Source organism: Apteryx mantelli, chromosome 14, assembly GCF_036417845.1.
Source record: "Apteryx mantelli isolate bAptMan1 chromosome 14, bAptMan1.hap1, whole genome shotgun sequence".
NCBI classification, from domain to species: Eukaryota; Metazoa; Chordata; class Aves; order Apterygiformes; family Apterygidae; genus Apteryx; species Apteryx mantelli.
Genome location: NC_089991.1, coordinates 11,982,345 through 12,124,696, shown reverse-complemented (window position 1 = coordinate 12,124,696; position 142,352 = coordinate 11,982,345). Strand labels below are relative to the sequence as shown.

At 46.9% G+C, this 142,352-nt stretch overlaps 1 protein-coding gene across 2 annotated transcripts; it reads left to right on the top strand.

Moving 5' to 3' along the window:
* The first annotated feature begins 42,388 nt into the window (after positions 1–42,388).
* Positions 42,389–142,076, top strand: GALNT10 (polypeptide N-acetylgalactosaminyltransferase 10). Of its 2 annotated transcripts, none has more exons than XM_067304672.1 (12): positions 42,389–42,574; positions 91,920–92,019; positions 92,810–92,948; positions 97,435–97,601; positions 115,701–115,886; positions 117,789–117,972; positions 118,866–118,983; positions 129,218–129,325; positions 131,352–131,573; positions 132,340–132,456; positions 134,647–134,796; positions 135,563–142,076. In XM_067304672.1, the coding sequence occupies exons 1-12, from the start codon at positions 42,389–42,391 to the stop codon at positions 135,728–135,730; spliced, it is 1,845 nt and encodes a 614-aa protein (XP_067160773.1). In that variant the 3' UTR covers positions 135,731–142,076. The 2 variants fall into 2 exon arrangements, with proteins under 2 accessions (XP_067160773.1, XP_067160772.1); XM_067304671.1 differs by having other exon boundaries at positions 135,533–142,076.
* The last annotated feature ends 276 nt before the right edge of the window (positions 142,077–142,352 follow it).

The following is a 142,352-nucleotide window of genomic DNA, read 5'->3' as shown; positions in this document are numbered from 1 at the left end:
TTTGGAGCAACAGCTCCGCATTTCTACATTACTTGGTAATTTCAGATCACAGATGGAAATTTCTAAGAGAAGCTTCTCATAAATAACCTGTTCTGTGGGTTTTCTCTTTTTCCCTGACGCGTTACAATGGAAAATTGCAGCCTGTGCTTCCAAAAGCCAAACAAAACACCAGGAAGGCCCTGGCAAGCTGACGTCCAGCTGAAGCAAACTCCACTCCAGCTTGCTGCTCAGCTTTGAAAAGATCATTGAACCCAACAGCTGCATTTTGCTGAGTGTAATTTGTACCTTTTCCCCCGGCTATCTTGGTTGCACATCGCCTTTTGCATCCTGATTCACCATTGTTCCCATTCCAGCTTTACACCAATTTAACCCATTTGAAATCAGTGGATTTCAACTGCTAGAAAACACAGGAGAATCGGTAGTGAGAGAAATGCAAAGGCCTTTTTGATATAATCCTCTAATAGAAATGAGAAAAGAAGGGGACATTTTTTGCCCTTTGCGTGTTATTTCCCTTCACTGTTAGACCCAGAAAATCTTCTCTGAAAGCTCCCTCCCTTCTGCAGGCCCAGGAAAAACACATCGAATGCTATAGGAAAGACACTTGGTAGCACTTTGTGCAGCAGGTCTGTATCCAAAACCACGTTCTCCATCTGTGCTCAGCCCCAGTAAAGCCGGAATCAAGTGTCACGGTCACGTCCCCGCTCCCGACCCGCCTGTGCACCGGTGCCTGCGCTGCAGCAGCCCTGGGGCGGCTCCGGCTTACCCGAGCGCTGGGGAAGAGCCGTGCCACCTCGTCTCCCGGCCCTGCCCACCCAGGTGTCCCCGCTGCCTCCTCCCGCTCCTCTCCCCCGGGCTGTGCTGTTGGATGGGGCAGTGGCAGCTTCGTACCGGCAGCCCGGGACGCGCCGGGGTCCGGGATCCGGCCCATGGCTTCCTCTGGGGGTACGTGCTCATCAGTTCCCCTTTTAATTACACGGAAGTCGAAATCTGCTGCAGCGTCTGGGTAATTCTGCACAGCGCAAAGGAAGTCGTGTTCATTACTGTGCAGCATGGCAGCATTTATCTTTTTGCATAATAAAGGTAAAGTGACACTAGGGACATGTGTCTTTTACGGCCAGACGTCAGCTGCCTGCAGGTCCAGAGAAGTGCGCGCGGGAGGGAGGACGAGCGAGGCAAGGCAGCAAAATAAACAGATAAATCCCTGGAACATATGACTCGTGCTCTGTATCTTTACGCATGAGGCACCCCACTTAATAAAAGTTTAGGATGGAAAAGCCAAATAAAATTGATAATCTGCCCAGGGAGGGTGATTCAGACAAAGTAAGCACATTACAAGGAGGTGATTGATTTACAGTTTTCTTCTATTTGCAGTTTTATGACTATTACAGTTATTCTTGTGAATATAATTCATTACCGTGCTGTTATTCCCAGAAGTGAAAAATCAAAGGTTTATCAGCCGACACCAGCAAGCATGAAACACTGCCCCAACACGCGGCTCGGTGCCGGAATAGAGCCCCGACGCCGCGGGGGTCTAGCACTGGGCTGTCCCTGTCGCCAGCGGCGGAGCGGCCAGCGGCCGGTCGCCAGCCCTGTGTCACGTCCAGCCGGGAGGATTAAAGCAAAGTGACCAAAGAGGGGTAAGTCACCCTGCGTTTACCGTGGGGACGCAGCGTGCTCACGGGTGGCCTGTGGTGGGGTGGGCAGAGAGGGAGAGGCATCATGAGTGGGTTAAATTCGCACCTGACGTCCGGCCGCGCAGAAAGGTACCGGTGGGGCAGGGTAGCAGGCTGGGAAGCAAGAGAGTGGGAGCTGGAGCGGGAGAGGATGGATTCAGGGGAGGGCGTTATTTTGCCTAACAGCCATAGCTGGAAGAAGTGGACTAGAGTAGGCTTTCATCCAGCCTGAAAAGCCGGCAACAGAGGAATGAAATGTGGTTTAGGTTGTTACTCCTTGGACATCTGAGGGTATAGGCTGTGTTTAATACAAGCGTCGCCATTAATGCGGCGAGGTTTTTCCGACTGCCGCTGAAGGCCAGCCCCAGCGAGCATCTGGCATCCGACCCGGCAACGTGACGGCACATCCCTCCTCCCTCCTCATCCCAAGCGGTTTCAGGCCTTCGCACTCCCACGGGCCGGTCTCAGCTGCGGAAAACAAGACAAATCTCTTGCAGCCTCCCTTGCTCCCTCTTTCAAGAAGTTTTTTCTGAAGTGACACATTTTGCCTTCCCCGGTCCAGCGCCATGATGGATCCTCATCCCGAAGACTTCTCTTCCAGCGTGATTCCAGCTCCTCAGGAAGCCTGGAAACAGCTCTTCTGGGTCCGACCAAGGCCCTTCAGCCCAGTCCCAGGCTCCGATTCAGTCCAAGAGCAGGAGTCACGGAGAGAGCAGAATGGACAGGGCAAACCTGTAGGGATGCTTCCCCAGAAAACTCTCCTGGCTTCCTCCCATCTCCAGTGCTGGGGTTGTCTTTGCACTTAATAGCTCTTGAGGAATTTTTTTTTCTTCCTGTCATTGTCTAATCGTTTTCTGAATCCTCGTAAAGTTTTGGCATTCGCAGCACCTTCTAGCAAGAAGCATCCAGTCGGACTGCACGCCGCAGGAGGAAGTTTCTCCTCTGGCTTGTTTGCTGTTAACATTTTAATCCATGACTCTGTTATCTAACCACATATCAAGATGGGAAATATGAACATAAAGGAAAAGCGTTTACTCCTAATCACTACAAAGTGCAACACTGGGAGCAGAGAGCCTGAAGTCTGAATTGCTTAGAGGGAAATAAAGCTCTGTCCTCAGCTGCGTTGTCGGAGTCCATCCTCGGCCCCCCGCTCCCTCGGGGGCCCTGGAAATGACACATCCCACAACAGCTGGCAGCAAGCAGCCAGGATGAGCAGCAGTCGCTGTTTAACAGCTTCAGTTCACAGGAAAACCACGCTCAAACTACCGTGTCCACTGCATCGGAGCGAGCTGAAGCGCTGCCCGTGTTCAAAGCTGAGCACGCGTCAAGTGCTCGCTGTCAGCGGCAGTTTGGTGAAGCCAAGAGCTGAGACAGAGAGATGTGCCCCAACTCACGAAGGCTCTGCCTAATTGCGGCACCTCCTGCCACCCCCGGGACGGCAGTGACCAGCGCCGGCCGTGCAGCCGCCCGCCACCGCCGGCCAGGGCCGTGTGCCGCGCTGGGGCTCCCGCCCGCCGCTCCGGCGCTCCCGGCACGGGCAGACTTCAGCTTCGTGCGTTAAGAAGCGCCAACCGGACATGCGCAAAGCAAATCCTATTAGCTGCAGCGGCGTGAAGGGAAGGTGTATCAGCTGCAGCAATAACCCTGCGTTTTCCCTGCCAGAGCCTAGGGACAGGGTGTATCAGGGCCTTGAAAGTGCCCAGCGAGGATGCAGCCCCTGATTCAGCAGCTGGAACGTGTGCAGCCGAGAGACTTCAGCATCGCGGTTAATTGTGATGAGCAATAAAACTCCAGCTGGGGATGAAGGTCCCAGCGCCTGCCAATTAGTCCTGGCATCCTGAAGACTGGCAGTAAAGGGAGTATTGAGCCAGTGCTATGAGGCACGAGCGGCATCCGGGGAACCTCGCCACTGGGCTGCTGCCGCCGAGCTGATCAGAGCGATGTGCACAACCATCACACGCTGGGGAAACCCGTGGAGGGGAGCAGGGCTGGGGCCCGAGGTGCCCACTGGCCTTTCCCACAAAAAATAAACACCTTCTCTTGTGCCCTGGGTAAAGCATTCATCATGCCAGAGGTGTTGCTGAAACAACCCTTTCAGTCTGCACGCAAGCGATAAAGCCAGGCAGAAAAAGTGACCGGGATTTTGCTGTTTAAAAGAAAAATGAAACCATTTACTCCCTTAAAAGGAAAAAAGCCAAAGAAGCCTGCATCAGCCTCCAGCTGGGAATATTTAAGAGGAAGCGCTGCTGCAAGAAGCTGTTTGCTTGGCCATCTTGCTGCAACGGCAGGTGCTTGCGGCTCGGAGCTCTGCTCTGCAGCCCTGCCCAGACGGCACGTTCACAGCACCCTGCGCGGGCAGGGACGACCGGCTCAGCCCGTCCGAGGAGCCTGGTTCCTCTCCGTCTCACCGCTGACGTTCGCAGCCAGCTGTTCACTGCAGCGGGCAACGCAGGGGTGCTCCTGCGGAAAAAGGGGGCTCCTCGTCGCAGCAGCCGCTGACCCCCCCGACCCTCCTCCGTCTCCGCTCGCGGGAAACGTTGACGGAGGAATTGCTGTTCGATCTCACTTTTACACAGCCGCAGGCAGGAGCCCTCGATGCAGCCCTGGGGCTGAACGGTGAAAACGTGGCATCGTTGGGAACTCTGGACTTAGCCCGAGGGATAAGTAATACCGCGGTGAGAGAGATCATCTCCTGCTTTTGGGTTTTGGACACTTCTCCTCTCCCTCGGCCACCAGGACCTGGCCTACACCGGGGCTCAGGCCCCCCCTGCCTCCCCGTGGAAGGAGCCCAGAAGCCTTTTGCAGGGTGCTCCAGCCCCTCCACTCGCCCCAGCTCCGGCACCAGTGTGCCGGCTGCCCCCAGCGCTGCTCCTCCAGGACGCGCTCCCGCCCGGTGCGCCGGAGCCCCGGGCAAGCCTGGGAAGCCGCCGGCCTGGGACGGAGCCTCGCAGCCGTGACGGGTTTGCAGGCTGATTAGAAAATTGAATCAGAGGCCATTTATTAGGCAATAAAGGGGCAGCCTAAGCGGAAAACGACTGAGGTGGGAGAGGATGGGTTCTGGGCTGCGTCTGCACGAGGCATTAACAGGGCATGGTTTATGGGGATGAAAAGCCATTTGATCATTAGGGCAACGTTTAGTGCCTGTGGCTGCAGGAGAGGAAATGCTGCTGCTTTATTCCTGGTTCAGCAGAGCGCAGAGCTGGGACTCGACCAGCATGTGCCAGAGCATGAGCACGGGAGCAGTCACCGCGCCGATGGTCTGGAGCGGCTGCTCCCAGCCGTGGCGTTGGAGAGCTGCTGGGGAAGGTGGGGGAGCTGGGGGGAGGCAGGGGCGCTCCCGGCGGGAGCCGTGCCGTGCCCGAGGCTGTGCCCGAGGCTGCGCTCTGCCTGCAGAGCCGAGGCCGGGCGATGCTCCGCGGAGCAGCTCAGCAAACGTCCTGCTGCCGGAGCAAGGCTTCTCTGTCCCACACTGGGCTGCGGCCATTCATTCCTAAAAAAGCTTAAAGAGGGCCCAAATTTTACCCCCGTTCCATCCAGAGCTTTGCGTTAATGGTAGCTGTTGCTTTTCTTTTCACTACTGGGGGCAGTGGGGATTCATTTCACCTTTAGCACCTCCTGGCAGATCCTGGCAGATCCCGGGAAGCTCTGACACAGCAGGCTCAGGGCTGACAAGCCGTTTCACCTTTAGCCGGCTCAGACGAGATGAACCGCACATCTCGGCCCAGGAAGACCCCAGCGACACGTGGGAGCCGCCGGCAGCCGGAGCTGCCCCGCTCTCCCCGCGAGGCCGAGCAACGCCGGCGGCCTGCAACCAAACTCAGCAGAGACTCTGCGCGCATCGTTTCCGCTGCATTAATTTCTGCTCGTTATTGATCGCCTTGTAACAAGCTAGGGCTGTGCTGTGCTCCGCCAGTCGTGAGTTAAGAGACCGTCAATATTTGGCCGAGGTAGATGATGTGCCCTTAGGAGCCAGCTTTCCCTCGCCGCACAGGGGGAGAGCGCTCCCGGCACGCTCCCGCTCGGCAGCCCGGGGCAGCGGCAGCGCTTCCCAATGTGGCCGCTGAAAGCACGTACCCGCTCCCGAAGGAGCGTGATGCGCTAATAACAGAGCAGATGGGCTCCGCTATAGGCAAGTCACAGCTCCTCCACTTGTGAGCTGGTGGGTATTCGGGGGCTAGAGGAGAAGGGAAAGCTAGGGGATAGCATCCAATTGTATTTTTAAAGACTTTAGATCACGTTTTTTACTTTGAAAAAACTCAGTGATTATGATGTGAGAGATGAAGTGTTGTTCTGCAGTAAAAACTAAGCCATGAAATGAGGGCACAGGAGCTGGGGACGTAGCCAGAGTTTTGTCCCGAGTGACACAAGAGCACCAGCACGCTGCATCCAGGTTGCCCAGAGCTGATTTTAAGCGGCGTGACGCAGAAGCGTGTGCCGGAGCTGCTTCTCAGCACGCGCATTTGTGTCCCGGCACCTCCTCGCACGCCAGCGTCACCCCGGCCGTGAGCGCCCGCCGGGAGGTGCCGAGCCCGAGCTGGGAGAGGACTGAAAAGAACATGGAAACCGCGGGAGCCGCTTTTGCAGATTGGTGCTGTGACCTCATCCTGAGGACTCATTTGAGTTATTTCATCTGAAAATTGTCTTGAAGTCTCTAAGGCAGGAGGAGGCCTCAGCCGAGCGCAAAGCAGAGCCCTGCAGCGCAGCGGGGAGGGAAGCCTCCGGAGCAGCGCGGGGACGGCCGGCCCTGCCGAGAGACGTGCCCTGCCGAGCCCCAACCCTCTGCCCAACGAGCGCGAATAAAACAGACCGGTCATTTGTCGCGTGAGGATGGAAAGGGGGAAGCGGGGGCTCGCGCAGCCTGTGTCCAGCCCCCACGACCCCCACCCGCTCCGGGAGGCGGATGCAGAAACACGTCCCTTCAGCACAGCGCAGCTACGTCCCACCCTGGTCATTCAGATCCAGGGCTCTGTGGGGTCTTCCGGGTATTTTCCGGTCTTTGTATCCACTTCCTAATGCCTGATGCACATCCTGGCAGAGGAGATGTCACCTGCTGTGGCAAAGCCCGTGTCACCGCCTGGGCGGGAGGTGGAGCCCCTTGGCTCTGGGTGTCCAAGTTAAACCGCAAATAACGCAGAAGGTCGCCCGGCGTTAAGGACTGGCGTCGCTCTGCCTCGCCTCCCCAGCGCCTCGCTCTGCTCTCGCCGAGGAGCTTCCCTGGCTGGCGGCAGGACGCGCCGCTCGGACGCTGTGGGGTTGGTCTCGGAGGCCGGGATGCAGCAGGAGCTCACGCTCACGGACCGTGCATGCTGATGGCATGGCCACACGCCGCAGCTTGCTCTAGGCTGTATTCTTAATTTCTGTCATAGGTCGTTTGTGAGCTGGAAATGTGGAAATGCTGGTTTCTCACCTTTTTCAAAAAATGGAGCAGCCCGGTATCTGCATTAAAACCCAGCACACACTATTTCTCTCAAACCACCTGAACTTCTTGTTCCAGTGTGCTGCCCGTCAGCACGCGTCCCGGGAGGCCTTGCATGGCACTGCCGGAGCGGAGTGCCAGTCCGACAGAGCCGCAGCGTTTGAGATCCTATTTCCTCAATAAGACATAAGCTGTTGGAAAAAAAGAGCAAACACACAGAAAAAATCACAGGGAGCCTGTGAGCACATATGGAGGAAAGGAAAAGCAAGTTTGGGGTTTCCTATCTATGTTCTCTTGAGTGTCCTATTAAATTTGCAAACCGACTGGAGGCAGAAAGATTCAGAGCCCGGCCGCTCCGCAGCCCCGCCGCGGGGACCACTCTGGCCCTACGGTGAAGTTTGTCGGGTGACTTTTTCATCTTTGGAGAGTCTTAATTATCCTCTGCTTCCTTCTCCCAGCCCTGTTTGCACCCTGCACGCCGGGTCGGGCTGAGCCGGGGAGCAGGATCCCGGGCTCCCAGGCAGAGCCACCTCTATTCCCACAGGGACGGGAAGCCCCGGGGCTGCACGGGCCCTGGCAGCGCAGCCCAGCCGGGGAGGGCAGCACGAGGCTGCGTCGCTCCCCGCAGCGGCGCGGGGATGGTACGCGGCGCGCAGGGAGAGCAGCCAGGCGGCGGCGCTCCCTTTATTGGTTTATTTATAGAGGATGAGATATTAATACGAGACCTGCTGTCTGAACTGCTTTTCTCTCCCCGTGCAGAGGGAGCAGTGCTGCTGCGCCCCGGCGTGCACGTGTGCGGACGCGCGCGTGCGCAGCGTGCCGATCCCTGCCCAGGTCCCCCCTCGCTCCATCTGCTTCTCCTAATGATTCACTCTGACTTTCTATTCCCTCTCCCCAGCCTGAGCGGGGAGCGGCTGGCAATTAAAATATTAGCGGGGGGGAAGCGTTTCATAATGCACGTGATCATCCCCTAGTCCAAGGAATTTTAATTAGCTAAAAACACAGAAGAACAAGTTTGGCAGGTCAGATCCTGCAGCCTCGCAGGAGGAACCTCGCTGGCTGCCTTCTCCCACCCCTAGTGTGACTGCGATGGTCTGTTATTACTTGGTCAGAGCCGGCACCTTTGGATTTTCCTGCAGCTTTATTATTAATTTGCATCCTGAGTTTTATAATAAACAGCTTTCACAGCAGGCTATTTTTTGTGATGATTTTTATCTTCTTGTGGTTTTTGCTCAGTGGCTTAACGAGACAGTGGGATTTACGGGCAGCTCCAGGTTTTCCATTGCAGCTTTTCTGAGCGCGATCATCACGTTCGTCCCTACCTTTGCTGGCTCTTGGTGGTCCCCCAGGGGCGCAGCACACGTTAATCTCCAGCTGCTGTTAGAGCAACCCGGGCAGGGATCAGATAGGAGCTGGTTTAGCTAAATGAAAATTTCGAGAACAGCAGGGTTTAAGAAGTCTTCTGAGGGATTTCTTTCTGCCGTCACCCATTAAAACGGGCTTGGGCAAAGCCCTGCTTTTGGGGGCAAGCAGCAGTTCCTCACTGGAGGGGTAAGGACCAGGCTGGTGGACGTTAACGCTGGATGGGGACTGAAAGCACAGCAAAAAAAACGGCCCCAAAAAAGCCAGGAGCTATAACCTGGCAAAGGGATACAAATATTTCCTAATGGTGCCAAACCCGGGACCCCAAAGGGGGAAGGTAGGAGCCAACCTCCCCCCCAGCTCATGCCCGGAGCTGCACGTGGGCAGGAGCTGCCTGGGGGGGCCGCGAGTTTGGGGTTGGGACCCTGCCTGGGGGGGCTGTGAGTTTGGGGCTGGGACCCTGCCTGGGGGGGCCGCGAGTTTGGGGCTGGGACCCTGCCTGGGGGGACCGCGAGTTTGGGGCTGGGACCCTGCCTGGGGGGGCTGCGAGTTTGGGGTTGGGACCCTGCCCGGGGGGGCAGCGGCCTTGCAGCGCTTTGCGCCCTCCGCTAGCTCGCAGAGCTTGAATTCGCGGCGTTAGTGCTCGAGTCCTGCGATTTCCCTGCGCCCGAGCCCCACGGTGGGGCACTGACGAGCAGAGGGGGCCCGGTACCTCCAGACTTGCTCCTACAACAGCTCTCGGGGAAGGACGAGGCTGACAGCTCCCTTTTCAAACCCTCGGCTGCGACAACTTGCAGAGACAAGCACGTTTTAATGCTTTTGCATACGTTTTGCAAATATTGCCCTGCAAGTTTGGCCAAACGTTGGATTTTTCTCTGCAAGAGAAACAATCCAGTTGGAATGGGGTCCACGATGGTGCTAAAGCAGGCCAAAACACTGGAGGTATCCCTTAGAAAGGTGTATTTCCCAGAGCTGTACTCGCGCTTCCCTCGCGGCACTGGAGCATCACCAAACCGCCGTCCCAGGCGTCGCTGCAGGGCCCCGGCGCGGCTCCGGCGCGGCCGTCCGGCACCTGGCAGCAGGCAGCGCCGCGAGGGACGGGGCGGCGGGTGACACTTGCACCGGGGTCACGCTGGCCCGGGCTCCTGCAGGGCCGCCGGGGGGACGTGACGCCAAATCCTGACCCCGAGATGGAAGCCAGCATGTCCCGAGCCTCGTTTCCCACCGGCGCCCCACCGGCCCGGCCCGGGCGCAGCCCCCGCTCTCCCCACCGCTGGGTGAAACCCCCTGAGAGGCGGCACTGCAGCAAGGTTTGGGAAGCCCCTGGAAGGAGCAGTGGCGGGGGGTGAGCAAGCCGGGAGCTCTCCGGCAGGCAGCGCACAGGCAGAGCCCGTCCTGCCTCCGAGCGGGAGCTCCGCTGGGCTGCTGCTCTCCGGCTCCAGCTCTGGCCCGCTTTGCTCGCCACTCCGAATAAGACCAAAAAGAGAGGAATTTCTAGCGGATCAAACGGCTTTGGTGTGGAAAGCCTTTCCCATGGCAGGAGCCCTCCTGCTGCCTCCCTCCCGCAGCCGGGAAGCGGCAGAGCCGAATCATTAAGTCCTGCCCTCGGGCGAACGAGGAGCTGCTCGCTGGCGTCTAAGTGCCCTGTCCTCTCCCACTGCCTTGCCGCTAATCCCAGGGATTCCTGTGCACACGCCAAGAGGAGCCCCCAGCCCTGAAGCGAACGCCACCAAATTGTCCCCAGGCTTCAACACAGAAATCAAAAGCTCAGCTCGTTCGTGCTCTGCGCGCTCCTACGCGCTGCGAACCGCTCGGCGCCGCGCGAGGCGGAGGGGATCCCCCGTGGCTGCGGAGGGTCGCTGCGGACGAGCCCTCCCCTCGTGCTGCGGCGGCACTTCTCCCGGGGGAAGCTTTCCCGGAGCGGGGAGCGGAGGATGGGGGCAGCTCACGGCACGCTGCCCTCCAGGGCCTCCCGGGGCGAAGGGCTGCTAGAAACCACTCCAGGGCCACAAGTGGCCTCAGTGGGCTGGAGAACTTTCCCCGAGGAACCGGGCACTGCTGGGGCCTTGGTGTCCTGGCGCTGTGCCGGGCACATGGCCAGCTCGGAGAGAGTCGTTTCCATGCTTTTCTTTACTTTTGGCTTCTTTCTTTTGGGAGAAACCCACAAAACCTATGTAAAATAAGAACAGTGATGCTGACTTCCTTTCAAAGTGCTTTGAGATTCCCTGGTGAGACGTAGCTTATATCAACAAGGCGTTATTCCCGCGTGAGCAAAGCCCCCCTCCCCAAAATTGCAAGCAGCCAGGCCAGTGTGCGAGCACCCTGTTATCTTTGGATATGAGATGAGAAATCTTGGGGTGCTTTCCTGCAGGCCAATAGGTCTGATTTCTTTCTTGCTTCGGAGGAGCCACGGCAGACGTCAGGGAGCGCGAGACGAGGGGCTGGGATTTCACTAGCGCCGGGCGCAGCAGCGCTGCGGCGAGGATTGCTGGGAAAGGCAGCCGAGGCCGTTCCCGCACCGAGCCGTGTGCCAGCTCATCTGCTGCCGGAGCCGAGCCAGGACGAGCCAGGCAGCGCAACCAAAACCCAAGCTGTTAAGCGGGGAGAAATGATATTAGCAAAATGGCATTTCAAGCTTTGGAAGAGCTAATTTACTCGACAGGAGGAGCTAACGGAGAGAAGGGGCAGAGGATCTTCCTGCTCGGACTGGGGTTTGCAATCAGCAGTCGAGCAAATCTGGGGCAAGGACGTGGGATACCAGCAGAGCTGCAGATGCTGGTGAAAGATATCTTTGGTGGAGGCACAGCTTTGTGTTTGGAGCTCGTCTTTCCCAAACTTCTGCTGGACTCGGGCTGTCCCAGGCGTCTGTGGCTCTCATGCAGGAGGCTGAGAGCAGCAGCAGCAGCACTGCCCGGTGCCTACGCAGGACCGACGCTTGCCCTCCTGAGCCCATGGTCAAAATAACAAAAGGTGCCAGAAAGGAATCGAAGCCCAGGATAATGCAGTGAATTTAAAGCCAAGTGGGAATTTCCTATGAGAACAATTTGCAGACTGAAAATGCCATGCTCCTAAAAATTAAAAATTTTCCTTTGGGGCAATTCCAAGTTTGATGAAAAATTACAAGTTTCCTCAGGGAGAAGTGACAGGAGAACCAGAGACACTTGTCTAGTCCAATCTCTGCCTACAGAGACAAAGCAATATTAATGGGCGCTGCTTGAGCAATCACGCGTCAAGCTGAGAAACTCCATCGTGCTTCTTCTAAAGCTGTTTTTTTCCTCCTCTCTGAAAATCCCTTCCCGTGAAAAATGTCTCATTCTGATGGGTTTCAATGCATCAACTCAGGTCGAAAAATGCTTCAAAACCACAAACTTGAGCATGGGATGGGATTTCAGTTTCCAGCTGACAGCAGCCAATTTGCATCAGCAAGACGCATGCTCTCTCCCACCATCCCCTGCCCAGCCTAGCCCCAGCGTTACCAGTTTAATTAGCTGTCGTCCTGGATGGATGTGGCCCCACTCCATGAAAATAAACCATCAGCGCCTTCTTCCCAAGCAGGGACGTGGTGGGGGTGAAACCCGCGGCCGCTCCCAGCTCCCCGGGGCCGTGGACCCGCTGCGTGCTGGTGGCTGGACCGCTGTTCCCTGCCTCACATTTCCTCTCCTTTTCCCCCTGAACCTGGGAATTAGGTGGATTTTTTTTTCTCAAGGTTTCATGCCCAGTGGAAATTAAAACTCTGAAGAGGGCCCCAGGTGGATTCGCGCCTGCCTCGGCCACTCGATCTTGTGTTTTAGCTAAGGGAGGAAAATAGGAAAAAAGGAGCCCGGAGGGAAATGCGTCCGCTGCTGAGCCTCGAAGCGCGGCGTCGCGGGCTGCGCTGGGGCCCCGCGGCAGCAGCTCCCCAGGAGCACGATGAGCAGCCGCCGCGGGCGCGCCGGGTGGCGAGGGGCGTCCTCACCCACCGCGGGAGACTCGCGTTTCGCTGACGAGGCTGCGGTGGGGGCAGAAGAAAACTCCTGCCAGGAAAACCACCCGCAGCTCTTCTCTTCTGGGCTCGCGAGCTAATTTTTCTTGCTTAGGGGGAGACCTCAGGGAGACTCCATCAGCGCTGCGGCGGCGCTGGAGCAGCACCTGCATTTCTTCTCTGAACTCGCTGAAGAAGGATAAACACTGATGGGTGACGCTAAGGAGCCCAAAGTGTTTGATGTGCTTTGTGGGGGGCTTTTTTTGCTTCAGACTTCATGAAAAAGGTCAGGTTAGGCTGACAGCTAACACGGTTGACAGCAGCGGTGGGGTAAGGATGCTGTGCAACTCAGGGAAAACCCTCTTTGCAAGGAGCAGCAGCAGCGAGACACTTCGGATGAGCCGCTGCAAAGAGGGGAAGCGTCTGTCCTTCATCCTCTGCTGCTTAGGACAAGGCAGGATGGACTGAAATTGCAGCAAGTATTTGGGGTTGGACCTCAGGAAAACTCTCCAGGGATAACAACGCAGATGGGGCAGGCTGGTCAGGGAGGAGAAGAAGCTCTGGCACCCTGAAGAGCAGGCCAGACGCGCGCCTGTCTGGGAAGACACAGGCAGCGCTGGCCCTGCCTGCTGCAGGACTCCGCGTTAGATGAATTCCTGAGGTTTCCGTCAGCTCCCTTGTCCTGTGGGCCAAATCAGGGTCTCCCCTCATGCCCGAATCCTCTGGCGGTATCAATTTACAGCCTGCTTTTTTTCAATTTATCATTCGTTTTCCCAAATGAGCTCAGCACCCAGTGCTGGCTTGGCCACCCAGGTGCGATCCCGTTACAGGAATTCGCTTTCCTCGGCCGCAGCGCAGAGCTGCGCAAGGTCCCCGTGGGAGCAGAACAGGCTGGGAACCGCGCTCGGGCACGGAAACCTCAGAATAAATCTTCCTTGATTAAGGGCATCTCTAAAAAATGGTAAAAGGCGGCCTGTGTGATTTTTCCCCAAAAGAGGAGCAGCACCCCCGGGCAGGACTGTGCGCACTGTGCTGACCTCTTTAAAAGTGCTGCCTGGTTTCCCTCCGCGGTTCCCCCTCCTTCCGCCCCTGCCCAGCCAAGCCCGCCCTCCTCCACGCCAAAAACACCCGCCCCGGCATCGATCGGGTGTGCATCCAGGGCTCGGTTTTATCTTGCGCTCGGGCTAAAGGAGGGGAGCCGGCAGGAGGCACCGGAGGGGGTAGCGCTGCCGCAGTGGAGTTTACCATCCTTTTATGTCGCCTGATTTTTGTCATCTGCAAAGCTATCAGCTGAAAATGTCAAATTAGTGCTGTTAGTCCACTGTGCGGCTCTTATCTGCGTCTCTCAGGATGGAAGACACTTCAAGATGATTATTGTTCCCCACTGCTCCTGAAATGAAATCGGCCCTCCCGGAGCGCTAAAAGGGAACCGAGAAATTGTTTGCCTGAATTTGCATGAAAAGCCTTGGAGACGTAATGAAAGGGGGCGACAGGCTCAGTGTCACCTTCTGCCAGTTAAGCGAGGGAAGGAAATTTTTTCCCTTTGCAGTTTTGGTTCATTTTAGGACCTCGTTTCCCTCCCCTGCCGCTTTCCCCCTCTGCTCCCTGCCCAGCTCCTGGGCCCTGTGCCTCCGTTCTCCTGGCAGCTGCCTCAGGAGGCGCCTGGCTTTGAGCCGGGACAGGGCTTTGCAGCGGAGGAAAGCTGGTCTCCGACGCCGCTGGCGTGTTCCCGTGCCTCTGCTTGCCCTCCGCTCCTTTTTTTCCCTCGTCCCCAGGTCCCTGCTCCTCTCCCTTCGGCAAGCCTGGCCACTGCTCCCTGCTCACTCTCACGCCTCCAAGGGATTTGGGAAGTCCTGGAGCCTGGAGGGGCCCCGCGATGTGAACGCAAGTACCAGCCACTCCATCACTGCAGCCTGGCGTGGCTGCGAGCAATCAGTGCTAATCCAGTCTCCTGGGACAGACGGACGGCTGCACGCTGAGAGGGCTCCCGAAAACGCTCCCGACTGCCGTGTGATCGGCACGGCCTCGTCAGCCAAAATCTGCCAGGGGAGCCGTGCCCCGAACGGGGCGGGAGCGCAGCGATGGGGCTTTGGGGCTAGCTGCCCACCGCGTCGGGGGCAGCGAAAAGAGCTACAGGACGGAGGAGGCGGTTTGGTTTTGCAAAGTTTTGGCAGCCGGCTCCCGCGATCCCCAAGCGGGTTTCAAAGCCCGAGTCCTGCTTTACCTGCGTCTGCACGTTGACGTGTGCATCTGGGGAAACCACCGCCTCTCACCGGCCCCGTGACGTTGCTGTGCTTCTCAAGGCCCGGTCGCAGCAGGCTGCCGCCTTCGTTTGGCCGGAGAGCGCCTTCCCGGGTCTCGCGCCCACGGAGGAGGCCTTGACAGCACAGCTCAAACGAGCCCGAAAGCTCAGGGACCAGACAGCAAGCGCTGAGATCACAGACTGTGCAATTAAAAAACAGAAACCCGTGCTCTATCTGGCTTGCGTAGTCCGAGACAGGAGACCAGCCGCTCTGCCTAGCTTCCCGGGGCAGGACGAGGCTGCTTCCCGCTGGGGCCGTGGGTGCTGGCTCGGACACCCCCGTCGCTCACCTACGGGCAGCGGCGAAACGAGGAGGCGCGCGGCCAGAGCTGCCTTCGCGGCTCTGAGGCCAGGGCTTCCCGGCGGCTTGTCCCGGCCAGCGGAGCTGCTGGCTCCGCGTGGCCGGACAGGATGCAACACGGACCCCGCGCGCTCCTGAGCACCTCTTTCCTCTCTTTCTGCTGCGCAGGTGATTGCCGGGGGGACCTGGGTGCTGCAGCACTTCGCAGCGCTTGCGGCAGGAGCAGGGAGCCTGGAGGACGCTCCGGGCTCCGGCTCCTGGTGCCCAGGGGCTGGCGCAGAGCTCCAGCCGGCCCCGGCTCCGCCGCTCCCGCGAGCTCCGTCCCGCAGCGCCTTGCCGCTCCCGCCCGCACGCAGGCAGCCTGCGCCCTGCCGCGGGCACCCTGCTCGGGTGCAGCCGTCGGGTCCGCCCGGCCGGCGGCCCCAGGCCCGCGCAGCCCCCGCAGCCCCCGCCGGGGCACAGCGGTTTGCGCCACGCGCCCGCCTCTGCGCGGGGGCAGCGGCGCGCGGAGGCTGCCGACGCAGGGCCACGGGCTGCGTTTAGGGCGTTTAATACGGCACCTCGCTGCCCGGGGCTCTGGGAGGGAGGCAGCCCAGGCTGCCAGTCTCCGTGTCCTGGCGGAGAATGGGATGCGCGCACGGCCCCGGAGGGTCCCGCTGGGCTGGCAAAACAGCGTGCGGGAAGGCAAGGGGGACCCCGAGGGAGGCAGGGCCAGCGAGGCCACCCCGGGGCAGCCGCGGCCGTCGCGCGCGGCGCCCGGCTCCCGCTGCCGGGACGGGAGCGGCAACCAGGCTGCTGAAGGCGCACCGGGTGGAAACGAATTTCTGCCCGGGGCAAGGCGCAGGGCGCCAGGAGAAACGGCAGCATGGGAAGCCCCGCTGCTCTCCGAGGGCGATGGACGTGTGCAGCTGCGGCGGGGTTTCGGCCTCCGTCCTCCTGCCGCCCCAGCGGACCCAGAGCCCCGGACCGGCTCGCCGCTCCTCTGTCGCTGAAGCAGTCACTTAGAGGTGAAGGCTGTGCAGTGACCAAAGCACGGCCAGTTGGCCTGGACCCGGGGAAGGACCTGGCACCAACCGCCTCCTGCTTGGTCCGAGGCTGCATCTGATCCCGCTCTGGCCGGGCCGCCCTACGGAGCACTCATGGACACGCACAGCCTTTCCCAGGGGAGGAGCGGGCCGGAGGCCGGCGGTACATGGACCTCCTGCGCTTTCTTAACCGGGTTTAGCACGTTTTTGCAGGGCCTGCGACCTGCCGTGCGCCACGGAGGAAGGAGAGGTGGGGCCGCGGCCAGAGAGGGGCCGCGGGCTCTCTGCTCCGCCACCGCCTGCCCGCGTGGCCCTGGGCACCTCTCTTAACCCGGCCCTCATCCGGGCAGCGCAGCGCTGCCGTCCAGCCAGAGCCGACGTGGCCGCGGGGCTTGCGAGGGGCCCTCGCAGCAAGGGGACCCTCCCGGGGGCAAAGACGCCGCCCAAAGCCTCCGCCGGCGGTGTGGAGCTCCTGCTGCGACGGGCGCTGCGGCGGAGGGCGTCTCACGGGGGGGTTCCTCGCTCCCCGCCTGCTTTTGGCTGGCGGCTGCACTTTCCGCCCCCTCCAGCGGGAGCGGGCATGGGGCAGCCCTGGCTCGGCTGCACCGGCACGGCTGCAGACGCGGGTCGGTGGGCAGGCTGCAGCGCCTGCGCTCACGGGAAACATGACAGCAGTCAGCCGGGGGTCTTAATGCCGCTTTTAGGAGAAACCATACCGGCACGTGCTTCCTCTTGCCTTTTTTTATTACGCCTGTCAGTGCAATGGGAGTTTTCTCGTGCTTCGCATCCCACAGCCCAGCAGAGGTGGAGCACGATATAAAGCGCATCCTCAGGGAAGGGAAACTGAGGCACGGCCACAGCAGGGAAGCCGGCAGGATTCACCCTGCTCCTGGCCCAGAAACGCCCCCCGTACCGGGTAAGCGGGGGCTGCCCTCCGCCACGGCCGCGCTTGCCACGGCAGGGAGTAAAGCTGCCCGGGCTGCCGGGGAAGAGGCTGTACCAAGAGCCAGCGTTTCCATGAGCGGTGTACAGGAGGCCGCCTGCGAGGGGAAAAATCAGGCAGAAAGCTACACGGCGGGGAGATAGGAGCGAGCTTTCAGAGTCTAATGGAGGGGGCCAAAAGCCGAGCTACGGTCGAAAAAAAGGAACGATTAAAATCCTTGTGGTTTGGTGCTGACATGAAGGCAGCAAATACAATGGGAAAAATGTACGTATAGCAAAGGAGGACTAGATAGCGATGGTTACTGTATAGAAGACGTGAAATGTTAAGAATGCATGAAGCGTGAGAAAAATGCCAGGGAAATTCCATGACTGGGAGGGCTGAGAGCAATAAGAAAGGATTTTTTTTAATCGCATTCGTATTATTATAGACAAATGCTTGATGGGGATGGCAAATTGTTAATGATGATACATAACAGGCAGGCGCAGGCAGCAAATATTTCTGTTTGGTATTTGGGAACGAGCAGGCAGCTGTATTTGTCTCACGGCGGGCTGCTGAAGGGCGTTCTAGTTCATTAACGATGCGGCTGTATTAAACATCATCTGCCAGGACTAAACATTTTAGAAACGGTAGGACAGGGCGCCTGGCGCTCAGGAGCCCCGGCAGAGGGGCCGGAGGGGTCGCCAGGCTCGGACACGAGCGCTGAGCAAAGCCGGACGCTGCCCAGTGCGGAGAGGGTGCTAAAGATGGGCCTGCTCCCCAAAAGGGTGCCGGCGATGACCCTGATAAATACCAGCTGCTCAGCCTGACATTAATCCTAGACAAAATAAAGGAAAAGCTGATGTGAAATTTAATTAATAAAGAATTAAAGGATAGAAATCTAATTAATGCCGGTCCGCATGGTTTTATGGAAAATGTGCCCGGTCAAACAAACCCAGCTGCGTGCTTTGATGAGCTTGTAAGTTTGGTGAACAGGGGCAATCGCGTGGGGGGAGAAGCACCCACCCTGCAGGGCCCTGGCTCAGGCTGCTCCGAAACCCGAGCAAGGTGCCAGGCTGGCGGGGGCACGCGAGCCTCCCCGAGCCCGGCCTTCCCGCGCCGCTGCGCACCTCGGGGCCCGCACGGCCGCGGCGCGCAGCTGCTTGGTCTTCCCGGTCTTTACCCGCTCTGAGAGCCTTTCCCCGCCCCGTTACCAGGATAAACCAGCTTGCCAGCTCCAATGAGGCTGGTGGTGGCCGGGGTCGCCCCAGCGCAGCGCCGTCTCCGTGCGGTTTCTCAGGGCAGCTCTGCGGGGCACCCGCCAGTCTAATCCGCTCTGGCGGTCCTTAAATAAATCTCTCGCTCAACGGCTGCGTTTCCCCCGTGTTAATTACGGCAGAGGAGAATCCCCTTGGCTTTCTTGCCTGGGTGCCGCACTGCTGACAGCGGCGGAGCGGCGAAGCAGCCTCCTCTGCCAGGCCTAGCAGGAGTTATGTTTGCTGTCACTCTTGATTACGCGTGATCCTAAATTATCTCCACTCGGCTCCTGCTCTTTGCGCAGTCAAACTGCTAGCTCTTTTCCCCATTTCTCTTTTTTTTTAACGGTCCCCTTCTTACTCTCACCCTGATTTTTCTTCCCCTCTAGTTTCATCAGTAGATCCTCGGGGCTGTTTTTTGGAGGTGGCTTTCGGGCTGGTGGAGACCGCTGCCTGCCTGGGTGTCTGGGAGCGCTGAGCCACGCGGGAGCAGCCGGAGCGCCGCAGGGCGCCGGAGGCACAGACCCGGCGTGCGTTGAGCCGGGGACGATGCCGGGCGGGCGTCGCGCGCTCCGCTCCTCCGCGGGAGGAGGTGCCGGGAAGAGCAGGGGCTTCTTGGAGACGCGTCTTCAGCGCTTCCTTTAACTCAGCCCCAGGCCTCCTGAGCGCGGATGCTATTTCTGGCACATTGTGCATCGTTTTCGCTCCTGAGGCTGAATTATCTTTACAAGAAAAGAGAGAGACACGGTGCGCCCCGGGCCCGGCGCAGCTGGCGCGTCGCCCCGCGGGGACGCAGCGCCGGAGGAGCACCGCTGGAGACGCCTGTGGGCTCGCTCAGGCTGCAGAAGGTCACCATCCCGGCGGGAGAGCGGCTGGAAGGGAAAGCAGGGAGTGACATCTGCTAAGCAAGCGCGCGCAAGCGTGCCGCCGAGGAAGACGGCGCCCTTCAGCCTCGGCAGAGGTCCGGTGGCCCCCACGCCGTCAGGAGGCTCTGGGGCCACCAGCGCCCCGCGAGCCCGGCTGGGGCTGCTGCCACCACCGTGAGGGCCGGACCCGTGCGGCCGTCCCCTCCTCTCGGGCCGCGGCTCACGGCTCCGAGCACGAAGGCAGGGCCGCGGCAGGTCCGCGCTCCGAGGATCAGCCCCACTCGGCTTCATTGAAATTCCTCGTCCTCGTGGTGTCTCCTGACACCGTATCATTTACAGTGCCCACGAGGCAAATACAATGACTCATTATTATTAGTTAATGAAGCATCCAAGCACTAAACCCACAGTCTGCCGGGTGGATAAAGAGCTCAGACTGAATCCGATTTAGCGAGCATCTCTCTGGCTCCCGCTCCCGGCGGCAGCCTCCCCAGCGCCGTCCGCCGACGGAGCGGAGCAGCACCCGGCCCCGGCAGGGCCCCGGCCGCTCTCGGCCCGCGGGAGACGGCTGGCACGGCGCCGCTCTCGCCTGCCCCGGCAGTGCCACACGCTCGCGGGAGGCAAAGCTGGGTGCTGGGGGCGAGGGGCCGGGGCAAATCCCCCAGGATTTTCTGCCCCCCACCCTGGCCCGGCCTGCGCAGGGCTGGTCCGTCCAGTCGCGATGTGCTCGGCGTTTTGAGCCGCCTGGATAGAGGCAGGGGGAGGCGCAAAGGACACGAAATGTCCTTGCTCTGCGGCACTAAGAACGTGGGATCTGTCCGGCTCTATCTCCCTTCCCAGATGGATAAATATTTGATAACAAATTACTTTGAAGATAATCCACTTAATCCCTTGCCATCTCTCTGGGTTTCACTGTAATTAAAGTGTGATTAATTTTCTAAAGAAAAGCTCAAATCCCACGCCGCTGCCCACCCCACGCACCCCCCGCATCCGCGGGGCCGGCGGAGCCCGGTGACAAGGGACCGGGACCCATCGAGACAACCGAGAGCGGCTGGACAGAGACGAGAGCGGTCGCTGCTCCCGTCCGCACGCAGCTCAAACCCTCGCGCCTGGAGCCCGGATGCGGACACGGGAGCCAGGTGCGGCTCCCCACTTCCCGCTGGCCTCCGCCAGCCCCTCGCCCACGTTGTCCCCTTGTCCCCTGCCCGCAGCCGGGCCGGTCCCTCTCCCGGCTTCAGGGCCGGGGTCTGCAGGGCTGGGAGGTGCCGACCCCCGGCGCTCTTCTGCCCCTGCCCCGTGGCAGTGCGCGGACCCCCTTGGCGGCGTCCAGCCCTCTGACCCCCACCCTTCTGCTGGCCGTACGTACACCGTTACCTAGCGGTTCGGGGCAGTTGCCGGTGGTGGGGAGCAGCCGGTGGCGGGCACGTGGGGCTGCGAGCGCCGACCTCGCCGCTGCCTTCCCACCCCTGCTCGCTCCCACCGCCTCGCCGCTCTCCGAGCACCACATCCAGGGTTTGACTCAGTTTATCAAAAATAGAGAGTGAGGGGAGGTGTGAAAGCTAGTTAAGAAAAAAAAAAGAAAAGAAAGAAAAAAAGAAAAGAAAACCCAACCAACCTGACTAATGCAATCTGCATCCTCCTCCGCCTCCCCCGGAGATGCCGGAGCCGGGGAGAGGAGGAACCTGGCTGGGGTCGGGGAGGTGCTTCAGAGCCGCGCGGTCCCTAAGGGCAGCGGGGCTGGCGCGGGAGCTCCGGGCCGCGGCGGCTGGCGGCAGCTCCGGTGGCTGGCGGCAGCTCCGGCCGCGTGTCCCCAGCGCGGCCGCGTGTCCCCGGCACAGCCGCGGGGCGGTTACCCGAGAGCCTCGCCGGAAGGGGGGGTGTTTTTGCCAGCTCCCCGGGTGTGCGGGGTGACGCGGTGTCAGCCTGACCCAGATAACGCCGGCGGCTGCAGCTGACGGAGCGCTGGTGCTTCTCGCCGCCTGGCCCTGCCGGAGCCGCCGACCCCCTCGGCACGGGGCTCCGACGGGAGCGGGTGCCAGCGGCTCCGGGCGGCGGGTGACCCCCTCTGCAAGGAGAGCAGGAGCGAGGGAAAGGCGGGGGAAGAAGGGAATGAACAAGCGAGCAGAAGAGTGAGGAGGAGAAGGAGAGGACGGGAACCGCCAAGCAGGGGAGCAAGAGGGAGCGGAACCTGGCATGCCGGTGTGCCGCAGATTCCCCACGAGACCCGCTGGGGAAAAGGGGCGGCACGGGGAGCCGGGAGGAGGAGAAGAAATCTCAGACAGGAGCCCTGTCTTTTGGCCGTGCCAAACATTTCAGCGTGGCCTTCTCCTACATGGCTGCAGTCCCAGTTCTCCGAGGAGCTCCTGAGTGTCCAGTAGGAACATACATGAATGCCTGAACACACCAAAACATGTGGCCCGTGTCATGCACACGCACTCGCACGGGCACTATCCTCATCCACTGCCGCCGTGGAGGAGGAGCAGAGCAGAGGCAGAGGCAGCCCTGGCTGCTGGCGCCTGAACATTACATGTCCCTCGCGGCAGAGCAGCCTTCCTGGCTGATGCTCTCCTGAGCCCTCAAGGCTGAGAGCACAGACCTTGCCGCTATGCTCGGGCGCAGGCGACTTTGCAGTGGTTTGCAAGCAACTGGGGGTGCGAAATCATTCATTTCCTTAAGCAGATGTTTCAGCAGTTTTCCCCAGGAAGAAGAGGCCTGGACTGTCTTCCTGGGCCCCTTGGAGAGCACCCATCCCGTTACACCCTCTGGGCATCTATGATGTTCCCGGGCAGCCAGCCGCCTGGACCAGCCCGTGGCGGTGCCACGCAGCGGGAACGCACATCCAGCGCGCCCCAGAGCCCAGCCCCAGTCCCATCGCCACCGGGGGATTGCTAGCGCCGCGCTCCACGGTGCAACTTCACTTCCCTCTTCCCCGGGGCAGAGGGATCAGCCCGGCTTCCACAAGGCTGTGATCCTTCAAAGCCTCCAACATTTCAGGCTGGGAATTTGTTCAGCTGCTTTGGCCTGGTTGGGACTGTCCACACCACGATTCTTGCTCCCTTCCACCTCGCTTTGGCTGTTAGGATTTCCTCTGGCCTGGCATCACCGCCTAACTGTCCTCAGGGAACTTCCCAGGACTGCAGCCAATTCCTTTAGCCTGGGGTTGGCAACTTGCAGGATGCCCTGAAGAGTTCCCAACTCCAGCACGTGCAGAAAGGAGAAAGCCGAGCAGCCACAGTGGTAGAAGCTGCAGGCGCTTTCTGGTGGGAGCAGTCCTCTCCTGGGGTCGTCGCAGCCCCTCGTGCACACACCGCCACCACCTTCGCCCCCAGGAAAGCTGCGCCGTTCGTGCCAGCCAGGCGTAGGGGAAGCCCGTCCTGGAGCCTGCTCACCCAGAGGAATATTAATTTGCTTTGCACAGATCTAACAAGGACACGAATCTTGGCTAATTAACGCCGTGCCTTTACTGTACCACTCTGGGGGGTCCTTTCCTTATTGTCTGTCCCAAGATAGCTATGTCTTCAAGTCCAACCTATTAAGAGAGGCTCGGGACCATGGGGCACCGTTCATTATAGAGCAAACCCCACCTGAACGCAGGGAGCGCGCGAGAACTGCAAAGAGCTGCACCGATGGGATAGCACAGCCCAGGTTCAGCTCTAAGTACACAGATGAAGCTGCATTATTCAGAATATCGTGTTTTCCTATTGAATCCCAATAGCAGGTCAGGGCCTTTGATATGCACGAAGCAGCAAGCAGAGCAGGCTGAGCTGCAGGCTCTGACGGACGTTGCTTGGCACGCGTTGCTCCTCTCCGCTCTCTGTCTGGCCACGTGAGTGTTCGAGCAGCCAGACTTCATTAAGGAATGACGGGATCAGCCTGGGAAGTGAAGTCCTCCATTGCACAGCTCTGCCAACCAGTCAGCCAGCTTCTTTGCTTCTGTCCATCACTAAATTAAAAACGAGCTTTTCTGCTTGATCCACTGAGCTGGGGGAGAGAAGCCCAACCACCCACCCGGCTTCAAAGGCTGTGCCACATTGCCGCGTGTCACGGCTGGGCAGCTGCACAGCAGGAGCTAATCTGGGCGGAGGGGACTCGCCTTTGGATTGGGATGCTGACCTGGATACATTCCTGCAGCGGGCACGTGTGCAGGGAAGTGGAAATTCTTGGAGGAGGGAAGAGGGTGGCCCAAAGCGACAAGGGAAAAAGAGTTACGCTGGTGAAGGATCAGTTACTCAACAGACATGTCAGCTTCACTGCTGCGATGAATCAAGCAGCCGCGGCAGCCCTTGGCGGAGGGACCCTGCCTGCGCGTCCAGCAGCAGATACACGGCTGTCCGGCTACGTGCTGCTGTAAGTGAACGGGGTGTTGCTGATGTCTAAGAGCAGAGAGCTTTGCCAATAGAATACCACCAGCTTTTGTATCACAAGGTCCAAGGTTTTCATTAAATTATAATGTAAGGAATAAAACTCACAGCACTTCCCTAGTTTTTCTCTTGCCAGTATTCATGTTACGCTGGCAGTGCAGTCTGCAAGGTATGAGCGCTCTGCTCCTGAGCGTTTCTTTGCTTTTGTTGTACCTCAGGGTACTCTGAAGAAGAGAAGAAAGAGTCGCTTTCATAAGCCTGCATCCCCTTCTCTCTCCTCCTCTTCCCCCAATTGAATTTAGATTCGCAGCTCAAACAGAACCAGGAAAAGAAACTCCCATGATCATTGCCAGCAGAGCGCACTCCTTCCACCCAGCTGCAGCAAAGAATTGTTTTTTAAGTGCATCCTGTTGGGCTTTCTGTATTCCTATCTATACTCACAGGAAGCACAAAGCTGGAAATGACAATTGCAGCAACTTTCCTTTTTCCGCTTCTCTGCCCCAGACCAGTGGGGGTCAGCCGGCGTAGCACCGCTGCGGTCAGAGGCACTGCTCTGCTTTATGCCATCAGAATAGAGGGCACTTCTTGGTCTTTTTGGTCTGTGTTATATTTTCCTTACAATTAAAAGTGGCACTGAGTCATGGTTCAAATCTAGATCTGTGCTTCCCTAAGGCTTGATGCGGCTGTGTAAACCCTGTATTCCTGCATTTAGAGTGTAAAAGAGGAGCTCGGGACTGGTGTGGGAACCCTGATTTCTCCCCAGGATCCGAGGAGCTGCACAGTCAGTGCTGACAGCTGGAAGTCAGACGCAGGCTGAAGTGGACCTGGCTCTGCCAGCTGCCTTTGGATTTGGTTCAGGTCCATCTGGACTGAACAGGCCATGCTGGGATGCTGGTGCTGGTTTGGAGCATGCCCTGGCCAGAGAGCTCCTGGGCAAGGAGCCGCTGCTGAAGCCCAGACCAAGGCAATGAACTGCGATACGTCTCCTGCTGAAGATGGCATCCTGCTCCCATCTCCTCTTGCCCTGTAATTTGTCTTGCACAATAGGCCAAGGGCGAAAGCCTGGCTGTGGTGAAACTCTGAATTCAGCAGGAATAAGATTTCATTCCCCTCCATCTGCCCCAGCAGCTAGAAGACCCTTATTGCTAAAGACCAGATCAAAAGTAGTTGATAGCAATTGCTATCTACCATGACCAGCAGCTCCAAAAGCCATTCAGCAGTAGGGGAAACCCCAGAGACCTTTCCTTAGCATCATGCCATGCTCCTCATTGGCAGCAACACATGGAGAACAGGCTGAGCTTTCCCAGCCCGTCCTCTCCGGAGTGTGCGCGCAAGGCCGGGAGCCACCAGTGTGTGCGGAGATCCCGAGGAGAGCTGGACCCAGCCGCTCAGCTCCCTGGCATCCGGGGCCATCCTTTACCAGCTCCAGAGCCGCGCGGTGGCCGGCAACAATCCCACCGCGGATCAGGTGCTGGAGCTAACTCAGGGACGCCAGCCAGGGCTGTGCTCATACCTCCACGTGCTTGGGCTCACCTGACTCCACTCCGGCAGATAAGTTCTGTATTTATTTCCCTTGGAAACGTCACCTTAATGGGCACTTAACATTATGCTTAAGTGACAACGAATTACACATTTTATTTAAGAGCAGAAACAAGGAACAGTTTAATTCCCTATAGACTAATGGTGCACTTCATCTCACAGACAGCCAATTAAACATTTAATCAGCACAATAGCCAGTTAAGTATTGTATATGGGCCTAAATACAACCCAATACATTTCCACGCTACATTTAACTGAAGCTTGTAGGCACTTGTCTCCCCAGCATCAGACATGACAGCTAGGTCAATGCATCCTTCGAAGGCAGATTCTATTTATTTTCCATTGCATTAAGTAGGCATCATTTCTAGCCTGTCCAGACCAAGTATATTAACTCTTCAGCAGAACTGTAAGAATAATCTGCATCAAATTGTGGACTAGGTGAAGATTGCTTCTTTTCTGCTCAGTAAGTTTCTGTGCGCTGACTGCAAATTTCTGTGAATAATTTCTCTCTGGATGGTATCCTGGGACTCCGGCAGTGCCTGGAGGGCCTTTGTGCTTGGTGCTCCTCGGACACTTAAGATGAGAAGATCCCTGCCTGGAAGATTTAACAGTTAAAGACGCAAGCCAGGGAAAAGGGGGAAAGAAAAACATTCTGATTCTGTTCATTTAATGGAGAGGGTTGAGGCAAAAAAGAGATCAAAAATCAGGTTTTCAGGCACATTTTAAGTCACGTGTGTCTGGTTTCAGTGGGTTAGACACCTAAGGGCCTGTGATGACCTGTGATATGGTTTGGCCAAGGTTACCTGGGGAGGCTGCGGCAAAGCAGCGAATTAAACCCTTCACCATTCCCAAAGCGGGACCCAAACCTACCCAGCTGCTCTTGCTCTCATGGGCCTTTTCCTTGTGAGGCTGGCCAAAATGATGAGACCCAATTTTTTGCATGCGTCGCTGCTTCCGAGGCCACGTGTAAGTGCCTGATGTTTGCGATGAGCTGTCATGGCTCGCCTCGAGAAGCTGAAGCTCCCGTTGAGTCTGGCCCTGGCACGGCTCAGGGCTGGAAATGGGGGCTGAAGCAGCCATGCACCTTCCCTGGGGAAAGTGCTGCAGAAAAGTGCCCCCCAAAAAGCATGGGAAAAGAAAGGCAATGGGCGAAGCAGTGGGCAGAGCCACTCTGGAGAGGGCGAAGCAGCCGCGGGTGGGATCGGAGCCGCTGTTCGGGAGCTGAGCTGGCTCCTTCACACCCGCGAGCTCAGCGGCCACGGTGCAAGCAATAACATATCACACTGAAAGAGAAAGACTGGAGACCTCCGTGGTCTCTTCCCTGCGCAGACACTGTGGTTTTCTTGACTAATATTTGAAATAAGACAAAAGTGATGGTGGGAGAGAGGCAGGGAACAAAGTGCTGCACACTTCCCTCTATCCATTTTGGCCTTCAGATTCCCCGGCACTTTCTTTCCTCCCATGCAGATAACGAAGGGGATTTGGATTTCCACCGGGACTAGCAGCAGCGGTGGCTCTTGGCGGCCAAACCCAGCCAGCGCTCGCGGGCAGCCGCCCTGCCGGTGCCCGGTGCCCGTTGCCCAGCGCTCCTGGCCAGCCCGCCTGCTCCGGGGCCACGGCAGCTTTCGAGCAGCTCCCCGGGTCCCCAGCCCGCCTGGGACATGCAGTCCCGCGGCAGCCGCCCCTGCTGGGTGCAGTTGGGGTTGGGGAGTGCAGCTCACCGAGACCCGCGCACCGGGAAGGCGGCGAGGGGCAGAGGTCCCCAGGGCACGGGACGGCCGAGGCGTCGGGCGTTACATCGTCTAGCGCAGATACTACACACAACACCCCGCGCGCGGCTGTATCCAGTGCAATGTATAGGGAGAGAAACATTTACGCTGCTTTCTTACCGTCAAGGAGAAATATTCATTCCACAGGTGTCTTATTTCGGAGCTGATTTCTGTTCACCTTTCTTCCAGCCTCCTCTTCGCTTCCCAGGCTCTCATCGACTCAGTTATAACTGTAAGAATGAATCTATTTACGGTGCATTGTTGCAAAATGAATCAATAAACCTGAAGAAAACACAAGGCCAAATCTTCAGCAATTTGAACGGGCGGCTTTGTGTTGCCTGCAGTGGGTGTCGGGTTGGACGTCACCCCTGCATTTATCAGGTAAGTGCTGTTTGGAAAGGCAAGGTTCATTCCCGGTACAAAAAGTTAAGCTTGATGGGGGGGGGGACAGTTGATTTTCTTTTCTGGCTTTGGCGTGACTTCAGACATGAGTCAAAACCCTTTTCTTAGTTACCCTGATGCAAGCCATGGTGACCGGTGCTATTAAATTAACGCGAGGAATATGAACTGCTGTTTGTAGGATCAGCTACTCCTGGAAAATGTATCTTTGCTTGATTTCAAGACAAGTGCATAACACAGCGTATGTTTAGATACAATACCTGAACACAGCACAGGCTGACACTGAATAGGATATAGCGTTAGGTGGCACCTTTCCTACTCAATGTATTTATTTCTAGTGCTTTACAAAATACAGAACTGGAGAATACAGCCAGGGTGAACCAGGTGTCAACTATCACGTGCTAAGACAGAGTTCCTGGACCATCTAACTAGAAGGGCATCAGGGTAAATCCTGCAAAATGTCACTGTTAAAACAGAAGCTTCTGAGGGTTTTTGAGCTATCCTTCAGAGAGTTAGAGACCATGAAAGGATGATGTGTAAAGAAAGTTCAACATATGGGAGGGACACCATTTTTGTGTTAAATTCTGTATATCTTGGAATAGTTTCTGCAGAAATCTATTACGTAAAGGTTTGGCGCTTCAAATTTCTACAAGTCTTGTTTGTATCAAGTTATCCCCCAGCCCTTTCCTAATGTAAGCTCTTCAGTGGGAATCTAAATATCCACCTGAGCCAGATGCTGAGATTGAAATTCTCCTTGAGTGTGAGCCCCAGCCCTGCTCTGAGCACTACCAGCTGGATGTGCTGAAATTAAAGAACTGGTAGCGAGAAAAAGTGATGGAAACTACAAGTCTGCAGGCAATCAGATGCAGTCGGACTGCCATGCTGACTGCTGGATCTTGTCTAGTGATGCTGCCAGAGCTGACAAGCTCTGACCCAAAATCCATTCCCAAAAGGCAGATCTCTAGAGGACCGGTCCATGCAAGAAGGTGACCACATTTAAGTGATCAACTCTGGATCTCCTCCCAGAGATACTCTTTTTTGAAAGGTAATGCTTTTAAAGCAGACATAAAGCCAAGCACACCTTCCCAGCATTAGCACTGCTCGGAAGCTCTCCTCCAAACTACCTCTGGGTGACAAATGGCAATTTCTGGGTCTACTTTCATCCACAGGAACCAAAACTTAGCTTTCATTGAAAAACATGAAAACTGACCGCAGAGTATTTCCCCAGGTGCTCAGCAATGGAATGAGGGAGGTTTGGAAACGCAAAGGCTGGGTGTTCGCTGGTGACGGATGAGCAGACTGGGTGTCCCAGCACCGTCCTGGCCCCACGACCAGCGATGACTGAGCTGGCAGGGCTGAGCACGTTAGCACCTTCCCGATGACCTGCAGTGGCCAGTAAAGGCCATGAAAACTGTCTTCATGATCTCATGATGCTTTCATCTAACACGTATTATTTCATCCTTGGCCAGGCTATGAACACGCTTGTGTCACTTGCCTCATCCCAGCTGAAGGGCGATAAGTCTTTAAGCCACATTAATGCCCTCAGTTATATGCCCATACCCTTAACTGTAACCTGAATTTCATCAAAGGTGAATTTTTATCCTAGATGGGGGAGCAACAGAGACAGGAATCTGCCTCCAAGTACACCCAGCCACCCCCATCTGCTTCCTACCAATAAATCCCCTCCCGTTAGGAAACAGCATGCAAGTGCTAAGGGTGATTTCCACTTTTATCTCTCTGTTGTGTTTAGTTCAACCTCTGCAACAGCTGCCAGACATCATAAATCACCAAGCAAAATCCTGGAGCTCAGGATCACTGTCATGTAAAACAAATATCTTCCACATTTTGTAGCATCTGATGCAAGTTATAAACTGTTGGTTGCTGAGTTCTTCCTCCTCTCTTCCATTTAATTCCTAGCCCCATGTCTCTACTGCACCTCATCTGCTATATATCTCTTGTTTATTGTTATTTCTTTTCCACCTTTGTTTTAATAATTCTTTTACTGTGGATTCTTGTAAAAACAGCTGCTCTAGATAGTAAAAAAAAAAAAAAAAAGAATATCTGGAAACAGATGCTCTGGCATTGCTTCAGCTGTAATCTGCTAGATTTATAATTCCTCTCCAGTTCAATATTGATTCAGAATAAAGCAACCCAAAACACCCTGGCAGCTCACAGCTTTTTGTAGTCTTCCTCCATCTTTCTTCTTCTCTGCTGTAACATTTCTTTTCTCTTCATCCAAACAACTAGAAATGTGCAGAGGCACAAAACAGTGAGGGCTGATGAGGGACACCCAAGTGTCCGCCGAGCAGGGGGTTCATGTCTGGGAAAGCTCAAAAGAAGGTTGTCAGCTGCTTTTTTTATCGTTTTAATTTCTTTCCTCCTGTCCAGCGTTTGCTGCCTCCTCGCCGCATCCCCTGTTAAGTGGCTCCCCTGCGTTTCACGGGACTCGCAAAGCCGCCGTGGCCGCTGCCGCTCGCGCGGAGGCACCGGCCGCCCGGCCGCCCGGGGACGAGGCAGGGGACCTGCCACGGGTGGCTTTTGTGGAGGTCCCGCTGCTGTCATCTCTTTTTTTGCACGCGACAGCGTACTTGGGGGAGCAGCCGCGGGCCAGGCACCAGGCCGCCTGCTTCGCGGCCCCCCTCTGCCATGAGGTGCTGCCAGGGGCCAGCGAGTCTCTCAGCGGCGTGCCAAAGTGAAAACGATAGCTCTTCCCTTGGGTAGAGCGCCTCGCCATCCCCCAAAGGAGGGCGAGAGAAAGCTCTCAGGGTACTTATTTCTGAGTGTATTTCCGTCTATAATTATAAGCATATTTAGTGGGCATGTACTAAATATTCGGCTTACATGATCCACCCGCGAGCGCAGGCACCAGGAGCCCCGAAGCCTGCCGGTGCCCCAAGGGCCGGCGCCTCCCTCAGCCGAGCCGCTTATCCGCCGGCACCGAGACTTCTTCCGGCTCAGCCGGGGCAGACGAGGCTGCCTGAGGCCGGCTGCAGCCTAAGCGCAACGCCGAAGGCTGGTTTGGAGTGTAAAGGGCGAATCTGACCTTTCCAGCGTCTCTCTGCGCGCCACACCGCGGCACCTCTCTTTCCTCTCTGTTTCTTTCGGGGCTGTTTGGTTTGAACGCCCGGGAGCTATTTTCGCCTGGCTCTTGCTCTGCAGCCCAGCACACCCACCTCTTGCCGGCGACAAGGCTCTGCCAGCCCTGCGTGTCCTCGCTTCCCGGCAGAGCTCTCATTCGGGGAACGCAAATCAGTGTATTGATTTATTCTTCAGCGTGGGGTCTTTTTAGCTGGCGAAACCGCGGGTATTCTCCAGTTATCACACCTTGCTGGGACACGGCGCGGCCGCACGCCGCGAGCCGGAGGTAGCGCTCCGGGCTATCCGGCCCCCCTGCGGCGGAAGGGCAGCGCGGAGCCCAGCAGCCCCGTGTCCCTGTGCTTACCTCAAGCCAGGCACTTAAAGGCACAATTTAGGAGGATGAAGTGAAGGATCAGCCTACAATAGGGGGAGAAATATTCCTTCCTAGTGAAGAAGCGAAACCAGAAAAGCGAAACCCCTCGAGCCTTCATCTCCATCATCACGGCCTGGAGACGGCGGCTTCGAGCCGTACCCACCCAGCTCCTGCGGCTCAGCAGGACGCGCACAGGCACCCCGGGAGTTTTAGGGATGCCAGACATGCAGGCTCAGCAAAATTCAACGCCCAGCACTGCTCGGCTCCATCAACAGCACCAGCAGTAACTCCTCACCCGGGAAGGTGAGGCCCTGGACGTGCCCCCGGGTCCAAGCCGATCTTGCAGGCAAGCTCCCGGTCCCACGGCTGCGGCTGTGCCACGCTGCCAGCACGCCGGCCCACGCCAGCTCGCAGTAGCGATGGCTTTCTGTGCCCACAGCGGATACGGTCCCTAACAGGACTGCAGAGAGCACCTGTGCCAAACCAGCCTGCAGGCTCCCATGCTCTCTGCCCCGTTTGCAGCCTCGCAGGGCACATGGAAAGCCGTCGAGGAACAGCGATAGCAAAATGCCCGAGTATTTCCCGCAAAGCATCTGGGGGTGCAGAGGGGGCTGGGGGTCTTGAGCACGTCGTCTGGTCCCAGCTGCCTCCCCGCCGCGGTGGTGCCGCGGATGCCTCCCCGGCTGCGTGGCTCGGTGTTCAGTCCTCAACACCAGGGGTGGGTTTTGCAGCTGCAACACAGCTCGTTTGCGTTGCTGCCCCCTCCTTCATGCTGGAGCAGTCCCAGGGTTGAGCCCATCCCTGAGCACAGAGAGGCTGGCTGGCTGGCCAGGCTCGGGGCTGCAGTGGGAGCGCGGTGCGGCCGCACAGGAGAGGCGGACGTGGGAAAACCCTGCGGCTCAGCACGATCAGGGAAGGGAGCTTGGTGCAGCAGGAGAGATGGTGAAAGCAACACTAAAGCTCCATATAAATTAGACTGTGATAAATTAGACTATAAAAGAATGGAGGAATCTGCCAAGTTTTTGGGAACAGGGTCAAGGATCTTCTGGGGAGAAGCACAGAGCAATAAGGAAAGTCAGTGGCACTGGGCTGGGGCAAGTTTGTGCATCTCAAAATACTCCAGTGTGGAACAAATGCTCCAACACAAGGTGCACGGGGGAGGCGCGGAGCGGAGCCGTGCTCCTTGGCTGCCGGCTTGCTGCTGGGCCCCGGACACCAACCCGAGCCAGGATCTTTGCACGGCAGGGGTTGGGGGAGTGCTGTCCATGCAGGCTCATTTTGGAGCTGGGAGGAAGGCGAGCTGGCAGGAAACAGGGCAGTTTGCAGCGCGAAGCCACCGAGCACATGAAGGCCCATGACCGGCCTGAGGTTTTTCATAACATCCTTGAAATCTGTCCATGCAAAATGATCTGGTTTTAACAAATTGGCAGTCTCCAAGGGAAAAAAAATGTTCTATTGAAGCATTTCCAGCCAGCTCTGTGGTCACCATATTTTTCTTTCGGGAAATAATGCATTCTCAGAGACACACACCCCGCACGCTTTCCCCTAGGGAGGCCTCTCTCTGGCTCCTCTCTCCCACGCGACTGATTTCCAGCATTATTCCATGCTGCGGTTCATCAGCGTTGCTCTGGTGGTTATTTGCTCCAATAGCTGGCATTTCCAGCCAGGGGTTGTGCAGGAGCCTGCCTGCGGGGAGCGGGCAGCGTTTCCCACCCCGTCTCTGATGCACCAATTGCACCTGCGGGGAAGAGAGCTGATTCTGCCCACCCCAAAAAAGGGACCCTGTCCCAAGGAGAGCTGGCCAGGGCAGGGGCTGCTAACACCCAGTGACAATCTTCCTGCCAGGAATTGACAGCCAGCTGCAGAACTATCTAGTGTTGTCCTAATTTGATTATTTGCCGGTTGCCTTCAGGGTGCTGGAGGATGATGTTTTCAGAGGCAGCCAGGACAAATACATGGGTTCGTGGCAGAGATTCATTAGTCTCATTGCATATACCCCATTAGACAGTTATGAGGCTCTGACACATCTCTCTAATAATATTTGCAATTGCACTGCTCTTTCTCAGCCTGTCTTTATTCGTGTATTTATGGGAAGGAAGGGGGAGTCAGACATGCTGCAAGAGGTGGTGGCTGGAAAAACAGTCCTTGTAAATCCACAGGACAGTCTACATTCCTGCAATCCCTGCACAAGGGGCAGGGGAATGTGACTTCACAGCAGAGACCATGTCTTCCCAGGAAACAGCCACCGTGTGTGCTTGTGACGTCCTGCTTCATCAGCTGTGGATAAAACACCTTGGAGAGGAAGAAAACCCCTCAGCTCTGCAGCTCTGCTCTGGGCTGGAGCAAGCACTGCTGGGGCTCTGCCGGGAGCTGGCTGGGACCCGAGGCAGCTCTCAAACGCACATAAACCATGGTAATTTGTTTCCCCTCTCAGACAGCCCAACAGCAAAGCAGGACGCCTTTCCGCAAACTCTGATTTATGCAGGTTCCTCCCTCACTCCTTCTCCAGGCAAACCCCCACGCCAGCTCCAGCTGCAATCCGGGAGTCCCAGAACTGACAGCTTTTCCCAGTTTCCAAAGAATTAAGCAGATAACTACCAGATTTTCAGTTAGGTGTACTGGGGCACAACAGACGCGAACTTTGCAAAGAACGCGTCCCATCTCCCTGTCCTTCATTAACAGAGGTGAACCCCAGAAACGACCTCCTTGGACCCAGACCTGCTTCGGCCGAGGAACATTAGTGCCTGCTGTTACCCCTGTGCTGCCTCGCAGTGATATCGGCACAGCTCAGTCTCAGGTCTCCCAGGAAGGATGAATTTTTCTGACTCCTCTGATGCTTTCCAGTACGGTTCCCAGGTGGGAGAGAGTGGGGGGACCCTGTAGGAAGTGCTTTTTCTTGGATGATACCGCTGCAGTTATTGTTATTATCACACTTGCAGAAGCTGTCAGTTTTCTTCATGCTGTTATCTTCTCTGGGAATAAGGCAGAAATGTCTGCACAGCACCTAGCAAAATGGGCTCGAGTCTCAGACGTGGGGTCCTTGGGGCTTCTGAATTACAGTTCACCAGCACAGCAACAGAGATGTGATATGACAGACATAACCTGGGATGTCTCTGGTTTCTAGTGTCTGCCCTGCAAACTCACCTTCTCAGACCAGAGACGCTTCCATCTGCAAAGCTCATTTTCAGAAAGAGAGAGTTTTGCTCCAGGCTGCAGTAAGAGCCTCCTGTCAGATACCCAGAGCCTGGACTTTGAAAGCAATGTCACGCAGTTGGTGGCAGAAAAGCTGATGAAGACCCTCAAAGTGATGTGACAAGCAATCTAATAGGCCCAAGAGCAAGTGCCAGCCTGGTGTTAATAGCAGGAGGGTCAGGGAGGGCTGATATATCTGTGCCCTGCCATGCCTTTGCCGGTCTGCTGTGCCCACGCAGCCCGACAAGCGGCTGAGGGACCCGTGAATCTTCTGCTCCCCGCTCCCAGGAGAGGGGCAGCCAGCCCGTGGTGCCTCCCCGCGCTCACGGCTCTGGAGACGTGCACTGCTCTTGTTCTGAAGCTGCCGAACACATTGCAGCAGCCCCAGCCTGGATCTCAGGAAGTGACGTGGAAGGTTTTTTTTAATTTCAGGTTTGGAAATGGCATCTGCCTGTGGGCACTTGCTTGCATGGAAATGTTGACACATGTCCTCCTACACGCACCCCTCTCCTACCTAAGGCCATGAGCGGGTGCTGTGGAAGAGGCTGTGCACACCCCTAACCAGCTATTTAAGCAACCAGGGTACAGCACAAGCCAAGTTTAGCTTCCCAGGCTCCTTCATGCTTTGCAGCCCCACCCTTGGGAGACAGCCCTCCTCCCTGGCCACCAGGGCTCTGTCCAGGCGGGGACTGTCCCCTCTAGCGGCAGTGGCTGTCTGTACACAGCCCCAGCTCCAGAGGTTTCACAGCTTTCCTGCCTCCTTCTCTGAGCACTGAGTCTCACAGGAGGCCAAAATGCAGCAAAGCAACCAAACCTGGGAGCGCTTGAAGGCAGCAGCTGAGTCGGGGCTTGCCCAGCCCCTGCCGGAGCCCGGTCCTCCAAAGGCAGCATCTGGGCAAGGCTGTGCACCTCCCTCCTCCCTTCATACTCGTCCCAGCTCAAAGCTAATTGCTTCCAAGCCCTCTTCCTCACCGGAAAAGCCTGGAGAGCGCACGCTGATTACCAGCACTGAAAGCTTGTCACGGTCAGTTTTCCTGATGGTCCCAGGTAAATCACTGCTTCTCACACACAGCCACTTAAGGTTGTTCTTCACTGCCTCGAGAGACTCCTGTCCACCTGGGCTGTTGCTTTATGGATATCTGCACCAAAAGGAAGAGCAAGAGAGGCTCGCTCGGGCTGCTGCGAGCTCCCTGCCTGCTCACGGACCAGCTTGGCAAGACCACGGGGGGGGACGGGAAATGCAGGCAGCAGTGGGGTCGCCACTGCGTCCTTATCGCAGGCATGCAGGGAAGAGGAGTCACTCCCAGACACAAGGCTGAGGAGAGGCTCGGAGCAGAGAACTGGGTGCAGGGGTGCCTTTTGGTACACCAGCACCAGCAGCCTTGGCAGTAGTGCCAAGTCTCTCTGAGGCCAGAAGCACCAGCAGGCTCTGAAATGGCCCGTGATATGGACAGAAAGAATGAGGGCAGCCCTTACGCCACTGGGTAGGAGAAAGAGAGTGAGCGTATCTAAAACTCCAGCTTTATGATATGAGTTGATCTCTAAAAGATAAAGGAATGGGAAAATGTGCCAAGCGGGTGAGCAACTCCATCATTGATGGCTACATGGTCCCACACAGCAGCCTGGGCATGTGAAGCTTGCTTGGTTCTGCTGCCTGAAGATATGGAGGGCAATGTCTTTGAGGTCCAGGCAGGGGAAGTACAGTAGAAGAGCTGGTGTGACCTGATATAAATCACTGCGGCTGCAGACCTGCTTCTGCACCATGCCGGTCTGAACAGTGAGCTCCAAACTGTGCAGAGCTCTCAAGTCTCCCACTACATAGCCATGGGTCACCACCACAATGCTGGCAAGTACTTGCCCTTCCTGTCACCTCCTCTCTTTCCATCCTACACGGCATCTGCCTTGCTTTTCTTCTTCTCAAATATGATGGGTTTTCTGCCTTTCTTTTTAGGATGGAAAATAAAGGACAAAGGGCCTGGCTCTCTTCTGGCTCTTGAACACAAGAGCCCTTGGAGAGGACCTATTTTAAGAAAGGAGAGCCTTCCCCCCACTGGAAAAATGGCTCAGCAATGGCAGGCTCAGCGCCGTGCCCTCTAGTCAGGCACTTGAGACACCTGCTAGCAGCCACTTCAGCCACCAAATGCTTCTCCGACACTGGCAGAAATCAGTGTGTGCAAGATGCACTCCAAAAGGATTTGCAGAGAAGGTAGGAAGATGTGTGTCTTGAGGAGAAGCGTGTGCCATACCCACCACCACATGGTCACTGCTTGGGGTGGCTCCCCCAGTGCCTTCTTCTCCCCGGGACGGGCATCAAAAGAGCTATGTGGAAGGGCACATGCTGAGTGGCTCAGACCTCCTCTGAGGCTGAACATCTGATGTTTGGAGTCCACAGGCCCAAAGAGGCAGGTGGTTCCCATGAAAAGAGCTTGACCAGCTCCCCTTGCAGCTGGCAGTCCCTTCTCTTCAGTATGTAAGATCTTCAAGCTGACTTTACATCTGATGAAAAAGCCAGGGCAGGATGCAGCACAGGCTGTTTGGTGCCTCTCGCTCTGTGCTTGGCTTTGGGCACATGTTTCCAGGACACCGACCCACCGGGCCTTGGAAGGCCCCAGTGTTTTCACGTCGGCAACCTTGCCTGGTAGGTCATTCCCAGCATTTATGATCCTCCAACTGGGAAGGTACTTCCTGACATCTGTTCTGAATTTGATTCTCCTCTATTTCCACTTTATAGCCCTTGCTCCTCTCTCCTTGGTGGGGCTGAGAGCAGTAACTCAGGACAACATTATCTGTATTGTTTAAGTTTTTATGCACTTCACTTAAATTTTCTCATAACCAGCATTCCCCCCCCCCCAGCTATCTTTAGCATTAGACATTTTAGTGCTGGGTTAAGTGTCTTTGTCCTTCTTTCCCCTTTCTAGAAGGTTATTTTTTAATGGTGTTAGCAGAGTTTATCACACTTAGCAAATAATCTCTTAAAGGAGAGCTTGAGCGCATAAGTGTTCTTGATCCTCTGCAGATCCATCCTGAAGAAGATCACAGGCCTGAGCAGCGCTCCTCTCACCCCGGAGCGAGCGGGGAGAACAGCAGACCTCTCCTTCAGGTTCACTTTGCTCTTGTGCAAACTAGTCATAAACAGGCGTTCATAGGAAACCTGCAAATCTCTCTCGATACTCAGTTCTACCTTGCTTCTCACACATGCATTAGAGAATCTGCCTTAGGTTCCTCCCTGTTAAAAGTGTGTGAGCCTGTTGCGAGCACATTTTGAAAGCCAGTGCCCGTTTCAAGCACTAGCATCTGCTATGGGAAACAGTATAAGAATCAAAAAAGTAAGCCTGAAGGCTAAGATGTTCAAAGCTGCCACACTATTTAGACAGTGAGCATGCGAATCCCTTGGGAAGCACAGAAAATATTGGCCTAAAAATTCATGGTATGCTCAAAGAAGCGGAAGCCAGGGAGTTTGGGGGCATCTTTACTGCAGTCTGGCTCACTGGCTCTGCCAAACTTGGAATCGGTCCGATTCATTGCAGCATCGCTGAATTCAGAGTGGAGGGAACAGGCAAGGCTCATTGCCTATTCCAGGCAGAAAGACTGCCACAACAGTTGCAGTTTTCATTTTTTTAATAAGGTTACTTGAGTAGACGGCCAGGAAAAGACCCTTTCTTTCCTCATTTCCAAACTGAGCCACACTGCTAATTATGCACAAACTGTCAGGGCTGCTTTGAGAAAACAGCACTGGAGCTAAACCAGCCTGACACCGTTTGGGGCAAGGACAGCTTCGCCTGGAGAAGCGGGGTCCTGGCTGCCAGCGAAAGCGCAGCGGGCTGCAGGGAGAGCAGGGACCGTTCAATCCCGCGTTTCTATTCTGAGCTCTGCCGCCGAGGCTGCGCCTTGCACGGCTTCGCCCCTGCTCCAGTCTCCGGGTCCCACCGTAGGGGAACTGCCCACGCCGGGAGCCGCCGTAGCAGCCGCCTTTGCTTGCAAAGTGCAGCAAGGCCTTTTCCTACTGGTTTCCAAACCGACTCCCAAATTGGTTTCCAAACTGATTATGTCCCTGCCTGTAGTGTAGCCTGTCCCAAAGGTGGGCAGTGGATTCGGGTTATTTCTGGGAAAAAAGCATGTTTCCATGCAAAGCAAATCTCTCGCTGTGTTCGTGCAACTGTCTGCGACTCGTGGAAAGGATGAGGCTCGCGTCCCTCCTGGCTGAGCGCTCTGCTCCGGTGTTTACCCTCCGGCAAGCTGTCGCCATCTCTCCCTCCGGGCTTGTGTTTGAACCTAGACATAAGCGATTCCCCCTGCCACAGGAGACCAGTGACCTTATCTAGCTAATTTAAGGCCGGGGAGTTACAAGAGTGTCACGCTCCGGGAAACTCTTCCAGCGGCACGGTTGCCTTTGCACCTCTCCAGGCAGCAGGCGATCCCGGCGCCTCCTTTCGCCTGGCACCAGGCTGGAGAGGCAAGAGCCCGCGTTGGGAAGGAGGTCCCCGCATCCCTTCTGCTCCGCGGGGCTCTGCCGCGGGAGCCACTCGCTTCTGCCAGCTTCTCCCGCGCTGCGCCGCCGCGCCATCCAAAGTCAAGGCAGGCCAATTTCCCCGTTGACTGCAGGGATTTTGTTCACTCAGGTGGATCCACAGGGAATAGCGGCATTTTTGTTTTATTGATTTTTCTGCTAAAATCAATGCGCAGGTCTGTGACTCACCTGGAGGGCAACAACCCCGCTTCCCGGCCAGGGCAAGGATTCCCAGTGGCCATGTCTTTCCCTTCCCTCGGAGGGATGGGAGCGGGGCTGGATGCCCTCCCACAGCGCCGGGGCTTGCGATTCCTCTCAACGCACCTGTAACCGTCCTCACTTCTCGGAGCTATTCAAGCCCTGGCCTTTTCCCACGGCATCGCAAGTGCCGGCGGAGGCAGCTCCAAGCTTCCGGGAGCGCAGCAGCCGTGCCGGCCAGCGGCGTCCTGCTGGGCAGCAGCAGAGGGTCTTTCCCCCGACAACGGGCGGCCCGGTCCCTGGGCCCGGTTGCATTGCCTTTTATCAGGAAAGAAAAAGGGGGGGAAAAAACCCAACAAATCAATTCTGTTTACGTGAGAGTTGAGCTAAACCTTAGCCAACAAATACCAAAGGATAAAGAAACGCCATGAAATAAAAACCCCGTTGTGTCACAGCCAGTCTGAGGTTCATTTATTTTTGAAAGATTTTCTTTTCCTCTTTCTCATGGTTAAAAATGAGATTTGCAGGAAAGAGGAAGCATCGCCAGCATACAAACACGCGCCCAAAAACCCGCCCCAAGAGCAAGTGCAGGAGCTCATTTGCTCTGGGAGCGCAGCGCTCTCGGGGCACAGCGTGCACCCAGGCCTGCGCCGGGCTTTCACCCTCCATCCCCAACGCGAGGCGCCCTGTGAGGAAACGAAGGGCCCACTGGGGATTTTTACCCCTTCTGCGGCAGCCGCAAGGTCAGACCCGGCCCCTCGTGCGAGCCGCCCGCTGCCCCGCAGAGCTGCAGCCAGAGGAGAGCAGAAGGCAGGAGAGCGCCGATTTCCGAGGTCTCCGCCATCCGGCGTCCGTGCCGGTGTGCCATCTGCGGGCGTCATCGTCGGGACGCCTGTTACACCCGCTCCCGTTTGCATTTTGCGATGTTCCCGTGCCCTCTCCTAGCACGAGCTGAACAAGACCCCGGCCACCCCCGGCCTTCATCCGCCATCCGATGCTGCACCGCGCCGCCGTCCGCCTTCCCGGCCCCCTCCCCAGCAGCATCTCGGCACCAGAGCTGCAAACGCCGCGAGGAGCCCGGTGAGCTGGCTTGCTGGCACAGACAGCTTCCAAGCAGGGACGGAGTTATTGTTAATTTATCCTAATATCTGCTTTGCAAGGGTGCCTCAGCAAGGGATGCCACTTCCATTGCCAGTTAGGGGCTTAACAGCTGCTTTCCTTCCTCTTTCTCAGCCACCTAAATCCATGTTTATTTTGCACATAACCAATTAAATCCCTGTGCATTGCATCCAACAGGCCAAAATCAGCGCTCTGTCTCCACCAAAACACTTCAGGGGAAAAAGGTGAGGGAGATTCGCTCCGTGCTCCAGCCAGAAGGAGAGGCTTGGAGATGGTCTGGAATCAGATTTTGGTTCAAAACAAGAAGCGTCCATCTCAAGCGCCTCCACCAAGGAAGGGCCAGACTTCACCTTCCACAAGACGCTGCGGATGGCTTGATCATTTGGGAAGTGAGACGCTCTCAGATACAAAATCCTGATCTACCTGCAGCACGTTCTGCTCCCAGCTAACAACTCGCGCGACTCTGCTGAAGCCAATTTATGAGACAAACATTTAATTTAACAAGCAGGCTCAGAATCCAAAATTTAAACATATGTCAAGCCAGCTCGTAGCTTTGTTTTAATTAACTCCCAAACTTTGTGGCTGTCATTTCTTTTTATAAACAAGGATGTTCTGCCAAGGGCAGAGCGTAATCCTGCCCGCATACCTACAAAGCCGCCTGCTATCTCCCCGCCGCCGTTAAAAGAGCGCTTGCAGAAGCAAGGGGACGTGCGTGTTATTATCAGGGTCTGTACGGCAGCGCAGCAGCACCGCGGTATTAAAGCGGAGGTGCTGTAGCTTTCCAGCCTCAGCCTCACCGGGGAAGCAGCGTGCAGCGTACACATAGCTTCACTGTTGTACAATTTTTGCGGCTGTGCATAACACAGCGCCGGGCAGCGTCCTCCCGCTCCCTGCGCTGCCGGCGGTGCTTCGGGGACGGGGAAGCAGACGTTTCGCTCTGAAGGCAGGAGCGGAGGGATTTCGCGGGTTGCTCTCTTCCCCCTCCCCGAAGGCACAGTGGGAGCATTAACATTTCTAGAAAGGAAATAAGCTGGCGACAAATTCTCATAGATAATTAAAATGGAAGTACAAGCTGCCTTAGCGTGTAGTGAGGCTTAGGAACTGTAACCTGCTCTCTAAATTAAATGCTCTCCTGGATAATTTGGCTGGCGCACCAGGTGCCGAAATCTGCTGGAAGATGCCATCTAGCGGATTATGGCAGTTTGTTTAAGTTTAAATACGCATGGGGCAGGGGTGGAAAGAGAACTGCAAATGCTGGGTTTCTGTAACATTTTTCATAGACTTTGTGTTGTTGTTGTTCTAGGAAATAAAAATGTACCCGCAGGGGCTTGCATTGGAAGAGATCTAATATTTATTTTAGCAGTAGCCCCAGCAGGACGCCGCATTGTTGCAGCTCCGCTATTTGCATTAGCTGCGCCGCGCCGCTGCTCGGCTCGTGGGGCATCTTCCTAACGAGGAGGGTTGTTTGCTCTCTAATTTAAGAAATGACTCCGTCCCCCAGTTTTGGAAAGCTGTCCTGCCACGGTTGTCGTTTTTATTTTTAAATGCTATTTCGTAAGTATAAATTATCTAGTCTAGAAGCCACTTAATGGGTACCCTGATAAAGAGCGTGCTTTCTCCATGGGAGCCATGGCTGGGGGGGTTGGAGCCTGCTCACGCCACGGAGCGCCGAGCTGCTGCTGCTGCTGCAGGGCCTTGTTCTACTGACGGCTTTATTCCCACCCGGGTGCTAATTGAGGCCCCTTCCCGGGCAATTTACAGAGCCGTTTTCCCCCGCCAGTTCACATTGCTGATAGCGGTTTCGGGTCATGTTTTCAGGGTCGGCGGCGGGAGCGCGGTGCCGCTCGAAGCAGGGCCCTGCCGGCTGCACCTGGCTCACTGCACCCAGCCGTAACGTGGTTTTAGCGTCGTTTTCCTCCCACGGCAGCCAGGCGTCCCCGCGCAGCCGCCAGCCTCGGGAAAGACGGGGGGACAAGGAGGCCGCAGGGCATGCTCCACCCCGGCTGCAGGTGCGTGCGGCTGCGCTGGGCTGCACGCTCCCGAAACGCGCCCCGGAGCGGCGACGCTGTGGGAGCTGCGCTGCCTCCCACACCGCGGGCGCATGTAATACATGCATGCAGGCATGGTGCAAGCTCCGGCCCCCGCACTCTGCAGCTTAAGCAATGGGTCCCAGGGACACCACAGGCTGTTTTGCCGCCATTATTACTTAATAATTACAGATTTATTATAGAACTGTTACGTTTATTACAGAACTGTCGCAGGCTTGTTACAGAACTATTCCAGGCTTGTAACGGATTTGTTACAGAGCTATTACATATTAGTTACCGCTCCATTATAGCGCTATTACAGGCTTATTACAGGGCCCCCACGGGCCGGTGCTCGCGGCAGCGCCAGGGGGGGGGCGCCCCGTGGCGGCCCCCGCACGCGGCGGGGGGAGGCGGGCGCAGCGGCGGGCTCGCGCCGGCGGGGGTGGGCGGTACCACCCGGCGCGGCGGGGGGGCGGGGGGGGCGCTCGGGTTAGCGGCGCCCGGTGCTGCCGTCGCGGAGCGGCCGGGCGGGGCGGGGCGGCCCCCCGAGGCGGGGGGCGTGGCGGCAGGGGGCGTGGCGTGGCGGCAGGGGGCGTGGCGGCGGCGCCCCGCCCCGCCCCTCGGCGCGGAGCGGAAGTGCCGGAGTTGCCGCCCGCCCGGCGCTGCCGCGCGCGGGGAAAGTTGGGCTCCGCTCGGCGGCGGCGGCGGCGGCTGGCGCGACCCGCGCTCGCTCGCGGCAGCGGCTCCGATGCGGCGGAAGCAGAAGCGGCTGCTGCAGGCCGTGGGGCTGGCGCTCGCCGCCCTCGTCTTCCTGCCCAACGTGGGGCTCTGGTCCCTCTACCGCGAGCGGCAGCTCGAGGGCGGCGGGGCCGCCGCCGGCGGGGAGGGCGCCGCGGTGCCGCCGGGGGCTCCGGCCGCGGCCGCCGACGCGCCGGTGAGTGGCGGCGCGGCGCGGGGGGGGCGGCGGGTCCCGCCGAGGGGGCCTGCGGGCGTGTGTGTGTGTGTGTGCATAGACATATATGTATGCATACACGTGTGTGTGTGCCCACGGCTGCTCAGCCCTCCCCCTCTTATGTGGTGTTTGGGGGGGGGGGGCAGCGTGTGCGAAGGTCCCGGGGGTCTGCGCACGCAAGGGTGGTGTGTGTGGGGGGGGGGGTGTGCAGGGGTGCTCGGCTCTGCGTGTGCAAGGGTGCTAGGGGGGTTGTTTGTGCAAGGGTGCTAGGGGGGGTTGCATGAGCAAGGGGGTTGTGCATGCAACGGTGGGGGGGTTGTGTGTGCCACGGTACTTGGGGGGGGGCTCTGCGTGTGCGGGGGGGGGGTCTCCCCTTGTAAGGGTGCTTTGGGGGGTTGCGTGTGCGAGGGGGGCGTCTGCGTGTGCAAGAGTACTTGGGAGGTTGCGTGTGCGGGAGGGGTTGTGTGTGCAAGGGTGGGGGGGGGTCTGCATGTGCCGGGGTACTTGAGGGGGTCTGCGCACGTAAGGGTTGTGGGAGGGTTGTGTGTGCCAGGGTGCTTGTGGGGGGGGGGGGGTCTGCGTGTGCAGGGGGGTCCGTGCGTGCGAGGCGGGGTGCAGTGTGAGCAGTGGCGCCGTGGGCGGCGGGGCTCCCCTCTGCGCAGGGGCAGGAGTCGGCGTGTGCCCCGTGGAAGGGGACGGGGAGCGGGAGCAGCCCTCCCGCCCGCGTGGGGGCCAGAGCCCCCCGCGGAGGGCACGGGGGCGAGCGCTGCCCCGGAGGGGCCTGCGGGCGCGTGGGGCGGGGGGGGGGGGGCTCGCCCCGCGCGTAGGTGGAGGGCGAGAGGCGCCGGCCGTGGGGAGGGAGCCGCGGGCGAGGGGAGCGCCGGAGCCGGAGCGCGGACGCTCCCGGGAGCCGCGGCGGCAGCTGCCCTTGCGTGAGCCGAGGACAGGAGCGCTCGGTGGAGGGGTGACTGCTCCTGGCTGCGATGACCCCCCCGCAGGGCTGGCAGGAGGTGCCCGGTGGAGCCGGCGCGTCGCGCCCGCCCGCGCCCCGCTTTGGGGAAGGAGCGGGCAGCGGGGCCGGAGGGTCCCGCGGGCGCCTGGCTTGAGCGTCTCGCAGCCGTCGACCGCCCACCTTTCTTGTCCCGCTGAGGCAATGGCAAATCTAACAGACAAACCCTTCTGCTTAGTGTGAGAGACGGGAACGCTAGATCGCCCAAATTAGACATTTGTAAGCTCAATTTAGCTGCGTTTCATTTTGGCTATGTAATTGCTTTATCTCGCTCTTGGTTTGGCTCGGTACCATTAGGAATGATTGGACCCAAAAGCTTGAAATGTCGGTGTGCAACTATCAGTTCAGCTTCGGCTTTGCAAGGTTCTCCTTGTTCAAAACCACTTAAACTCTTAGTTGTCTGAATCTCTCCCTTCTTGGAGACTTGCCATTACGACTGCGCCGTAAAGGTGGAGAAACTTACTGTGGCAATTTTGGCTTAGAGAGAGCAAGTCCTCGAAGTGAGGAACAGTCAATCCGAGGTTGAGCTCTTCCCTCCCAGAAGGAAACGTTTTTCAGATGCGAGTATTCAGTGGGAGCACAGGCATGGCTGGGATCATGTCCTGGTAATGCTCCGTGCTGATGGTGAATGGGGTCAGTTGGTGCCTGCCATAACGTCTGAATGTGTAGTGAATCCTCAAATCTGCACAGAAATTTTTTTTTTATGTATATGGCGATCGTTATGTGCCTGGAGTTCCTGATGTTGCTGCCTTACACTTGCGGGTCTGTGGCAAGCAGGGAGCCTGTTTTGCCTGACTGATAAAATCAAGCCCTGTAGTCTGCTGCTCCACAGCTTCATGTAAGCTGGTGTTACGGCAAAATGAAGAGGAGAAAAAAAAAAAAAAAAACACATGTAAAATCACGTGATTTTTGGAGGTTGTGAAGGAGAAAGTTTGTGGATGTTCTTAGGAGGCTTCCAAGTTCCTTGATGGAGGTAGTAGTTAATTCTGGTTAAATCTATCTGGGCTGAAAACAGGAACAAGCTGACCTTTTATTGGTCTTCCAGAACTGTCCCTGTAGGGTGGCCTTTGGGCTGGAGTAGCTGTAAGCCAGGCAGTTCCCACGATGTGGTGCACCACTACAGGCTCCTACGTGCATGTTCAGTGTTCTTAAAATTTAGGAATCTTATATTGCCATGCTGTACCCATATTGTATATTTTTATTTATCCTATGTTTGTTTGAAGCATGACAACGGTCAGCAATTTGAGGAGTGCCTCTACTTTGACCGTATTTTGAGCAGGACAGGAAATGTTTGCGCAGCATACAGGAGAACTCAAGATAAGACTTCTTTGCACTTGCGTAAATTGGAGTTACTGGGTTTTAGGCTGAAGGCTTGATCTTCTGGTCCAATTAACTCGGGGCAGTTCTGTGGGTGCAGTGGGTCTGTGAGAAAGATATACCTGTACCATATATGCATGCGTTCTTGAAGGATCAGGCCCTGAGATGATAGCTCCTTTTGCACTGAGCAAGAGAAGGAAAACAAATCCTAAAGGACAAGTGCTGTTGTGGTAGAAATAATTTCAGATGAAGTGGAATAAAGACAAAGCAAATGTGTGGGTTTTGGTTTTTGTGTTTTTAGGGTTTTTTTATATTGTTGTCACGGCCTTATCTGCCAGCTGACTACAGAGTGTTTATTGGGCTTTTCAGATTCGATGGCTACAGCCTCTCTTCCCTGGTCCTGACAAGCATTCATGGGTTTTGTACTTATTGATCAAATTCCAGCTTGTAAATGAATATGCTATTTGTGTCTGCTTGTTCACAAAGCCATGCTGAAGAGCTGGCTTGTGAATACCAAAACTCTAGTTTAAGATGGTAGGAGGCTATCTCACAAAAAGTGATATACATAGCAGTTAGAAAATACTTTTTCTGGCTTTAATTTGCTTTTTTGTGCCGGCTAATCTTTGAATTGAAGACAGTTCAGATGTAGCACAGAGCTGAGCTTTTCAATGAAATCTCTGTCCCGTCTCATTCTTTCTTTTTGAATGGTGTGTACTGATTTCACTCAGTAATTTTCTCTTTTGGAGCAGCTGGAAAAGGGGGAAAAAAATGTTTTAAGGAACAGTTGGATTTAAAATGCAAGGAGCAGCTCCTAGGGCGTAGAGTTGCAATGCTGAAGACTTAAAATTTAAATCGTACTAGGAGTTTGTCCAGTTGTGTTCCTTGTGCTGCATGTTACCTTCAAAATGGCAGTAAACCAACATAGGGGATTTTACCACCTTTAATCTTTCTAGTGCCAGAGACAAATGTATCAGAAAATTAAGCAATCAGAAGCCATGTAAATACATTCTAAGAAAAATTATGCTAAACTGTTTCTACAGAAGTGCCTGGGAAGCTAATTGCTTCTGTATTTACATGTTCAGGTGAAACATTATGCTGGCTGAAAATAACGTATTGCTTTAATAGCGCCGGTGAGGTCTGTGTTCTGCATTTCTGCCTTTGGGCTTGTCCCGGCGCCCTGGTGGCAGGTCCCTGCTCCCGGGGGAAGGGGAGGCCTTGAGGCAGCCGAGCCGCGGCCGTCCTTGGGACTCGCTCTTCACCGCGACTGCAGTGTCCTCCGGTCCTTAGTTGCCCATCAGGGGGGCGATGGGGACATGGGGACGATGGTATCAAGGTGATGAAGCGCTTCTGCTGACAACCAGCAGAAGTGTTAGCGCAGTAGCTACTCATGCTTCATTCTTTCTATACTTCACCTACTTTTTTTTTAACAAACTAGCACGCGTATCTCAGCATGCACACATAATGCAGATCGAGTTTTGTGTAGTTTCATCTTTTTCCACCTTTTTCACAGATACTCAATAGGTCAAAACATACAGTTGCTAGATGTAAGAAAAAGCTAGAGATAAATTCAGCGGTTCCTGTTGTCTTTTAAATCTCCACTGTCTCCCTCAGATGCTGGTGGCCATCATCAGCTGAAGTGTTTAATTGATGCATGGTCCCGCAGTACGTAAAGCACTGAGTTAGTTTGTGGACTAGTGGTTTATGTTGGGGCTAGCGCAAGTATTTCCGTGATTTCTAACCCTGCGATAGCGATACTACCCTGTATCCCCGCAATAAGGCTGGAGATGTGTGCTGTGCGTTGCCACGTACTGTCGAAAGGAACGTGACCCTTGAACTGCAAGCGGTCTTAAACGTCAATGCCTCGTTCTTTGAATTGCCAGATAAGGTAATTTATTGTAGCAAATTAGTTACCTTTCATTCTATATGTTTTATCTGATATGATGCATGCTTTATAGAGTCACCCTGTAGCTTGTTGTAGTAATTTGTGCTCTATAAATTCACTTGCGCTTATGATGGATCTACATAAATCACATAGTTGATTGTGTGGTGCCCTCTGCTGCCAGTACCCTGGAGTGAAGTCAAATGTACCTGTTTCCTAATAGGGTCATGGAAGAGAAGCTGTCAACTTCTCACTGAAAAATGTTTTGCAGGAATGCTCTTCCTGCAAACTTTGGGATCATGAACTTTGGCTTTAGTAAAAATTAAGCGTAGTGTTTCCAGGCTGTGTTGTTGAAGTAGTAGCCCGAATTGTAGCAGGAATGGGAAGCAATGCAATGTTGCCTTCCAAACTGGGCTCCTGCTGCTCCTGTCCTCCTCGCCGAGCAGGAGAGCAAAACCCTCATGTTTGTGGTTTTAACCCCCAGGCAGCTATGAAGCTGTCAAGGATTGCCAACTTCATGGTGTTTCTGGGAAAAACTCAGGAAGAGGGTGGTTTAGCAGACTTTTCGTGCAGCCAAAACGGGGTGGGGGAGAAGGGCTTGAGAAGAGTGAGAGGAAACCTTGCTGCTCTCTGCCAGCCAGAGATAAGTAGACCAACCAACTTATCACACTCCTGGGCAGAGATTTCTTTGGTCATGCCCTGGACCTTACTGTTTTGTTTGAGTTCTGGGACTTGGCTCCTTTCAGACCTTTTGGAGATGTCATGTTGTCAGTTGTATTTAACAGGCGCTTGTGAGCTAATTTAAAAGCAAACTTTGAAAAGCTTATCTTGCTAAGCACAGTGTAAAACGATTGGCATGTAAGCACTGAAGTCCAAGTGCTGGAGCTGAACAAACTTGTTTGAGTGACTTATTCCCAGTGTAGGCTACTCTAGATAAAGATGATTATTTCAGTGAGGTTGTGGAACAAGCAGTTTTTCCTGGGCCAGATAAAGTGTGGCGTAGCACTTCTCTTGATTAAGAAGGTGAGCTTAAGGGAAGGCCCGGTTTCTTTCCCCAGTAGAAGGGAAATACTGGTGGGATTCCACGTGAGTTTGGAGCACCCAAAGTGGCTAAACTGCCTTGCAGGTATGAAGTTCAAAGTCAGTTTTGGATTAGATGTTGATTAATAAAATGGAGGTTTTGGTTGTCTTCTGGGTCTCATTACTCCTTGTCGTGGTTGTGGCTGTAAGTTATATGGAGCTGAATGGACAAATGAGCTGTATTCTAGGTGTCTTATGCCACGTGAACCTAGAAGGGTGGTTTTACTGGCTGTTCTCAAGGGGGCTTATCTCCCTACCAAGGAGCAGATGCTCCTGTTATCAGACAAGTGGTTCCATTTTTAGCCATTCAAACACGCTCTGCTTGCAGTTTGAAAAAGCTGCAGTGATTAACTCCCTTCACTGAAGGAAGATTTTTAGTAGGAAGAGAACTTTTTTTGGCTCCTGACATCTGGACCACTTCCTAGATCACCAGTGAAAACCATAATCAGACAGTGATCTGTAAAGCTGTTTGCTTTTTCTGTGTAAGTATGGATCAAATGATGAGAGAGAGCAAGATTTATGAGCAACTGTGGTTATAAATTTCCTGTTAGATAGCTGCCATGCATTTGTCCAAATTGGTTGATAAACTAATGAAAAGTTTCCCTACCACCAGTGATAGTTTGTTGGTGAACTTAATCAGGAAAATGCTTTCTACCAGACTTTTAGCTATGCATTATCATCTTCCTGTTTAAATACAGTTGTGTGTCACTATAAAAAATAAAGGAACAGCAGTTAATATTCCTGTCACTCTTGTATTTGCTTAACCAACTGTAACTTTGCTTACATTGCTTAGGAGAAGATCCTGTTGAAGTTAAACATTGAGGAAATTGTTTTCTGGACGTAAAAGGTATCTGCATGCTACTCTGGTTTCTCTGTAACCTTTTCGTATACCAGGCAGCACAGATGAGTAGCCTTTAAAGATCTTCATGGAAAGTAAAAAGCTGGTGGAGAAGGTCAGGAGTTGGTAGGAGGTACTGCACTATGTGCTTGAGCTATCACTGGAAAAAATTTTGTGCTGCAAAAATTCATTTTGATCCAAAATATCTTTTTTTAAAAAAGTGTGCAACTGCTACAAAAACAGGTTTTTGAGTGTGCTAACTTGGTACTTTCTATCATCTTGAGTATAGTAGAGCTGTCATTTGTCGGCTTTTATGGGGTTCATCTTCACCAGAATGTGCTATACTGAGTTTTACAGTATAGTCTACTTCAGGGTGGCATAAATGCTTGTTTGAACAAAGTTATTGTGATCTTTACCATCGTAAGACTCTATAATAATTTCCGTGGTGTCCATCATGTTCATGTTTACCATGTTGTTAACTCTGTAGAGTAACCTCAGTAAGTTATGCTACTTTAGATCATTTGATAGCATAAATAATGTGTGATACATAGACACAGGGGCAGAGGTGGCTTTAGTAACCTTGTGTTTATGAAATCTTTTAATAGCAGTAGATAGGTACTCTCCAGATATATAACCTGAATATACGTGTAGATTTTCTTTTGGATTACCTTTACTAGAAAACTGGAGAGGATTTTCTTTCATAGCTGATTGGATTAAAAACAGACTAATCTGACGGGCTGTACTGGGATGGGAAGCAGACATTAATTATTATTTAAATAATTACTCAAATATTATTTAAATTTTACTTAAATCAGATGAAGATAGATTGAGTTAAAGCTGAATGGTTACTCTTTATTGACTTTGTATGTCTGTTCCTATTCTGGAATAAAATCCAGGAGTAGCCATTCAGCCCCAAATTTGCACTTTGTCTTAATCTGAGTGAATCTCCCAGACAGAAACACTTCAGTCAATCCTAATGAAGTTAGGCCATCCATGTATTCCCTGTAGGGATAACTTGGCCAGGAAATTCTCTGCTTCTAGAGAGAATTACAAAAATATTCTGGTTTGACTTCAGATTCTGGATAGCTACCAGTTTTTCAAGCAATCAGTGGGGATTATTAGCAGGGAACAAAATGTAAATCTGTTCATTGGATTTCAGAGACTTCTGAACAAATCCTAATGCTCAAGTCACTTTAAAGAGTGTAACAGTAAATGCGATGCTCTATTCCCTTATCCAGGGATAATACGGTCCCTCTCACCTCCCTTTCTGACTTTGAATTTTTCTGTTCTCAGTATGGACTGTCTTCCATCTTCTTCGACATGCCTAAACTTTCAAGTTACATTCTTAAAAGTCGATTTGTGGTTTTGCCTTCAGATCTGGCATGCTGCCTGTGACTCCTCAGAAAACAAGGAGCTAGAAAGTCTCACTTGTCCTGCTTTTGTTCCCCATGAAGCGCTGTGCTAATGCTGTCTTTCCTCTCGCTGTACCTGGCGCTGATGGTGACTCCTGCGGCGTTTTGTGCTACCCTGGCTGGGTGATGGGCAGGTAGCAAGGGTGGGGGTGTTTGTCTCCCCAGCTTTGTTAAGCGTGGAAGTAGTACTGCATATCAAATTATGGGTGGCCTGTCGGACTCTGCCTCTTCTGTTAGTTTTAAGAGGTCTGACAAATGATTGGAGAAAGCTAGCGATAACTAACTCAATAACGTAGTGCAGTAAGTCACCAGGAAGCCTCACCTTTTTTAAATGCTTGGGTAGAAAATTAGCTTCTCCTGTGTCTGATATCTGTCCTGTGTGCTCCCTAAAATACAGGAAATATGTCACTTGACATTTCTGCTTGTTGTTCATAAACTTGCTAAAGCTTTAAATCTCAGTGTCAAAGAAGGGAGGTCTGCCATCTTTTGGTCCTTAAATTTGCTTTTCTTTCTAAATAATTAGCTCTTTTCCTTGCCCTTTTGCAGTTGCTTGCCTTTCTCTAATCTTAGCTCGAGGCTTAAAAGAGCTCTCCGCAGCATATATCTATAATTAAGGCTTTTTAACCACGGTTACAGTAGAGTGGAAGCAGTGCCCAAGCGCTGTCAATATCTAGGGAAAAAGTTTCCTTTAGTGAAAAAGCTACTGATTTGATTATAACTGAACTCTCTGCTATTCCACTCACGAGGTTCCCTAGAATACTACCTCATGCCTTTCCACTTTGCCAAGTTGCCTTTTTGAGGTTGATGACCGTTAATGGCATGTATTCTGTAGCTCACAAGAGGAAAAAAAGATTCTGATTTTATTTATTCTGCCTGCCATTTTCTTGGGAACACAAGCTGCCAGCTATTATGAGTGGTGTCCCTCGTTAGTATGTTCAGAAAGCTTGAGGTCTGAGATCAGATTCGGTTCCAAGGTCTGACTTTTGGGGCTTGCCTATGCAAAGTCGCAGTAACTTAATGAAAGTTGTGCTTTAGTTAGCCGTACCAAAGGTTGTGTAGATGTGGCATTCAGCAGGCTTTCCTCTTTTGGAAATTGTGGTGTAAGCACACAAACATGTTCCCACCAGGGTAAGCCAGGGAGTGAAATCCCTCCCTTAGCCGCAAGGCCTCCAAGAGCACATAGGCTACCATGGATAAGAGCACGCTTGTGGGCAGTTAATAAATAGTAGCTGGGGGGGCTTAAAATTTGCACCCTATAGAACGTGGTCTGTGTTTCCATAGGCTCTGCTTTTCTGTATTGTTGAGCCATGCTGAAGTGACAAGCAGTTAAACGTGTTAAGGGTTTAAAATGGAAGACCCAGTTTCAGTGGGTTGGTGTGACTTTCTCCTGTGGGAACAGTGATTCTTTCCTCAGCCAGAAATAGAAAGCAGAGGAAGGGGGATGGAGTCAGCAAGGGCTTCAAAGCACAGTGATGCCCAGCCTGGTGGAGAAGGTCACTCTTCATGCTTAATCAGGGACTGTGTCTTTCCCTCTCAACCTCTTATTAATCTTCCAACTATAATACTTTCTTCCTGATTAGCACCACAAGTAGCAGAAAGCAACTTCTAAAAGCTGTCTTTCAAAACAGTGAGTGCTGACGTCCATCCCTGTTTTGCAGAGGTAACTAATTTCTGCTCGAAATGTCTCCCCTCAACACTTGCATGTATTTCTTGCATGTCAGGCTTAGCTGATGTGGCAGTGATCTGATGCATTTCCCTGCTGTAGCTTTCAAATGCAGAACTTGAGCTCTTTCCTCTATTAGGAGGCTCACAGAATGAGTGCCAAAGTCAAAATTCCAAAAAAGCATTTCAGAGGATTTTGCTCAATGCATGGAAACAGCAGCTGTTCTCTGAAACACTTAATGCCTGGCCAAGGGGATAAATTTAAAACAAATGTTGAAGGGTTTTTTTTCCAAATAGAAATAGTTGAACTTGCATCTTCTGAAACTTGAATGTCTGTAAATAAACCCTGCCTGCCTGCTGCAGGGCTCGCACTCCCTAATAAAAACAAGGGAACTGCAGAATAACGGTAGATGATAGTCTGTCTCCTGCAAGAACTTTATGGTTGAGTGAAATCTACCTTCTCACCTGACTACTCTGCCTTTCCAAAAATCTGACTAGACTGAAGCTTTCTTTGTTGGTCAAAGTCTGGTTGTGTTTTAGGGCTTTCTATAGGAGCATATGTGGAAGCACTATCAGCTGTCCCTCCTGCATGTGGAGCTGCTTTCCTTCTGCCTTTTTGAACAATTGCTTTTACAGGGTTGAGCTGTTATGAGAAGTTCTGCTCTGCCTGATCTCTAGAGCCTGAAATGCTATGCCTGCTGTTATAGGTGCAAGCTAAGGTGACTTTTCAAAGGAAAGTCACTCCCTTTTTCATCATCGTTGCTTATGTTTACACAAGAAGATCTGAACACTTAAAATCTCTAATATCCAGTCTTGTTTATCTAGTGACAGCGTAGGCTTGTCGTTGTATAAATTATCTTTACTTGTGTTCAAATTCATTTTGGAAGTTACTTTTACTTAGTTCATGATACCAGCAACAAAACAATTTTTCTCCATGATGCTAAAAAAAAGGTAGTTTGTTCTTTCTTGAGCATACCTAATGTTTCTCACCCTTCAGGTGAAGTCTTGAAGAGAAATATTTTCCTGAGTCCTAGTAAGCATGAGCTGTTGCTTGTTAAGTAAAACTCAGGTGAAACCAAGTTGGAGTATTCTTAGCATTTAGACCAAAGTTTTCAAAGATGTCTTAGTGTATGATGTTTCTTTGAAAATCAGAGTCTTAGTGACTTTGATCTAGGGTACGATACCAAAATACTCACAGCCAAGTCTGGCATCCCATAAGATTGTCTGGGTTTATTCTTTTTTGTTCCTTTTTTAAAAGAACGAGCAGCTCCTTCACTTCTGCTCAGGCTAACTTTAATCTTAACTTTGCTTTCTTGAAAGTGGCTCTCTTTAGAGACAGTACTTTCAGTTCAGATAAATAAAAGCAAAACATATTAGCTTGCTAAAGAAAATCAGAACTCCAAAAGCTACATAAATATAGACGTAGCTCTGTTGTAAAGGTCTTCAGTTAGACAATATATATATTCTATAACTATTCTGTAGAATAAGAGACCTCCTATAACGGTACAGGAGGTCTCTTAAATTTAGCCAGTCAGTTCATGTTAGCCACTGCTTTACAGGATTATTCTGTAATTCTAAAAAGGGAGACCCTGTGATTATATTCCGTTGTCTTTTTTGCTTTCCAGGTAATATATTTGCCAGGGTTTAGTTTGCAGTATCCAAGTAATAAAGAATAACCCTTTTGTTTCACTTCTGCATATGTTAATTTGCTGATCCACCAAACACTTTGGACTCCCACTTCTGTCTCATTCTCAGGCTGCATCTTGATGCATTGGAAATACTTTAAACTCCTATCGATGTTTTTTTTGCTGTAGCATGTTACCTAATTATTTTGCGGCTGTGTTGGAAACTGATTCAAGGAACTGAACTAGCTTAAAAAAAAAACTTTTCAGAAAGCAGTATCTATTCCCAGGTCTTGTTCACAGTGGCAAAGAAGTCATGTTGGCACAATTAAAGTGTTTACAATGAGATTTCCCAAAATTATTTTCCCTGGCTGGTATGGAGGGCATGGAAGTAACCTATAAAAACAGCTGCAGAGTATTGGAAGACTTGGGATTTCAATACAGAAACTAACAAAAGGATATTTGGATATATTTATAGAGACCAGAGGACTGTAAAAATGTTTATTATTGCTACTGTTTTTCTACTATTGCTGCTGATCCTTTGTAAAGATGGAAGGGAGGTCAGCCTGTAAGGAGTAAATTGTCCCAGCAATTGCAGCATACAGTATTTCTTCACTCTTCCTTTATTCGTCTAAACCTGCTATGTTTTTTTGAATTCAGGATGCACTGAGGAATAAATGAGTTTCATAAAATAGCTGACTTCCAGCATGAGCAGTTTCAGCTACAGAAAAAGGTACTACTAAAGCTGGAAGAATGGGCTGTGGCGTTGAAAGCACTAATGCACTGGGCCCAGCTCTTCACAGCGAATCTCTTGGCTTAGGCGATCTCTAGTCTTCAGAGTCTGCATCAGTTGTGTTGGACTTTGTGGAAGGAGCTGTGAAATTACGGCAAACATGGATCTCCTTTGGAGAGAAGCAGAAGAGGGGAATTGCTGAGCTTAGCTGAGCCTATGCACGGTAATTATATATCTTGTAGTGAAACCTGGCCAATACTTTCTGTAGTGCATTTAGCATGTGCAAAAGCTGCCTCTCCACTACTCCAAGAAGTTACGATTTATCAAAATATCCAAGACAAAAGTGCATATAAGAATTAAAGGTGGCTTTGCACAAATACTGTTAGTGGAACCATTCTTTGTCATGACTTCTGTCATTGTTGCTTGTAGTACAGATGTTTTTAAATGTATTATGAAGAATATCAAATGTTTACCATTCCTGTAACTGAGGCTTTCAAACAACTCTGTTACAAAATCAGTCTTCTGTCTCAATTCACAGGATTCCTGTTTTCTGGCACAGGTAGGCAGTGCTCTGACAGGACCGGGATGGATCATCTGCTTTCTCCTCCCGTGGCAGCAGATGCAGGTACTTCTTTCAAGGAGCCTTCCCTGTGGGGTCTCTTGATGTACCTGAGATGCTGCCGTCCTCTTGGACCATGTTTGGTGTTCTGCCATCCCACCTGAGCAAAGACACGTCTCTTCAGGGTCTTAAGCTTGCCTGGTTTTAGCTTGTCTCTCCAGTGGTCTTGGCAGATGTCTGGTGGGGAGAAGGCCTTTACTTGACCAGGGGATGGAGGCTGAGGATTTCTTTCCTTAGTAGTGTTACCAGATGCACATACAGTCTCCACCGCTGCCTCCCCCCCCCCCCCCCAAAAAAAAAAAAGAGCAACAGTGCTGCTGGTACATACAGCTTAAAACTTCTTCAGTTAAAGTCACAATAATTGATTGCAGGGAAAGTCATTTCTCCTGTTCTTCCCCTTGTGTACTTCTAAACACGATAAGCCACATACTCCATCACTTTAACTTAAACTAATTCTTAAATTCAGATTTCTTACGGATCTGCAGAACACGTGACAGGAGCAGCAGTGGAGCCTAGTTAGCTAGCTCAGAAGACTACTGCTTTTTCCAGGATCTAATGTAAATTTACTGTCTATAACTGAGTTAGTTTTTTTGCAACTGCAGTCTCTTAGCTGACTCCGTGGGGAGATTTCCCCATTCCGCCTAGGTTTGTTTCTGATCCTCAGATTCTGCTTGTGCTCTGTGAATGGGCGTGTGGGAGACTGGATAAGTCTTATCTGAAACACATGAAGGTGCTACTTGTATCGTCCTTGATCTCAATTGCTGCAGACTGCCTGTGTATAAAAGATAATAGGTTGTCTTTCAGCGTAGTTCCATGTTTTCTGCAAGTATGAACTTGGGCCAGCAGACTACAGAAAGAGTCGTTGGCAAAGCCAGTGAAAATCTAACAAGGAAGTGTCTCGAACCTCCCATCTGTGCCAAGATCTTTTTCCTTGCATTTTGGCCAAAGCTGTTATCAGCACAGAATAATACTGGTTATGGTGGGTGAAAGGCTTCCTCAAGTTCTGGAAAAAGTAATGTGCTTGTGGCTTTCCAAGTGCTGATATTTTATAACAAGAGGCTGCTCATAGTAGAAATGTGTCTGAGAGGGAGCTGCAAATTAATGCACATGAGGAGAGAGCCCTGGCACTGCAGATAAATCAGCTAGGCTTTGTCAGTCGTGCAAGAGAACTCAAATATTGGCTTAACCTGAAAATGTTAAATGAAATATAAAACTTCAGATTTTATCTCTGGATATTTGGAAAAAATAACAAGTCATCTGAAAACTCCTTTTTTAATTTATTTCTAGAGGGTATGAGTTTTCCTGCCTAATACGGTGAAGACTATTTTTTATAGTCCTTGAAAACAGAACCTGACAGACAGTATTTGCTAGTGCTTATATTGCTCTGGTGGCACTGCTTCTTTTTAAAGCACGCCAGAGGAAATGCTCTGTGCTGGAACATATGGTAGCGATTAGTGGGACCAGTGCTGCAGGATAAAATGGGAGAAATATGGTTGTGTGTAGAAAAAGCTGAACGGACAAAACGTAAGGAATGTAGTGGTTTAAGGATTGGTTTTAAAGTAGGAAAGGAATACAGTTGTTTTAAGGTAAGGTTAGGGTTATCTGTGGCGAACTAATGTGCTTTCTTGCAAATCAGTTCAGGTTTACATGAGCAGACAACTCAAACACACCTTTCTGTGCATGTTTCCGGTAGTTTCCCCTTCATTCAGAAAACTGTTTTTTGCCCTTTACATCTGTCACGGTGTATATGATGGAGGTGTTTGGTGTTTGCATACTGTGTCTATGTCAGGGTGAATAGAAAGCCCTAAAAGCGAGGACCTTAAGTACCTAACTCCTTTTGGGGATTTAGGCCTAAGTGGGCTAAGGGACCGAGAGCGATCCTCGGAAACCAGCAATCCTCTCCGAGCGGGGAGTTCGCCGTTTCGGAGCTCTGGCCGCTGCAGTCCTGCCTCTGCGCAGCGCGGGGCTCGGCGGCTCTTGCCTCGCTCTCGTCCATGACCCGCCACGGTCCCCAGGGACGCCCGGGCTAGAGCGTGTTCGTCTGACCCAGGTGCCCACGAGTCACGCGGGACCCTGTTTACTTTGTGTGGTGGGGGAGGAAGAGGATGGTGCCGTGCTAGCCTGTGGCCTAACAGAGCTGAGGAAATGGGAGACGTGGGGTCGGGTCCGTCCCGAGCGCGCGCTCGCTCGCTAGCAGTGCACCTCGTGCGCTCTGCTGGGATGGCCTCGGTGTGCCCTCCGCTGAGGCCGGGACGGGGTGCGGAAGAGGACGGCGCCTTTTTTTTACAGCTTCTAATTTCTGTCTGGCCCTGTTGGCGATTAGGGCACGGACTTGAGAGAGCTCCTGCCCCTTCTGCAATGTCTGTCGATGGCTTTTATTCGGTGTCTCCGTGGTGTAGCTACAGCACTCTCCTTGGAAGCAAGCAGGTGACTTCACCCCCTGCTCCGGCCATGCTTCTCCCGGTAACCCCTCTTCTGGGCTTCGGAAAGGCGCAGCCCAGGCGTCAAAGCCCAGGAATGGGGAGGGACGCTCGAGTCTTTGGAGACGCAGGGGCCGCCTTGTAGGTAAGGGCCGTGTGCTGAAGCTCTGGGGAAAGGTGAGGCACAAAACCTTCCATCTCGTGCTGTTGTTGTGTGTGTGATCCTGAAGGCGCCTGCGGGCCCTGCTCAGGGCTGCCGCCCCGCTGCGGGCGTTGCGGACCCCGAGGGGCGAGGTGCCCCGCGCTGCCATGTCCAGGCTCCCCGTGGGCTGAGCCCTCGGCGTCGCGGGCGTAGCTCGCTCAGGTGCCGCACCAGGTGTTCTCCTTCCACACCCTGCTCCGCGGGTGGCGTCAGCTGTGTCGGCGAACGCCTGAATTTTTCTGCTCCATATGAATAGGAGCGAAAAGAGAATGCCCTGCTCCCTCTATCACAGTTGATCTCTGTATTTGAACTTTGGCAGGGTTTGTTTACAAAAATTGCTTGTTTTCGCCTCTGAAATCTTTCTGGCAGAGGAACTCAATACACCTTGGATTAAAAGAATCATGCGTGGTTAGAGAAGCCAGAGGACTAGAAAAGAGTGCGTCACACTTCTATGTAACATTATCCTTCTAGTACTGCAAGTCTAAAAATTAGACTTTATTTTTGTGGAGTGGACATTTGATCGCTATTAATGTTTTTAAAAAGAATGCAAGAAGCTAAGTTATTTCCAATTAAATCCGAGTTGCAAAATTGTTCTGTCTTGACCTCACTACCACTGTGACTTACCTGTCTTCCCCTTTTTTTGTGCAGAAATTTTTTCCCACGCTTAGCAGATTTTAAAGCTACTTTAGGTCTATTTTTGTGCTAGCCTATAACATTCTTGCTTCTGCGTAACTCTTGAGATAATTAGAAAAATAGAATTAAATTCTCTGGGCCCGTTAAGGGAAAGTGGCTTCATGAGAATTGATTTGTATTTCTGTAGCACGCAGGAGGCTGTCAGAAATCTGTAAGGAAAAAGTAGAACACCCAAAGGAAAAATGCTTCTCATAAAGTAGCATTGCTTTAAAGTACATTTATTTTTCTTCCCCTATAGTTGTTCTATAAAAAGTGCCTTAAAAACCAGCTTATGTGCTGGGACCTGTACCAAAAAAGCAGCTTCCCAGGAGTACAATAATTTGACTTTATACAGTGTCACAAGAACTCCGTGGCTTTCTGAAAGGGACAGCTGGATTTTCCTTGGTGACTGAACCCAGTGTTTAAAGATCTTAGGCATTTTCAGTTTTCTGATGTGCAGAGTGTCTCTAGCTTTTGTAATTGCTTTATCCTTAAATCTTCTGGCTCAAATGAGATTCCTGGTTCTGGTTTCTTCTTCCTTTGCTTGTCAGAGTTGTAAAAGGATCTGACTTTAGATCCTTGACTTCTTTTGTCCCCTTTTTTTGTTCTTTACAATTGTTAGAGGTCTAAACGTTTAAGAGGAGCCCTGGCTTACCTCGTTTATGAGTCATACCTTCACAATAACAGTGTGTCTTCAGCAAAATGTTTTTAAGCTCATTGAAGTTGGATTCATTAGTGATGAGTTCACATGGGTTTTTGGCTGTATCTGCAGGTATAGGTGTATGTTGGAAGGGGGTGGTGTTGGATTTCTTTTTTTTTTTTTTTATCAGAGCTATGCATACAAGTGACTCTTCCAAAGGTTGCTGTTCCTGGGAGCAAAGGAAAGGTAATGGCTTTGACCAGAAGATCAGCAGGGAGGCACTGTATTTATCCCTCCTCTTCTAGTGGTAGTTCATTGAAACTAAGATATTTGTGCGTCTTGCTCATGAAGTATCTTGTGCATTGTTAAGGCAAACCTGTGTGTATACTCCAGCGATCTCCTCCATCTGGAAAGATGGAAAAGAATACCAGAGAAAATTTCTTCTATTTACAGACTTTGTCACCTTAACATGAATGAGCATGGGCATGTGCTCAGTGCTGCTGGATTATGCAGTTAAGATGCTGTTCTCCTTCTGGTTTTCTAAAAGAGAACAGTGTGTAAAGCATCGCTAATTCACCATGTATATAATCTGTTCTTGATTGTGTGGTATGTACAGTCAGTGAGAAGGGTTAGGAATTCAATAAAGATGAGATCAGTTCATGCACCTGGGTTTTGTTTCAAATCACTGAGTGCAAAGCTGCCAAAGCCTGTAAAAACCCTCAGCCTAAAGTGAGGAAGCTGATTAGTGAAGACGACCCCTGAAAGCTGCTTGGTTATAGAGAACTCTTAACATTTAATGAAATATAATCCATGGCTTTAATTGCATGTCTGGGCTTGTGAATTTAACATTGACTCTTAGCAATTCTTCTTAATATCTAAATGGTGCTAAACTCTCTATGTAACAAGGAATCTCTCTCCAAAAGATCTTAAGACATGTACTGATTCTTGAAAAAGCAGAGAGGGAGAGGCAACAGTTGCAACGATATCTGAAGCTTCTAAGTTTTTAAGTTTCTTTTGTGGTTCAGAGCAATCGTGGCTTTTGGTTATGTTACGAAAATTGCTTCCTTGTTAGTCTGCAGAATGGCGTGGACAACCTATGGCGAGTATGCAAGAGATGACTGTGATCTGCAGCCAGAATGGTGGAAGCATTAAACAGTGCTCTACAGCAAAAGAGCTGCAGAACAACTTTCCAAAAGAACTTATTGTCACTCAACCAGTAGCCACAAATGCTGGCTTGTATTCCCAGGACGCTGAATGTTTGAGAAAGTGGCATAGTTATCAATGGGAGTTAGTCAAGAGTTAACTTAGGTAAATAGGTGAGATAATTTTAGGTAAATGTAACCTCTGGGATATAGCTGTGTGCCCAGTCTGAAATGGGGTGCTAGTTTAGTGATTCTTGCCCTTGGTGGTGGTTTACATACAAGTCCAAAATAGGCCAGTAACAGAGCTGAAATAACTTTTGCCAGTTCCCTATTCATCGATCGCTGGAGATGAGTGCCCCTCGCCCACTGCGTAGGCTGTTGTGGGAATGGGACTGAATGCACTTTTCTGGAGCAGTGGACTTTAAGGTGAAGAGGAAAATAATATCCCTTTCTTCGTCTTGTCCTTAGCCAACATCCAATCCCAAACCAAGCTGGCAAAAAGGGCTGCGTTTGGAAGAAGACTTGGCAGTAGCACTAGCAAGGCTGGCAGTTTTGTCGTGCTAGACAGCTGGCATCCTGTGGATCTGACACAGTGTTTGACATCACCATTAATCTATGTTAATGGAATTGTCTAAGTGGCCTTAATTTTTCCTTTTGAAGTTGGTGAGGTGGGGAGTTCGAGCCAGGGTGCCTGGATGTGCACTCCCCAGGCTCTAATCCAGCACCGTGGTGGGGACTAACTTTCACCACAGGAGGTTAATGCACAGCTGAGGCTGGAAGCACTTATGCTAAAGCCGCAGTCTTGGAGGCATCCTCTCCTGCTGTCATGTGCTAGAGCAGCTTTGGTTTCTCTCGTGGTCTTCAGCTTAAGATTGAAAGAAAATGTCTATCATGTGAACACTCTTCTCTTGTATATATTGCAGAAACTGGAAGAGTAGCACTGAGGAAATGTTAAGGTGTTTTGTTGTTGTTATAGTGCAATTTAGCATCTAGGAACAGAGCGGCACCAGAGTGATGGGCAGCTTTGCTTTGAGCAACTGCTGGTGAACAGTGGCAGTTATTTGAAGACCATCCAGAAAGAGAAAAGGTCTCTTCTCTGCTCCAGTTTTCAGTGCTACATTTTTTTTTTCTTTCTATTGATGGAAAAGTATCTGCTGTACTTCAGAAAGTTATAGTTGAAGTTATAAAACCACCCCAGCAGGGTATAATCTACTCAAAGTAATCTCTGAGGAACTGCACATACTCGATAAACAGACCATTTTCAAGGGGGGGCATAAGCCTTCTCTAAAGAGTGAAGGAAAGTTTGTTGGTATCCAGACAAAGACCCTTTGGCCATCTAGACTTGACTTGATACTGTTTGCTGCTTGCTTGCCAGTGAGAAGGTGCTGTCTGAGCTGTGGATATAACGTGCTCTGCAACATATTTTAGTAGCACATAAGCTCCCTTGACCTAATTCGCTTACTTTTTTAGTGGGGCCTGGATTAGTAGTGGCTTGCCAGTGTAAAAGTAAGCAGCAGTTAATGCTTCTAAGTCAAGTCCTGTAAGACTGATTTGGGTAATGTCAGCTCTGTGGGAAAATACAGCAAACTCCTTGAATATATGTGATAAAGGGTAGGCAGGGGTGATCCTGGTGCCAAATACTGACGTGGTGGACTGGCACATTGCATGCAAAGAGCTGGATTGCGTGGGCTGCTTCTGACTTGCTTTCCTTCTCTAAGCCAGGGCTGATCCCAGCTCGTAGCCAGGGCAAGCTTCCCTGGGAGCCTTAACGCATTCCACAGGATTCCAGATTATTCTGAAAATACTTTCTAAATGCTGTCTTAATTAAAGATTTCTTTAAGTCAGAATTAAGTTATTAAAATGTTCCAGGCATTTTCTAGGAGACTTTGAAAGCTGGCTGTACATTCCTTTCAGAGTTGATCTATTGCCTGTGAAGAGTTGCGAGTAATATTGTGCTGCTTGTGGGTTACAGATAAGTTTAAATGAAGTGTGGTTTTGTTTTTTTTTTCTTGCAGCAGTTTGCCTTTTTGTGAACTGACATTGCCATTAAGTCACTCTTCAGGATTTTGCAGTGGTCTAGTTGTGGTCCTTTAGCAGTAATGGAAAAGGTGTCTAGTGTTCCACAGAGGGTGTTTCCAAAATCCCTCGGTACGTCAGACTAGATAGTGCTGCGTAAGACAGTGCAACACATAGACTAACAGCTGTTTAAAATGCTTTTCTGCACAGCCTGTGGCTGTTTCTAAAACACTCAGTGATGATGCATGATACTTTACAAAAAAATTGCATTATGTGGAGTTCTTGGCAGCCCATGCAGCTGTGGTGCTACAAATTTAATATGCTGTTTAGGTGATTTGAAAAAAAAACAAGTGCTTAAGAGACTTGCCATTGAAAACGAGCTGTGCTGTCCTTGGCCCATCTCTATTAGGATCAGTGAAAAGAGGGGGTTCTCTCCCATTATGAATAATGGTTAGAGCCGGGAGCCTAAGCAGCATGGTGATTTTTTTATATCTTAACATGCATACCTGTATGGGTCGAGTGTTTTATTGGACTGTGCTGCTGTTCTGTGGATTTTTCAGTTAGGGTTTTAGGATTTTAAAAGCATACTCCAACTGGCTGTATTCTGTATACCCAACTTTCTTGACCCTACAAACTATATACCAAACTCTGAAAGCTGCAAGCCAGTATGGCAGAGCTGTGAAGACAGGTAGTTTGCTGATCAGAAGTGATTGGCTCACTTGTGTCTCCGCAGCAAAACGTGGCTGGATTGGCATGCAGTCACATCTCACCAACCCTGCTTCTGCAGCTGGGATGGTAAAACCACTCAGCAGCCCTTCCCAGCACAGTCCTCTTGCTAGCCATATCCAGAAGCTCTAGCACAGAAGCAGTGTTTGAGCAGCAGTTCAGCGTATCAGGTCAGATACACGGTGGGTTCAAGCTCTTGGACTACTGTAGGCTGTCAGCCTTGGTTCCTGGCTGCAGGGAGAAGAGATGGTTTGTAGACAGAAAGCATCCCTTGGTGCTGAAACGAAGGTGCTGATAGATCAGCAACTGCAATTTGGTCTTTGTAGTCTGTTACCGAAAAGGCTGTGTATCAGAGAGAGGTCAAGTTCAGTGACAGTATAACAGCATTCTTAGCTTAAAAGCAGTGTAAGAGCGCTTTGGGTCTACTGTATTTCCAAACCTATGTTATAGATAATTATGTTCTCTTTTGCATTTTAAAGGTGATTTTAAAGAGCTAATAATCCTTTGTGTTCTGAAACAAGGATGGGCGGCAATTCTCACAGTGCAAACAAGAGCTTCACACTGAGGTCAAACACTAAGCAGCAAAGGTAATTATAAGCGAGTGCATTAATCTATATGCAGCTGAGGAAAAATGTTGCTCTCTTTGGAGAGCAGGGTATAACAGGACTGTTCAAATACATCTCCCTTAAGTTTCCCAGGAGATGTGAACCCAAACTGTTGTGTTCAGCCTCTCTGTCACTGTATTTGATAAATTCCTTTGTAAAACTTCTAACCTGGAGGAGTCGGTTCTTAGCTCTAGCCTTGCTCCCCTGTTCCTGCTGTGTTCTTGAAAGCATTCTGCAAATTTGCCTTGCTTGTGAAACATGCTTCCTCCAGAGCAGCATGAGTGGAAGGAGGTTTAGGGCTGCTTATATTAAAAAGGCGTAATGGTTTGAGAGCTGTGTGACAGTTGCTTGTCTCTGACCAACAGAAGAACAGACATTGGGAAGGTGAGAAAGGGGAGAGGTTAACATGGTTCTTGCACCATTTTGCTGCTGTCTGAAGCAAAAGTTGTATTTATTTTGAGGAGTTCGCCCAGCAGTGTTTCCTTCTCCTGGTTCTTTCCCTCTGAATCTGGGTGGTGGCCTGGCCTCAAGAACGTGGGGCTCTTCTGTGGACAGGCCGTGGGCTTGTGCTGAGAGCTTGCCATTTGCACTGGTTGCCCACACTGGCTGCTGGTTAGGCAAGTTATATCGGTTGGATCAGCCTTTACATGCAGGGAATGCCTGTTTGGGCCAGGGGGAGGAGGGCAGCCAAGGCAAAGGGAACTGCTGGGAACTGCTGAAATAGCACAAGGTTTCCAGAATGTAGGCTTTCCCTTGAGTAGTCTCTAAAGCCAAAACCTTGGAAGGCTTGACAGACAGACAGACAGATGGACAGTAATTTGGGATGAATAAACTCTGCAGATTAGGCAAAACAGACTGAGCAGGTGGAGGATGAAAGCTCCTACAGAAACCCTGTAGGGGAAGGGAGGGTCCCTTCCAGCGTGCCTCTCGGCAGCGCGTTGCGGGTGCAGTGCTGCAACCTCGTCCCTGCTCCCCTGTACCGCTGGGAGCAAACCAGCAGCCCCGCAGTCTCAACTGCACCCGTGGCACGAGGCGCTGTGCTTTTGCTATCTCGGTGTTCGCATACCTTATAGCTGAGTGGTGCACGTACCTTGAGCCTGTGGAACAGGAAAGCTGTATCACCTCATGTTTGGATGGTTCCCAGAAGAAATGGGAGGCTTGAGTTAAAATTCATTTTCTGACTCATTTAAAATCCCTGCTATCATTTTATCTTAACCTGAATCGGTAAGCCAGTATTGATTTGAGATAGAGTTTAAATTTAAACACCATAATGTAAGTTACCCTTGGGCAGGGGGAGATGGATCATCTTGTGCACCCGTAATGGTGGTATCCTGGATAAAACAATCACGGGAAGCAGGTTTCTGGGGGAGCAGGAGAAGGAGGTGTTCTGGGTAGAGCACTCCGATAGGAGAATTTCTGGAGCTTAGGCCTCTTACTGGAAAGATTTTGGATGTGAGACCTGCAGGATCAAAACCAGGTGGATTATGGGAACTGGAAGTGCTTTTTTTTTATGTTTTAAAAAGCCCAAGAAGTCCAATTAGTAGAATTCAGTTCATGGGACTTTAAAAATTAATGGTAAGTTGTCTTATAAAATATAGATCACTTGAGACTAAACTAAGAGCAGGCATATGGTTTTGATTTTTTTTTCCTTCAAACACTGGCACAGTACTAATGCCAGACAAGTTTATTTTCCTGATGCATTATAACCATCTGCAGATGTTTTAGATGTTATCACTTCTAAATGGGCTTTGACAAATGTCTCCTGGAAACCAGCAGCTCTAAATATTACATGCAGTGTATTCGAAGAAAAGTTGAAAATAAAGTTTTGGGAAATAAATGTTCAGTGTCTGAATCCAGAAAACTTGCTTTCTGCCTTTTTCCAGGGATTTGATAGCTGAAAACATTCTTTTGCGAGACCTACACAGATGTTAGTAAGGACTGTTAAGGACACTAGGACAAATATTGCCATGGATGGTCTTACAGAGTATGCTATTTACTGGTCCTCTGTAGCTAATAGTGGAAGATGGACATTTCCTTGGTAGAGCACTACCAGATATATCCAAACACTGAAATGAGATTTGTAATAGGTATGCAACTTTTCAGCACTAGGGCAAAAATTTAGAAATATCCATTTAAATATATGGAAACATTGAGTTTTGTGCACCAGTGACAATGATATGGCCCTCTGCTACAGGATTTTTGTAATGTTACAACTATTCTGCTCAGGATTAAGATAAAGGATTTTAAATAAAGATTTTTCAGTACTTGTTTGTCTGTGCTTCATTGCTTTGAAATGAACACTTGCCCAGAAGGGCCTTTTCATATGGGATGCAAGATGTTGTTTGCATGTTCAAGTGTATGGCACTGGGGGGAAGAGGGACTATATGGTTACAGACGTGCATGTGAAGTTTGAGATGAACGTGGAATAAATAGCTCTTTGGTTGTGTATAAACAAGCAGGAAGCACTGAAACTGTAAGATTTAAGATAGCTGTTTGTTGGAAATGTGGTGAGTTAAGCCCTGATTCTTCCAAGTGTGAATTTGACCACTACTGGGACAGGATGAAACTTTCTAGGAATTGCATCATGTGTCCTTTTAAAATTCAGACAGCTCGACTCACGACTGCATAATCCATTCATTTTTCCATAGCGTGGGAGAGAGAGGGGAAATTCATAGGCTTAGCTGTAGACACCTCATTACAATGTGATTCAGTACTTAGCAGCCTGTGTTCTCAGTCTGGTCAATCCAGAAGGAAGGAAAGAGGTGTCCTTAAAGGACAATCCAAGTGCCTAAAAGTTAGATGCTTAAACAAGGTAGTAGAAATACCCCTTAGACAGTGAGGTTCCAAATGGGTAACACATTGTTTATGGATTTAATTATTTATTCTTAGTAGTTCCTCAAGTAATGGTGGTCATAATTCTGTGATGTTGTGGAGGAGAGGGGAAGTTGCCAGAAGCTTTTCTGGAAAGTTTGAAAAGGAAGTAGGGATTGAGCATTATCAATAGCTTTCTGTGCTTTCTTCTTTTATTTGTGAAAGGCATGTCAGAACAAAGTACGTACGTGGTTAACGATGTATCTGATTTGTATAGCACAAGGTAAGCAAAGGGAATCTGCCTGCTCATCCATCTTACCCCTAAAGAGCCTTCTTGCAGCTTTGGACCAGTTTAAATATAAGCCAGCTTGTGCTCATAGAAAACCCTGGAGTCTGCCTGGCACTGGGGGCCAATTCCAGGAGAAGATTAGAGGTGGCAAGCATTAGTGGGTAACTACTTGAGCAGGGGCCTTGCTGCTCGCTCAGAGAAACATGGCACACTGCCCTGCAGCAGGGAGCCGAATCAGGCGAATGCAAGTCTAATGATTTGGATTTTGCTACTTCACATTAGTGTTTAAAACTGCTTAGGCATAATCCTCCTAGCAAATCTCTCCGTGCTTTGAGATGGCAAATGTTCACTGTTGCACACTGATTTTTAAGTATGAACTGGTTATGCTGAATTCTTTTGCAGCTGAACAAAGGCACTCACTGATGCCTGGCAAAGAGGAGAAGTTTTCTTTGCTTGATTTTGTTTGTACAGGAGCATAAAATGCTTCTTTGTATTGGTGGGCTATAACAAATGAAACATTCAGCCGAAGGTTGGGTTTTGATGCTTTCCAGTAGTGTAGTGACAGTGTTAAATATGAATATCAAATACTGTGGGCAGGGAGAGGGATTCTGCTGACTGCAGGCTGCTGTAGAGCTACTGGTTATGTGCACTTAGTTGGACATGTTTTTTTGTCTTACTAAGCATTATTGAGAAAATTTAAGTTGAAAGTTACTGCTCATAGCATGTACCTTTTCTCAGTGGTTGCTTACCTGAACCACAAAGATGCTTTGAGCATCCCAGTTTATCCTGAGTGTTTTGACCTGTCTTCGTCTGTATTTACTTCACGATTCAGTATTTGCATAACAAAACCATGTAATCCCTGTGGGATGTAATAGGTGTACATGATGCATTCAGATGTGAAAAACTCTCCCCTTTTGAGAAGGCAGAAGCAAGATGATAGCTTGAAAGGAAAAAGCATAGATATCTGACTTGTACCTTTAGTAGCTACCTCAGTAACTTCTGTAAAACAGCTCTACAGGAAAAACGTTTAGAAACTCATTTTGTCCAGTTGAGATATGGTAAGGGAAGACTGTACCTTGTAAAATAAGCATGGAAACTTGGAAACTTTTCTTTTATCCTGGCAAGTTTCTGTAGCAGTGGTAACCAGCAGAAACGTTGGACTGTAGGCAGTCTACATCATGCTCTGCTGTAAATTTAAAGCAGCATGAAATGCAAGTAGCACAGCTGTGGTGTTTGAAGCCAAGCTTGATACCTGTCTGAATGCTCAGTGTTAGACTTGGTGGTTAATGAAGAAACAGTGAGCATCATTGGTGCGGCTTTTTAGGGAAACCAGTTGATTTCTCCTTTGCCCTCCCTGAACACTGACTGCGAAAGTGCGAGAAACCTAGTAAAAGAGACAATTCCTACAGAATTGTTCCTGAGTATGTTTGATGTAGTTGGGAATGGAAAAAAACTTACAAATTTGAGGCGAAGTGGTGACCAGCTGGGCCACCATGTCCTTTGGACAGTGAGATCCCCTCAACCTTTGAGAGCTCTTGTCCTGCAGGTACCTTGCCTACAGCTCCCACTGCACCCAGTTGTTTGTACTGGGAAATCTTCCAACTAGTGTGAGCATTAGTTCTGCTTCTTGACTCCAGTATGGGTGCTCGTTGGGAGGTAGATGAGTTGGTTTAGTACCTTCTCCCTTGTAGTGGAAAGGTGGACACTGTTAACTACCCACCAAGCTTTGAGGAGAAGTATTTGCTTTGCCCTCGTGCCGTGGAGGAGCGGTTCCTGAGTGCCTCCACACAGCACCACGGACTTTGTGCTCCCACCCCTTGTTCTGGCCTCATCCTGCGAGTGAGAGCGTCAGGGTCAGGCTTAACACATACCTCTTCTCACCGGACCTACGCATGCATATGTGTTTTTATTCCGTGCAACAGCAGAAAGCTTGTTCCTTCCTGCCACCTGGGCTCCCTCCTGTTCTGCTGAGGTCCATTAGCTTTCCAGAGTTTTTTCTCCAGCCAGCTTGGGTGTTTCCACTATCTCTAGAGCTTGCTCTGGTTTCTTGCCATAACTTCATCAGGAGACCCCAGTGCCCTGTGCCCCTCCGCTGCAGCTGTCCTACGCTCTTATGCTCAGCGGCCACTCTGTGTATGGAGCCGGCAAATCCTGATTTCTTTTTTTTTCTCTTCTTCCTCCCCACCCCCATGTTATCTTTCAGCCAGGCTTCTCTTCATCTGAGACCTTCTCCCTCTCCCCTTGCATGAGGAGGTGGCCACACGTGCTGGGGAGAGCTGTCAGCTCCCTGCTTTGGTAATTAAGGTTTTCCGCCGGGGAGAGTGACAGCATCGCCGCAGTTGGTGTCTGACAGCTGGCAAGGCTGTGCTGCTGTCATGTTCTGCAAACTTTGATTTATGTCTTCAAGTAGCTATGATTTTTCAAATAAGGGATACTGTGCTTAGCCCAAAGCAGAGTTGGCCTTCCCAGTAGGTCACTTAGTTATCTTACCGTCGTTTTGAAGAGCCATTTTCTAAGGGTCAGCGTTTCTGATTAAAAGACGAGTCACTTTATGTATTTATTTTCAGACACATCAATCAAAAACATTGAGTATTTTTTGTGTAGAACTCAAGATTGATATGAATATTTTGAAGTACTTCGTAGCTATGAATTTTGACTTGCATCCTCTTTTTAAGGAAGAGAAAATGAACCTACCTTTATTGGAAACGAGCAGAAAGGTGGCTTTTGTTTGATTTTTAAGGAATTTGGGGGTGGTTTCTTGTCCCTGTGGCCTAACTGGAATATCTTGACTGATCTGAAACAACTGCTGCTTTTGAAAATGCCTGTAAAGGAATTTTGGAGGTAAAAGTATTTGATTTTTCCCACATCGCCATGTACTATAGATTCTTCGTACTTTTCCTTCTCAGATGAAATGTATAGCTTACTATAATTAGAGCTGCTGTGTAAAATTATTCCAGACAGTTAGAATGCGTCTTACTGAAGATGGAGGATTAAGTGATGAAGGCTTTTAACTACATGAGCATTGCTTTTTTGCATGCAGTGATCTTGCTGAAGCTTGCAAAGAAGATTGAGTAGAACAGTATTGCTGTGGAGTTATTGTTGTTTAATTGGGATCTTCTTCGGCTGTCATTGAGAGTAAAATGTTAGCATGGGCTTGATGCAGTTGTGAAAACTAAAGCAAGTGGGTTTTTTTAAAGTTTTATAGAGAGAAGATTGTTTAAATTGCAGCAGCTAACTAGATTCGATTGTCTAGAGATGTTAAAATGTTGTATAATTAAGCAGCCAAAAATGTGTTGAATTTCCCACCTACCAGTAAGGATTTATTGATTCCTTTAAGGCTGGCACGGAGGTTTCCCTTCTCTTTTACATAAGCACCTTCCTGCTTTGAAAGGTTCTTAACCTCTTTGGTTCAATAAGCCTAAAAGTTAGGGGAAAGTGGAAATTGGTATATATTGCTGTACGAGGGAGGACAGAAGTGTGAATTTGAGTTAGTGGTAATGATAGCAGGGAAGAACGGCAAGGGAATTACCTTAATATACTCTCCTACCTGATGAATAACAATCCAATAATCAAGCAGTATGTGCTCAGGAGGGCTTTGACACAAATTGTCTCAGTGGCAGAGGCAATTTGATGCTCTTGCCCCCAGTTCGCAGTTTGCTTCCCCCCTCAGTTGTGCTGATACAGCTCTTCGTGGAGACATGCCGTAAACTAGATCAATGAAATGAGCTGGGTTCCAAACAAGGGAAAAAAAGCTTTTAAACCTGCTTTGCTCCCAAAGAAAACAAATGTAGAATAGCACCATAACTCAGTGAACTGTTTTTGCTCTGCTGTGTAGAGGAAAGAGGCTGTTGGTCTGCTGCTTCCCTCCTGGTCTGTTCAAAGAATCTGCAAGTTTTTACTCCAGACCATGGAAAAACATGTCTGGGCCTATCAGTCTAAGATTAGTTGTACTTGAAAGTACATAGCAGACTTGGGGTTGTGGGTTTTTGTTTTTTCTTTTGCTTGTGAGGGTTTTTTTGGGGGGAGGAAAGTAATCCTGCTAAATTGCATGTATTGAGAATCTTATTTTTTACTTTTGCTAAGATTGACATCTCGTTGCTAGTGTTACCGTCCTTCCTTGTCCTAATAGAACTGGTAAAAATCCATTCCTGTGCGGACTGCTTCTGCACAGCAGTCCTAAATGGGAGTGTTGAAATGCTGACGTTTGTCCAAGCTCTGGTTTTTGCTCTTTTGGGATGGTGAACTTGTCTTACCTCTTCACGCAGTGGTAAATTTATGGGAATACATAAATATTTCCTAATCTGGGAGTGTTGCATGGAGCCTTAAATCCTGAAGTCTCTTTGCTTGTTACTTCACGTTTCAAGAGATGTTCTTCGAAGTAAAAAAGACTAGTTCACTTAACACATTCAGCCCCTAGAGTATTTTATAACATGAGGTACCAGGAGGTAGGTCTGGTTAAAGGCATCTGTGAAGCAATATTGGGAGAGAAGTAAAAGCTTTAGGAGAGGTGAGAGAGTACTTCATACAAACATTGGTCTTTCAGATGCATCTGAATTTGCTTCACTCTGGCAACTTGCTGTGTAGTACCAAGGTTGACTTTGGGCTTGTGTGTTAGATGTGATCCGAATCCATGTTCAGTGCATGTCTTAATAGCACCGAATTATTTGAAGCCGAGTTGTTTGGTAGCATTAGAGGCCTAGCATATTTATGATTCTCTTGCTCTTCTAGCAGAAGTGGTAACTTCCATGTGTAGTATTTTGGGAAAGCAGTTGCTTTTTTTTTGTATTGTCTTAAAAGGTATATCTTGTCTCCCAGCAGTCTTGCATGTGCCCACATCCAAAATTAGAATGGTAGGTATTTAATGGATTTAGTTCAGGATTCAGACTGGCACTGTTGAGAAAAACTTGCCATGTGGCATAATGTTTCCTGATCTTGTAGGGAGTATCTGTTCACTGCAAGCACAGGTGTGGCTGATTTTTGGTGGTAAGGGCTAAACAGTGCCTACTTCCTGCTGCTCCTTCTGATAAATACTGTGACTCTTTCTGATGTGTGGTACCCACCCTTCCTCTTGCAGTTCCTGCTGTTGCTTAAAGTAATCTTCCCTATCCCAGCCTTCATCTTCCTTGCATCCTTTCCCTAAGATTAGCACTGCAGAGATAATGTTTTTCACAATAGTTAGCTGATTAAATGTTGCAACATACAGCTACTTGAAAGCAGTTGCTGGTGCTTTTTTTAGTGTCAAGTTGCTCTGTGTTAAGTGCCTAAACCCTCCAGCTCCCTTTTAGAAAGGTCATTATATGTGGTTCACCTGTAAGCATATCATCCCTGTCTGCCCCCTCCTTTGGGGAGGGGAGAGCAGATGTTGCTACCTACTAGAAGATGTTTCGGGCCCTTGCCGCAGGAGATGGTCATCAGGCTGTCAAAAGCAATCTTTATAGGCAGGCTGGTCTTTCACAAGGAGATGTGTTTACAGAGCATGAAATTAGCATTTTTGCACAGAGGCAAATAGTTGCTTACAATAGAAACTTTAGTAGCAGATTTGAAGCTTGAGCGATTATTAGTAAGGTCAGATGGAGCACGTAGTGGTGTCCACCTCCTGGGCAAAGTCGTTCAGAACTCCTAGCTATTCACTTATGCCGAAAGGTTTTAAGGTGTGGTGATGTTCATGCCTCTAGTTTGTCGCTTCTGATAAGAACTTACAACAAGCTTTACTGCTGTATAAGTGGTATGATTCCTTCAAAATGATTCTTGAATGGCAAAATATTTTTCTGACTTGCAGGAAGAGGAAACTCTCATTACTAATCTTAAATTATTATCTAGTAGTACTCTGACAGTAATTTCTTTTAAAGAGACTTTGCAAGAAGTGTCTGTGAAATAGGCCTTTGTTATGAACAGAAGGGATTTCTGAAGGCTTTCTATGGTCAGGAGACTGGCCTAAAGGGCCAACAGGTCTTAGATGGTGTTGGCTGTCCTAAGCTGCTCTGGTTAGTGCTCTCATTCTTCTGGTCAGGACTTTTTCTTGAGCAGAGATGAAAACCTGTTTCTGAAGAACAGATATTGGCAATTTGAATCAGATTGTTTCTTCACTTATGATACAGATCAAGTTTTGAACTTCCATCTTTTGTGGTAATAAGACTGGTTCGTTATCACTAATTATCCCTCTTCGGTCCCGGTTTCCTCAGCATGCTTACTGCCTCAAGGTGATTCCTCACTCAACAGATACGCATAATGTCAGACACAATGTTTAAAAATCACTGAGCCTGAAGTAGATGAACTTTTTTCCAAATGAAATTCTGTTCTACTGCAATCAGCCGTGGCATGGAACTTAGTAAAAGTCTGACTAATGTTAAATGCAAGTGTCCAGTTAAACTTTGGGATGGCAGTAACTCTTCCTGTCTGCTTACCACAGTTGCAAATGCTTAAGACTTGTGGGAGTGCTCCATTTTCAAAGCTTCCAGGCTTATGTAGGGAGAGAAAATGAATATATCACTAACATAGCAAAGGCTGTTCTGAAAACCTTTTTTAAATGCTGCATGTTAAACTGATGATCTTCCTAATGCTTTTCTGTGGAGCCTCATTCTTCAGAGGCACTGAGACTTCTTGCTTTCTCTACATTGTGCTCATCTGCCCTTAACCATCAAACCCTTCTGTATAGTTATCTTTGCCTGTTTTAAAGCCAGTGAACTGGGGCCTTATGGGGGGAACATCCAGTCACCAGAAACAGCATCTGAAGAGCTCCTATTTGGTGATGGCCCAGGGCTTTTGTTGGTCTGGGTGTATCCTTCAGTGTGGTGTAGGAATCTATAACAGTGCTGTTCTTAAATAAGAGTTTTGTATCCTCAGGTCAAGCATTGGAAATGCACCATCTTGTTTGTTTTATGTGTATTAAGCTACATTTCACCCTCTTGAACCGAAGGGGTGGGTATGAAAAGGAGCAGTAAGGTGTTGTGCCTGTGTGTTGGCAGAAGGTGCTGTTCCAGGGTTGGAGTGTTTTTCTGTGGGTTTTCTTTCTTGCAATGGAGTCAAGAATACAAGTTTTCATTCTGATTTCTAACTGCTCTTAAGGAGACTAACATAGAATGAACAAGGCATTCAGCAAGCCTACCGAGCCCAAGTCTCACCTGAATGCTCCCCGGGGCGGCTATCCCTTGTGTTCTAAGAAATCCCGGAACCCAGGGTAAAGGATATATTTCATTCCCCTCTCCCAGTAAAAGGAGGCTTTTAAATTATTTAAAGTACTTCTATCCAAGACTGAATAGCTGTTTAGTTTTAAAATTTCTCCAAACAAGTGAAATGGAGCTCAGTGTCTCCGTGCACTCTGTGTAAGCCATGCAGTCTTGCCAGAGTCGTAAGGTGTTACAACCATAAATTTTCAGAGGACATGAGAGAAATCATGTGTACAATGAACTGTTCAAATGCACTGGAACAAGACCTGCTAATAGCGCACCCTCTTTGAAGTAGCCCTAACAGCATGAACTTATTTTTTTGCCTGTTTAATAAGGTTTGATAAAACAAGCATCTAAACAAGTCTGAAGTGTTTAAATAAGTCATTCTCTGCTGTATCTTATGTACAACTGTGCATTTTATTTCTTTATTGATTTTTCTTTTTTGGTCAATGCTTAAACAGTATTCTTTCAATATGAAGTGAGACTCATAAAATACTAGGTAAAACATGTTCAAGTCAAATTGGGTGGTTCTTTATTCTGGCACGACAAGCTACAAAATGTTTATTATAGGGAATGTCCTGCTATACAGCAATTTTTCTCAGTCCCATGGAGCTTCACTATAGTGAAGTTGGACTATGTGCGTTAGAGAATTTATATTTTATCATCAGTCTAACTCCTATGGTTTGTAATGACCCTGACAGACAGGAAATGTTCCAAATAGTTCACAGTTTATTTAGAATATATTTCTACTGTTCTGAAAGAACTAGTGTAGATGTAGGAGAATGGAAAATATTGTGGTGGTAGATTTTAATGTGAATCCTACTGGATGCTCATGAGACTGTCCAGCTGTCCAGCCCTCACATACTTTAAGCTTCCAGAATCCAGTCAGTGAAGACTTCCAGACTTCAAGGATTTCAGTGTACTCTCGAGGGACAGACCTCTCTAAGACCCTTGCAGTAAAATGAGACTTCTCAAAGTCCAGCTACCTTTTGGCCTGAGATGGGAAACACGAATTTTTCTTGTAACTGAAAAGCCACTTCCATAATTCCAGCTGTGTTACACTCCAGGAATTTCATATTTTTCCATTTTCTTCTTTGCAGCAGTCTTGAAAATAGGACTATCTGTAATACCCTTCCTTTCTGCCTGGTCATCTCTGCTCTAGTCAGCGCTGATTAGTTTGCATTTTTCTGTTTATAATGCTTCTGTAAATATCTCGGGATGAAACTTGCTCTTTTTAAACAGGACACTGATTCATGCAGTTTATGCTCTGCTCTCAGTGAGAAATGATGATAAAACAGCTGTTGAACAGCTGTGTAAAAGTCATTCTTGTCTTGCATTTGTACCGTTAATTCATGTATTCTTTACTCACCCTTTGAATTGTATCCCAAATTTTTTGACAGTTTCTGCTGTTTTGTCAGGACCGCTGTTGAATTTTAATCTTGTTCTTCCCTCAGCTGGCAACATCAGCAGATTTAACAGGCATGCTTTTTATTCCAATATGGAAATAGATAAATAATTTTATAGGATCTAGAAAGATTGGCAAAGCTCATTTTGATAGTCTGACTTGAATGTTTGCATCAAAAGTTGTAAGCTCTGATTAAATTTGAGTGAATTCTAATTTTTATATTGTCATTAACCGGACTGTTGTATACTCGTGATTGCATGATTTAGTGGAGTGGTGTATCTTTTGTCTCTTCTGTGTGGTTTGTTACTTGTCCCAGAAGGAAGTTGCATGGTTTTTAGGTTTGTTCCTGACACTCACATGGTCAGCAGCTGTCTGCCTCCCTTTAGGTGACACCTAAAAGCATATACATTGATTTCATATCTGGCAGTTCTCTCCCCAGCCTGTCTTTCCCACATTTCCCCAGATAAGCTTGCCCTTTTTAAGTTATTGGAAATCTCAACCGTCTTTCGCAGGTGCTCAGAGATAATAGCTCTGAGACTGTCAAACACCTTCTCACCAGGCTAACCGATTTCTCTTAGCAGTTTCTAATATTTTTTTCCTCTTACACCCTAATCTGACTTATGCCCCTCTTGCTACTGGCAGTACGAGCCATAGTAATAACTTCCAGCTGCTCGTGTCAAGTGGTGGTCACTGCTAGACAGCATCTCCAGGATGGGCCAATGCACCCGAATACAATCTAGCCTCTAGCTTCTGCATTTCAGTGTAGAGTGCTTGATCCTTTCCTTACCTTGGGTCAGTCTCATCTCCGTCCAAGATGGATGTAAAGAGAGCAGAAGCCTTGGGACAGTGTAAAGGTGTGTAAAGGTCACAATTTCGTGCCCTTTTGGAAGTGGTACATGCAGACCTCTCAAGCCGTATCAAGCAGCTTGCTTAGGAGAGAAGTATTAAACCTGGGAGGTGTGATCAGATGACATGCACAACACACAAGTATTGCGGAGGATTTTGCCTGTGCTCTCCTTGTGGAGGGAGGAGTAGCAGAAGAGTGGTAGAAGCTATCTTGCTAGGTACGCATTTTCACTTCAGCATTTAACTGGTAAGAAGCAGTTATCGATTATTGAAAACCCAACATGTTTTTAAGGTGCCCAGAACTTCTCATGGAATAACCTTCAACTGCCAGTTCATGGTGGGCATTTTGTATTTAATTGCATGATGTGTGTGTTCTGCAGATCTTTGTAGACTGTGATTGATCTCTTGGTTTTCTAGAAGTTTCAACGCTGAAATAGAGGTGGTGTGGGGGTTTTTGGGGTTTTTTTTGTGTGCTCACAGCTCTACTTTATGTTCCGAGTGGAATGATGCAACTTGTTCCTGGTCTTGAGTGGCGGCTCCTGGTTCCTGACAATGAAAACTGTTTACTGGGACGCTGTGACTGTACAGCAGTCTCCTAGAGCTACGGACCAGCTGCTCCACGCTGCAGCGGGCAGCAGAGCTTTTCGCCACTGTGGGCACCAATTCTATTTACTACCTCCCATCAAAGGAGAATTGGGAGATGCATACAAAAGACAGGTATATCAAACGAATTGACAGCATAAATAGGGGGAAATTGCAGGTGGCATGGCTCAAATGTTTTAAAGTACTGAGATAATAGCAGGAAGTCTGGTTCTGAGAAGTGTGTGATTAATCTTGGCATAGACCAATGCATTTTCTATTGCTTGATGCTGTGTGCTAGTTGTTTGAGCAGCAGTTAAATAACTTCTGGGGAAGAAGAGGCATGTTAAATGTTGCTTTTTAGTGCTGATGCTTTCAGTTTAACATAACACTGTCAAGAAGCATCAAGTCTGCCAGGAAGCTGGTAGAGAATTTACTTAAAAATTCTTAAAATATCTGAAAGGAAAATACTGATACTCCATTGCTAAAAAAACAAAAGCATGGGTTAACTGTATAGCTACTAATAAATAGCTCCGTGCAGAGGCTAATGATAGTGGTATGAACTAGGAAGCAAAATGAGTCGGGCTCCTTAAGGGCGCCACCTGAAGTAGTAATAAATATGTACATTTAACTGATAAACAATTGATTTGCTAAACCAAAGCTGTCACAGGTTACCAGTACTGTTGGTCGAACTAGGAACTGTTTGAGCCTGGAAGGTGAGTGAGCAGTGTCAGCGCTGCAGGTCCTGAGTGAGGACTGTGGAAAATGTATACAGTTCTCTTTGCTTTAATGAAGTTGGAATTATTTTTTTCAAGTGATGTTCCTAAAGTATTATGTTTGTATGTGATTGATTATTCCTGGTAGCAGAAGACAACAAGGAAAAAAGTAATTTCTGAAAATATCAGCAAGCCACCTGATATCTTGGGTTCTCCTTAAAATCGTTCTGGCCTGGTTCGTTCTTCCGCAGGCATCCGTGGCGGGGAGATGCAGGGGGATTCGGTGCCGTCCATCCACACGTCTGAGGGCAGTTTACTGCTGGACTGCAGCTCTGATGTGCTGAGATGGACTAGCGGGTGCAGTCTGTCTGGGGCTTACTTACAGTACTAGCAGGTGAATGCTGCTGGTAGTCTAATGGTTTGCCATCCTCTGGTTTGGAGTTTGACTTCTCAGCAGATAGCCTCCTTTCAATTTCTTGATAAATATTTATATAATTTTATGTATAAATCCTAATGATACAAAGATGGATAAAGGCTCAAGAAAAGAGCTAAAATACAGCTATATTTTTTCCAGAACCTTTCAAAATTCTTTGGGGGAAAGCAATTTTTAAGTTTGGTATGCTGCTTGCTATGGGAAGAGCTCTGTCTGCTGACATAAAACTGGAAATCTGAGTACCTGACACAAATAAAATAAGAATTATGGTTGCTATTCCAGTCTCCAAGTAATTTCTGTTAGGGAGTTTGTGTGAATTGTATATAGTTTTCAATAGCAGTAATTGAATTTTACCTTTCTGGAGCCTTTCAGAACAAAGGTATTTATATTTCTGAAGCCTGTGTATTCCACATCCCGACAAATCTTTGCCCCTCACCGGGGCATCAACCTTCTGTCATGTGCCGTTGAATTTTACTTGGGTAAGTTTGTCATCAGCCCAATTCTTAAGAAGTATGGTAACGATCTGATCTGCACTAGCGCTGTTCTGGCAACTGTCTGCTGCAGAACTTGTGATGCTTGTGGCTCCCTTTCAGTACTCTGCTCACTCTTCTAGGCAAAATCCAGACCACGGTTCTGATAACTAATATGAATAGTGATAGTAGTTCCTCTTGCCTCATAAAACATGTTTATAGTACAGTCTCTGTCTTAATTGTGATCCTAAAGCACAAGGCATCCTGGCAGTGTAGTTGACACATCAGAAAAGTGTCAGAACAGACTTGTGCAGCATAATTTTTCTCTTGATTTGTTTGTCCTATGTAAAATATTTAGACCTCCACCTGCTCCTTTGGGGGTCTAGTGGGGAGATTTTTGTTCTGTCCTCACTTCACAGCTTATTCAAACATTAGTACCCATCTCCCCCCTTGTTTCAGTGCTTATACCAGGTTCTCCCAAGGATTCATTGTCCATCCAGGTTTCCAGTATTGTTGTATTTCACTTAAGCTTTTTTTTTGCTGAAACTCCTTTTTTTTCCTGTCCTTTGAGGTTAAAAATGACTGCTACACTTTCTGTGGAATCTGAAGCAAATGTTTCATGGAACTTGCAAATTCCAGGAGTTCCTACATGTTTTGAATAGCTACAAATGCTGTAATTCTTTTTCAACTTGAACAAAGTCAAATTTGCAGTCGCATGTTTAGAGTTCACCTACTTACAGCCCCAAGTGGCGTTGTAAAACTTGTATTTGTCTGTAAATACGATACAGAAGTGAAATGAACAGTATGTTTAGGACATACAGGATGTTCATTGTGGTATCTTTAATGAGATATCCAAGGTGCGATTCTCTGCTAGTATGCAAAGTATCTGGAAGGAGTGTTCATTTGAGCGATCCTTGATTGGCTTAACATTCCTATAATCTGATCAGGAATTTATAGCTCAAGTATAGGGAATTCATGGAAATGATGGAATTGTAGGTCTTATAAATCCTGCATTTCTATTAAATCTTAATGCAGATTATGCTGCATATGCAGAAACACTTGACTAATCTATAAATCTAACTGACAAATCAGATTTCAAAGTAGTACTCCAAAGTATGTTTGTATGGTGAACTGCTACAGCTTGCATGCCTTTTGCTCCTGTTAAGTGAAGCACAGGTATATGCAGTTGTCTGATAGGAACCTGCTTGTTGGTATTCAGATGTGCCTTTCTCAAATTGATTTCCAAACCAGCTTGTTCTTCCTTCTTTCTCTGGCTTGCTGTACTTAGAGTTGTTTCAGACAGTGCTAAATGCTGCGGAAAAATTCAAAGTGTGTCTTTAAGGATTTCGTTGTAGCTTCTGCCAAAAACTGTAGTCAAAATGAAACTTTTAGATGCACAATAAAATACTATATGCAAGTTAGTTTCTTGGGAGAGCTCACCTAGTTTTGAGAGTTCCCAGAAAGCATATAAAGTAGAAAGGGAAGGAAGGAGAGAAGGGAAGTCTTTAATCTCACTTGGAATGGCAGTTCAGAGATGACTTATCTGAGTCTCCATACTTCACGCATTCGCTGTCAAAGCACTTCATGGTAGTACCTGAAGCAGTGTGACTAACATGTCATGTTTTCTATCTCGGCAGAAGGAAAGCTCAGGGAATAGTCTTGTTTGGAAATTTTATAACATGCTGCTGTATGTTAAAGCAAGGTCAAAGAAATGTGCCTGTTACTTGGGGGAAACTGAGAAGGTTTGTGAAGCAACTAAATGCCTGCAGGAGCTTATTCCACAATTTTGAGCAGATTGCTAAGAAATGCTACTATGTGGGAAATAGCATTTCTGTAGATTTGAAGGGCTTTAAACATTTTAGTGAACAGCAAAGATGAGAGAAAGCTGTCATGGGCAAATTAAAGCAATGAGTTCTGTTCTGAAGTCTAAAAATAGGCCAGCTGGGTTTTTAACAAGTGAAAGATGGTCGGAGACTGAAACTGTAGTGTGCACTTAAGCTGTGCTGTCGCAAGATGTGCTAATACCTAGGGCAGAATTTGCTGCTTAGTGCTGTGCACTGCCTTTGAAAAGGCATAGTACATTTGGAGGCTCAGATTAAATTAGTCAGCCAGTATGTTTAGAACAGCAAACACTGCAAGACCATAATGATATTTCTAAAGGCAAGTGAAGAACAAACTGTAAAGTATTTGGTAGAGATAGATGACTAAGCTAGATGTCAAATCACTGTCCTCTGCTGATGTCTTTAGACCTTAATCAGCTGATGAACCAGGACTTTTTCCTAGATAAAAGTTTGTCTGTGCTAAGGGTTTTTCAGCAATTGAAGTTGAATAAAATCAGTTAACTGAAGAAATTTAAAGAGGAAAAAAGTTTTAGTTGAACAAAGCAATGCTCTAGCACTTGATGCAGAAAGCTTTCTGCATAAAACATAAAGACAGCTAAAACTGGGTAATGCTAAAGCAGCAGGCCATCCTATCCACCAAGGAGCTGCACGCCTGGACTCCTGCAAGGAGCATATTTCTTCAATAGCTCTGCAAGCAGCTACCAAGTGTCCACAGGCATTCTGCAGACAAGGCTCTGCTCTGTGTCCTCCTGCACAGATTCATTGAGCTGGTTCTGGTCTAGCTGCAACTTAATTAGCTGTCAGGATAGGGACTGATTCAGGAGTGTGCATAGTAGATTTTGTGGCTCTACTTCCTGAAGGACCTAGGCAAGTTATTTCCATACCCCTAAGCATGACTTTTTCAAAGAAAAGCACAAATCTGAACATGGATTTCAACTTTAACAGTGTTTCTGGCGGGAGAGGAACTTGGGAAACCTTTAGGTCTGATTTGAACCTGTCACTTGAATTTGAGTCACAACACAGCTGTGAAGATGTGCTTGATTTTTTTTTTGACTTAGAAAGCACTTAATCATTCCACATGATGTACTGCCATCTAGTCCTGTGTTGCCTTTTAACAGCTTCTGAAATGTTGAAGGTATGGATTATACTAATGTGGCTTTTAAATTTTTGATGGACTGAAATAGCTTCCAAAAATTTACCTCTTGAAAACACTTGGATAGATTGCAAGACAGGCTTTTAGCAGCCTTCTTTTTCAAATAGCATACTATCTCTGTTTCAATAAATGAAGACCTTTGATTGACCAGTTATGCTCAGCTTCCTGACCCAGGAAGTTGGAAGTTCTTTTTATTTTTTTTTTCTTCTCTCTCATCAGATCATCTGAAAGCCCCAGCTGTTTTCCATACCGGTACCTAGGATGGAGGCTGGTTGCTCTGCATGGGTGTTGTATCCATTTGTTGGTCAACTCATTCTAATAGATATTTGATAAGCTAAAAAAGAGTTTTATTTCTTCATGGTGCAATAAGACTTTATCCATTTACTTAAGAAAGAGTTACCTACGTTTAGTGTGGGTGGTCCCACTATCGTTAAAAAATAGGCTGCTTTTGCCACAACAGGAGGGGAATCCCTCCCGGTGTTCAGACAGACCTGTCTTCCCTTATGATTCCTGGCTTCCAAAACCTCTCCTGTATTTTAGGTTTTTGGGAAGCCTGGAGAGAAGCTGGTACTGCTTGGGGGTGAGGCTAGACAATTATTTCCATTTTGCTGTGGCCCAGATCACGACAGCTAGGTTGTACGCAACGTGCATGTTCTTGTTTTAAATCTTCCACTGTGTCAGCCAGAATGATGATAGGAATCTGAATTCTTTGCTCGCGTTAACCTTAACTTGCCAACTCTGTAGCTTGTGCCAACATGTATATCTCAAACCGTCGTGTGTTAACGCAGCCAGGTCGCTGTGCAGTGTTCAGAGAGCTGCAGCACGGCAGAGGAAGACTTTCTTGTCGAACGGGTGGTGCAGGCAGAGCATAGGGAAGTTGCTGCCCGGAGGATGCTTGCTCGGAGGCAGCTCTGAAACAGACCCCTTCTTTCTACTTTCTTTTATTTAGGCAGAGCTTTCTGGGAAGTGAAATCTTTCTTCTTGCCCTTAGAAGCTAAATTTGCATTAACATTTGAAGAAGTCCAGGTGTATCCTATCACTTGCTGAAAACAGCCAGCAGTTGTCAGGGATGGCTATGGGGTCGTAACCAAAGCTGAGCTCTTAAAGGAAGCTCGTCCATTTTTTATTTTATGACCTAACTCTAGTTAGCATGTAGACATATCACTCTTTCTGCCTCAGGCTGTGACTTTGTTTCATGGTAAGGATAAAAGAATGGTTTCTGTTTGCCCTGCCCTTTCCTGGTATTCTTCTGGAGTATCTGTCATCTTCAGCATCCTGTCACAGGACACAAATGCAAGATGTATTTGCTGGAGTGCTAGGATAAATGAAGAGACCTGGAGTGAAACAGCCTCTTTCAACACTGTCGCTGAATATCGTAGCTCTTTAGATCTGAATGTGGCAAAAATCAGCAAAATAAATGTTTGAACAGATTTTGGAAGTCTGTACGGCATCACAATTTGCGTATGTACTTCAGCAAATCTTTTCTCCTCTTGTACAGAAAACAGTTGGCTTACATCTCTATCCGCTCTTCTTTTATTCAGGCTGGAGCCAGGCGCACTAAATAGTGATTAAACAAAAGATTAAAATTCCATTTTTGTGTGTTTGGCGTTTGAATGCTAATCGATTCCTTTGGCGGAATGTTAAGTAAAAGCATGGTAGACAACAGAAGGGGCTTATTTACAGCAATCTGTCTAAATCCATTTTCAATGTGTTGCTTAATATGCCTTTCTACTCTAATTTATTTTCAGTTTTAAAGAAATGAAGGATGGAAACAGGCAGGAGATTAGTTTAAAATATTGCTAGAGAAGTAATCACTTAGTTGTTTACAACTTCCAGTATTTAAGGAAAAGAAAATGTGCTTGAGCTGAAACAGAAGCTATGGGCTTGCTGTAGAATTAATGGGTAAAATTCAATGGTGTGTGCTCTTACAGAGCTTGACTAGATGATCATAATGAACCTTTCATGCTTTGAAGTCTCTCCATTTTTGCATTGCTATTTACAACTGACCATTTAAAAAGTGAACAGATTTTTGCAAAATGAGAAGCTAAGGTAGAGCAAAACAGAAAATCCCGAAGGCTTGTAAAGCTGTCGCCTGGCGTTTCTATTTGCTGACCTGTTTTATAGGGACAAAAATCCAAATGTTTAATGCTGACTTAGCCTACACATGTGGCGTTGATAACTGCAGAATTCAAACAATGGTCTTTGTATTTACAGTTAAAATGTAGGTAAGGGTGGAACATGGTGTTGGGTTTCAGACAAAAATAATATGCCTCTTACTGTGTAATTAGAATTTATGAGAATTGAGGATAAAAGTGAAAATTTGTGTGGAATGGAGTATTACAGGTAAGATGTAGCTCCCCTTGAATGGGAAGCTTGTCTAATAGTTAAAGCAAAAGTGAGTGCTGGGAAACTTGCTGTGTTTTGCAGAATGCTTAGATATCAGTCTAGCGCTCCTATTGAAGGGATATCATCAAGTTATTTAATTTGCATAATTAAATCAAATCCCATGCAGCAAGCCTGAAGGAAGCCACTAAAAAAAGTAGCAGTCTGGTCCCTGTGTGCTGTGTGTAGATTTCTGGAGCTCAGATGTCTTTTACCAAAAGAGAAGATTCCAAAATAATACCAATATCAGCATCTTGCCTAGTGCCATTTTTGGAATGAGGCAGACGTTTGTGTATACATGCATTTATTCCCTATGTCCGTGGTGGCATGCTGCCTGCAACTTTACATGCTGTTCCGCTAATAGTGATGATACGAGCATAAAAATTGCAGTCAGGGAGGGCAAATGTTTATTATTTGCATTGTGTGGGGTGGGGTTTTTTGGGGGGGGAGGGGAGGGTAGTCTGCTTATGTTGGTTTTGAATTATAACAAGAAATGCTATGCTGATCAGACTGCTGCAGCTGCACCTTCATTTCAGGGGGCTATGCTGGTAGTGGGTGCTGGCAAAGGTCACTGAAGCAAAAACACTGACATTCATTTTCTAACACTGTCTCTTCAAAATTAATGCTCAGCAGACATTGTTGACAGAACTTGTCAGTGATTCACAGCAGATTTTGCAAATACGGTATTTTAATGGTGACCTGCAAAACCGATATAAATGTTGTGTGTTTGCCTGCAAGTGATGCAATTAAACAAAATATTCTAAACCCTTAACATCCAAGTTGAATTAAAACTTAATGGAGCACTTCTGAATTGGATAAACTAATATAACTTACCTTCCCAAGATGAAAAAAGCTCCAGAACACAGTGTGTCTGTCATGACCATCTGTGGATATGTCTAGCCTTAAAGATTTAAATGGTACTTATAGAAAGGTATGTCATTCTAAAGGAGATTGATGTTGTTCATCTTCTGTGAGTCTTCTGTCTAGCTTCAGTTCTACAGGGCAGTAACACTGTAAGCACTTCAGGCAAAGGAACGGATAATTATGTCACCCCATGCAGTCTTTTTTTTCTTTCCTTTTCTTTTTAGCACTGGCAAAGATGAAAACAAATGAAAAATCAATCCTTTAAGTCTCCAGGAGAGGGCCGAGGAATATGTTCTATACAGGACTTAGTCTGACTATATTCTATGTGCTTCCGGTCCAATACTATGGTTTGGAAAGGTCTAGTTAACTAATGCCCATACTCCATTTCCTCTCTTCCTTAATTTGAAGTTTGCAAATTACTCAGGTCTTCCACCTGACATGTATGGCCTCAACAGGGTTAAGCTTTGCTCAGCTCAAAGACTACTTCATGTATGAGTTTATTTGAGACTGAGAGAGCTAACATACCTCTCTCCTAGACCGTCTCCTGTCCCCCCTGCCTGCATTGGGTTCTGCAGATAACACGGTGGGGCTTTCGAACAGAACTGGAGGATGGTGTGCTACTGCTTTCATTCAGTATCTCTGTGATTAAATTGTGTGTTTGGTTCGTTCCTCTGAGGGTGTTTAAATTTCTATTGCTGACCTCTCTAGAGAATGACTTGAAGCTGTGTAGAAAATTCACTTCCCCATTCACATTATCTTGTACTGAGAGCATGAACCCAAGGGTGACTCCAGCCCAGGGCCTGGAGGTGCTCGCCCTGGGAAGGGACAGGCACAACTGCTTTTTAATGGCTTTAGGTTGCTTCTTGGCCTGATGAATGTTGGATGTTTTCTGAACTGTGGTGAGTTTTGATGTAAGGGAGTGATGGGCCCCTTCTGAAACAGCCAACAGCCCAGTGGTGTCATCTCCTCCAGAGGAGGCTGGAGAGGTGCATCTGAACCCTCTGAGGTATGATTTGAACTTGTCTCACATCCCCTGAGAGCTCTTTTGAGGGGGAGAGCTCAAGAAGCACCTTTTCTTCTAAGCATGTTTGAAAAGGAGAGCAATCCACCCAAGTGCCTACAGCAGTGAGCTGATATCTTCTTTCAAGGAATGTTTTTAGGCTAGAATTTGCAAAGAGGGAGGCCCCTTGGCTATTCTTGCTTAAGTTGCCTGAGTCCCAAGGCAAGTTGGGAAAAACACTCTTAGCATTTCCTTATTAGTCAACTTGGATGTCTTTTTTGTTGATGTGGTGTGTTTGGGGGCGGGAGGAAGGATTTGTTTGTTTTTTTTGTAGATCCATTTTTGGTGTCCCTGAATTTCCCTGGCCACTTCATAGGGATCTGGATATCTGCCAGAGGATGCTGGATTCTCTTGTGCAGGGTGGGTGTCATGAGGCTCCGAGCTGCATAATATTTCTCAGATCTAGTCCCCAGACAGTCCCACTCTCATCTTAAACGGATGCGATTTCTAGAGTAACTGCTAGTGTTTCTATAACAAGTGTTGAATCGCAGCAAACAGTAAAATGGGTAAGAAGCTTTGTAAATGATTCTTCTGGTGTGCCAATTCAGTCCAGAGCATTCTAAACAACAGACAAGAGTTTTAAAATATCAAGGTGTCAAATTGGCTGGTTGTTCCTGTGCCCAGTGTAACCCGTGCGCATATGATCTGTGTGATCTGTGTGCAGTCGCAGGGCCATGATCTCATTGCAGTTACAGAGACATGGTGGGATAGCTCGCATGACTGGAGTGCTGTCATGGATGGCCATGTGCTTTTTAGGAAAGACAGGCCAGGAAAGCGAGGTGGGGGAGTTGCTCTTTATGTGAGAGAGCAACTGGAATGTATGGAGCTGTGCCTAGGGGTGGATGAAGAGCGAGTCGAAAGCCTATGGGTAAGGATCAAAGGGCAGGCTAGCATGGGTGACACTGTGGTGGGTGTTTACTACAGGCCACCTGATCAGGATGAGGAAGTCGATGAGGCTTTCTACAGACAGCTGGAAGTAGCCTCACGATCCCAGGCCCTGGTTCTCATGGGGGACTTCAACCACCCCGATATCTGCTGGAAAGACAACACAGCTAGGCACAAACAGTCCCGGAGGTTCCTGCAGAGCATTGGTGACAACTTCTTGACACAGGTGGTGGAGGAGCCAACAAGGAGAGGTGTGCTGCTGGACCTTGTACTAACAAACAAAGAAGGACTGGTAGAAGATGTGAAGGTTGGGGGCTGCCTTGGCTGCAGTGACCATGAGATGGTGGAGTTCAGGATCCTGCGAGGAGGCAGCAGGGCACCAAGTAGGATCGCAACCCTGGACTTCAGGAGAGCAAACTTTGTCCTCTTCAGGGACCTACTTGGAGGAATGCTGTGGGTTAGGGCCCTAGAAGGAAGGGGCGTTCAAGAGAGCTGGATAATATTCAAGCATCACTTCCTCCAGGCTCAAGAGCGGTGCATCCCTATGAGTAGGAAGTCAAGCAAAGGAGGCAGGAGACCTGCATGGATGAGCAAGGAGCTCCTGGCAAAACTCAACCAGAAGAAGGAAGTATACAGAAAGTGGAAAGGGGGACAGGCCACTTGGGAGGAATACAGGAACGTTGTCAGAGTATGCAGGGATGCGATGAGGAAGGCTAAGGCCCATTTGGAATTAAATCTGGCAAGGGATGTCAAGGACAACAGAAGGGCTTCTTCAAATACATTAGTAGCAAAAGGAAGACTAGAAAGAATGTGGGCCCACTGCTGAATGGGGTGGGTGCCCTGGTGATGAAGGATACAGAGAAGGCAGAGTTACTGAATGCCTTCTTTGCTTCAGTCTTTACTGCTAAGGCCAGCCTTCAGGAATCCCAGACCCTGGAGACAAGAGAGAAAGTCTGGAGAAAGGAAGACTTTCCCTTGGTGGAGGAGGAGTGGGTTAGAGATCATTTAAGCAAACTTGATACCCACAAATCCATGGGCCCTGATGGGATGCACCCACAAGTGCTGAGGGAGCTGGCGGATGTTATTGCTAGGCCACTCTCCATCATCTTTGAAAGGTCATGGAGAACAGGAGAGGTGCCTGAAGACTGGAAGAAAGCCAATGTCACTCTAGTCTTCAAAAAGGGCAGGGAGGAGAACCCAGGGAACTACAGGCCAGTCAGCCTCACCTGCATCCCTGGAAAGGTGATGGAGCAGCTCATCCTGGATGTCATCTCTAAGCATGTGGAGGAAAAAGTTGACCAGGAGCAGTCAGCATGGCTTCACCAAAAGGAAATCATGCTTAACCAATCTGAGAGTCTTCTCTGATGGAATGACTGGCTGGGTAGATGAGGGGAGAGCAGTGGATGTTGTCTACCTAGACTTCAGCAAGGCTTTTGACACTGTCTCCCATAACATCCTCATAGGTAAGCTCAGGAAGTGTGGGTTAGATGAGTGGACAGTGAGGTGGATTGAGAACTGGCTGAATGGCAGAGCTCAGAGGGTTGTGATCAGTGGCACAGAGTCTAGTTGGAGGCCTGTAGCTAGCGGTGTCCCCCAGGGGTCAGTCCTGGGTCCAGTCTTGTTCAACTTCTTCATCAATGACCTGGATGAAGGGTCAGAGTGCACCCTCAGCAAGTTTGCTGACGATACAAAACTGGGAGGAGTGGCGGATACGCCAGAGGGCTGTGCTGCCATTCAGAGAGACCTGGACAGGCTGGAGAGGTGGGCGGAGAGGAACCTCATGAAGTTCAACAAAGGCAAGTGCAGGGTCCTGCACCTGGGGAGGAATAACCCCATGCACCAGGACAGGTTGGGGGTTGACCTGCTGGAAAGCGGCTCTGCGGAGAAGGACCTGGGAGTGCTGGTGGACACCAAGTTAAGCATGAGGCAGCAATGTGCCCTTGTGGCCAAGAAGGCCAATGGTATCCTGGGCTGCATGAGGAAGAGTGTTGCCAGCAGGTCGAGGGAGGTGATCCTCCCCCTCTACTCAGCCCTGGTGAGGCCACATCTGGAGTACTGCGTCCAGTTCTGGGCTCCCCAGTGCAAGGAAACATGGCGCTACTGGAGCAAGTGCAGTGGAGGGCTATGAAGATGATTAGGGGACTGGAGCATCTCTCTTATGAGGAGAGGCTGAGAGAGCTGGGCCTATTCAGCCTGGAGAAGAGAAGACTGAGAGGAGATCTTATTAATGTATACAAATATCTTAAGGGAGGATGTCAAGAGGTTGGGGCCAGACTCCTCTCAGTGGTGCCCAGCGACAGGACGTGAGGCAACAGGCACAAACTGAAACTCAGGAAGTTCCATCTGAATATGAGGAAAAACTTACTGTGAGGGTGACAGGTTGCCCCGGGAGGTTGTGGAGTCTCCTTCTCTGGAGATATTCAGAACCCTTCTGGATGCAATCTTGTGCAACATGCTCTAGGTGACCCTGCTTGAGCAGGGGGGTTGGACTAGATGATTTCCAGAGGTCCCTTCCAACCTCAACCGCGCTGTGACTCTGACATGCCTGTTGCTGGGAAAGCTAGCGAAATGCTCCTGGCAAGGAAGCTCTCTGGTTTGCTAGAGCTTTCCAGGACTGCTGTTGGCAAGGGAGTATCCTGGAGAGGAAAGAAGCCAGTGAACAGACCTGACAAAGTAGAAATCTTGCGAAGCAGAAGCAAAATCTCACAGAACGGTAGTGTAATCTGTGGATTAATTAGTGGGGATGATAGGATAGTATGTTGTCTGAAAAATTGGAAACAACTGTGGTGGGCCAGACAAATACTGACAGGAGAAAGGGGAGACTTCTTCATTGTGCTGAAAACCTAGTTAGCTTTATGCCAAAAATAACCAAGCTACCCCTTATATTGCTGCTCAGTCCTGTCACATGGTTGCCATTCATCCCTGCTTCTATTAGCTCTCCCTAGCTAGCAAAAGTCAGGTAGAGTTTGCCTGCATAAATTAAGTGAGCATTTGGTCAGATAAAGCCATCAATAGATGCTGAAGTTTAATCTGATCCTCCACCACCACCCACCTTCTGCACTGGTCCTGGTTCACTGCAATGAAAGGAAGCATCTCAAACCACTTTCAGAGATGTTATTTGGCCTTTTGTTCCCTGTTTGCACCTATTATGCAAAAGTGGTTGTAACCTTCTAGGGGTTGGACTGACATTGGTGTTCTGGTTGGTGTTAATATATACCTTGTAAATTTTTCAAGGTGTTTTGTGACTGCATTGTTGTCACCGGCCTGAGATTAGCCAAAGCCTAGTTTTATGCTTAAATCTTATTTCCCCAGTAGCTGCTGCCCGGTATGCTAGTTCAGTTTGACCTGCTATTGAAACCCTCCCATTGTTTCCTTTCACCTGTTTGGTTCCAGGCTCACACATTCATTTTTGACACTTAAATGTACTTTTAGCAGCGGGTAATGTGTCTGGAAATTCACATAAGAATTGATAAGAGTGGTGCTTAAGAGGACATCTAGAAAATCACAAGGCAGATTAGGTAATTTTGTCTGATATATCTGCTGAGTTCAGGCATGGTTGGAAGCCCTTCCAAAAAGGGGGAGAGCAGTTCTTCACCACAGCTCTGCTTTTCCAGAGCTGCACTTACCTGTTTCTACGTGTTGGGAATAGCTAAGGCTTTTGCAGCACCTCTTCTGAAACCTGTTTCTCTCAGCAAATGCAACTCTGCAACACATGCAAGCAGAGCTGAACTGAAGACATGAGACTGCTGGTGATTATATTCATTTTGTGTCTTAATAGGTGCAAAGTGAAATTCTGGAAGGTACGCTACCGATTTCTGTGTTTGAACAGAAATGAGCATTTATAAGAGGAAGAGTTTATGGGCAGAAGGGACAGTATTTACTAAAGTAAAAATGAGCTATTGTTTTTGATACAGATAACAGGGTGGAAAATAAAAGAACAGATGAACAAAAGAACAGGAAGATGAAGATGATTAAAGAATCATGGGATAGATAAAAGAAGTCTGCGAGGTCATCTAAATTCAGCTCTGCTGGGATTTTTCTTGTAGGTGGTCACTCTCCTTCTGGATGTAACTGCTGCCCATCCACCACTGTTAATTACACCCCGTAGCGTAGGTCCACTCTTCTGGTGCAAGCCAAATTTCCTCTCCCTCCATGTTTCTGTATCATAAGTATTTTCAGGGAGTGTCTTGTTAGCTCTGGGTGGCACAAGTGTGAGTTCCTTAATGTTTGGTTATGTCATGAATCCTGGCTGTGTGAATTTTTGTCCCTTCTGAATGCCAGTCAGCATTCCTTCAGTGAAAATAAAATTAAGTTGCAGGAAGGAGAGCACTCTGTGTATTGACATTAGTTAATTGAAATGTGTAACTGAGCATCTGGTTTCATGGATGAAACTTGACTTCTGTCAGGTGTGTTGCTGTCTACAAAATGTCTTGCCAGATAAGTCAAGAAGCTGAGTGTAAATCACTGTCTTCCTTGACTTGAAAGGATCTAGAGTTGTTTTAAATCTTTTAATAAATGAGAACAACCCAGTAAGTTTTAGTAGCGTAGAGGACTGTGTGTGTGTGTGTGTGTGTTTTTTTTTTAATGAGATCTAGCTCTGTTACCCTTAGAGCGCTGGCTTATGACCCTTTGGCCTGCTAATACAGCAGCACACCTCAAGGTGTTTGCACAGTTCCTTTGCTGACGGTTACCACCCCTAACAGAGCAAGCGGAGTAGAGCATGCCCTGCATAAAGGTGCTCGAGGTCAGTGTGGCATCTTAGCAGAAACCTGTCTTTGCTGATGGTTTTGTAAGCTAATGCGCAGGGCTTGGAGCTGGAGTGGGAAGGTCTGTCTTAGATGCCAAAGATATGTCTGATAACCTTGCAAGGTTGCTATGCCAAGCACTGCTTTTTGCTGTTGGTTGTTTGGTTTGATTGACCCCTTAGAGACTGAAAACCTCTCATCCTCTGAGAAAGAAAGCTTTTTTTCGTTCTAAGAAGTCCTAGCTTGTGGAGTTCACTTTGTGTGTCAAGAAGCAGGCTACTACAAGTGATTTGTATTTATGCTTACTAATATATTACTAGGTAATTGAAAATTCATTCTCAGAGAAGACCTTCTCTTCTTGCCCCTACTCCCTATTTAAAAAAAACAAACAAAAAATTCCATTTCCCCTGGACTTTGGGAATAACAGTGTTTTAGAGATGTATCACGGTTTTCTTTTCACACACCATGGTCTCTTTGATCCTGAACTCACCCCATCTTTCATTTGCTATCTTGTTCCCAAAGCACCTGATGCTTTTGAATTTCAGGAACAACATCATGAAAAGATCATCTCTAATTGGGTTCAGTGCAGGCTTGTGCCTCATGTAAAATTTGCTTTTAAGTTGAGCAGCAAGAGTCTTAATAAATGACATTTAAATCTTACTTCGATTTTATTCAGGTAGGGTAGTATCTTCATAAATAATGATCTTGCAATAGGGGTCTCATTAAATCTTTATTGTTAATTACATAGGAAGTAAGGTGCATTAGATGTTTTCAAAATGAAAATGGGAGTTTTTAATAGATTCTCTGATTAAGAATATTGGTCCTCAGTACGGGATGGTGCACTGAGAAATATCACTTAACAACTGTTACTTTAACACTTAAAGTACTGTTCTGAGGCGAACAAAACTTGCTTTCTCCCTCGCCCCTTTCAGGGTAAAAACTACTTGCTTGTGCTAATCTTAAGGAAGATACTCTCCTTTTGTAGGTTAAAGTGTGGGAGGGAATTAAGGGAAGGTTTCACATGTGTGGGATTTTTTTTCTTTTTCTTTCTTTTTTTTTTTTAACATATCCAATCTTTTGTTTAAAAGGCGGCATATGTGAGACAAAAGAAAGACCCTTACTTTGATGGAGAAAGAAAAAAGGACTGGCATAACAAAGAAGCTATAAGGAGGGACTCCGAACGTGTAGGTATGTAAGATTACTATAAATACATCTCAGTATGGATCGTAAATTAGTTTGATTTTATTTGGTAGGCTGAAAGCAGAACAGCTTCTGGGTTGAGATGATGTTCCTGCCATGATGCAACAGTTATTGCAGTTAAAGCCTTTTCCCCCACCTCCAAAATAACCATCTTGGATAAAAGGATGTTGGTAACATCTTTGTACTTTTAGGATAGGTGCAGTATTGATTCTAAAAAGCTTACAAAATATAGGTACGACTGTGCATCTGATAAAAACAAGAGCTCCAGGAAGGAAGAAGTGTAAGAAAAATGTTCTAGATGATAACATTTGCAAGACTTTTATTCCATAGTCCTGGGTTTTGTCCTGCGTCATACAAAAGGGCAGCTCTTCTGAATGTGACAGCTTTGCACTGGCGTGTCTGCAAAGGCTCTACCTCCTCCCTGCAAGAGCTCAGGTTGTTAAATATACATATCCATCTGCGCTGAAGAAAGCAGCAGTGATGAGGAATTTAAACCATGTGTATTCTCCTGCTGTGAATCAAAAAATATTCCATACATCTTCCCTGGTCTTGCCATCACCCCCTTACCCCTTAGTTTTAACTTCTGTGCTTTGCACAGCTGAGTGGTTTGTAGCAAAACTGCGTATCAAATAGGATTGCTATGTACCTATGAATACAAAACTAGTAGAGGAATTTTCAAAGGATGATAAGGTGACTGCTGTCCTTCTAATATATGTTTCTGGCCAGTTAAGCACCAATTAGTAATAGTGATGCATGTTTACTTTTCATCTATCCATAGGAAATGGAGAACAGGGAAAACCTTATCCAATGACTGATGCAGAGCGAGTGGACCAGGCATACAGGGAAAATGGCTTTAATATCTTTGTGAGCGATAAAATTTCTCTGAATCGTTCCCTTCCAGACATCAGACATCCAAAGTGAGTACTTGGTTTATGTTTCTACATGTGAAAGTTTACAGGCCTTAAATTACCACATCTGCAGGAGTGTGTGTATGGTGGGGTTTTTCGGTTTTTGTTTTTATGCTGGACTCTTGCACCTTTGTCCGTCAAATACAAGCCTCTCATAGCTGGGGTCCTGTTAGCACTGCTTATTCCTTAGTAAAGGACAGCATGCAATCATTGTCATGGGAGGTGGAGGAGGCAGATCAGAAAAAGCCTTTCAATTCCAGAGAACTTAAAATTACCAGAAACTTGCAGCCATGCACAAAAGGAATCATACACTTAACCTCAAGGTGTCTACTTCCTTTTGTCTCTCCCAGCATGTGCCAGTTTAGTTCCTGAGTCCACTGACATAGTCAGCAACTATAGCAACTAAAAAAGATAGAGCTATTTCTTTCTGTATTGGAAAGTGATATAAAGGTCTAGCTTACCTGACAAATGCCCCAAGAGTAGTCAGACGATCACTTTGTCACTAAATACCTGCTCTAGTTCATTCTTTGGCTTCTAGCTGAACATGACATAACATCCAGAGCTGCCCTCTGGAATTCTGCACCAGTTCAGGGCATCTCCAATCTGGAAAATTTTAGGAGAAGAAACCAATATATGGAATATCAAAACAAGATTTGAGCAACTCCACTGAACTACGTATGAAAAAGTTTTGTCCCAACTGATGTTATCTTCATAAAAAATCTCACCAAGGGTAATGAATAGAAACTAGTTCCAGTTGAATGCTGGCTTTTAAAGTCATCTAATTTTGGACATTATCTCTTAAGATGGCATCAAACTGGATTTTGTGCAAGCAGGAAGGAGATTTTCTTTAGCGAAAGTGCTTCAGTTAGGATTGAACCTATATGTGTGTGTGTGTGTGTGTGTATCTTGCACAAAGCTGCAGGAGTTTTTAAATACTGCGCACACAGTATTTAAAATCTGAGGGCCTCGTTAGACATTTGAAAGAAAGCTCATTTTGTTTAAAGTCATTTTGGGTGGTGAATTCAACATCCACTTTATTTCCAAAGTATAATTTCCAGAAATCAGGTTTTACAATTTGCATTAGCTGCACTTTTGAGAGATCACCACCTCTGTTGCCGCAGTGAACTAATCAAATACACTATCCTGACACCCTTTCTCAATGTATATTCATAAACTGAGTGGTGAATACAGCTCCATAAATGTTTTAGGCACGCAGCTGAAATGTTTAAATATAGAGATCAATCAGGTAACTGAAGAAGTTTGGTCAGCTTATAATCAGCATTCTAGGAAATACAGTTTGCGTGTTCACTAACCTAAATTCTGCCTGGCCCCCATTTTTGCGGGCTGCTGTGGGCTCTCAGAATTTAAGCTTTAGACAATGCCAGTATTCCCTCACTTGAGGGTTTAATATACTGCCTCATGTTCCCTAATGTTTCACGAAGCTGCTGACTCCTCATTGCTAATTCTGCTACTTAAACTTTTTAAAAACGTGAAACTTCAGGCTCCAGTTCCCCAGTTAAAATTAATAAGTGAAGTGTCTGGGTCACCAGCAATTTAAACAGATTAACGATACCACTGCAGCTGGTTTTGCTTGTTTCTTGACACACACTCACCCAGTGTAGCAAGCTGTAATTGTGGAGGCCCCAAGGAGAAAATAAACAGCATGTGTATAATGGATGCTAGGATTAGCTAGGAAAGGAACAGGCTTATAGATAATGGAGATCTGGAGTAAAGGAATTAATGATTGAAAAGGTCTGCTGTGCATTCCCTGCCCATTTACAAAAAAAAAAAGTACTTGAAATATATGTTCCATGTTATTGGGCACTTGATGAAGGCAATTTATAATGAAGTTTGGCTGAGATGAAGTCCATAAAGAGCGCTATAGAAAAGTGAGCCATGTGTTAGAGCACTCTTATTTTACCTAACCTTTTACTTCATGGAAGAGGGAGTGGAAACTTTGTAGCCTGGGAATATGCTAACAGGCAGAGGGGAGTATAAGCAGAAGGTGAACTGGGGGAAGCAATCACCTGCCCTGTCCCTTTACCCACATGTGAATTTGGCTGCTCGTGCAGTAGCATCTCAATTTCCAAGCTTTGTGGGGGCCACAGCGGGGTTCTCCCAACAGATGGCCTGGGGAAGGACAGAGAAGCAACCAGTGTATTTGCAGAAGCGGGTGAGGTGCTGGAGCAGCTGTGCGTTAGCAGGCTCTTTCTGCCCTTGCTCGAGTTCAGTCCCAGAAGAGCAGTGAGCCCTCTTCTCTGTATTAGCTCTGACGGGCTTTCGCCTTCGCTGGAGGCGCTGCCAGCTGGGATGCATCGCCTGGCAGGGTCCGTCTCCCTTGACGTTTCTGAACATTCGTGCTCCTCACTGATCCAGCTCACCTCTGAATGTTTTGTGTGGTCCTATATATTATGAATAGTGTTTCACCTCTCTCTTCTCTTAATCATGGAAACCTGGGGAGGGTGGGAGGGAGACAGATCTGCCTGGTGCACATGTAAGATGTATGGCCTTTTGTTTCAGGGGTTATGCATTCCCCTGTTAACGCTCTCTTTAAATGCTGCTAGGTTTTTAAATATTAAATGCTAATCTTACAAATCTTCTAAAGCAATTGTAGATGTGATAACTGGAGGGAAACAGCTTCTCTGTGTGCTTAATAGTGGTAAAAGCTGAAGTTTGCCACTTGTTAGAGCTGTTCAGAAAATGAGAATTCTAGTTTAAGAAAGGCAAGAAGAGGTTTTGGCACTTCTGTTTCATATGTTAACAGAATTATAGCCAGTAGCTGCTTCAGAAGAATGTTAAGGTTGCAATGTCAAGGGCTGGATGAAAGCAGTCCATGCAGCTTTATTTTGTGCCTCTTGCATCTGTGTGTTGCAGCTGTAGCCTGCAGGCTGTTGGCAGCACCCCAAGACAATTCATTAGACCCAGAGTAAGGTACTGTCCTTTCACACAGGCACCACAGTCACGGGATTTATTGAGCATGTATATGAACATAGGTGCATCCTTCTCCTTTTCCTGAGAAAGGTACCAAGAACGAGCTGCTGCTGTCAGAGCCCCTTTCTTTCCCATCTGTCTTTCTGGGAAGCAGGGAGGGAGTTACGTGCACGCCTGCACTGCACTGTGCATGTACTGATAGCCTAGTTAACTGCTTGGGAGGAGGGATGCTGCAAATCATCTCTAGTGCATGCTATGCAGTCGGTCTGGTTTTGTGGCTGGGACGTGACTGGAGTGTGACCTCCTTCACCCAGCGGTTTAAAGCATGCAGCCTGCCCTGCTGGGGATGTTGGCCTTTAATGTGTTCTAAAAGTCTCTACTCACATGATCGCCTCGGTCTGCGTTGCGCTGAATGCAGCACAGGGCGCTGCGAATATAATAGATATCTGTCCCCTAGCTGATGGCTGCTGGGTATGGTTTTTTAACTGCAGTTGCTTGTTATATGGCCTTAGATCTTACCTGTTTAAAACATTCAAACTCCACTCTGAAGGTCGCAGCTACAGGAAAATAAACAGTGCTCTTATTGCAGTAGTTTGAATTTTTGTTCAGAAGACTACTTCAAGAATACTCCCACAAGGCAAGGGAGCATTACCTCCATTTCACAATTCAGGAGAGATTAACGGAGTGGGGAAATACCCACAAACTCAAGGGATCCATAAGGGGACACTGCACACCTGACTCTTCAGCATTATCCAAGTTATGTAGTGCTTTGTTTTCAGAACCCAGCTTTCTTGACTCCAGTCTGCAGAACTGGTCCATGGTATCAAATTAGACCCACTGCAGAATGAGGAAAACATACCTGGTTGTTCAGGAAAAGTCTGATTTGAATAACTTGTCCAGCATGACAAAGGAGGTCTGTTACAGAGCTTGGGGGCTGATCTACTACTGAGGGCACTGGGTTTTCTTATTGAGCTGTTTTTTTACCATGAGATTATCCCACCTCTTCCATCTCTTGTTCACAATGTGTGTATCTCACAAAATCCTACTTCCTTTGTATATTTTTTTTTAAAAAAATGCTGGATGAATGTTATACAGGTGATTAGTGACTGGCTTCTCTGAAAAGTGGGAATAAGTGGGCTAGATCAATGTATTGATAGTGCCTAGAACAGAAGTGACACGTTCAGCTTTTGAAACCACTTTGTGCATAGAAATTCCTCTTCCCGGTGATCTTTGAGGAGTAAGGATAAGATCTTAGAAGAACAAGTAGTTTAGACTTCTGCATCTCGAGCTGTAATCAGCCCTTTCTTTAAAAGCAGCTTCAGCACATGATAGATCCTTCTAATAACTGGTGTGAAGTGCTACTTGCTGGCAATTAACTGTTCTTGTTTTGCACAGAATTTTTTGGTCTGGTAAAGTAGATCAAGCCAACAATGTCTTAACAAGTGTTTTTTCAGGTACCTTGCATCAATTTGAGTTGTAGAAAATGAGTTACTTGATGGTAATTAATATGAAAGTGCTAGTGTTTTTTTGGCACCACCGTTGACCTTATTCTATCTATGTCCAGCTGCAAGAATAAACTGTACCTGGAGACGCTTCCAAACACTAGCGTGATAATACCGTTCCACAATGAAGGATGGTCCTCCCTCCTCCGGACAGTGCACAGTGTCTTAAACCGCTCCCCTCCTGAGCTGATAGCAGAGATAGTGCTGGTGGATGACTTCAGTGACAGAGGTATGATAACTTGTATGTAACATCTCTACCTATGTTTATCTAAGTGGTCAAAGAACTTGCAAATATTTATATAATGAATCTTTGAAAAAACAAAAATCTAGCAAAAATGAACACATTCCATATTCAGTTTGTATTATTTTAGCCACTGATGGCATCAGTGATGCTACCTTTTGAACAATGTGGATAAGCAGGGAAACTGGTTAAAGAGCCTGTGTAGCCAGTTGATCAAGGTTAGGTGTTTGACATTGGGCATCATAAAAATAGTTCACTCCTTATATCTAGCATTTTCTTCTAAACACAGAAAATTATAAAACTAGCCTTGATAAAAGGCTTCCACCCTGGACTTTTAGCTTGCTGTTCTCCTGATTTTTTTTTTCTGCTCCTGAAAATCTTTAATGTGAAAAGTTTTCACTTCTTTCCCATGCTGACTTGCAATGAAGCCTGAAATAGGGAGTGTAGTCTCAAGCAGGAAGTAGTCATTGGAATTGGGCTTAAGGGTGTTGCATGTGAAGACATATAATTGCTGGCATAACGCATCACCAGCAAATGGAACAATCGCTTGTAGTTACAGCGGCAACTTGTAGATATAGTTGCTGAGTTTACTTGCACTGTAGCAGAATGGTAAGAGATCTTATTCTCTGAACTATTTACATGCTCTGTGATTTATAAATTAAGCTACAGCTTAGTTTACATCTTGAGATAAAACATATGCAGTTTGCACCCTTGTTACAGTGTAAAAAGGTAATCAAATGAAGGAGAAATGAATGCTCCATTCTATAGACATTGCATAGTTAGAAAGATCATGTGTAATTTGAAAGTCTGTGGAGCAGCTGGTGTTATCCTGTATTGAAGAGGGTACAGTGACTTTAAGGGTTTATAATCAGATCTAGCAACTCTAATATTTTTCTCCATTATAATTACTAGGAATATTTATCTTCTTTATTATGAGCTGCAGAGTTCAAGTCCTACCAGATGAGATTGCACAAGTGGGAAAAGCACTCTACAAGGATGCTAAAGGATACGCCTCCAAAAATCTGATTCATAGGAAGTAGTAGCTATGATTGATTCTGAAACTCATAAAATGAGCTTGGAAACAAGGTAGTGAGTATTTGGTGTTCTGACCCATGTTGACTTTTAGATAAGCCTTGCCCAACAGCTATAGTATTTGTTCTAAAGTACATCTCTTATTAGCTTGCAAGGAAGGCTTGCTGGTTTGAACAAATCAATCAGTTATATGAAATAGATATTTCTTTTTGAGACTAAGCTGAGGTGTGGGGGAGCGGGGGGGGAAACACCCTCCCAGCAAGGTCTCTTTATTTTCACTCAGTCTAGAAGCAAATTAGACAAACTCATGCTGTAACCAGAGCTGAATTGTGCAAATAACAATTTTTTTCTGGGAGAAATGGAAGTAATGAGATCTGGTTTCCTGTGGATCTGTTTTCCTTGTTCTCTAGATGTGGCCTTCTGACCAGGCCAAAGAGAGCACTTCCCTGGCTCTCCCACCTCTGCGCCTCATCAGTCTGCCCACGTGCTCTTCGTCCAGCTCACTCTCGCTCTGTTCCACCAGCCTCTGATAAGATGCAAACTCTCTCCATTGGTCATCCATCTTTCATACAAAGGTTGCAAGAAACAGCTGAGATTAATTTGTATGCAGCATCTATTTATAAATGTATATAAAAGACTGCTTGTATTGGACAGTGAGCTAAATTGTCAAGGGAGCAGAACAACAGACAGGCATGCAGAGTGATAATAACCTTTTTCAGAAACCAGTGTTTTCCTGCTAGCTTAGTTGATCTATGCATGTTGGGACAATTACTGGTTAGGATGAAACATTTTCCTTTCCCTGCTGTCATTCATGTATCTGCATAGTGGTGTTTCCTGCTGGCTGCTTCTGCTTTTCCAGCAGTCAGTATTCTTCCTTAGCCACACTGGAGTTGGTTTCCACATGCCTCCCAGAGACTAGATAGATCCCTAGTCTCCAGGAGGCAAGAGCATTAAAAGTTCTAAACGCATGATCTTGACTTGAAAGACTGGTTAGGAAATTCTGTTTTTAATTTATGCAGTGTGAGTATTTAAAATAAAATAAAATAAAAAAGCTGAGAGTTGAAAACTTAACACCTGAAATGAACTGTGGGAAGGAGCAGAGGCTCCAGCAAAGATTTTACTACTTGTGTTGTATATTTGAAAAGGCCACTTTCTTGGATTTGGACTCTGTTAGACTGCTGCTCTGGTTATCTGTTTATCTCATGATTAAATTGAGCGGGAACTGAAGACCCTGTGTCCGAGTTGATGATGATCATCACCACCGTTCCACAGAAACAGTGATCAGTAAATAGACTGTGGAGCAGTCTCTTGGTTTTCTTTGCAAATCATAAGTGATTAGTCCTCTGCATTAAGTCTGCCAGGTGGAGTGCTAAATTTGTTTCGCGTGCTAGTCCCACAGATTTGTTACAGCATCTTTCTTCTGAAATTACAGAACCGCTGTTGAACATAGTGATAGCTGGAGGCCCCATTTGAGATCAGAGAGGCACAGTAACAACAGTAAATGTCAGTGTCTTCCCCAAAGAGATCAGTAAACAGTCACCATAAACTCATACTGAAAAGGAAAAGATGAAAAGGATAATTGCACACTAAAAATATATTATTCATTGTTTTATGGAGTGATTACTCTGACAAGATAAAATATTGGATATACTCTGCTTGTACCTCATGGTGACCTTTCACTTGAAGGTTGTCTAAACATACCTCTAGCACTTTTAATAACTCTTTTAAAACCTTGCCTTCAAAAACTTGGCTATCCCTGGCAAGCAGACTATATCCCACTTGTTAGCATTTTTTGTGCTGCTGGCCTGTGATGGGGTTAAACTTGGACTTTTTGCCCAGATGCCCTTGAGGTTCTCCTGTTAGTGTTGCTCTCTTATTCTGCTAGTTTCCATAGGTGGCGATAATAGTGCCGGTCCCTCAGCCTCTTTCAGCTGTGTATCTAATCAGTTCTCATTCTGTGAAATAAATGTGAAATAAATCTTTATTTCAGATAAAGTAAAGAAGATGTTACTAATAGAAATAAGAAATGTGGAAACCTGGCTACTGCACACGGAAGTAGTTTGTGTTTTTCCCTGGCAGATGTTGTTTTCATCCATTTTCAAGCTTGAGAATAAGCAATTTTTGGTGTGGTTATGAAGAGGGTTGAAGAGTCAGCTGATATAGTGATATGAGAGTGAAAACCTAGATTTCTAGGTTAGCTGGTGGCTGCTGTGGTCTGCAGCATTCCCGAAAGGCAGCTGCATTGCTTTACATTGTTGGTGCTCTCAGATGAATCATCATCTGGAAGTGTCAACAGCTGTTTATTTCTTAATTTGTTCGAGAGAGACAATTCTGTGACCTTTAGCAATAAACATTTTTCAACCAAAAAAAGGCTATCCTGGTGACAGTAAATCTTAATAGCAAGCAGCAAAAGCTTTCATAGTCATGTTTTTTAAAATGTTTCCGTTGTTTTGTATTTGAAAATTGCAGTGTGCTGGTACAACTTGCTGTCTGGATTTTTTTTTTTTTGCATGCCTGTAATATAGTGTAAGTGATCAAAATCTATTCTTATTTCAAACAAATTTAGTGCTGGATTCCACATCAGCTACATTGCTCTGGGAAAGGCTAGCTTAGGTGATCAGTCTGATGTGGTACAGTAGTAACATTCAGTATGCCTTGAGCTGCAGACCATGTTGTCACCTCCAGTATTTTTTTTCTGACATTTGGCTCTTCCTTTGTCTGTGGGGCTTCCCTATGTTAGACAAGGTCTTTGTAATCTGGGATGGGTTAGCTTAAAAGAAACTACACATCATCTGCCATTGTTCTCAATGGGCTAATTTTATGGAGCTGTTTCTGCGTTCTCTAATAATGGTCTCTAGTATCGACATAGCCTTCCCAGTAAGACTGCTATAATAGCATATGTTTTTCCCCACAAACTTAGTTGGGTAGTCTGTGATGTAAGGACTTTCCTCTCATGACCATCAGCATTAAATAAATAAATAACGGGAATTTAATGTACAGAAGAGTATAGGTTATATTAGAGGGAGGCACCAGCTCAGAATATTGTTAGAGAATAAGACTTAACCTGCCCAGTGTTGTCTGCCTCTTCCTGTTCACTACTGAGAACTGCTAAAGACCCCCAGACTGACCTCCTCAGATTAATCTCAGTTGTTTCAGGGGGTCACAGATGATAGCATCAATTCCTCCAGATAAGCAGTAATTAGAATGCAATGCACATGAATTATGACTCTAGAGTGTCTGATCATAAAAATGCTTAGCTGTAGTAGCCCTGTGTGCATTTGTGGCTTCACTTATTTCTATAGCTATTTAGTTCTGATCTCAGTTAAATTAAGCTCTTTCATATGCAGGCTTGTGGGATACTAATTATATCCCTCTAAGCTTGTTATCATCAGAGTGGCCCTAAGTAAACTGAAATTCTTTTTCTAATGTATATCAATTTTCTCCTAGGGACTGTCAGATGTGAAATTTGTTTGCTTTTTGATTATTTGATTATCATGCTGTTGACTGGTGAGTGAGTAAGTGGGTTCCATTATATCATAAAAACAGGAGGATGGGAGGAGAAGTTGAAACTTGGGTCAGTTTGTAACATTGCAGATTTTTGTATTAGCTCTAGCATTTTATCGTTGCTAGTGGATGATGGATATCAGACAGGCAGTTCATGGTGCTTCAGGGGCTGCTTCAGTTCTCTAGGCCAGCAATTTGAATCTGGCTATGGTTGTAAGAAATCAAGATATTCATCTAGTCACCTTCTGTCTTCTGCAAAATGGACTGTGGTCTCCATCTAATTCTTGTAACTTGCAGACACTTGTTGCATAAACCACCCTTGCTTTTGCACAAGCTTCTTTGTCATTCTGGAGCTGAATCCACCTCACTGTCCATTTATCCAGACCGTACTTCATCAGTTTGTCCATGAGGATGCTATGGGAGCCAGTGTTGAAAGCCAAGATGTCTCTTATAAGTAAGAAAAACTCCAGAATGAGATAATATGGGAAGAGTAAACCTAATTAAATGGACTGCACAAGGATATCATATGCCCCATTGCCTAGTTGCCTTGTCTAGTCATCAAAAGGTAAAACAGCCTAGGGAAAACTAATACCTCTAAAAACTTAAAAGTAATTGTTTGTATTTGTCAGTTTGTTCCAGGCAAATATACATGAGGTATTTTCAGCCCTTTCTTTAATGTAAAACATGATAGGTTTTTACTTTTTCACCTTTTGCAGCAATTGAAATTTTTAAATTATTCAAGACGCTGTAAGCTTACTGTGTGCTAGAAGGCTGTAACATAATTGCTGAACATCATTTAAAAGAAATATCTTGCCATGTACTTCAGGTTAGCCATGTGCAGAAGAAAACACATATACCACACAGGCGGTTCAGAAGTACCTCGAGTAAATCTCACTTTATGACCTACCTTGATGGAAATCGGTGATTGTGGCTCACTGTTTAAATTTCATACATAAGTCGCATTTCAGCATTAGGTTATTTGCATATTGACTGACAGCCTGTTCTTACTCTTTTTTAAGACTACTTTTGTGTAAATGACAGTGTTTTAGAACAAGTTTGTCCCTTGTTAAGGAACAAGAATCATAGCATCCATCATCACTAAAGCTTTTGTACACTTATATGCAAAGCACTATGTTAAGACAGTAATAAAGTTGAGTGTGGCAGCACTGAAAATACTGGAGTCTCCGAACATCAGGATTGTTCTGGAAATGTTAACTCAGCCGGGCCGTCTGACTTGCGGCTTTGTGCGTGTGTACAGTGGCAATGCGTGAAGCCTTAATATCCTGCTTATGGTAACTGGTCAAAATCTGCACCTGCGATTGAGAGGCAGTAACAATTTCACCTGAATTAATTAAACATTTTGAACCCAACAGGACAGTGACATTTGTGAAATCAACCTTCTGGCCTTTCGATAAAGCCCGTAAGTTTTAGGATCCAGTTATCCAAGAGGTATGCACACAGTTATGCTTGATTTGGAGGTGAGAGTTTTGTGATGAGCAGGGTGCACGGGTCTCGTTCTGCCTTGGGGACGGTTAGGGAGGCTGCAGGTTTCAACTTCCTCTTTCCTCCAACCCTACCCTGTTTCCTTGAGCCTCAATTTAATTGGTGAAAACTCTATCTGTTTAGGAGTCCTGAAATATTTATTTTTCCACCCATTTTGAATTTTTCTTATTCTTGCCCCACCTTAATTCACTCTTTCAGAGGTGTGTTTTTTCAGCAAGACTTTGTGTATTTAGAGTTAGAGCTGCTGTTTTGTGTTTGGGAGACACCTAAGCGTTGTGAGCCTGGAAGGTCGCGTGCCGCTTGCTGCTCATCTCCGGAAGGCAACGAGAAGCCTGTAGGTGTGTTAGTGAAGGAGTCCAAGGAGTGTTTTCTCTGAGCAATGCCACCTGGATTTCACCTCTTGCAAAGATTTCCCTTTTGACCAAGGTTTTGCCCCTTTGTTTGCCCTCTTCCCTCGTGTAGGGTCAGCTCCCCTTGCCTTGCCACTTTGTGCTTTCTCCACGCATTTCTGCAGGTTGCTTGGAAGTTTGCTGTAGGGGAGAGGGCTGTAGTCCCGGAGCTTATCTGCTCACTGAGTGTCAGAGGTGGCCACAGACAAATCCCCTCTTTCCCTTTCAAAGACAAGTCCCTGTGAGGTTTTAAATCTCTCTTTATGTTGCGGTAAAAGCAATTCCAGAGGTAGCCGTATGGCACAATCTGAATGGGAAAACAAATGTGGGTAAGGCTACTTGGCTGAACCACATGCAGCATAATTTGGTCTGAAGGGCGTAAGTCATTGTAAGTGGTGTACTGAAAGGGAAAGGCGAGGGATGATTAATGTGTAATTTGGTGCAGGATCAGGTATGTAGCAAATACAGCCCTGTTCCATTAACCACATCTGCCAGACTTTAATTGAAGGAAATCATGTTCTTAGTATCTGAAATAGAAAAGTGTTTGATTCTGGAATTGTTTTTGATCTTTAAATGGACCAGTAAGGGATTTATGCAGCTAAAGGGATTATCTTTTCATCTTTAGGCACATGCATTGTGTGAGTTGCTTATTTCTTTTAGAGGCACTAAGGCATATCTGGTTAGTACCTCTCTGAATATGGAGTGACTGTTAAAGACAAAGTAGCAATGGCCATTTTCTTACTGAATTCTGAATGTGATCCTTTTATAGCTTTTAACCTTAAAGCATTTGTTTAGATTAAAAAAAAAAAAAAAGCAAGCCAAGCTTTTGTTAGAGAGCTATGCTTTTCTACAACCTTTTCAACTTTCCTTAATGTTCTTTCTCTTGTAGAGGTTGTGGTTGCTGCTGTCTCAAAGGACTTAATTTACAAAAATATTCTTTAAGTCACAGAATAAAGGGATTTTTTTTCCTTGCACTTTGAATTCATTGCAGATCATCTCAGGTCTGTTTAGACTTTCGTAACAACTCTGAAATATCTGTCAGTGAGATCTCCCCTTGAGTACCTGGTGTAGAAAGCTGGTTCTTTGAAGTGTGGAGACCTGGAAGGCTGAAAAAATAAATGTGCTTTTCTCTTAAAATTTTTTTTATCCTGATATTTGTATGTTATTAAAATTCAGGCTCTTGATGCTCAGTTTGTAGACCTGGTCATTTGTCTTCTGGTTTAACTACCAGATGTATCAGATGTATAAACTTACAGTAAAAACAGTTCTAAGACTATGACTATTAAAATGCTTCTGTTAGAAATTACATAGGTATTGACTTCTCTATAGCAAATGGCTTTACTTTGAATACTACTGGTTCAGGTGAACATTTTAAGTTTCCTAGGTAAAGAGCTAGCGCCCAACCTAGTTGTTTACTTCAGGGTTCTTTTGTGACAGCTTAAACTACCCGACCAGTTCACTTTTCATCATTATTTAGTACTTTCCTTCATCACTAGCAACTGATGTTTATCTTCTGGAAAGGAGATGAGTGAATAAAATACATCCGGTTTACTATGAACTAATTATTGTGTGGTGAAGGATGTCTGGCACACTGAAGTGTTTAGAAGATAAAAAGGACAGGGTTTCCCATTACAACTCATTAAATAAGTCCAAGTGCGTTGTCTGATACTATGGAAACCCTATGCATATAGCTGCTTTTAGTAAGAGTTTGCAGGCAAACAGCTTTAATTTTGTTCTTCTCACCTTGAAGTAAGTGTCTTCATCTGCTAGGAGTCAAAAAACTAAATATCTTCCAGCTGCAGTGTGAATCAGCATTTTAATGCTTTACAGCTGCTTCTCTATAGAAGTTAATTAGAAATGTGATTTGAACACCCTCTGCCAATGCTCATATATGTCTATTATTAGTAATCATCGTTTCTGCTATTTAAGTGTGCATTTTGGGTGGCATTGACAAAGCAGCTGTTCTAATACAGGGACTTTGTTAAAAGCGGAAACTTCTTCACTTTGAGAAAATTGAAAGGTAATGCTTCTGCAATTTAAAAATTAACATGGGAAATCTAAAACAGATTCCTCTTCTTTATAGTTTTAATTGCAGTGAATAGGATATTTTTTTCAATGAAGAAATGCCCAACTCATTCTCTCAGTATAGTATCTCTTCATAATTGGCATCAGGACCAAGTTTGCCTCTTACCAATAAGCTCAAGCATGTGGTGATGGTGTCTCCAGTGGAACATGATAGCTTACTGTGCTGAACAGCTGAAGCCAAGGCTCAGGTTTAAAAGCGGTGTGCCTTCAGCTATCAGTACCCCACTCTGTCATCCAGCTGAAAGGAATGAGTCGGTCAACTGAGAACAATATTATCCATCAAATATCTTAGTTTTGGTATCAGCACAGCTGTTAACAGCCCTGGATTTGTGCTTCAGGATTTAGTAGATTTACTGACCTTTCTGGCAGATGTTGGTGACTTATTTTAATAGTTGCATTTGCTCTCCAATAAAGTAAATAAAATTGGGAACTGATGACAAAAGTCTAGAAGAAAAGAGTAAAGTGTGAGTGTTAAAATATACTTCTGACATGCCAATGGCTGCTACAAGTCAAATGTGTCTGTGCATTTTTTAATTCCAGATGTATTGGTGATTGTTTCATGTGTCAATACTTGTTTTCTGTTCTCTGACATATGGAGCACAAGGCAAATATGGTCTTGCTTTGTTTTGTCATTCATGGTTATTAATATGTGGCATTATGTAGGAATGAAGGCCTATCAGTTATTTTTTCCAATATTCTGCTTGGCTGCAATCCCAAAGCAAAATTATTGTAAGTCTACATTACTAGTTTTAGGCTTCATAGTTAGTTGTTCTTCCTCCCACAGACCCTTGAGACTGAAGCCTTTGGATTCCAAAGGATGCATCCCTACCAAATCAAAGCAACTTTCAAGTGGGTCACATCTTGGACCTAAACAGCATGTTCTCTAACAAGGCAGAAGTCCTGAATAGATTTTTTTCTTCTAATGCTTGTGCTCTTTCTGCAATCTTTTCTTTCTGTTCTCTGCAGAGCAAATACTCTGTTCTTTGTAAGTGCATATCGCTGATAAAGGCAAAGCTGAATCTCTAAGGACTGGTTTTGCGGGGGTTGGGGGGGTCACAGCAAAATTCAGTGACTTTTAAGGTTTTAATCTCATAAGCTTTGATACATTCCAAAACATTTTAGTATGAAATGTCTTAACACTTCATCTGCCTGTGTCTCTCCAACTGATGGCAAGCTTTTATACTCTTGGTCATAGAATTTAGACTCAAGTGGTCATATCCTGTCCGGTACATCACTTGCACTAGTGCACGTATCCTTACTGCTGGTCAGCATGTCGAAGCAGTTGTGCCCTCCAGCACAGCAGCCTGTTCTGCCTCATCCCTGTGCACTTGATCTGTCCTGAAGCCTGTTGATTGCAAAGTCATGTTCAATCAGGTTTGTTCTGCCCTGTGAGCAAACTTCTGAAACACTCCTGCACCCCGGCTTGTCTCTCCAGGGCTCAGAAAGCTCAAAAAGCAGTTGGTGATGTAGATTAAAGATAGTTAAAGACTAATCAGGTTTCTCATGATTTTTAACTCCAGCAGAAAAGGTGGTGTGCGAGTTTGCAGGATCCTGAAGCAGTGTATGGTGCATACATTAGCCTCTGATTGCTGGAAGTGTCAATGCCACTGGTGTGGTGCCTGCTCTCAATGTTTTTCAGTGTGTTTCATCTGCCCGTAAGATTTTTGTCAATTTAGTAAGTGGGTTAGCATTGAGCAGGCATGCAGGCATTCTCCTGGTTAAGCAAATAGCTAATCAAAACCACTTGTTTGTCCTTAAGATGAAGGCACAGATTCCCCAGTTTGAAGGCAGTATTTGAGACTGTAATGCCCTTCCTGCTAGTCGTCATGGCTACATCAAACTTGAGCTGAATATTAAGTGTGCTGTAAGGAGTTTGCTCCTGTGTCAGCTGCTATGAAGGCTGCACAGCCCCAAAACTGTAGCTAATTTGTATGTCAGCAAAACAGTCTCTGATGGTAAAAGCAATCAACAAGGAAATGACTGAGAGTCACAAAATCACCTCTTTAGATCAAATGTAGTCAACAGGATAGGAAAAAATGTAAGTGGGTGCTTTAATCTTGATACATATTTAATGAAGTGGGGAGGGAGAAGAGTCAACTAATGAGAATCGTTGTTCCCCTTGGGGAAGATTGGTTATGGCACAGGAGAGGATGATATTGTAGATTGCCCTGGGAGTCAGTGTGTAAAGGACCTAAGAACTAACATACAACGCAGGTTGGGTCCATTGCTCCTAATGAACAAAAGGTGCTTAAACCTTACAGCATGAAGGAAGGATGGATAGAGTGAGTAAATGGATTTTTTCTGGATTCCCTCAGGAAGAAACTGTTGGAATAGACTTCCTGTACAAATGAAAGTTTCCTGAGACATTAAAAGGTTATGCTGTAGCTGAGATGATTATTCCCCAAGTATTTCCCGAGTATTTCCCTGCTTGGATATGCAGCCTACTAAACCTTCCCTAGAGTTTGGGTGTGCTTATATGTTATGCCAGTAAAAGTAGATTTTCTCATTTTAAGATTACACCTTTGTGTCTGCATTTAGTACTGGTGTATCCTGAAACCATAACTGAATGGAGTTTGTATGTCTGCTCTCAAATGGAGGAAGCTGTGGGAAAATTCCCATTGCAAATTCAGGAAGTAATTGGTGATACAGGTGAGACAGCAGAAGTTAAGCAACCTGGGGCTGATTGTGGTGACTTTATCAGAGCACTGAGCCCGGGCTTATGACTGTGCTCTTTGCTCCAGCAACTTTGCAGTCTGGCTTACTACTTGGACCCACACTTTCACTTCTATGCACTTTGTTATCCATAAAATAGCTTTGTTTTTCCCAAATAAACATCTAGGAAGAGAAAGTGAGTGAGACTTCTAGCAACCTCATCTCTATTTATTTATTCATTTTTAATCTTTATAATTAATCTAAACAGTAATGACTACTGTATTAGGAAGTGGGGTGGTAGACTTTCAGCTTTTGTCCCATGCACATAGAACTTTTTTCCCCAGTTTTCCTTCCCGAAGATGTGTTGAGACCCAGAACTGATGCAGAGGGGGCAGTGGAAACTGGGGCTCCCTCGCCACCGCATCCTGCTTCAGCGGCAGTGTGTTAGCAGAGCACAGGTCTGCAAGCTAGCAAGGCTTTTTCAGACATTCCACCACAGAACTGTAATCAGTGAAGCAAACGATATTAATTTTTTCCTTCCTAGGCCTTTTCTTTGTTTGTAGGAAGATTCAGCTTGGAAGGCTGTGATCAGCTTAATCAGTTGCTATTATTGGGACTGGTGTTAGTGCAATTTATTAAATCGGTTTATTATCCTCCCCACCAACTTCAGTGATCAGAGGGTGAAAACACTGAAAGAAAATTAAAACTAGTGTAAGTGCTGCCTGTTTGTATAACAGCATATTTTGCTATTTAAAAGGATTACTCATCTGCACCAAAACAGAGAGAGAAGTTAATTTAAACGATGAAGAGCTTTCTATTTCAGGGTGGCCTGGCTTGCACATTATGGTAGATTCAGGAAGGAGTATAATTCATTCTTAAATTGTTAAACAGCACGTTAGGACCAAGTATCTGAGCAAAGATGAATGGAGCCATTTGTAATCTTAAATAAGCATGTCTCTGTGTAGGAAGGTAGGGACAGGAGGGTGGGTATGACTTGTAAACAAATACCAGACAAACCAGTTGCACTTTAGGGTTTGGTGTTTGGAAAATAGCCAAAATAGCCTTTAGGAAAGAGAAACTAGCATTGGTTGCTTGAAAATGAATTCGGCACATTTTCCCATTCTTTTCTCCTGTGTCATGTGCCCTTCAGCAGGAGAGGGAAAGAGTTCTCCAAATTTTCAGAGTGTAAAGTCCCTCCTTTCTTAATCTCTCTTCATCCTTCCATGTTTAAACTGAAGCAATGCACCTTGCCAGGAAGCAGGATACTGAGTACAGGTACAGCAGAGGGAACTTGTTTCACCAGTGGCATTTGAGTAGCGCAGGAAGATTTTTGAGAGTATTTTTGATTTCTGCAATGCTGCTCATTTTGAATTGGTTTGAGAAGAGGAGGATTGATAGCACTCATAAGAGCAGCCACACCAAAATCACTGGAGCTGTGCCAGATAGTGTAAAATTCAGAAGCCAAAGGTGATAGGGTCTCAAGTAACATATGAATCAGAAATACTTCCCTAAGAGGGAAAGATTTCCTCTGTCCGTTCTCTGGGCATAAATCTAATCACAGGTTCTGACTGATACTTGCAAAGAATTAAGTTATTTCTAACCCAAGATCGCAAATGTTGGTACCCTCCTTCCTGCCAAGCACTGCAGAGATGTTACAGGGACACATGCGAAAAGACTTTATGCTAACCACATTATTGCCATCTGAACTCTGTTGAGACCTAAAAGCCCTGCCTTGTCCTTCTCTAGCAGAGGACAGTTTTCCTGAGTGAAAGTAAAGGCTTTGCAGTTCCTTTGAGTTCAAGCATCTGTGGAAATAAAGGTTTAATGGGTTGAGACCACATAAACAAATTTGTTATCTTTTCAGCCCTGGGATCAATTATTGACTTTGACTGGTCAAAAGTCTGAGCAATGGCCAAATTATTCAAAGTGTTCAACTAATCCTTTGAAGCTCAAAAAGCAAATGTGCGTAGGGCAGTTTATGGTTGGAACTGCCCAAGAATTACTGCAGCTGGAGGTGAAGGTCAGCTCTTCTCTATCATCTGTGAGCTGGGAAGTCCCAAGCTGCCACCAGTCCATGAACTTATTCTAAAAGGCCATGCTGTTTTCTTCAAAGTGACATATGCCTTTGTTTCTCAGAGAATGACAGAGGCATCAGCTCCACTTCCTGCAGTGTCTCTGCTTAAAAGCAAATTAAAAAACCCTCAGGTACTCAGCAGGCCTGATGCTACTACTTTTTTTTTTTCTACTGGGGAGCAGCCTGGCACATGCATGTTGTTTTCCTGTATGTATGCACGAGTTCCACATAGCAGTGAATTTTGTGGTTGTCTATTGGGAAGGCAACCAACCCGTTTGCTATTATTTCTAAGTAGATGATCGGGAAGGGAAAGTACACAAATCTAAACTGTATGAGCTCAAGAGAATGAAGTTCCTTTGTACCCCAAAGCAGGTTATAAGGGAATAGCTGTCTAACTTAAAGCATGCAGGCAAAAAGTAGTTTAAAGTCCTGTTATAAACCTGAGAATTGCTTGATCTCTTCTAGTGAATTCTGTGGGAAACCAGCTTTGGTCTGAACCAAATTGATCCAAAATAAGCTACAAACATATTGGTGATTTTGCACAAGTCTCTCTGAGAACGTGGCTGAGCCAATGGGGTGTGAAACAGATGGGAGAATCCAGACATTGCGGACTGGAGAAGAGGTTGCATGATTTGCAGTGAAATAATGTGTTGAGGTAGCTTCTGCTTTGACCAAACTTGAGCCCCATGGAATCTGGAACTGCAGTGCCATTTAAGCCATCCCTGTGTTGCAGATTCATGCCTAAGTTGTCTTGATTCTCAAGCATTTGCTTTCTGAAGCTACAGAAAGAATAATCCACAGACTGTACTGGTGCCTGTTTGGTTGGCAGACGTGCAGTGGCCAGAACAAAAACTTGGGGATATAAGAAAATCCTATCGTGGAAAGTCCCTGCCGTGCTACAGGTGGTCACCAACTAATGGCATCTAAGGGCAGCTCTGCTCAGGTGCTGAGACCAGGAGGAAAAGGTGCAGTAAGGTGGCCACAAGAATTTGGCTTAGGGAAAAAGAAATCTTGTTTTGGAGAGCTTCAGGACTGCTTATGTTATCCAGGCCTCCTATTGAAGCTTCTCCTCATTCTTTGCACTGAGTTTTATTTACAGCTCAAAATAAAGAAAGCACCCTACTTAAGTAGTTCTTGACTGGTACTGTTAATGTATATGCCGTATATCAAACTTATTGCAAAGTGTGTTAGCAAGCTACCAGTCTAGTTTTTAATCTACGGATAATCTAACTCTCGTTTATATGTTTGGGCTGTATTACTTTGCCTAGAGTAGACGCAGCCATTGGAATCCATCCAGTTCACCTAACAACTTTCATTAAAGAAAATTGCCCTTGTAATAAAAACTACTCAGTGTGACAAGGTGCCATAATATATTTTTTAAAGCCTCATAAAATTTTGTAGCAGTTAATGCCACTTGTTTGTTTTTGAGCTTTTCTTTTAAAAGCAAAAAATTGACTTAATTGTGATAATATTTAGAATAGAACGTAACAAACGTCTGTCTTCTGTATTTGTGGAGGCCAGGTTGGATGGTGGGACTAGATCAGGGATTAGGAAATGAGAAAATGTGCTCTTGAAAAGTACATTGCGTTGTATTTTGTAGTTTGTTTGTGAGGTTGTTTGAGAGTCTATGACCCTCCTTTAGTAAGCAAAAGCACATACAATAAAGTCTGCAAACTTCAGTTCATATACCTAAGCCTTAACCTTATAAAATACAATGACTGAGCATCAAGTTTTCTACAGCTGTCAGGGGCATCTTATCTGAGCATCACCTCTCCTGGAGAAGAGGAGAATATCACTTGTTAGGATGGGTCCTGCGTCGGTGGGACTGCAGGCGTGCTGATGCAGTGCCTGATAGCTTCTCCTTGCATCTTCCATCCGTGAGAGTCCTACGAAGATTCCTGGTCTGTGAGGCGTTTCTTACCAGTGCAGCACAGAGCAGGCCACTTGCTGCAAGTATGAAGTGCTTTGGTAATTTTTAATACAAAGTAGAGGAGTGCTAAAGAAGCAAACCTAACATATGCAAGTTGTGATGGCAGATGCAGAAGTAGGGATTAGTAGGGCGGATGGGAAGCAGTGGATTGGACTTTTTGATGCATTTTGTAGAGTGCTTGCTTGAGAAGACTCTGTGGCTTCTATGCCTTTTTTTTCTTGTTACACTATAAAATTGGGGAAATTTCCCTCTGTTCTTAACTGCTTATTCATTAATTGCTACAAACCAGTCTGTCTTCTGTTAGTCTGAACAGAGCAGAGCAATCATCTCAGTCGCTACAAATACAGCCAAGTCTACAGGGACTTCTTGTTTGTGTGGTAGTGTGTTTCCTTGTGCAAGACAAGGTCCTGAAATGTGCTGCTGTTTCTTGGAGCAGCCTCAGCTATGCCATGCTAGTACCACTGGAGGAGTTGGTGTTAGGCTACCTTCAGATGTCATTGCAGATGAAATTGCACCAAAAAAACCCAGGACAGTTCAGAAAGGCATACAGTACCAAAATGTAAAATGACCAGCCCCACGGGTGGGAGACAAACCCCTTGGATCTTTCACTGTCTCGTTTTCTTGTTTCAACTGAAATAAAAAGTTACCAGAAAGCTATGGATATTTTCCATTCCTTTGGAGCTTTGGCTGTTTTAAGACTTGGCAGTGCTTTATAGAAATCTGTTTTAGATAACATAGCTATTGTGGGGTCTGATCTTGCAAATGCTATGGTGTCTGTGGTCACTGTTAGGAGAATCAGAGCCAGAGCTTTTGTATGATGGTTTCTTCCTTTTATTATGATGAACACTGGCAGCACTCTTTTACGTTTATCTGTCTTGGGTAGATTAACTAAGCTGTACTTCATAGCTGCTAGGGTTTAGCTGGTTTATGCTTGAAGTGAGGACTCTTTCTCTTTTTACGATAAACTAATGATGGCAAGAGATGATACGTGATGTTAGCGAGCGATGGTGGTGGCTTCTTTTTTGCTTTTTTAAGTCTACCCACTGCCTCATGAGGAAGGCAACTGTACTAATCATATATCTAGTCTCTACAGAAGCCCCTTATTTGAAAAACCTGTAATTGAGTGGACAAAATTTCTGGTTGCTTGAGAGGATCTATTCAGAAGAGACTTGAAAAGGATGAGGGAACTGTGCTAGACAGCAAAAAGTATTAAAGGCTCTATTGAGCAGTCTAACCAAGGTAGATATTGTGGGACAATTAGCCTTGTCAGGCAAAACACTAAAATGCATTTGTGAACAAAAACTCCTAGGGGATGTTAAATATAGCTTTGAAAAAGGTAAGAAGCTTGCTAGGAATGCCTCAAAAGCAAAGAGAAGTTGATTTGGGTGATCACAGAATGAAGGCAGGTGATGGCTGCTTCAAAGGGGAGGTGCTGAATGTAAGTTAGTCAAAGGGATTTTGCCCATTTTTGTCTTCCATTAGCTGACACCCTACTGCGTAATTGCCGGGTCAGCACCATGCAGGAGCGCCCATAGAATTAGTTAAGTTTATTTGCCCCTTTGCCCCTGTTAGAAAGCTATTCCAGTACCTGGCTTTCCTGGTGCCCTGTTCAGAGGTGGTTTCACACTGTCTGCCTTTTCAGCCCCTACCTTTTACGCCTACTTTGGGAGCCAGGGAAGACTCCCCTGTATAATCAGCTGGCAGAGGAAGAGTGGAACATTTCAGAGGACAATTCACTGCACATAGGCAAAGCTCCTACTTTGTCCCCTATAGCCAAGGAAAATAAACCTGCTAGGCTATTTGTATTTGAATGATTGCCTCCATTCAAGTCTTTTGTGATGGGATTTTAAGGTAGTTAATTGCTTACATCTGACCGACTAGCTTTTGCCTAAAGAGGTTCGTCTCCTTCACCAATTGCTGATGGCAACAGATAGTATGACACATTAATGAACGCTGGTTGAGTCCCTGGCACACTGATTTGGTTTGCTGTCAAGTAAGTCAAAACTTAAGATGCCTAAAGATCAGCTTATTAGTAACTAGGCCCGTGTCAGCTTTTACCATCTTTTTAGATTTTTCTTCAGTGCTTCGCTCTTTGATATAAAGATGGCTGTGTGCCCCTCGCTCTATATAGAGATCAAGCAAACTACACTTTTTATTTCTTCTTCTAAAAAAAGCTATGATTGTTTTGATCACTCAGTAATCTTTTTGTACAACTTTCCTATTTGAATTCTTGTTGATCATGGTGACCACAAGTACGCGTGCTGTTCCAGATGCGGCTCCATTCCATTTTCAGTAGCATAAATATTTCCATATTTAAATGCAAATATCTCCTCTGATAAGCATTTTATGCAGCCACCTAAATATATTTAATGGCCATGCCTGCCTTGCCAGCTTAGAGGGCTTTTTGACTAGACTTTTTGTTGCTTTTTATTTATGCATGAGTGGATGGTCATGTTCTGTGTTTCGAGGGAATCAAACACAGCTTAAATGCGCTGAGTGCAATTTACTTCTGAAAGTAATGTCCTGTATCTCTTCTAAGCTATGTCAGTCTTTTGTAAAAGTGTCTGAGAATCCTTGCAGTATGTTCTGATAAAGTTCTCCCAGAGCTTTGTTGGTAGGCTTTTTATTCTTTGTTTTCTCCTTTCTCTGCTGCTTTCATTTCTGTCCTGCACTCCTCCATCTCTTCTTGGTTCCTCCCTTTTTTATTATTCCTAAGCTTTTGGAGTATCCTCAGAAGTCTTGATTGAGAGGTTATGTTTAAACCTTGGATTTAAATGAAATTATTCTTACTTCCTTCTTTCCTGTGGCTGCCTTTGACTGTTCAGAACCTACTTCCAAAGATGCCTTTTTTCTAATAAGAAATAAGCTGTGTTTTTAAGAAATGTGTTACAATGTTTTAATTTCTTATTTTCATACAGAACACCTGAAAAAACAGCTGGAAGATTATATGGCCCAGTTCCCAAAAGTAAGAATCATCCGAACCAAGAAAAGAGAAGGACTGATAAGAACTCGAATGCTTGGGGCCTCTGTGGCAATAGGAGATGTCATCACCTTCTTGGATTCCCATTGTGAGGCCAACGTGAACTGGCTGCCACCTCTGCTAGGTAAGCAGCTGGTGTCAGGTGTTGTCCACAGCTGAAGACTGAACTGGTAAAGAATGGGCGACAGATGTTGGTGTTGAATTCATTGTATTTCCACCTGCTGCTGTTTCCCCATGGTGTGAGTGGATAAAAAGATGATGAAATATCTAAAAGCAGAGGCGAGGAGAAAACAGGTGAATTGTTGGCAACCTACAGCCTTTAATACAGGATGTTTTCTGTGCAAGAGCCCTCACTGTACAATAGCCTTGTAATATGCTTTGCTTAATTAAAGAGCAAAGATTCTGTTCTTCTGTTTCCTCACTAAATGAAATTTTAAATAATTTACAGCTTGCTAGAAGAGTAAACTACCAAATGGTCATTCAGCAGCTTGCAGAAAGGAATTGCTTTATGAGACAGAACAGATCTTTAGATGCAGTTTTTAAGTAGCTTTTGGGTTTTTTCTTCTGTGGAACTGTATTTAGCTTCATAGTCTGCAAGCCTGCAGAAAATACTGCTGGTCTGTATTTGTAGAACATGTGCAGTCCTTTCCAAGGCAGTTCTTTATTGTTAAGAAGGCATCAGTTTTACAGTGCCAGTTCTTTTCAAAGGTGACTAATTAAAAGGACAGTGCCTTCTGTTTCTACTGCCTGGATGCCTCGGGCCAACACCACCTCTACTGACTGAGCGCCTCTCGAGGAGGCTTCTGTTTAAGTAGCAAGCTACCTTTTTGTTCGTTCTTTGCAGTGCTTAGCTGCATGGAATGATGCTTTCTGGATTTTTTGTTTGTTTTGGAGGGATGTTTTTTCTATGCGAACTGTGCCCTGCTGTAGATTCAGCAGGTTTTTCAGTTGTATCTACTGCGTGCCGCACACTATTTAAAGTGGACATCTGGCAGTGTCCAGTTCACCTTAGCTGCCAGATAGGATGCTCTATGAAAGTAGAAACTTTACCCTTCAGAATACCAGGCTCCTCTACAACCCTGTTGCAAGTGACCTGTCAAAGCTCTCTGAGGTGTGACTTTGTGGAATAAACTGTGGCAACAGCAGTCCAGTCGCAGCAGCCTTGTCAGCTGGTTCTTAGATGGCAACGCTGTTGCTTTCACAGCAGTTTGTATCTGGTATTAATTCTGGAGAGTGTAAAACATTTGCGGCTTCTTGAGCCCCTAGGGAGGGAGGACAGTATTAGCTCAAATGCCATTTAAATGAGAACATGTACGGTATGCTTTAATTTTAAAGCACAAAGTATTTTTGTTAGATGTGCATTGGAAGCTGAAACATCATTTGTCGCCTCTGCTCTGAAAGTTGACTTCCAGCAAGAGACCTTCTCAGTAATAAAGTGTTTAAAAAGTTCCAGATGTTTATGCAGGAATTAATCCTGTCTTGTCATATTTGGTTGGAAGAAAATGTTGAGGGGAGGAGGTGCAAATGTATTTCTTGAGACTGCTAAGAGTGGCTATGCCATTAGTCTGGGTTGCTTCCTGCCACATTTTGGTGCAGCAATTAAAGCTTATTGGGGCTAGGTGGTACAAAGGGTTATTGCCCTGGTTTTGGATCAGTGCAGAAAGGGTTCACATCCAGTTCACTCATTAAAATGAGTAATGTTAACTCAGTAAGTACAAGATTGTCTATTTTTAGCCTGGTGTTTTAGATATCTGTGATAGTGTGGCTGGGTCTTTCTGTTCTGCTCCAGGGTGATGGTTACTGTGGCATGAGTGCTTGGTGTTTTTTATTGCAATAGTTTTGGCTAGTATATCTCAATTATATCAGAAATACCAGATAAACTGACACAAATTGGAGCGTCTGCCCAAAAGATACCAAAATGGAAGAAAGCTATGTCTGTCTTCATGTTTTGATGCTCTTTTCCGTAATTTCATGGTCAGAGGAACCAACTGGTGCAAGTTTTCTAACATATTTCTCCAATCTTCAGATCGTATTGCCCGAAACCGCAAGACTATCGTTTGCCCCATGATCGATGTTATTGATCATGACCACTTTGGATATGAGACTCAGGCTGGAGATGCAATGCGAGGTGCATTTGACTGGGAGATGTATTACAAGAGGATCCCTATCCCTCCTGAGTTACAAAAACCTGATCCCAGTGATCCTTTTGAGTAAGTTACTGAAATGTAGTGTGATAAGAGCTGTCTAACAAAATAAAACCCTGTTACAGTGTTGGTTTACACCTCAGTGTAGTAGAAGTGGCAAGTTGGTGGTAAGCTACTCTTTCTGGCAGCCGTTTGCTTTGTTGGTTTAAATGAAATGCATTGTGTAGTAGCTGTGAACACTCTCCTTTTCATTGCAATTTTTTGCCACTCTAATTCCTGCAGAAGTTAACATTTCATTTAAAACTAATGTGTAACATTTAATGTGGTCATTTATTACTGAGATCTTTCAAACATAGCTTAGTATCCCTAATGCTCTGCCAAAAACAACAAACCAATGGCAGCTCATATGTCATTCCTAGGTGGGGGGAGAAGAAAACCTAGCAGAACAATTACAGCAATTTTGATGATTGCAGTGTGCTGCAGAACTAAATCTGTGATCAAGTTGTGTTCTGCTGTTGCTGCGCCTGCCAACATTGAGACAGTTCTGCTGTCCCTTACACTTCTGCAGTGTTTAAAACAAAAAACAAAAAAACCACACACACCTTTTGAGGTCAAGCTCAGACTTGAGCATACCACTAAGATAAAGAGCACCACATGTGCAGCATGTGGGTCCCTCCGGGAGAGGTTATGTCCTGTCGCTTAATGGTCAGCTCTCTTGCCCATTTGGAGGAGAGGCATTGACTGGTTCTGAAGGGAGCCTAGTCTAGTCCTCCTTGTTTGCAAGTGGGAAATTAGCAGAGAGTGCAAAAACGTGTTTGCTCCTACAGGGCTGCAAAGGCACTGTGAACAGTGGGTGGTGAAAAGAATATTTGGGAAATCTTGCTTTGTTTTTTAAATGTTTAGCTAGAGATCTGTATCTTTGAATATGTTTGTAATATGGAGTCTGGTTTTTCCTTAAGGTCTCCTGTAATGGCTGGAGGACTGTTTGCAGTCGATAGAAAGTGGTTCTGGGAGCTGGGAGGGTATGATGCAGGTCTGGAGATATGGGGAGGAGAACAGTATGAAATATCCTTTAAGGTGAGCTATGTTCTCTGGAAATTACTTTTGCTTTGGAAAGTAAGAATTGTTCTGAGGCGCAGAATGTGAATGATCTATCTTGTCCTTGCTTTTGCGTGTGACTGAAGGTGAAAGAGCTGGGAGGAGTAGGATAGCATGCAGAGGAAACAGCGATGGTGTAACCAGTCATTTCTGAGGGTCAGTTTTGGAGCATGATTAACTGGGCTGTCCCCTGTTGTGTGGTCCCTGCTTCAGCTGCATGTGCCCCCTTCCCAGGAAGGGTAAGTCAGCTTGTGTGGAGTTCTCTAAACTGCTAGGCTTCTTCTACCCACCGTAGCACGAAGATGAAATACTCTTTCTTGAGGGGAGAAATGATTCAGGCTTTTCAACGTTTGCCCAGTTGAGTGCCTCAGTCCTGAGTTTGCATTCCCAAAGATGAGAGTAACTTACTGTCTATAGTCAATCCATCTGACTCCTGGCTGCAAGGAACCGAGACTATTAATTCCCTTGTAAGAAATCCTTAACAACTGGAATAATAGTGTTGTTGCTGGCAATGAGTTTGGATCATTACCTGCCTGGCTGGAGGACAGTTCTGTTACTTATTGATTGACCAAGCTGTTCAGTTTGAGGGCTTTAAAATAAGAGTTAGCCAGTTCACCAAAAATGCGTACTAATAGTAATGAGTCACTGTGGCCTCCAAGATCTTTGGTACCTGTGTTATCTGGGAATCTTGCACTCTGAAATACGTCCTAGGAAACCCACTGGAATGTCCCAGTTCACTGAAGGCAGGTGGCTTCCCACAGGGAATGAGGTAAAGATTTCTGTGTTAAACTCTGTGTTTGAGTCAATGTGTGGTTTCTCTTTCGGAGACTGAATATATAATCTTATAGGTGTCTGGATGCCACTGAACTAAACTAGTTGCCCTCAGTGTGGGGCCAGCAGATGATGGTAGCAATGCTAACACAGTGCACAGTTTATCCTTGGCAGCTAAAATCCCTCCTGTCTGCTCTTGCACACAGTCATGACCGGTCTCTCAAAACAGATTCCTAAATCTCAATGATTTTATGCAGCCCAAAGGCCTATCAAACTGTATTCAGCAGGCAATTACCATACAGCAAACAATGTGTTTTCTTCCGCTGTTTGCTTACAAAAAAACTAAGTAATAAGTCACATGGGAGGTCCCTTGAGCTCTGTAGAGGTAGCGGGGAGGGGAGCACACACGAGACACCCTCTTTGGAGATGTCCTTGCAGTTAGAGCCGTTTATTCTTTGTGCTGCATGCAATGAAGCTGTGTAACAGTGCCCTCCTCTGCAGGAGGGGCAGTGACAGTGTTCAGTCCCTTTCCCTTGGCCCTTTCTGCTGTTGCTGGTTTCCAGGATGATGACAGTGGCTGGACAAGCCCTTTGTCGCTAATGCCACAGCAGACAGTCGCGCTGCTTGATCTGCAGGAAATAAGACTACTTCATTCATCTCTTTGCTTATCCTTTCTGAAACACGCTGTGTTTTATTTCAGTCCAGAGAGGGTAATTTATGGAGGACTAAATTTGCTTTAATTAATCTCTGCAAAGACCCCCTTTTTGCTTTCATTGTGCAACAGAAAAATGAAGTTTTAACTGAAAGGGGCTCAGTGTATTTTCAGAAATTAAGATAAGTTGATACATTCATCTGTGGCTGATAGATTTAATAATTCTGCTGGAATTGCAAGAATAGAAGGTTTGTTCACAGAATTTATGAAGCTATGACACTTCCTGGCGAGCTTAGAGCTTTGCTTTTACCTTTAGAAGCAGACTGAGATTTTGTAGTTAAAGGGGTACTGTCAAATAATTTAAAGCTCAGGGTTTAGACATGGAGTACCTACTTTCACATTATTTATTATCTAATGGGAAACATCTTTCAGATTCTAAGTGCCAAATTTACAGCCCAGCTTTAACAAAGAATCCAGTCCTGTGCCTGGGAGTTGTGGGTGCAGGTACTCTTTTGTACTGTGGGTCTTTGAACCATTGAATCAAATCTGGCCTTCTCAAGCTTCACCAGGAATAGATTTTTTTTTTTTTTTTTTTCCCCTTAACATATTCTTTTTCTTTGGCCACATATGGACTGTGCTTTACAGATTTTTGCCTTTATTTTAAAATTCAGGGCTCTGTTGCTGAGATACTGGAGATAAACAAGTTTGTTTAGGAGCATTTCTGTTTTCTGTTTTGAGATTATATGTATTTCTGTCATTGTCAGCTGGCTCAGTTTCCTTCAGAGAAGAAACTTTCAGGCTGAAGACAAGCCAACAGAGAAACCATCAGTACTTAGCACTTGGGAAAGCATTTAACCAGAGGATGGATCAAACTCTGTTAATAAAAGCCTCACTCTTTGGGTGAAATGTATACTCTGAACTTAAGGAATGCAGCAAACTGAGGGGACAAAAACATTTAAAATTTAGGCAACCTTTAAATTTGAAACAAATTTTCTAACTCGGGCACTAACCCTAATAGTTATAAGAATTATAGAAGACTAACCTGCTGTCTAATACTGAAAAGTAAAGGAAATATGCCTCACTTGGATGCTTTATGACTCTTTTCAAGGGCCAGGAACTATAACTTTTTCTGTACGTGGTCTGTTACTTTCATTATAGGTTGTTGAGTGGTCCCTGGGCTAGTGTAGTAATCTAGAGGGTAGAAGGCTGTTGCGAGCTGCGAAAAAGTACAGCAGTCTCAGCACCTGTAAAACAGTCTCTCCTCTTGCAGAAGAAGAAACTATGATACAAGGGATTTAAGTGATGGGGTCTCATGGGCATTACACCTCCCTGTGTCTTCAGCTGAAGAGTATCTCTTCTTGTGCTTCGAAGCTACAAACAGGGTCTGTTCTGTCTGTGTGGCTCTAGAAACACTTGCCCCGTTGCTTCGTAGAGCAGTACAGGCAGGTTGTTACCACTGTAAGGCCAGGAAGCCCAGCTGCGGATTCACAGCCTGTTACGTGCGGAGCTGTGAGACCATTAACCTCGGACTCGCAGTCTAGGCACGGGATGAGACCAAAGAGGAAGGTAAACAAGGGGACTGCTCGAGGGAGAGAGGAGGGAGTACCGTAGCAGGAGAAGGCTTGATCTTGGCCAGGGTGCAACTTTATTGCAATTTCAACTCCCCTCTTGAAAAAGTCTGTAATATTTCATTTTCCTCAACTGCTTTACATTAATGGAAATGTATTGACTAAGAGATCTCGGAGCAGCAAGGCTCATTAACAAGCAATTAACTGTCAAACAATACAAAAATTATCTGTCCATTTGGAAGAGGGGAAACACCAGTATCTATCAAAAGTGAGGGAGCTGTTATTAAATTGATGATAGATTAGGAAAGGTAAAGACGCAGAGAATTTTCCTTTTTTCCGGCTTTGTCTACCCAGTGCAGTATAGTTCCTGTTAAAGACTCTGGAGTTAGCTCTGAGCTGATTTATTCTATGCAGAGCAACCCAGTGCCCTGCAGAGATGCTGTCTCAGATGCTGAAAGAAGTGTAGTCATGTTAGCTTGCTGTTTCATTTGAAAAAAAATTAGGCTTGCTTCTTAACAGGGCTAATTAGCTCAGAAGTGGCTCCACAGCATTCAAGCTTTTCTGGATCTTAATTCTGGTCCTAAATGTGGTGTCTCTTCTTTGTGCTCTGCTGCAATGTAGAGATGCTGTCAGGTATTGCTTATAGAGCAGATAGTTGCTGGACACAGTAAGGTAATCTCTTTAAACAGGCGACCCACTTTTTTGAGGAGCTACCTAACCCGATACATCAAGTTCTCTCTCATGAAAAGTTGCTGAGGGAAGCTTAGCCCGTCTTTAGCTGCAGACTTCCTGGATGCCTCCTTCCCCACAAAGTGTGGAGAAGAAAGATTGGGACTTTCAGCAAACTGAGAGATTTAACTCCAAATGACTGAAACATTTGTCCTCTTGTAGAGAAGGAGGTAGCATCTTTACTTCTGTTAAATGTTGACGGTTTAGGTCTTCGTAGCAGAGGCACAATCTGTTCCTAGTAGCTGTGTAGACTGCTCAATGATTGTATTCTTGTTTGTGTTTTGGAGGAGAGCTAAATAAGCATGCGCAGCTATTTCTCTGTGGCACTTGTTACCTTTCCTTTCTGATGCCCCCCCCAACTCAGCAGACCTAGTTTCTCTGTTCAGTGCATTTTCTTGGAGGCTTTTGTACTTTGGGAGTCACTTCCATGCCTCTTCCTTCCGTGGCTTTTCTCAGTCTTTTGTGTCTTTCTGCAAAGATGTGAACAAAATGGAACACTTTACCCAAGGGGACAATGTGCCTCTCCTCTTCTAAACACAACTTGATAGCTCTGCTTTTCTGATGCTACTGCATACTCAACAAATACCTACCCTATGCTGCCTATGTAACCACTTCATTCTCTTTCTCAGATTAACACATTTAATTCAGGGCGGTATATAGAGGGCGTTTAGATTGTGCCTTTCTGCAAATGCTGCTTTGTACAGCGCTTGTCTATGCTCATTTTTACTTGCTATCATATTGCCTGTTTTGCGGTATTTGTTGTGACCCCCATTCTTCTTGACTTACATAATCCTCACTAAACTGCTTCTCCTCTCTCTTCCTTAAATATCTTGTCTTTTTTTGGGGGGTGTGGGGAAACCACAAGAAAAAGTGGTGGTTCTGACTTGTGTAGGCATAAGTGTACTTTGTACCTCAGACCTTGAGTGGTGTGGTTCTCCATCCTTTAATTGTCTGTTGTACTTTAAGAGCAAAAAAAGATAATCTGGAATATCCCTCATGAGGTGAAATACCATTTCAGTTTTAGAAATGTTTGTATTTAAATAGAGATTCCAAAACCTTTTAAAGTTCAAAGGGATTGGTGCAAACAAGCCATATTGAGAATTGCCCTGAAAATAACAATTAAAAGGAGGCAAAACAGAGATAAGCAGTACTTGTGGTCTTCTGTCCTTGCTTCAGCAAAACAAAATGTCCACTGTGCTTATTCTGGTGATCATGCACCATTGCATTTTTCCAGATCCTTTCCCCAAAGCATCAATAGGGATTGTTTCTCCCAATTTCCACAGCATAAAGCAGGTTGTGCATTCTCCAGCAAATCCAAGTGTTATATAGCTTCCGTTAGCATATCTAACGCGTTGCATCACCTCTACCTCATGCCAGCAGCACGTTTCTGATTCACCCTTTGCCACTGGCCTCTTGGCAGGTGCATAGTTAGGGTGCAGCTGCCAAGAGGTCACTTCTGACAACGTTTCTAGTTGCATCGCTGAAGTTAGTGCTGATTGTGAGCCTTCAGTGCTTATTCTAGGCACATATTCGAACTGCTTTCCAGCAGCTCACGTTTGCCCACAATGAAACAGGCTGGGCATTCTGCCACTTTTTTAAGCCAGCACATGCTGCTTAATTCTAAGGATCTCAGCTGCAGTACAGGGTGGCTTCTTTTTCCTCCCTTTCCTGTTGATGCAGAGATCAGTTTCAGACTGTTGACTTGAATTTTTGTTCTGAGTTCACCCTATGTGCATGGGTCAGGTTTCATAATAGCCTACCAAGCACTGGCAAGCAAATGGAAACGCCCCTGAAATGCAGGGGGATTTCCCCCACTTTGTTGGAAAGTGCTGTCATTACTCTAAAATGCTCCAGACGGTAAGGAGGGGCCGTGCCAGTGTGTGTTGTGCGAGAGAAGGCATTGTGCAAACACACAGATCCTAGTGCCTTTTTAGCTACCCTAATCCTTTATAGAGCAGTAAGTTCCAGCTGCAAAAGCAGCTGATGCTCACAGTACAGAGGATTAAGATTTTCCTGAATTGCTGTTTGTCCTTGCTTTCATCCTCTCAGCTGCCTTGTTAGGCAGAGAACCCCCTGCGCTTATCCACTGTGTCCTTTTCTTCTCACCTTTCAGTGGGTGCTCAGACAACCGTCCAGCTTCTCTTCATTGGTCCTTCCCATGGTCTTTTTTTGTTGCGGCCTGCAGAAGCAGCTCTCTTTTTCAAGGCTTAACTCATTCTTTTGCTTTTTGTTTTTGTTTTTTTGTTTTTTCTCTCTCTAGGGAAGCATTGGCTCATCATGGTGAGGTTTGTGGAAACCATAAACCTTGTATACCCAGATAATTTGTGTTCGCACGCTAACTGCAGTATTGTATTGTGTGTTTGAGAGGAGAGGTTCAGCTGTCTTCTGTGACATTGTTCTCTGAAATGGCAGGAAGGGAATTGGATCGGCGTAACATTCCCATGGAGACAATAGGTGGTATATTAGCTTGTGCTTTCGTAGCACACTAGCTCAGTTGAGGGCTCTTGAGTCACTTTATGAATATGGAGTTATAACTCTCCAGGCCACTGAGAAGATGGTAATATCATCACCTATATTGTCATTTTACTTCTCTTTCCCTGTATATGCCCTTATGATTAGGGTGAGACTGTTGCCTTACGAAAGTCCGTTGCAGTATTCCCATTTCTTATAGGATTTCCCCTAGTTCCAGCAGATGTGTCAGCTGCTAGATTCCTCCCTCAAAATGCAGACTGCTAAAATTGTGCCTGAGGAGGAAGAGAAATTTCCTCTTGCCTCCTGATAAGATCTGATTAGATCGCTGTATGAAGCCTGCCTGCCTGACCAGCTTCAGCTCTTGTTCTTAGGGTGTTCTAGTAAATGGCTGTTTGACATTGTGTCAAGTTCAGGTTCTGATGTTTACTGACATATCAACCAGGGAGATAAGGTGCCTTCTCACCCTATTATAAAAAAACAACAGCAACAACAAAGAAAGCAGCTCCGCTGGCCAAAGGAGAATGCAGTAAATGACAGTGTTGCTGTGAAAGCACGAGCTGCTGCCCCGCAGAACAGAGCTATTTCAGCTGTCTGCCAGTGCTGTATTTTTAGCAGTGTCGGTTCTGATGTCTCATGCCTGTGAACTGTACCCTTGTTTAAAAGCAACCAAATAGTGCTAATTAACTGGAAGCATTCTCTCAGTCAGCACACAGCTATTTTGGGTTTGCTTCCTTTGCAGTTATTCCTTGACAGACCGCTGGTTGTGGTTCCCCAACCTTTAACTTTCTAATGCTTTTTAGCTGTGTTTTACTGATGCTCATCACACTCTTCCTCTCTCCTCCTCCTTCCAGTTTAATAGATAAGGACCGGTAATTGTCTTTATGGAGGTTGTAATGAGTTCTGTCACCACACAAAGAAGCTCACTAATAAAATAAATCAAAGCAGCAATGAATGAATGGAAAGCATGCTTTTAAAATTAGATTTGTACTGCAAGTGCCACACTGTCACTTGCAGCGTGAGAAAATATTAAAAAGGCACTGAGTTGGCAAAGTATGTTGAAAGGTCATTTGGGGTTTGCTAGCAGGAGTTCGGTTTGCAAGTTTACCCTTGCTTCCATGCAGCACTGTAATTGCAGCACTGTAATCACAGCACCATTGAAGAGTAAAATATTTTGAAGTATGGTTAGAAAAAGAGCATGTAAATTTGATCTTAGATTTTATCTGTTTGGTAACTCAGTTAAGTAGCCTTTCTTTACATAAACATATGTAATGATATGATATGTGTTCCTGTGTGCCTGGAGTTTTCTAATGCCAGTTAGGAGCTCTTGGCCCAGCATATCATCAGCTCCGTCTAGCTTCCCCTGCCCCATTCGTCTCCGACGTTCCCGCACAGCAGGTATGTGCAGTCTGTATTGCTTCACGAGATGGAGACCCACAATACTGGGACAGCGCTCTCCCCTCTCTCTGCGCAGTGACTGCAGGGGTGAGTTTCTCATGTTACTTAGGCAAGCTGCATCTTCCAGGGAAATGTGCGTTCAGGAGATTCTGACTGAAAGCCTTACCGTAGAGATCAAGGGTAGGTAAGGAAGTGTGTAGGCAGGCAGCAAGGATCAACACTAGGATAACAAGCTGCTGGTGTTTTCATTCAGGCTTGTGTTACACTAAAATGCAGTCACTTTTGAACTAATAGGACTTCCTTGATGCTGGGTTCAGTGCACAGTGTAAAAATGTTGGTTGTTGAGGCAGTTGTGTGTGTGATCGCAAAGGACAGGCCTGTGTCTTGGTCTCTGTTTATTTGGGGAAACCTACCACCACTGTATTTTCAGGGGGGTTCCTGTGTGTGGTGGTTCTCTTGTGGGCAAGAAAGGAAGGGGTCCACTGGTGCTTGTACCTTCTGCTTTCTTGCTGCTTCTTTCATTCCTCTTGTGTGTACACAGAGTGAATGAGATGGGGCAATAAGTCCATGGAAATCAAGGAGAGGTAAACTTGATTCGGGACCTTCACCTCTGTCTCTGCTGCTCCTCTGACCTACATGCAGTATTAGTGCCCCACCAAGGAGGGCACAGCTGGTTTAGCTGCCTGGAACGGGACAAGAAGGCAGCCTCATTTCTTGGCCTTGAAGCATCCTTCAGCCTTGAACTGTAGACACCGCTAGCACAGATGCTCTGCGGCTCTCCCAAGCCAGTGTGCCTGTGCAACTAAGCTCAAGACTTCTCCAGCTGTTTCTGCAGCTTTTTATGCTTCCCAGGTTCCGTACCTTTTGCAACTTGCTGCTTATTGCAAAAGCCAGGCAGATCTGTCGCAGCTCTTAAAGCCTTGTACAAACCATTTGTGTAATAGAAATGCAAAACATCCCCAAATTTGTGTTTCTCAGTCTACCTGTTAATGTCCTGGCTGAGAAATTATATTGTGGCCCTCTGTAATAAATCACAGCAACTACAGAATAAAAATAATTTCTACTATAACTGGAAACTTCACAGAAGTTGAGTGCAAGTCTGTCCTTTTTCACCTTTGCCTCTTCTGTAGCAGCTTCTTAAGACCCAGCAAGGACAAAAGGAATGAAATTATGTAGGAGTGTTTGTCAACTTTCTTCTTGTCTTTCTTACCATAATGACATGTAATTAAGTACCCTGAACTATGGAAGTTGCCTGTGAAAAATATTCCACTAACTGAGAGCAACCAACCTCCATTAAGTTATACACAGTCAGCAAATGACTGTAATTATTAGGGCCAGTAGACAGAGCTGAAACTCCAAAGGACTTTAGTGTCAGAGCTAATAATTATGCAGCAGCCTTGGCCAAATATTTCTCTTCCTAGCTAAGTATTTAATATTGTCACCATAGAATATTAATGGAATTGCCCACTATGTGTGAAGCTGTTGACTAAGCTCATTGTACAGTGAACTGCAGAGGCTCAAATTAGCCACAGTGAATGGAGATATCAGGAACACCGCGTCAGCTTGCAGCACCAGCAGACCTTCTTTCATACTGCTGCTTTGGGGGAATTAACATAAGTTGTAGGGACAAAATGAAGGGCAAGACAGCATCATGCTTCCAGAATTCAGAAAGCATTGTCTTGCATAGTGAAGGATGCTTTTTCTTTAATTATCGCTTAGGTATCTCTGGGGAGTACATATGAATGTATTTCTTAAACCTATCGAAACAGATTAGCTGGTTCAGAAAGCACGTCCTTTGACTTAACTTCCTTGAACAAAAAGATTGCATCCGTGCTATAAATAAGGAATAAAAGAAAGTTGTTGCAGAATGTTTCCGTAGAGTGAAATCATTCCAGATGGGGGGGACACCTTCTTGGCCTAATAGAGGCATTAATCAAGCATCAGGGTAGCATTCTTCAACGAGCAATGTGTTCCAGTGACTTTCCAAGGGCTTTTTTTAAAGCTGTTTTTACCAGGCAGGGATTTCTACTGTAATTGTAAGGTTGCAAAAACAATAAGTACCTGTCAGCAATAAAACCATATTAGAGATATCCCAGACTTTGCAGAGATAACCACAGAAAAAGTAGCAGTGTTTTCTGGTTTGGCACTTAAGCAGCCTCATGAATTTCCTGGAGTGTTTTGTGTAACACGTGACCTGCACTGCAGAGGTGGCCTCCCTTCTACAGAGCTGTTACATAACCTACACCTAAGATCTTATATGGCAGTCCAGTTTAATCATTATGGTTACCATTGCTGTAATAACATATGTTCATTTAAAAAGTGTGCTGTGTGCTGTCCTCTGGGTGCTTGGATTTTTTTCTGTTCTTTTCTCTGAAGAATGCAAAATTAAACTGTTTAGCCATTGGGCTTGATAGTATTTGTGCTAAATCAAGGCTTGCATGGTTCTGAGCAGGCACTTATAGGATTTGAGACTAATGGAAGGGGGGAAGGATATTTGGGAAAGAACATACTTTAAAGTAAAAAATCTGGATTAAGCTTTTTCATGTCTTGAAAGCCTTTTTTTATGTGCTTTTCCTTTTTTTTTCCCTCCATGTAACCAAGAATGAATCTCTCTGCTGTTCCACAGGTGTGGATGTGTGGGGGTCGCATGGAGGACATCCCTTGCTCTAGAGTGGGCCATATCTATAGAAAATATGTTCCATACAAAGTTCCAACAGGAGTCAGCCTGGCAAGAGTAAGTGGCAGTGATGTTCCTCCTCCTCCTCCTGTGCATGATCAGGTGCCAGCCTCATGGAAGGCTCTGCAAAGCAAAGCCCTCTTCTATTTTCTCTGTCTCTTAAGCTATGACGCATCTCACAGCTACGTGACCATGCAGCTATCTCCTGTCACTCTACAGTGGGTGGCAAATTTAGGCATTGTAGCTGTGCAATGGGCAAAGTGAGCAGTTCTAGCAGAGGTGGATGTCTAGCACAAAGGGAGGTGAGCCCAGGAGAGCTGCAGTCTCTTGTGCAGACAGCTGCCATGCTCAGGACACCAGCCATTGCAGGTTGTCAGGATGGGACTTTGCAATCAGGCGTTGGCTGCGGAATCCCCAATAAAAACAAGATATGGCTGTATTTGTGTGATAGTTGACATTTTATAGCTGTGCATGAGCAGCAGGCTGCAGCGCAGTGATTGTGTTTTGGTGATTGAAAGACCTCTCAGCTTTAAGTGTCACAGTCCACTGGATGAGCATGCTGTAATTCTCCATGATGGAAACTTCTGTGCCATCTTATTTCTTAATTTAGTGTAGCCCAAAGAAGAAGAAGCCCTTGCTTATCCTGCACTAGCTTTCTCCAGTTAATTTCCAAATTGAGAAGGGTTTACGTTGCCCTCTGGTGGGAGAAAAAAATCATAGGCACAGGAAGGCTGCAAAACTAAAAACTACAAAAAGAGACCCTGCTGTTCTTGCAGTCTTATGACTTGCATAGCATTAAAAGGTTTCTCAGTTTACTAGCTTTGCCCTAGTTAGAGATCTGAATTTTATTCCTCTGTCCAGTGATGACCTGTCAGAAGGATAGAATACTGTCCTGTCTGCACCTTCCCTTCAGGAAGGAGCTGTATTTCTTTTAATCCAGCATTTGGGTCTTGCATATTCCCTCAGTGCTGGAAGATGATGGGGGACAGGTGCAAGGAAGGCTTGGCATCTGAGATTGTAAAGTCTGTTTGAGATGAACGCCTGATCTTGTTCTGCATAGGCTGTGTTTGGGGCAGAGTCAGCACGCTGCTCATTCTTAACATCCTAGTCTTTTTGGTAGTGAATGGCTTCTGAGAGGTGGACAGCACTGCTGGGTGACTGAAGCCGTGACTGCATGTCGCATTAGCGTGTCATGGCACCAGGAATGCACCTGGCATTGTCAGAAGAAAGTCCAAAGTCTGAAGGTCTCCTGAACATGTTGTGTCAAGTGGCAGGGTGTATACCTTAAGAGGGAGGTGTTCATTGCTGACTTGGAATTACAACATGGATTAAAACACTGCTTTAGGATTGCATGACACTTGAATTCACTGTGTGCAGTTTTGTCTGTTTCTCCCAACAGAAGAGAGAGAAGTGTCATTGCAGAGCCAGTATAAAGTTTGAGTTAGTATTCATATGAAAAGCATGATTTTAAGGGTTTATTTTAACAAAAGCAACGGGAAATATACTGCTGACGGGAAGTAAATCCTTTGCTTCTGTTTTGAAGGGTCATCTTGTGAAAGATGTACATTCCTACTGTATCTCTGAGTTTTTCTTAAATTGTTTTTTACACAAGCAGTGGGAGAGTATTGTGAACTTATGCTGTTCAGAATGGGGGACTGCAAATCCCATTCCTAGAGGGATATAGAAGATGCAGTAGGAAGGATTTAAGGAACGGGTTTTTTTGTTAGGACCTTTGAATGCCCAGTGGTATTTACCAGCATCATTCTCTGCTTCTTTTTGGAAAAAAGAAAAAAAAAAACTTTTGACTGATGTTGTTTTTAGTCATGAGGAACTAGATATAATGGCAAGGTGTCAGAATTCTGTTTTGACTTCAACTGAAAATATCTTTCTAAGTGTCTTGGAACTAGAGAATAATAAAAATAATCTTAGTTCTAAAGCTGGAGAGAGTGAATGTGAAAGAAAATCTTTTCTGAGCAAAACCACAAGAATGCTGTTCTGAATACTGATTTCAACAGTTTGTGCAGAGTTCTCATGTAATTTCCCCCCCCTTTCATTTTCACACCTGTGGCCGTTACCAACACAGAACCTGAAGCGTGTGGCTGAGGTGTGGATGGACGAATATGCAGAGTACATATACCAGCGTAGACCAGAGTACCGGCATCTTTCTGCAGGGGATGTGGCGGCTCAGAAGGAACTTCGCAACAACCTCAACTGCAAGAGCTTCAAATGGTTCATGAATGAGGTCGCATGGGACTTGCCAAAGTTCTACCCACCAGTGGAACCTCCAGCAGCTGCTTGGGGAGAGGCAAGTTCAGCAAGTTTCTTGCTCTGAAATCTGCAGTGGGCAAACAGGCTTGGGCAAACAGGCTGCAGTTTGGTTCATTAAACTAGCATTACTCCTGTGCCCCTGTTTGCTGTGAGTAAGGTGGCATGTGGGTGTTTATAAAGATCCTGCTTGATGTGTTTTGAAGACCGGGGTTCCTGTAGCATTATGTTGGCCTTGCTCAGAGGACAACAGCAGTTGCAACTGCTTATGCAGCAGTTCCTGTTAGTGCACAGCTACAAGGAGAAACCTGGCTTGTTCTGCACATTGTGTATTTAGTAGAAGGCAAAAGACTCCAATGGGGAGGACTAGGATTAGGAGGCAGCTGAGCAATAATAGAAATTGTATATCTTCAAAGGGCTACACAACTGTTTTGAGCTACTCTGCTCCTTAGCTTTCCCATCTGTAAGCCAGGAAAGCCATACCTGGTTTTGAAAGTCAGCTGTACTTATGGAGAAGAATCACAAAGCTTGAACTGCTAAACACAGCAAAATATTGGGCTCTCTGGTCCTCAAACTGATGGTTTGCTGTGTCCTGCAGGTTATTCTATGGCTTGAAATGGGTCCCATTTGAGTTCCTGTGCTTTCCTTTCAGCTGTAATCTGCCAGCTCAGTTGTATAGTTAAGTGAGGAATCTTAAACCTGTCTTCATACAAATACTGCCACTATTGAAGCAATTTAAGCCTTCTTTCCTTTTGGCTGTAACTTGATAAGAGTTAGGAGACTTAATGACTACTTTACTATTTCAGATACGCAACGTAGGAACTGGACTGTGTGTGGATACTAAGCATGGAGCCCTGGGATCCCCCCTGAGGCTGGAAAGCTGTGTGAAGGACAGAGGAGAGGCAGGATGGAACAATGTGCAGGTAATAGTCCCTCTGATAACCCCTCTGCTCCTAAACAAACTCTGGGAAGGAGAAGTTAGGTGGAGAAACAAGTGTCTGTCTTTTAAATCCATCTGGAGCATGATAATAGTGCTGCAACAGCCTCACTTCTCAAGGGAACAAGGTGCAGAACTCTGTCAGATGAACAGGGGGGTGCTGGGCACCCCAAGACTTATGTACTGATTATACTTGATGGGCTCCGTAGCAGGACGTGGCTTGTGCTTGTGGCAGGGTCTGAAGCCTGGCAGACTTTGTGCAGAGCTTTTCCCTACATTTTGAAGTTCTCAGAATGAACAAAAGAAAGGACAAGAAAACAATATGCCAAAATAATAAAAGAAACCAGTAACAAAGCAGCAGTAATATGTAACAAAGTGCATATTAACTTCAAAGGTTGTGCTGAAAGAAGTGATAGAGGAGCATCATGCATATTAATGAACCTGCAGGTGCATTCAATAACCACTTACTATCATCCTTCTGACAGGAGGCAAATGCATTATAAACACCCAACCATTGCTGGAAAGAGATGAAACCAGTTGGGCTATAGATTCACCCTCTTGATGTATAAGGTGCCAGAAATGGCAGCTTTATTGTAACAGAAGGGAGGGAAATATTAGTTTGTCTAAACTGTAGCAGCTGAGCTGAGAAAAGATGGAGAAAACAATGCCTCTATTACAAAGCCATACATAACTCTTCAGGGGAATGGCTTCAGTAGTAGGAGATAAAGGGTTGCTGCATATCAATTTTGATGCATGAAAACTAGAAATGAAACCAATTTACTCAGGCACAGTCCCTGTTGTGTCACGAGGTTCATGAACAATTAGTGTTGGCTTATGTTTAGAAGGAGAATGTGTTCTGGATTTTTATGTAGCCTGAGCCTAAATGATTATGGTAATTTCTCTTGCAAGAGAGGTTTAAAAGAGAGCCAGGAACAAAGTAGCTTCTTCTTGCAAAAGTTTTTGGCCGCATTGCTTCAAATAATAGTTCCCTGTTCTTTACTGATCTTTCTTACTGCCCCATGAGACCTCTGTAAAGAGAGGACTATTCCCCCACCTGGCTCCAAAAGGAGCCCCCGGAACAGCCCCTGCCCCTCAGGGACGAGAGGGAGGGAGACTTGCTGGCTGGTAGCCAGGCAGCACTGCACTGGCTAGTGCTGGTCGTGGGAGGAAGCTTGTACCCTGCTAGAGATGCTGTTCTTGTCAAACTGGAAAGCAAAAGACCAGCACCTGCCTTTCAACAAGTTTGTGTCTTGTGGGATTTAGTCCTACAATGCTTAAAACATATAAGCCAAGCCACAATCCTTAGACTGAAGATGCAGCTAGACCTGTCTCAAGCAGTGGCCAAAAGCAGGTGCCAAGCAAGGAGTACTAGGAGCAGAGTACGTGTGTGGTGTTATTTCCACTGACCTCCCAGCTTCCAACACTGTAGCTTAGGGATTTCCAGGCCTCATCTGCCGGTATCTGTCAGCTTACACCAAGGCCAAGACTCTGCTAGGTGTCGATAGGGTGTTAGCTCTAGTAACTAGGTATAACCTATCTCTTCTTTTCTGTAATAACTCCCCCCGCCGCCTTTCATTTCACTACAGCAAAGGGATCGGGAAAGCCTGCGAGATCATAGCGGGATCAGTAGAAGAGTGCCAGGAAGCATTTCCCTAGTGTTGGCTCTTCTGGTACTGCCGTGGGGTGGGGTGGGGAGCTGAGGGCCTCCTGGTTTCTTGCCTGAGAAGGCATAGGGACAGACTCTTCTCAAGGTGACTGCAGGCCACTTGTGCAGAGTAGGGTATTTACTGCCGGTATAACTCAGAGCTCTTGTAGCTCTCGCCCTTTTTTGCTAGCTGGGAAATACTGTAATTGGTCAGCTGATCACTTAATCCATGATGTGCGTCTGCATTGCAGAGACACTCAAGGCTGCTTTTAGTACCCAAGCTAACTAGCATGGCTGTTTGCAGCAGCACGGCCTCATTTAGCATGCTGGGTGGCAGTCTGCGGGGCAGCTGATACAGACCCCCATCGTCAGCAGTCCTGCTCCCCAGAGGTCGAATTAGTTTTCCTCTGGAAGAGTTTTGTCCTTTCCCTGAAGTGATCCCCACCCTGTGGGCAGAGAAGGGAATGTCATTCTGCTAGGAAGCACCGTTCCCTGTATCTGCTGTCCTGAGGGCCCTATTTGTCCTGGCAGATATTCACCTTCAGCTGGAGAGAAGACATCCGTCCTGGGGATCCTCAGCATACCAAGAAGTTTTGTTTTGATGCCATTTCCCACAGCAGCCCTGTGACCCTCTATGACTGTCATGGAATGAAGGGGAACCAGCTCTGGAGATATAGAAAAGTGAGTGTGTGTGTGTTTGTGTGTGTGTATTAAAGTGTCAAGTTGTCTGTAGGCACCTGGATTTCCTTAAAATGACACCACTCATGTTTTATTCCTCTGTTAATGTGGCTTTGATAGGGTATTTGTGGGCAGTTTGTTGTCAGTGTGTCATCAATTAGCTTTTATTAGAAAGAGGCGGCTCCCCCATTCCTCCAGTTAGAAATGCTGAGCCCGATTCCTCCAGGGCTTGCTAAGCAAAAGGGCGTTCTCCTTGCGGTCCAGTCCGCAGGTGGCAGTGAGGTGGTGCAACACCCTCACAAAACCTGTTTGCAAAGAGGTGTACTATGTTTATTGTTTTCTTCTGGACACCAAAAGATTATGCCAAAGTTAGATGAGGATTTATTAATCCTTCTAAGCAATGCTTATGTGGTAAACTGGTGAGTAAGACTTTGATAAATGCTCTGTCCTAGTCCTTGCAATCTGTACGCACAGTGCCATGGAGTGCCCTCAGCAGAATGTGAGCCTCTCAGCTGGAGAATCTGACTTTAGAAAGAGCTTTTGAGCTTCCCAGTGCAAATATGAGGATTGAGCTGGATACTGGTGGGTGGGGATAGGGGGCTGCTGAGAGAAGGTAGTACACGCTTGCCAGCCAGTTAAGTGTAGAACAAGTTCTTCAGTTACATGGCAGGTGATAAAATGGCTTGTCTTGGCTTTTAGACCTCTTTCTGTTGGTTTTAAAATAACTGTGCTTCTCCAGGCAACCTCACTTCAAACTTCTCTTCTCCAGGACAAGACCCTCTACCATCCAGTAAGCAGCAGCTGTATGGACTGCAGTGAGAGTGACCGAAAGATCTTTATGAATAGCTGCAATCCTTCATCTCCAACACAGCAGTGGATATTTGAACACACAAACTCAACCGTCTTGGAAAAATTTAACAGAAATCTTGATCTTTAAAAGACTGAGAAAATATATTAAAAAAAAATTATAGTTTTTACTGGGAAAGGTTACAAAAATTTTTTTAAGAATACTTTTTTTTTAAAACAGTTAATGAAGGTAAAAGGGAGAATCTCAGGAGAAGGTGTTAACTAGCAGGCCAGTCTTTATTGTGAAGATGCTGCATCCTTCTCTTCTGGGGATGGTGGAATTCAAAAGGCTTTTCTAGAGCCACTTCTGTGTTGAGACTGGAACAAAAACTCTGTGTTTAGAGGAGCCTGAATGTGATTCAAACTTTTTTTTTTTTACTGTTTTACTTCCCATCTGGGTCTGGTGTAAATGACTCTGTTCTCCATGACCCTTGAAGTACAGTACTTTTTGTAGTTGCTTTACCACCTGCTGAAGCATTCACACACAGGCGCTTTACCTTCCAAAGTCCATATAAGTAAAATCTTGAACACAAGATTCCAGTCCTCCAATGTCATGGATATCCCCCCCAAAAAAGACATAAGAATGTAAAATGAAATGAATATTTTTTTTGCCCTAAACCAAAATACATTTTAAACAGGTCTAGTGTTATTACATTCCAAATGATAAAGGAATGCACTCTAAAGGAGGTGTGGCCAAGTGTTGGAGATATCGCTGTAGTTATGAGCAATGAAGAATCTGTGTTTCTGGTCCATTCACCTTGCAGTCAGTTTGCTCACTGTTGAATCCTCAAGGTGAAAAATTTGCAGAGGGTTTCTAAGTGAATGCAGTCCTTACAGGTTCACTAGGAGGTTTTGGGTATCAGGTTCCAAATTTGCCTCTCATTCAGCATCTTTTTAGCATGGACGCCTCTAGGGTTTCTCAGAGTTAAATCTGCATAAAGGCAATCTCCAGTTTTCCTTTAGAGATGCAAAGGCTAATTCAATTTGCAATTGGTTTGAGTAGATTAATTCAGGCTAAATAAGTCTGGGCTGAGATTAACCATTGGTCTTTATCTGTTTGTTCGTCGGTCTGTAGTTTATTCCAGGCATGAGTCCTGTGGTCAGTGGTGTTGCTGGGCTTGAGGGAATGTGCTGTTAATCTCCACTTCTCCGCTTCTTTCCCAGTGCCCACAGCACTGTACAGTTTAGTGTGATTGGAAATCTCTTTACTTAAGCTGAGATATGGAATTGATGGGCCAATTCCATTGGTACCACAATCACAGAATGGTTGAGGTTGGAAGGGACCTCTGGAAATCATCTAGTCCAACCCCCCTGCTCAAGCAGGGTCACCTAGAGCACGTTGCCCAGGATTGTGTCCAGACAGTTTTTGAATATCTCCAAGGAAGGAGACTCCACAACCTCTCTGGGCAACCTGTTCCAGTGCTGTCACCCTCACAGTGAAGAAGTTTTTCCTCATGTTCACATGGAACTTCCTGTGTTTCAGTTTGTGTCCATTGCCTCTCATCCTGTTGCTGGGCACCACTGAAGATAGTCTGGCCCCATCCTCTTGACACCCTTCCTTCAGATACTTATACACATTGATAAGATCCCCCTCAGTCTTCTCTTCTCCAGGCTGAACAGTCCCAGCTCTCTCCGCCTTTCCTCGTATGAGAGATACTAAGATGATTAAGGGACTGCAGTATCCTGTCCACTGTGTAGTTAACCAGCACTGCAAGGCATTTACCCTTCTGGTTTGGCTGCAGGATCTGTTGGATACTGAACCAGAATTGTCTCATCCTAGGAGTTGGAAAAAAGTGCTGATACTGAGAGGTGAATAGGAGACCATTGACTTCAAGTCTATCTGAAGTGAGTGCATATTTCAAAAAAAAAAAAACAAAACAAAACCACACGGATTTAAAACGAATTGTTACAAAAACAGATTCAATAGTTCATCAGACTTAAGTCTTGTACTGAAAATAGGAGTGACATTTTCTAGTAAAAACTGTGAATCAGCATGCAGTTAGTCTTTTGCAAAGATGCTGCATAAATTGACAAAACTAGCCCTTTTCCAGCAATTGCCTGGCTGCACTTTGTCCAACTGCCCATGTGGGAATGCTACAGGAGGAGGCAGCATGCAGTGGAAACGAAAGCCTGAAACACTCTTGGGAAGAGTTAAGGCAGCTCTCTGGGACTCTGATAGAATACGGTTAATGGACTTCACTTTTTTGGAGAGGCATGAAAGCTCTGCTTTGGGATATCCTTCTCTCCTGTGAAGTAAGGAGGTTTTTGCCTAGGGTCAAGAAACAATCAGGCTTTCTCCCCACTATGCAGAGCTCCAGAAATAAGCCCTTTTTTTTTATGTTGCCAATTGTAGGGTGGTTGTCCATGTTTCAGACCCCTTTGAGGCTGAGCAATCCGATGTTTGGAACCTGAGAGCAGACTAGGACAGAACTAGCTACCTCTTGAGCTGCTTAGTCTGATGCATTGACTGCAAGTTAGGTTTAAAATCACTTCTGTCTCTTGCTTCCTGCCTTTTGCTTCCTTGAGCTGAGCCCATCTCTGACCTGTACTGCTATTTCACCTGGCACAAGCAGTCACAGAGCAAGGAAAATGCAGGCATCTGGGACTGGGGTTTGCCAAATATATTGGGGTCTCACATCTTGGGAGTGAACAAAGGAAAAAGTCTCTTGACTAGGCGTTCTTTGTGACAGTTCTGCAGCAGCATTTCTGTGAAGGTGGGACCAGTGTCAAATGGAGTTGACATCTTAAGTTCTCCATAACTACAATATGTCTGTCATTAGGAGCCCTTTTCATTCCTATGGGAGAGAACACCAGTTTCCCTTGCTTTGTGTCTGGCTGTTGCTTTCCTTAAGTTATTAATGCTCTCACTAGTCTAGTAGTGCTGACTGTGGATTGCTAAATGGCCTGACTAGATGTCTTTATGTATGTTTTAAGACCTGTGGAATAAGAAGCTGTTTGTCCATGCACAGTGCCAGTTTATTATAATTGGGACACAGTAAATGATATATAAATGGACTGCGGGTCATTCTGCTTGCAGCTTGTAACATTGGGTGTCTTAGTTTTCTAATGAGAGGATTAGCTTCTGTTTCTAAAATGCATGGTTTGCTTTGTACTTAGGCTCACCTTTGGAACAGGGCTTTGGAGTCCTAGCTGCTTGGCTTGCTGGCTGCTTGCTTCAGAAAGAACTACGATAACGAGCAGGTCTTTTACCTCTTAGTAATATTAATTTGGTGAGAAAGGACAGCTCTTAGCAGCATGCACCAGAAAATTAAGTAATATTGAGGCAGTTCCTGTTTAACAACTGATTGCCAGTACAGGGAAACTGGAGCTTTGGTGGGAGCGGTCCCACTGTGTTCTTCTCAGTATGGTTGATCAGATCTGTTTTCTCAAACTTTGGGATCTGAGTGTGGTAGGTGCCCCACAAATTCTGTGCTGTTCTGACTGGCTCGCTGGGCTTTGAGCTATTAATTTATTTACATCAATTATACTTTTCAATACCCTAGAGGCTTTGCTGACTAATGAGAAGACTTAATATAGCCAGCCATCCACTGATTGAGAAATAGAAGCTGTATTTTATCATCTGCCTCTTTAATTGAGCCTTTGCTGGGCAATCTGGTTAATTATTCCAATTACTTTTGGTTATTTGTAAGCAAAATTGCTAAAGCATGAATATATAAGCAAATCTTCACATCTGCATGCACGTCAAGAATGGAGATTAAATACCAGTGATTATCTAATGCAAAATAAATGCTTTTCATTTTTTTTCCCCAAAGTATTCAAACAACTCCTCTATCCATGGCTGCATAAATTCTGCTACTTCTAAATATCAGAATCCCAGACAACAGGGGGATCTCTGGATATGTGTTATGTCACATAATGATACTTTGATTTGCTCTTGAAGCTCTTGTTGATTTATATGGGTGCTAATCTCTAAGGCCAAGAAACAGTAATAGGTTTTGTGCTCTTATGTGTGCAAGATGTCTTTTTTCATGCCTGGGAATTAACTTTCTTTTCCACACCATAGCAGAAGAACATGTGAGCCTTACTGAAAGGGGAATACAGCATCATTAAAATAAAGATGTGCCTTTTTACCTGTAAATGTACAGCAAATGCCTAAACTTGAACCATTTCCTAGTGCCTTGCTGGACAAGAGAAAAGAGGGGAGGGGGTTAGGGAGATAAGGGTGTATGAGAGAACTTGACTTGTGCAGTGTGTTTGTGTGTGTGTGTGTTCTTTTTAAATGTTCAAACTTCAGTGCAAAATTTTGGTGAAAGACAGTAATTCAGAAGCTCCTGGGTTTCTCTATTAAATTGATATCGGTAATGACTGGGGTTTTTTGTCATTCTTATTAAGAAGACTTGGAAATTACGGTAGCTTCATCTTGGCTTTGTACAGTATAATCACTAAAGCTAGACCAGAGGATGTCTTGGTTGGCTTTTGGATGTTTCACCTCATGGTGAAGGCTCATGCATTTCACCTACATCCACGATTCTGCATTTTATGTTCTAAATATCTGAATCAGAAATAGTCCCACAGGCATATCAAATCTGTAGTAGAAGAGTCTTTCAGAAAGTCAATGCCTTGCATAACTGGGAAACACTTAAAAGGTGTGATTTAGTCTCTAATACAGAAGTAGCAAGAAAGCAATTTCTGTGCATAAGACTGGTTCCTTTACTGGAAAGTTCCAGTCAGCAGACTTTCCTGCTCCCCTAGCAGGAAGCTGCTGTGCTGAGACATCAATGTACTGAAAGTCAAATAGGCACCATCAGTATGTAGTATTGCAAGAACACAGTGCTCTTGTAGCTACTCTAGAAGCATCGTAGTAGCTACACTGGTTTACATCACTTAGGTCTTTCTTCTACCCCCTAAAAGTCATGCGGGACAATCACATAACTGCTGCGTAAAAAGGGAGAAGCTTTCATTTCAAATCATCTTTCAAGATATTAGACAGACATTTGAATGGTTTTGACTGGAGAGAATAGGTAGCCTCGGGCAGTCAGCCTGTAATGTTTTCAACTGAAAGAGTCCTGGTAAAGTTAAGTCTAATATAGGCTGGCTTTGCTAGCACGTGGGATTCAAGTTGCATCTGCATCCACTCCAGGTGCTGCATTTCATGCCTGTACTCTCCTTCTGGGTTTCTAACCATCTGCAGCAAAGGAGCCTGATGGTGCTAAGCCAGCCATTATCTGACAAGCAGCAATCCAGGTGTGGCTCCCATTCCAACAAAATTATTTAGCGTGAGAAACTGTTTAAATAGGTAGCAAACTGTTGTCAAAATGGTGAGTACTGTTAGGTTAATCTTGGTGTCTGCAAGGGTAGAGTTAAAAGGCCTTTCACAGGATATAGTAAAAGAGGGGGGAGCCAGACTGGGAGACAGGAGTACTGGGATCTACTCCCAGTTCCTCAGTGACCTATTGCTTGATCCTAAGCAAGGCAAGTCTGCTGCAATTTCCTAACCTATGTAATATTTACCTTGAAGTGTTTTATTTGCTGACCTAGTGACTGTTGTGTCTATATCTTAAGGCAAGCTGCAGTTCTTCACCTGGTTGGAATGGAGGGGAGAGATTCAATGGGTGGAGAATGGGAAAGCCGGGATCTGAAATTTCCGCCAGCATTCATCACTGACATGTCAATTCATTTCATATTCCTCATTAACCAGTCAGATTGCCTTACCCGCATTATAAATTTAAAGTATAACTGAAATAAACTGACCTCCGCTCTGATTGTCCATTCTTAGTGTCATGCTTTAACTTGGAGATCTGTGTATAAAACTAGACAATGACAGATTATGGAAATCCTAATAAAAATCCTATGTCTGTTTTTTGACTCTGCCTCTGCTAGCTAAGTATGCTCCTTCATTCACTTTATTCTGAGCTTTCTTGATGCTTCTGTATTATCCAGAAGGCTTCAATGGTTCCAGCAGATGTGAGGGATTTAGAGGTTTTATTTAAAGCCCCTGGATCTTTGTGGTTTCCAAGCTAGTAGTTCAACTCTAGGAAAAACGTTCTAATCCCAATTAGCAAGCAAGCAAATGTGAACTTGGACAAGGAAACAAGATAAAAACTGATCAGGCTAATAGACTAAAACATTAGCCCTTATGATAACAGTAACAAATAGCTTTAGCCTCTAGGGTGATGAATGGAATTAGTTTTAAAATGCATTTTCCAGGATCTTGGTGATAAGGTCTGAGTTTGTCTATTCCTTGTACTGCATGCATTTTATCTGTAAATCTGGATGGTGTCTCTTGAACCAGTGTATATTTATTTCTGTGCATATTAGGACCAACAGCCTAATATCTGGGTGGTAAAGGACTCTAGCACTTTAATGTAGTAGCTTTCATAAATCGGGAATCATTGATAGAATGCCTAGTGTTTTTAAAGTTGAATGGACTTCCTTTTATAATATATTTAAAATAAATTTTTAATGTGTTTTCTGAAGCTGTGTATGCAGACATGACTGTCCTCTGCCTGTTCTACTCCAGTGACTGACTTCCCTTTTCTCTACTACTTAAAGAACAAGCTTAGTTACCCTTGTCTGATGTTTCCCCAGCGTAGGCTTCCTGCTGTGTCCCGCACTGCTCTCTTCTGCCCCGCTTGGGAAATGTGCTTCCCTGCTGCCCTCTGTATTGGGCATCAGTTGCAGGGTTTGCAGTGTTCATGCACGAGTGCCCGGTTAGCTCATGTCCGAGTGCTGGGTTGGGTGTACATGACACG

Excerpts from the sequence above, each read along its gene's own strand:
- GALNT10 (XM_067304671.1), top strand. The coding sequence starts at position 42,389 with ATGCGGCGGAAGCAGAAGCGGCTGCTGCAGGCCGTGGGGCTGGCGCTC. Across the intron at positions 115,887-117,788 it reads CTGGCTGCCACCTCTGCTAG|ATCGTATTGCCCGAAACCGC; the intron begins GTAAGCAGCTGG and ends TCCAATCTTCAG. Across the intron at positions 117,973-118,865 it reads GATCCCAGTGATCCTTTTGA|GTCTCCTGTAATGGCTGGAG; the intron begins GTAAGTTACTGA and ends TTTTTCCTTAAG.